This window comes from Haemaphysalis longicornis, unplaced genomic scaffold (assembly GCF_048455015.1).
Source record: "Haemaphysalis longicornis isolate Haplotype H1 unplaced genomic scaffold, Haemaphysalis longicornis Haplotype H1 scaffold_8, whole genome shotgun sequence".
Classification (NCBI taxonomy): domain Eukaryota; kingdom Metazoa; phylum Arthropoda; class Arachnida; order Ixodida; family Ixodidae; genus Haemaphysalis; species Haemaphysalis longicornis.
In genome coordinates, this window is record NW_027526445.1 from 108,850,626 (window position 1) to 108,994,804 (window position 144,179).

The 144,179-nt window shown below is 45.7% G+C and overlaps 4 protein-coding genes across 6 annotated transcripts; 1 reads left to right on the top strand and 3 right to left on the bottom strand.

Annotated features, from left to right (window-relative positions):
* Window positions 1–28,997: 28,997 nt before the first annotated feature.
* On the top strand, window positions 28,998–55,597 carry LOC144150185 (uncharacterized). Of its 2 annotated transcripts, none has more exons than XM_077682027.1 (5): window positions 28,998–29,124; window positions 39,839–39,968; window positions 50,754–50,899; window positions 52,700–52,832; window positions 55,104–55,597. In XM_077682027.1, exons 1-5 carry the CDS (start codon window positions 29,076–29,078, stop codon window positions 55,360–55,362), a joined length of 717 nt encoding a protein of 238 aa, XP_077538153.1. In that variant the 5' UTR covers window positions 28,998–29,075; the 3' UTR covers window positions 55,363–55,597. The 2 variants fall into 2 exon arrangements, with proteins under 2 accessions (XP_077538153.1, XP_077538154.1); XM_077682028.1 differs by lacking the exon at window positions 28,998–29,124 and adding an exon at window positions 47,389–47,736.
* A 15,082-nt stretch (window positions 55,598–70,679) lies between these two features.
* Window positions 70,680–93,631, bottom strand: LOC144149356 (uncharacterized). Its single transcript, XM_077680924.1, has 5 exons — window positions 93,505–93,631; window positions 88,470–88,599; window positions 87,740–87,885; window positions 73,920–74,052; window positions 70,680–71,296 (listed from the first exon to the last, which is right to left on the bottom strand). The coding sequence occupies exons 1-5, from the start codon at window positions 93,551–93,553 to the stop codon at window positions 71,041–71,043; spliced, it is 714 nt and encodes a 237-aa protein (XP_077537050.1). The 5' UTR covers window positions 93,554–93,631; the 3' UTR covers window positions 70,680–71,040.
* Window positions 93,632–105,146: 11,515 nt separating this feature from the next.
* Window positions 105,147–117,876, bottom strand: LOC144149081 (uncharacterized). 2 transcript variants are annotated; one of them, XM_077680617.1, is made up of 5 exons: window positions 117,764–117,876; window positions 115,806–115,935; window positions 110,530–110,675; window positions 108,913–109,045; window positions 105,147–105,851 (listed from the first exon to the last, which is right to left on the bottom strand). In XM_077680617.1, the coding sequence occupies exons 1-5, from the start codon at window positions 117,810–117,812 to the stop codon at window positions 105,593–105,595; spliced, it is 717 nt and encodes a 238-aa protein (XP_077536743.1). In that variant the 5' UTR covers window positions 117,813–117,876; the 3' UTR covers window positions 105,147–105,592. The 2 variants fall into 2 exon arrangements, with proteins under 2 accessions (XP_077536743.1, XP_077536744.1); XM_077680618.1 differs by lacking the exons at window positions 115,806–115,935; window positions 117,764–117,876 and adding an exon at window positions 113,875–114,068.
* Window positions 117,877–124,802: 6,926 nt separating this feature from the next.
* Window positions 124,803–133,628, bottom strand: LOC144149080 (uncharacterized). Its single transcript, XM_077680615.1, has 5 exons — window positions 133,491–133,628; window positions 131,561–131,690; window positions 130,553–130,698; window positions 128,495–128,627; window positions 124,803–125,302 (listed from the first exon to the last, which is right to left on the bottom strand). The coding sequence occupies exons 1-5, from the start codon at window positions 133,543–133,545 to the stop codon at window positions 125,044–125,046; spliced, it is 723 nt and encodes a 240-aa protein (XP_077536741.1). The 5' UTR covers window positions 133,546–133,628; the 3' UTR covers window positions 124,803–125,043.
* Window positions 133,629–144,179: the final 10,551 nt, after the last annotated feature.

The window sequence follows — 144,179 nt, forward strand, 5'->3', positions numbered from 1 at the left end:
TACGCAAAGTTAATTGGGAATATTTCACATATTCTGGCTGGGTCGGAAGCGATTGTATCGCTTTCCTGTAGAGTAATCCCCTCAGGGGCCTTTCTTGTGCGCATTTTTGCTATCCGCCAGAACTCGCCGGGGAAACAGGTAAGCGAAGACTCCGTGAAGTATGAGAAATGGTTTTTGTCGCGAGCGAAGAGTGCTTTACAAGTGAACGCTGTTCTTTGAAACTCGTACGCGTGGATGTATCGTTAGCAGCTTTCAGTAGCTTGTGGAGTCGACGCTTTCTACGCAACGCGCTGTCGAGTCCTTTGCTAAACCAGAAAGGAAATTGCTGAGGCCCTTAAACTTTTTCGGTACGTGCTCATTCATTGCTTTTTGGACAATTTCGTGAGCTGCTGCACCGCTGCGTATACATTAAGCGAAGTGTAGAGTGACTCCCAGTTCATCTCGTTATGCGTTCTGTATATAGCGTTATCATCGCAATGGGGAAAAAATGGGGTCTCAATACGCCGCTCATAAACAACCGGTAATATAGCCGTGACGGGGAAAGGTTCATGCCATAGGTCGACCGGAACAAGGACATCTCGACCCTGCTTGATATTGAAAGAGGTCAAGTTGAAGAAACCGATGTCTAGGACGTTTCCTGCGGGGTTAGGAGCTAGTGCAGCAAATCCTAATCCGGCAAGCGCAAAGGAGTAAAACAAGTGAGCTGGTTAGCAAGAATCGCCAGCACTTTCCCCTGGATTCCACCACTGGCCAGGTACGTTGAAATCGCCGAAAAAAAGAATGTTGTGCTTGCCAGGGTCGATAGTAGACTTCCTGAACAACGGACGCGAATGCAAGGTTTTCTAGAAATGGATGGAAATAATACACGCCAATGAACAAGTTTTTTTCCGCGTTTGGCCTTCGCTTCGACCGAAACGCATTCATTCTCTAATTTTAGGTCAGCGCTGCGAAACACAGCCATGTCTTTCGCAGTGCGATTAAAGCTTCCCCACCGTACGTTTTGCTGGTCTGATCGTAATCTCTGCCATGGCGGAAGACAGCCTATTCGCGGGGAAGGTAATCTGCTGAAGACATTTGGCCTGATAACCACGTTTCGGTTATGTAGTACTCGTTATGATGTGAAATGACAACATTGTCAAAGAATTGCTGCACTTTCGTGCGAAGGCTTCGTGCGTTGAGCCGTGCATTAACATGATATCGAGCCCTGCATTAATATACGTTTAACTGCCTGTGAGATACAAAAGGTTTGCGAAATCTCATTATTGACTAAAACATTAATAACGTGCAACCTTTCCTATTTCTTTATGTGGTTTTTGAATCAGACATTGCAACTGGCGGAGTTGTTTGGATTCATAATGCAGTGTCACGTTCAAGCACTACATGGCGCCACCTTTCATATGTCATAAATTGTATGCGAAATAAATTATTTCCGATTGTTTATTTAAAAATTACTTGTTGGTACCACGTTCTATAAAATGGTGCATTACATATGAGCTAGAGGACATGCACTCGACAAAAATCGGGTGTCTGTCCCTTTAAGTAGAAAGCGCTGTCTGCGCGTCCGGTTTGGTCTTCCTTACAAACTGCACTTCACTGACCTAAACGACGCATACTCTGCAAACTCCACCAGTTCGCCAATTATTAAGGCAAACAAAATGGAATGAGAAACTTAGTACGTGTTTACTAAACGCATGAGTGGTGTTTCTGACGTTGGCGATGCTATCTACGCGAACAGAACTGTTTCAGAGAACATATCCACGTGTTGTGCACCGAATATGTTTACTGCGAACTTTCTTGCCCCGCATTCATTTGTACCACTGCAACGCAAGACAAAAGAACAGCATAAAGATACAGCGCATCGACGACGACTGAACTGTGAGGACTACGCCGAAATGATAATACTTGAATAGAAAGTGGCAGTCACAATCTTCGGAAGCTGAATGACACTGTGGAAACCCTTACCATTACATCGCTCAACCAATTCACGCACGCCAGCCAATTCGTGCTCGCCAAGGACACTGATCATATTATAGGCAAAGCGCGAGTGCCATGGAGACTCCAGCGAACTTCTGGCTAGGAACACACGTTTCGTATAAAACACAAAGTTTCATTGCCGAAAGTCACCCTAAGCGACTCGTTCCACTCGACTTCAAAACCACCCCGTACAACCAAGTTGGCTGCACGTCAGCCCGTCATCGTGCGAGCAGTCTGCTCCAGTGTCAACAACATCGGGATTGTGGTTGATTAAAAGGCTAAAAGCGACGCGCACAGTGAGGGGCTGCAAGTCGTCGTCATTTACATCAAACACGAAGAAATTGCAAGGTACGCAGCTGTTGCCCAGGATTTATGGGTCCGTGCCTTTAGAATATTAAAAACTAGACTTCGCGGTCAAACTTCAAACTTCTGCAAAGATGCTGACTATTGAAACCGTATTCTCAATCAAGCATCTTAATCACCGTTTTTTCAGGTTAACCATCGCTATTTCAGCACGTTTGATCATGTTGTCAAGAAATGCTGAGCAGTTACCTATTTTTCTTTGTTAATCTGTGATAATTTTTGTTACACTTCAAATCTTTTATTACACCTAAAACCCGTTCTTATGCCAGCTCACGCTGATATCGTTAAAACACTTAGTTTTACAAAGCCTTCACTCCTCAGGAATAGAACAAATACCCTGTGCTACCGGCCGTAAATTGAGAAACGAAATGCACCTAGGAGTGTTCTACCAGTAGCACAAAACGAGCTTTCCTAAAAACAGCCTACAGGCCAGACCGACCGATGATTGTTTCCGGAAATAAAATAACATAGCGTCCTGCACACATATGGATGGAGGAAGCTGCTTCACTGAAAGTCTTTTACCGACTGTGTTCAGCTCAAACACTCACACTCCTTTAATGGTTTGCCCTGTTTCTCAATAGTCCTCCTCGGAGAACATAAATACTCGCACAATCTAAAATAACACTTCCGGCTAGGGACACTGCGTGTTGATCAATCCGAAACCACAAAAAACATTTTTGTTGCAATGGTTAGTTCTTGGAGGCACGGTTTTCGCACTTGCATATAAAAAAACAAGAACGTAATAGCCAATATTCAGCAAGTCAGTCATGGGAAATGGAAATGAGATGCTATTTGCTTTGTCGAGTTGTAATAAGAAAGTGGTCCTTCGAACGTCGAAGGAACGCAAATCAGCGAGGGTATTTGTTATACGGCGTTTTGTGCCAGTGACTTAAAGCCCAAAGCGAGCCTGTGTTGGTACATCACAGACTGGGGTAATCGTAACCTGAACATCACACAGAGCTGTATTTTCGAATTAAATAACACGAAGGAGCACCAGCTGTTCATATTGCATGCGCAGCCATATAAGTAAACGTTATATCTTTTTCTTTTACATAAAAGGCATATCTTGCGGTTTTGGGAAGTTTTTTCCGAGTGGGATTTTGACGTTGCTTTTTGTACCAGGTGACCAGGCCTTTCCGAGAACCCGCGTTTTTCTTCTTCAGCAACAACTTCGCGTACAAACCCGAAAAGAAAACCTCTTCAGACTGCGAGAACTAAAGGTACGATTAATATTAACATTCATTCAACTTTATTTCACATTTTTTCCTGTTACAAAACAAAGTAGAAAAAATGTTGGACAGGAACAAAAAGCTACAGCAAAGTAGCTTGACGGGGTTCCTACCCATTTCTTGGCATCGAGGAAAACAAGCAAAGATTTAAAAAAGAGCATAAAATACACGTGGGCGACATGTTGCATTGTCAATAACATTCATAAAAAACACCAAAAACATTCATTTTAAAAATTTAGAGGAGCACACGTATGATAGAACAATCTTACCTAGTTTACATTTCACATATACCAAGAAGGTGTACATACTGGAAAACGAGAAACATACTGGGAACGAGAAATAATTTTTTTTCCTTGTTAATACACGTATTAACAAGGCATCAACGAAATTCTTTCACTAACATAGATTTAATAGACATCATCTAAGTCATGAAAGATTGAACAAGAGATACTGCGCAAACATGCAATTTGCAAAAAAAAAAAGCGTAATTATTTATTTTGCAGTGTAAGATATCTTTTTAACTCTTTTTTTTGTAATAGTGCACAAATCGATTTCCTGGCGTTGAAGGTGTTCTAAGTAAGTGGGCATGCAGTGCTCTAGTCTATCGAAACCGTGGTTTGTGCGAGAAAAAGGTATTAACCATGGGTGTCTGTTCCTAACATTATATTGGTATTCATGAGGCGTCCTGAGATTACATAATTTTAAGAAAAGTTCGTTTTTACATTTTAAACTGTGTTTATATTTCATGATTAGATTAAACTGAAAACTGTGTTGCAGGGGAAGCACGTTTAGCATTTGGAATAACTCGGCCGTGTGCGCGTCATAAGAAGCGTTTGCGATGTGGCGGATGGCCTTTTTTTGCAATAAAACAAGCTTGTTAATGTTGCCTTGTGATGTGTTTCCCCATACCAGGTTGCAGTAATTTATGTGAGGCGCAAACATAGAGTTGTAAAGTAACAGTTTAACTTTGGATGGAAGTACCTGCCGAAATTTACAAAGGACACCGCATGCCTTCGACAATCGTTTAGCCACATGATCGACTTGTGTATTCCAGTTCAAGTGCTGATGACAAATCACTCCCAATGTCTTCACCTCCTGCACAACTTCTATGTTTTCTGATCCTAAGTGTAAACTGAGGTTACGATTCACTATGTTCTGTACAGGTGTAAATAAAACAGCTTTTGTTTTGGATCCATTTATTTCCAAGCAATTTATTTCAGTCCACTTTAATATTTCTAGTAATGCAATATTAGCTGCGTAAGTGAGATCGTGAACATTTGTGGACTGAAGGAGGAGAGTAGTGTCATCTGCATACATAATACACTCGGCATTTTTATTCAGCTTGGTTATATCATTTACGTAAATATTAAAGAGTAGTGGGCCCAGTATGCTACCCTGCGGAACTCCGGATGTTATTTCTAATAAGGAGGAGCGATTTTCATCTATTACGACACACTGTTTTCTATGTTTTAGGTACGACATTAAAAGCCCAAGTGAAATACCGCGGAAACCATAATGTTCAAGTTTAACAGCTAGTATTCTGTGATTGATTCTATCGAAGGCCTTCGAGAAGTCAATATATACACCCAGGGTAAGAAGCTTATTTTCGAAACCGGTAAGGATAAATTCTTTTTGTGTTAATAACGGCATTTCGGTAGACATACCGCTACGAAAACCAAACTGCTTTGGAGATAATAAAGAGTGTTTCTGGCAAAAACATGAGACACGCTTGAATATAATTTTTTCTAGACCTTTAGAGATGACAGGTAATATTGATATCGGCCTGTAATTTGAGAAACTGTTTCTGTTCCCGGATTTAAATATTACAGTTACTCTTGCGCGTTGCATATTTGTCGGAAAAGTACCCGTAGATAGACAAAGGTTAAAAATAAACGAAAGTACTGCTGACAAGATGTCAAGGGTATATTTAATGGGCCTGATTTCTATATCATCAATATCACGAGCCCTGCTATTTTTTAGGGATGTGAAAGTTGAGTGTATTTCCTCTGGACACGTGGGTTCTAGAAAAACCGTTTCCAGATTCGGAGCATCTAAGAATTGCTTTACTGCATGACACTCTACGTTCGATTGGGGGGAGACTAAAACATATCTGCAATGTTTATTGCAAAGAACACCGTAAGCCAGGTAGTAATAAAAACCGGAAAACATAGCAACGTTTGCAGTGTTGCCTGTGTGAGTGATGAATTTATTTATTGGTTGACTTTATTGGGAAGCACGGGAGACCTCCGAGTGGGTAAAGCGTGGGAAGGAGGGAAGACGATGGGATGCGTTAAAGGGCGTACGCAATATTTAAATGTCATGCTCAATTCTGGTGTACTGCGCTGCAGTTCACAAAAACACACTAAGGGGAAGTGTAACTGTTGTGCAGATCGCACGCCTTCCTTTAAAGGTGAACTCACTAGTTAACATTTATTAGAGTTACTGCTTCATGACCCACGTACATCAAAACCATCGTGCGCTCATGCGAAGTGCTTTACAAATACATACAAACGTTCAGAACTGCCTTGTTTGCTTATTTTAGAGACATGCCACTACTGTACTGAAATATTAAAATAAGCATTTTGCTTGCTATACTGACGGCGCCAACTGGTGAAAAATCGAAGAACCAAACTCCGTCTCTGTTTTTTTATCTCCGTAAAAAAGTGTTATATTCCTAAAAGAAGCAAACTAGGCCTTTAAAAACATTTGTATGAATTTGTACAGCCTTTCGTATCGCTTCTTAAGCACCTGGGTCATAAATTAGCAAGTCCCATACGAATCTGATCAGTTGAGTCCTCCTTACACAACTTTGAGGGGCACTACAACTGTTGTTACACTTTCGAGCTGCGGAAAAAACTGCGTTGCTCACCTCGAGTCCTGAAGATCCTTCACAGTTGGTACGACGGGCCATGAGTTCGGGACCAGCTTCAGGGCCCTGGAATAAGGGCACGTCCCCCCTTTAAGAAATAGATCCTTTTCTATCTAGTTTGAAAGAAAAATACTCTGCGTCTCCTCCGCAATAAAAACTACAGAACGCCAGTACACAACTGATAGTTTCATGGTTGTTTTAATAAAAATACTTACTGCATGATTTTTTCGATAGCATATAAAAAAATGTGTGTTCAAAGATACATTTACAAAGAACTATAAAAGTGTCCCGCAACGACACTAGCCCTCGGGGTGCTTTCCAGGAAGCACAACAATAGCGACAGGTTCCACTAGATGACGCACGGGCAGTGGAACGCGGTTAGCTTGAATGGACATAAGAAAACGTTGACCTTGTTAATCGCGGAAGGAGAAAGATGTGAGGTGGAGAGCGTGAGAGATGCGCCGGAAAGAGAAGAGACGCGTTTACCTGGCAGGGGCCGTAGTAATCTATTGTCTTTTGATTGTATTTGCGGTCACGTGAGCAGATACGAGAGCAATGTTTTGTTTTATGAGTCCAGACGAAAGCCTGAGACCTCTCTGGGTGCGTTCCAATTTACCGTTTAGACAGCTTCGTTGCCGTCTTCGCGGACAGTACGCCATGTTAAGCCCCGTTCCAATTCCAACGAAGCAGTCAACGAAGACTGCTTCGAGAAGACAGCATCGAAGTCAGCAACGATGCAGGCTACCTTCCTGTCTAAACTGAAAAGCGACGCCAGGGCCACCTTTTTGCGTTTTTATGTTGAACCAAAAGCACCTGTTCCTTTATTGAAATATTTAGTAAACTTTACTAGTCATGAAGGTGACTTTGCCTAGTTTTTGAATTACGTAACGTTTGTAATAACAACGGTAATATTAGTTACGAAACTTGCGGCTTGCTCAGCTCAAAATGTCTGCAACGACGCTGTCGTCTGCTGGTAGTCTGCGCTGGTGTTGCGTTTGCGACCGAGGCGCCGTTCCAATTTCATTCCTTTAGACGTCTAGTTAGACTGCTTCGTAGACTGTCTACCAAGCTGTCTGCGAATTGGAACGCAGCATCTGTTTCAAGTTTGCGTTTTAAGGTAAGGAAACGCGCACACCAAGGTGGACTTTCTGGTGAAGAAATCGGAGCCCTAACGCATGCTACGCGCCGATAAAGCTCGGATGGCGGTAAAAACAAAGGACAACAGCGCGTTTTCTGTGAAAGGAAAACAGCAGTACTGGAAGGGGGTCCTGGAAAGAGGCGATGGGCTGTATAACGTACTGGATGCACCACGTAGGCTCAAATAATCGTCTCACAGTTTTGTGGGTGAAGCCGCACAAGGCCCTGTTCGCGGGTGGGGAATAATGAGGCAGTACGTATAGCATAACAGGCTAGAGCAGCTTCAAAGGTCACTCTTAATAAACGCCAGTGGTAGGAAGCATCTACGAAAGAAGCTGTGCCAGCGGTCCTAGAAACAACAGGAAAGTTCGAGAGAAAGGTCAACAATACATCAACAGAAGGTCCAAATAGGATTTTGCCTTCACATTCTTACAGTGTTCTAAGCCTCTCCCGTAGTTCTTTTTTTTTCATTTCAGGCAAGCGTGACTCAGCTCGGTTACACACCTTGCCACGGTATTAAAATTCCAGTGAGCTCCACTAGCAGGATAAGCTAACATAGCTCGACGAAAGAGCTTTGCACTACCAGGAGCGGCCATTCACGCTTCCACAACGTATCTTCAGGCATTTTAATCCCTTTCTGGAAAAAGTAAGTGCAGGAACGTGACATTCAATTGTAATACAGTACCCACCTTTTCCGTGATGTATAGTCTGACGTATTAGTTACCCGTTTTGAAACGCTTTCTTTGGACACTACATCCGTTACGACGAAACGATTGATGTCGCAATGAAAGCTCGCGAGTCATGTGTAGTTCTGCAGAACTCAACGAGGAACAATTTCAGCACTCTGGTGAAGTAGTCACAATATTACAGCAATCTTCAAAGTGCGACCAAAATGATCTGAGTAGAACAAAACGATCACTTTGGTCTGTACAAATCAGCAGACGGCTTGACTCTGCCTCTCCTCTTCTCGTTACTATTGATTTTTCTCATTTCTTTAGTAGCTGAGAAGGGGACTTGAACTGCCAGTTCTAGGTAGCTTTGAAACGGGATAAATAAATTGTCAATACCGAAGATATAAGCTTGTAGCTGTTATGTCTTTTCGCTTGCATATTTTACTGGTTGTGCTACACATTACTTTTTTTTCCCTGAGTACAACGATGCCGCAAAATACGCTTGAACAACAGAACATCTCACCATTTTGTGTCCAGACTGCCTCGGGTTACTCAATATCTGAAGATGTCTGCTGAACGCGTTACATTCCTACTGTAGGCGACATTAATTTTCGGTGAGTGCAAGATGCTTCATGTAACGATTTTTACTCCATGAATCAATTTGACGGAACCGGACTAGCTTGCAATTTTTACAAGTGAACGCGTCCACACCTGCCACTCGGTAGTTGAACTTAATTGCTACCTTGACGGCCTGCCTGTTCTATCCACCAGATTACACGCATTTATCTCCTGACGTTTGATGTATTTTGGTACGGAGTTTAAGGTTTAACAAATAATTCGTCGGTCCAGAATGAACTGCAGACAATATTGCAGTACTTTTCCGCTTCCCCGTTTGGCTGCATTGGCGTGTACGAGACGACTTTGGTTCGGAAAGATGGCTTGAACTGGGCTATAGCGCACTCTCTAACGCAAAAAACACACCGACACACGTATTTATGGTTGAAGGAGTCGTCAAAGAATGCTTACGCAGTAACAATACTGCATGTTACCTGCACTTGTCATGCCCACTGTAGTTTTCTCCTTGGTATTGCAAAAACACCAGCCTGCATTAGTTTCACTGAAAATGTTCCAGCTCATACAGTTGCCGTTCATGTAGACCGCGCGCTGGAAGTTGCACCAACTCGGTCTCCGTCTTAACGTTGCCTGCTTTCGTTGCACATATCTCACCATCATCAAGGTATATCTGCATTGTCGTTTGTGTCCGGAAGTAATGTCTTCCTGCGATAGTTTGCTGCTGCCAAGCAGTGCTTTAAGTCTCATAGTGTTACAATGGCAGAATTCGAACCCCGTTCATTCAACTCCCAATTCCAATTGTGGACACATAGGCTCAGGCGAGTTAGGAGGTTTACATCATGGTGATGACCACGATGCTGCGTAGTATCAACGTATTCCAAAGTGCTTTCTTAGCAGCAAGGTGATGTTCTGGGAAGTAGGATTTTTTACTTCCCCTGTTTTTATGCACGGATCTCTAATTCAACTCTTAATACTTCTTCTAGTATTAGAGAACCCTGATGCTTATTATAAAGGCGCTGCACGTGCCTATGTACGTACGGCATAATGCGCTGTTTGTGACGCATACGAGCAACTGAATATTGAAGGTTGAGTCCCCCCTCGCAAACCGCAGGCAGCTGTGTGTAGGTGTGGATAGAATTATTGACATTGAGATATCAGGACGCCCAAATGTGACGCTAATCTGCCTTAAATGTCCCTCATTCAGTGTCCTTTAGCGTCTTCCTTTTTCACGAAGAAATAATTCAGAAAACACAAGAAACGAATGGCCGTGAAATATGGTGGCTTTTGTTCGACACAAGTTCTGCAAATTCTTTTGTTAAAGGATCGCTCTGACCGTCCGTACAACACAACAGGAAATCGTTGGGGAAGTGACCATTTTAGACAGTGGCCTTGGCCGCAACGACATTTAACGGCTCCATAACAGTTATTTCGGATTCGCAAGCAGCATGCTGCAATTACCGACAAGGGCATATTTTTAAAACATTTTTCCGTATCCTCAAAACCACAGCTCATCTGCTCGAGATAGAAATCATCCTGGTGCCTGGACACACATTCTTTACCGGATAGGATGTGGCTCATGCCGCCGTTAGCGCATGTAAACCGGGTCGTTATCTACGAGGGACAGGTATCACGTGCTTCTCCGAAGACGGAACCCCTGGTTAAGTATGGAGACACCCTGGACCACGAACGAAGAAGGATATTTTATGCGCCACACCCACAGTTGTTTGGACAAGATGCCACCTAACTCCGAAGAGGGCAGACCAAATCCTATCTCCATGGCACCGTTCGTCATTAGATTTACCACACCCTATACCCGGATGATGATGAATACAATGGGAATGATGATGATACCCGGCTACCTGTAATTATTGTAGCTTACTTGCCAGCCTATAAAGCAAGTGTGGGAGGTTTGACAAATACCAGGCTTATCTCCAACTCTTCCCCCTTTTACGAGAGTTGGGTGGTGTAACTGAAAAGACGGGACCCGGGAACCAAGCACCCACTGATGAAAAGGGCGTTGACTGCCAGCCAAGACCAAATGCATCATGGATTAAAGACACCCATCACAGGGATGGTGTCTAATACCAGCGGCAACAATGCTCGTCAAATAAAGATTCATTCCTCGTCCTTGTCTTGCTGGGCAGTACGCTTTGTGCAAGTGTAAGTCAGTGCTTTACACCTAAACTTGATTTCACGCAGGATGTTGTGGAGGGCACCTAAAACCTGGTTGTAAATTGGAGACACGGCGGGACTGTGGGGACGACTACTTACCATATAGCAAGCACCCACACCTGCATGATTTCAAGAAGGAGTTTGCTGATGGATGCGCGTAAGTAATATAGATTTCGGAATGAAAGTAGTTTAGGGTGAAGGCGATACGATAGAGTAACCGAGTGGGTGAGTGAGCAAATAAATAAGTTACTGAGACACTGAGCGAATAAGTCAGTCGCTGAGACCATGAGTGAGTGAGTGAGTGAGTGAGTGAGTGAGTGAGTGAGTGAGTGAGTGAGCGAGTGAGTGAGTGAGTGAGTGAGTGAGTGATGAGTGAGTGAGTGAGTGAGTGAGTGAGTGAGTGAGTGAGTGAGTGGTGAGTGAGTGAGTGAGTGAGTGAGTGAGTGAGTGAGTGAGAGAGTGAGTGAGTGAGTGAGTGAGTGAGCGAGTGAGTGAGTGAGTGAGTGAGTGAGTGAGTGAGTGAGCGAGTGAGTGAGTGAGTGAGTGAGAGAGTGAGTGAGTGAGTGAGTGAGTGAGCGAGTGAGTGAGTGAGTGAGTGAGTGAGTGAGTGAGTGAGTGAGTGAGTGAGTGAGTGAGTGAGTGAGTGAGTGAGCGAGTGAGTGAGTGAGTGAGTGAGTGAGTGAGTGAGTGAGTGAGTGAGTGAGTGAGTGAGTGAGTGGTGAGTGAGTGAGTGAGTGAGTGAGTGAATGAGTGAGTGAGTGAGTCAGGTTTTAGTAAGCAACCTAGCCTTACAGTAAGTTCCGGCAATAGCACCGCCCTAGCACTACAAAACTATGTGGAAAGATACGAGTTACACATAGCCGGCTGAAATGATAGCAGAAATGTAGGCGCCACTATGCGTACTGTTTTATTCTTCCACCGTACTTCCATACAGCAGCAAACCAAGCCTTTTAGAGGGCATTTCAAGGCTGGAAATTAGTTAACTTTATGTAAGGCGGCTCTAAAGCAATTTATCATAGGCCTTATAATTTAGCTGCAATATCCAGACTCATATTGCCGAGCACAGGTTTTGATTGTAAGAGAATTCTGGTGGTGGTATCAAAGTTTAAAAAGGTTCTAACGCGCAGAGTTCAGCGTCAAGTGTTGAAAAACATCAAGTTGCGTCAGATGGGTTCAAATAGGAGATATTTAGCAGATAGCTTTCTAAGAAAGCGGCAGGGCAGCATACAGGATGAAACGATGCTTTACTGCTCAAACTTCATTTACCAGTAAGACATCTGAGAATATGGAGGACTGGTATTCCCGAAAAAAGAAAATACTCAAAACAAAAACTCTTGCCCTGAAATTTTCAGCAGTGAGGCAACAAGAAACCATATACACACCACCGTGACGACGTTGTTCTAGTTCTGAAACCGACCGCTAAGGAGTCCTTAAATTTTCTCTGCATTGTACCCTTAGAAAAGTTAATTCTGGAGATCGTTTGCGCCAAACTGCATAGTGCAAATACACAATGCATGTTAAATGATCATTTGAAACAACCTCCTGCGGTATATCTTTAATATCTGGCATGCAGTAGTTCGTCTCCAATTGTTTTATTTCTTTACAGGAAGGATAAACAACAAATGGCGTGCACGCTGAACTTTATCAACAAATGCGTGAATGGTCTGCCCCAAACAGTAGCCCTGGTGGCGCTAGAAGCTCTGCAGAAAACCATCGGAAATACGTGCATCTTGGGATCGGAAGCACACAAAAGTTTGTGGGATTTTAGTCGCGTATGGACATACATTATAACGATATTATTTTCTAGAAACATATTGTGACATGTTTTATTTAATCACCAACTTTCTTGTTTGGCTGGTTTACTGATGCAGATGACTTTATATCAGGGACCTCGTCTTATTGCTAGTTGTCTTGGGTGCCCTTCGGCTGAGGTATGTATATATACATATAGAGGAACAGAAAGATACGGGACGAGGGACTCGGTAAGGACACATATCAAGAGGTTGCATTCGTCATTGCCAGTGCCATGCGGCTGTTTCCGAAATATTTAATAAAGCCGAATGACGCATGTTTGTCATGTTTCTTTGATACAGTGATAAATAAGGGAAAATATAAGCTGAGAAAACATCCGCCGTTTTTTCCGGGAGCGGGAGTCGAACCCACATCTCCGCATAACGGTGCGGGGCACTGACAGTACTCACAGTACTTGCGCGCAGTACATGCACACCCATCATGAGTGTCGAATAATGATATTAAGAGCTGCCGTTAGGAGCACAGAGCCCACTCATTACTTCCGGTTTGTCTACACTTGAACACCTAAACCCACATTTCTCACATTCTGCTGAGCAAATATTTACTCGTGACAATGGCTGTACAGCCCATTATACCTCACTTTTCCTGTCAAGCAAGAGGCATTTCGCCGATAGCTCACCAGGTGTCTCGCGGCAGATTTATTAACCACTCATAGCCCGCTGCCTCAGATAAATCAAATAGCAGTAACAAAAATTGCAAACGGACAATTTCGTGGATTGATGATGGTGAAAATGCGCCAAAGCAGGAATACAAAAAAAGAGAGCACACGAGTACGCCACTGCGTCAATGTACTCCCTTCTGTCGTGTAGTGCTTTGTCACACTGCTTCATACAAAAATGTCAGTGTCGGCGAACTCCGGAGGAAATAAACTGCTCAGAGTTGTGTGTATTAAAAGTAAACAGCCATAAAGGGACAAACCGCGGCATAAGCCCCACTCAACTGATTACATCGTGTTGATATTTTTTATGTGCACAGCTTCGTTCACAATTCTATTATGCAAGCCGCTAAGACGGAAGGTGGAAATTAGACCGGGTTTCACCGGCGGGAAGGTTTCACACCGTAAACTTGCGTCAATGTGGCCACCGGCTAGTTGGACGCCACATAGCGGCCAGGCGGCCAATTTTATGCTCTTATGAACTTCCGCAAAAATGGAAATATAAATGTGGCTTTAAAGACCGTCTGACACACATTATTCCTGGTAGAATGTTTGGGACTTCAGCATAAAAATGTGATGAGTTCTAAAAACGTACCGTGGTGTCAGTATTCCTTTGAAGGGGCCATAAGCACAAAATACAAGTTCTTTTTATTAGAGATGTGGCGTTCCGTAGTGCTTTCTGCGCTTGTCGGACAGCAAGGGACGCTTTTGTTACTCAGAAAGTACGCATTTTAAGACAAAATTTTAATTCTCCTGCCGCATCGTGTTCTTCGTTACGTGGATAATGGTGTATCCAGGGCTGGTAAATATAAATAAATTCAGTATGTTCACTAAGGCTGCCGGCCACCCACGGCAAAAAACATATGTTTCGTAAAGCGTGATTACCGTCTCCCTTTATAGATGGCGTAACGATACCGCTGAACAACCACTGTTCGCCATAGGTTTCTCTTTTCTGATCGGACTTGTACCTGGCTTATTGTTATATTGTTATGCTTGGCAGTAATCGTGTCATGAAATATTGCGTATGACTTCCCAGGAAGGGTCACCGAAGTGCCAGCGTCGCTTATTCCAGTTGGCCAGTGTGTCATATCAGACAAGCCCAACGGGCTCGATGGCTGTGCAGCGTCGTCGTCGGCCTCCATAGTGCGCCGTACGCACTAATCCATCTATGTCTGCGTGTTTGTTCTCAAACTGCATTGCTTAGCCCAACATTCTCACTGCTGTGAAACGAATGGACATAACCTCAAACACCGATAGCTTATTCTGCAGGCTTATGATCCCTATTCAATATTCAATCTGCTCAAGTTGCACTGGAGCTTGTCTGCCTCAACCAATCTCAATAAACTGGCCTGTATTCCCCATAGGTTACCTGTAGAAAAGTGGCTATCGTGTCGCATGCCCACTCCCTCTTTTCCTCGTTTTAAAACTTATTTGGGTGTTCTTTGCGCTAGTGCTAGTGTGGTATCAGCGTCATTCCAACAGAGCAATCTTTCGAATGAACCAAAGTTTCCTTTTGTCTTCGTGGCCCCTTTAATAGAGGAGCCAGGGTCATCATGACCGCTCTCAGACACTTGTGAAATCCTCTCTTTTGTCTCGTTCTCCGTCATGTCAGATTTCGAGAAGGCAATCGGGTGCATGAATACTGCTGGTGACAAATTGCACAATTGTATCGGCGGCTACAAAAGCGCAATAGAACGGACCGCCATCAAGATTCCAGAAAAAGATGCTCCCCAGTATGTTTGCTGGTGAGTTTTAAACACACGTTGTGTATCTTTTGTTTGCAGGGTTGACACCTGTTCTTTATGCCCCCAAACATACGTGATGTCCTAAATTCGTCTAGATGAGTACCACTGACTGCTGCGCTATTTTTTTTTAATTCCCATATGCAATAGTGATGGTTCGTTAATGGCAACCAATTGAAATTTTGGGCTCGTAAAAATGAACGCGACGAACCTTGCAAACTTCGGATGTACAAATTCGGCATTAAACTTTGACAAATTACAAGTATATCGAAATATCTTTTATATTTCAATTTTTTAACGTATCTACAGATTTCTTTTTTTTTCAATATCCTCTTCATGCAACTGTCTAAAAGTACACCGATGTATCTATATTTTCCTCCTTGTCCTACATTTTTTGCTATCTTTGTCGCCTTAGTTTTTAGAATTCTGATAAATCTTTGCTACACATCCGAGGGGCCTAACACATGCCGTCACTGCCCGCGTGACTTAATCTTGTAAGAACAAGCTGCGAATAGCCGACCGTCCTTTATCTCCCCCGGGTCCTGAATCACGAATCACCCAGGAATATGACGCTGAGAAATCTATAGAGCTGATATGCTCCAGCATGACCCCTTCCGACACTCCAGTACATGGCGTTCCGGCACAGTTGTGTCACTGAGAACCCTGTTGTTTGCCCAAATATGGCATAGTGCAAAACCAGCTGAGGAGCCACTTCACTGAAATAAAAATTCACAAATATTAGGCAATATGCTGCTTTCAGAAAGCGCGAGATGGGCATGGCAGCGTATGAGTGCTACATTCATAGTACGCTCTTTAGCTTTTTTAATTGCATGCAACAGATTGATTACAAAATCTACTGAGCACTTTTAGCGAATGAAGTGATTTATCAGCCACCTGGCACAGCGGAACCACATTAAAATTGGTCCCGAAGGTCGACGTGCATTATATAAAGGGAAATTTGCCGGCTGAACTAAAACCCATAACTCATTGTCGTATATAAAACTGTCCCGAGCTGAATCGATCATGCATCTCTTTAGACTTGAAACAATGCGCTACAACTCTCATATTTAGGCATTCAAGGAAACCGGGAGCGAAACTCAGAGTTTTATCTTTCGTTGGCGCACACATTATTGAAAACGTGGCTAAAAAACTGTGGCCGTAAAGACTCATACAGCCACCAGAAAGAAAAAATGAATCATATGTATAATGACTGGGGTAAGGTGAAGACGTCACCACAAAAATATGACTACGAAAGAGAGGAAAACAGTTGGGAAGGAGAAACAGGAAGGTCAATTTTTGGGCTGGTAACAACGCAGATTGAAAGACCGGCTAAAGCTGTTCAGATCTGATAAAAACACCTTCAAAACACCTCTCCATGGATGAAATACAGAGTTGTGGCCTTAAATAAAAGCAGGACTACTACAACGGTTCTGTCACGCGCGCGCTTGGAGAGAGCACATGTAGTCGCTAAGGATTACATACGAATCTAAGAATGACCTGATTGCATTTAACCCTTCTGATGGTATGTCTTTCAGAAGAAGAAGAAATTTAAGGAGGCTACGCAAGACATGTGAGGTCATTTATATTATATGTTGATGGTGTTCGAAGGTGACGCAGCCTAGTTTAGGTTCCAAAGTGCACGTTCGTCCATTGAGTGAAACGATAGGATATCAATGGCTACCTTAGATTGCAGGTGACACTGCTCATGAAAGTAGCAGAAGCTAAAAATACTTTAGGTTGTCTCAATGTTTCGGGATTGCCTTGGGATCAGAGACGCCTGTGCGATGATTTAGCCCAAAGCTATAAAATTGGCGTAACACTTCTCAAGTTTCCCATGATACAATTACAAAGGATAATCTAAGGAATGATGCCACGTAATAATAATAGTATTTCAGCCTCCGGTCCCGCTTTATTCAGTTTCTATAGCAAGATGAAGCTGCCTTCAAAAATTTGTTTTTTTTCTTTTTAGATCCGCAATAGATCCGTATATAATACCAGCAAAAATAGAGGAGAGATGCCTGTGGTTTGCACAACGCGCGTACGATTCACACAAGTTCAAACTAATTGCATAGTATCATTCTGGACGCAGAAAACTGGAGTAACTAAAGTTTTCCTCAAAAATTTGCAGGATTTTTTGAACTAGAATAAATTTCTCAAAACTAAACAAACATCTAATCACAGGAACTACTCCTGGAAATTCAAATTCACAGCATGATCTCGCAAAGACACCACCGCTGACTATTGTATAATATTCTTTCTCACTAAAATAAGACGTTGAATACATCAGCAATGATTTCTGTCTGAGATCATAAACGTTTTTGTTGGTTTGATAACCGCACATTTGTAAACATTATCCGGGAAACCTGCATTTAACTTTAAATTCATAAACTTGTTACCATTATTACTAGTGGCTGCAAAATATTCGACTGTAAGAACCGGTCAATCCCCGGAAATAGTCATGAAGGTAGATGTAGTATTGGGAGGCGTGCGTGAGGATGTGATTCTAAATGAAGGCATGATGACAAACGAACGCAAACCTCTCTGATCATCTGATCATAACCGTTTTGATCATGGGAATTCTCTTTTAATAAATTGCAGATCACATATTCTGGCACAGCGTCTTGCTTATAGCAGAGACTGTAATGTTATTTGAACGGTCATGATGAAAGCCATATAAGGTACCGCAGGTCATATTACACCCCCCAAGAACCACAGCTATTACTGAACGAGCAAAGGCAAATAGAACGTTGCTTTCAACAAACTACTGTGGGGCGACGCAAAGGTAGACGCAGTGATACAGCTTGATAGATAATTATTATGCTTAATTCCTTCAAATGACACCAAATGTGGGCGTATGCCGACAGTCGGAATTCAATACCCTCAAATCTGTAATATCTGCGGCCGTTTTGCTCCAACGCGTACGTAACTTGTCGGGCTTTAATTCACAGAACGTTGGCTTCTACTGTCGAAAGAAGAATCGGGCAAGATTGTTTGTTAATCTTAATTTGCGTATTGCACAATACCAAGCTACCCCTCAAAACAAGACTTTTTTCTAGCTCACGAGAGTGAAGCCATGAAGGAACACCTAAACGCCCTTCCTTACCAACCTAATATGCAGTTAAAATATTTTATCCCCGCCATTGGTATAAAAACTTTAACTGAAAAATGTGTAACGAGTGCCATATTAGCGGAAAGGAATCTGATTGCTTGCAGGTGTGGTTCACAACGTTGGTGTGAACCGCAACGTGCCTTGAAAGAGTGCTGAATTCTGTATTCAGCACCTTAAAAAAGCGCTGCACCTAACCAATTCATGTAGAGACTGTTTTATAGTTCGATTGTTTTACTTTGGTTTGACTGCGTGTGCGCTTTGAAGCCACTACCACAACATGACCGACTGCTTGTCCAGTGCTCTAGTGCCCTACGAGAAAGTTGGCGCGAAGAAAATCATGTTCGACGTCTTCGAACCCGTGTTTGGGGAAACGCTCAGCCTGGTGTGTGGAGAATACATGAAGGGCTCGCAAGGCTGCAAACAGCTTCCCACCTTGCCTTTGTTGGGTGCCAAGGACCGCAGGATTCCTAACTTCACAGAGCTGCTTACCAACTTGCAGTTACCATTGGCAATAACCAATAAGGCTTGTGCTCTTCACACTCTCTGTTTATTTCCTACGCTATAGACTCGGCGTTACTTATTGCTACCAATTTCTACCTTCTCCGCTAAAAATGGTTCGATTGGTCTCTACATCTTCCTTATTCGGGCCCAACACATAGCATCTGTCTTCTTTACGCGAACAAACTACCAAATTTCGGGTAATCTGTTCTTGCATTTTAGGTTTCCGACACATTTTGAACTTTTCTAATATACGAACTGTACACAAACCAATTTTAAGAAAATGTTCAAAATAAAACCACATATACCCTTTTTTCTGATCGTATCTTACTAATGGACATTTACGAAGTGTTTCAAGTGCGGTCTTGTGTTTGCCTACGAAGTGTTCGTTTCAGGTACGACCATGTGAAACTAGTCAACCCGCCTGTCCATGACGCGTCAGCTCAACTTCAAACAACGACAGCAACTTCTCCACTTACCACTCGCTCACCAGAATTTGTGATAATTGCGCGAGACCCTACAACATAACCTTCGAATGCGTATTGCGAGCAGGAAGAAGAACAAATTCCGCTTATGGTTCCCATGCCCACAATCACCGCGCTATGCAACAGCGTGAATTTCTACGCCCTAATCGAGTGGGACCTATTCATCTTAATTTCTAAAAACACAATTTGCGGGGCACCCGAAAATTCTTGTCGAATAAGTGCCAGTAATATCTGCCCCTCACTTGCATTGTTTTGCTTCTGGGCTGTTTTTAACCACGCTTTTATTTAAAATTATTTCCATTTCATATGTGCGTGTTTTCGGTGCCTTTGTGATTGCTTTTTAGTACGCTTCAGAAGCTGTTTCGCACCTTGCCACCCGGATTTTTTTTTAAATCTCTCCACTGGACTAGAAGAAATTTTCTAAAAGGGGTAAGTATTGTGACTTGCGCTCTCGCGAATGGGAACATCCAAATCGCAATCTACGTCACCAACCCGGGTATTGTACTAGATGGAAAGCAAACATTTCCAGATATCACCGACCTACGAAAGTTCCCAGAAGGAGTTCAAAAAGCCCCATACACGCTATTCAAAGATAAGCAAGCTGAGAAAAAGCAAACTTCTCCTTACCTATGAGCACCCTCAACCAGAGGTCGGCGGACTCACTCATGAGTTCATTCACTCCGACTCATTCGTACTCAAACTCACGCGTCACTTCAAATTTTAGTGAGCGCGAGCCTAGTGTGGCATGGTGAGTTTGAGCTTGAGTGAGGTTGAGCCCGACTCAGTTTGAGTACGTCTGAGACCGAGTCAGTTCTGAGTACATTTTGAGTTTGAGTATATTTTGAGTTCTGGGCACATTTTGAGTTCTGAGTACATTTTGAGTTTTAAGTACATTTTGAGTTTGAGTGCATTGTGAGTTTGAGTCTATTTTACGTTCTGAGTACATTTGAGTTTCGCGAACAGTTTGAGTTATGAGTACATATGAAAAGCCTAGGAGGCAGCTATGGTTGGTTGTTAAGTTTCATGTGTAGCTTTGGGCTCACAATTCGGGTTATCTGCGGGTGCGGTGGCATTCGCGATACGCATGATAAGTTGGTGGGGAGGGGCTGTTTGGGGGGGGGGGTGTTTGATTTAGCGGCTGGGCGTGTGACTGATAATCGACTGGTGAGGTCGTAACAAAGGGTTATCTCACCTTTTCCTAATGATGGATCCTCTAAGAGGGTTGGAGAGGGTGGTGGGAAAGCACACGGCGGCACTAGCTTGCCGGTTGTTCGCCTGCTTCTGTTAACTGTTCGATATGCTAGGGTCAAAAAGAAAGAGGGGAGAAGGGGGCAGCGGCTGTCCCTTCCGCTGTTTCGAATGAGTTGTCAACTGACTTGACTGGGTGACGCCAGTTTAGATAGAATAATTACCGCATTATACGATAGATTGGGTGAAAATATGAACTGATGTCGCAAAGGTGTGTAAGGTATCAAATGAAAGGTCCCGCTTAACGGAGCCACGCGTAGTAAATTAAAAAAATGCTTTCTGTGTATAGTCATCCGGCGGTCAAAATAAGTCATAGATTGGGTTAAAATTCAAAATGATGCCGCGAGGCCTTGTGAGGAATCATATTTAAGATCTAGATTAGGGGAATCACGTGGGACAAAAATGCGTTATGGGTATATCTAGAGAAAGTTATGGTTAGTCAGAGATTCTGTTAAAATTCAAATTTATGACGCTATGGCGTGTGGGGCATGAAATTAAAGGTCTGGATGAGAGGAATGACGTGTGACAAATGCAAAACTTCTTCCTGATAATTATCATGACAAAGCCACGGTGGGTCATAGATTGGGTTAAAATTCAAAATGACGCCTCTAGTGTGTACGGGGCGTCAAAGTGAAGGTTCTGATGAGGGAAATAACGTGGGACCAAAATGCCGCATGGCTATATCATAAGATAGTCATGGTTAGTCATTGTTTGGGTTAACGTTCAAATGAATGCCACTAGGATGTGTGGGGTATCCAATTAATGGTCTGGGTGGGGGAATTACGTAGGACAAATACAAAAATGCTCCCTGGTTATAGTCATGGCGAGTCTTATATTGGGTTAAAATTCGAAGTGACCCCGCTGGGGTTTTCAGGGTATAAAATGTACGGTCCTGATGAGGTGAATCACGTGGGACAAATAGAAAAAGGCTTCGTGGTTCTAATCATGATATAGTCTTCACGAGTCATATTTTCGGTTAAAATCCAAGGTGGGGCCACTAAAGCATGTGGGGTATCAAATTGAGGGTTTAAATTAGGGTAATCACGTGGGGCATATAAATAATGCGTCCTGCTTGCAGTCCTGAGAGTCATGGTTATTCAGAATTGGTTAAAATTTCAACTGATCCTGCTAGGGTGCGTGGGGTATCAAATTGAAGCTCTCGTTGAGGGCAATTACGTGGAACAAATGTAACAATGTTTTATGATTATAGTTATAAGATAGTCACGGTGAGCCATGGATTAAGTGAAAATTCTGTCACGCTAAAAGGGCTTGTTCGGTATCAACTAAAAAATCTTGATAAGAGAAATCGCGTAGAATAAATAAAAATTGCGTCCTCCTTTTCATCACGATATAGTAATGGCTAGTCATAAATTAAGTCAAAATTCAAAGTGATGCTGATAAGGCGTGTAAGGTATCAAAATATTTGTCTCGGTCAAGGAAGTTGGATCGGATGCAATAATCGGAAATCATGGAACTGAATAATGACAATTCAAGTAAAGAAGTCTTATTCAGTGCTCCATAGATATAATTGTACTCTTTGATTGTTGTGATGCCACCTTGAAAACGTGGTTGGTTCGACACATTACATCCCTTAACATTCGTCAACAAGCCTGCGTTCTCTTGAAACAGCTTAGGAACCATTGGGCTGATATAAATTGCAGTTCATAAGGCGTCAGTCATGCCTATCATGGGCTGGCTTGATCCTGTATTGGGTTCACATTCGACTCATTGTGCCCCGTGCAGGCGCAGGTTCTGACGCTAATGTTGCACGCTTTATTCTAGACTGATCTGCCACCCTCCAATGCTTTTCTGCTGCGTTAAGTAAAAGTAAGTCAAACACGCCCGTAATTCAAATTCAAACCACACAATAGACGTTGTGATGTTTCGTCGTGTACCAACAGCGGGGCTCTTTTATAAAACGTAATTTTGAAATTTCTGGAAGACATACCAAGAAAAGGCCGAGTGCTCGAGAGCGCGTGCCCCGTGGCGTCTGCCGAGCTTCCTCGACCTGCCCAGTACCTTTAGCAATAATAAAAAAAGAAAACTAAAGCGCTGTCATCAAGCGCTTCGCGCACGTAAAAAAAACCTCCAGCGCTAATGCTAAATGTGAAAAGACACCCTGCTCGGGAGAGGTCACCACGGCCGCATACTCCAGAAGCCATTATGGATAATTGGAGACTTGGCTGCGAGTGTGCCAATCGTTCCCGAGACGACTTGCAGATTCCGCAACCACTGCCTAGAGTCGATGACGAAGAGCTGGGGGAAGTCTACACTGCTGAGGAGGAATTTGCTTCCACCACTCGCCGAGAGGTAGGCGACGACCTCTTCGATGTATATGATCGTGATTGCTATCCCCGCAAGTTAAGAAATGAACGATGATTCTGAATCTTAACTATGTGTCCGGCAATGCTTACCTGCAGCAGCTTCGCTATGTAAGTTCAACTTTTGCGCTTACCCAAGCTGCAGCATATATAGGCGTCCGGTTGATTTTTGTCGGCTTGCCGACGATGCGATGAACAGAACATACCCCTAGCGAAGAGAAACGTGCGATAGGGATTGAGCGTGAGGGTGAATAAACAGCGCTTCCAAAAGCAGCGTACGACAGTACGTATTCTGGCAAATTCGCTTCGTTCGAAGTCTTTCCGATTCAGCACGACGACCAATTAGTGCGGGCGCAGGAAATTTCAGGCGCGAATTTACTCCGCACATGCAGGCACTTCTTTGTCGTGGTGCAATTGGCACGTTTCTTGCATGGACACTTTCCGCTAACGCTTATGCTTGGTGCAGCCAACAACGGCGTAACCATGCCCGGACGAGAAGCTTCTGTACATGGCCAAGTAGAGGCAATCACGGCAACTTGCCCACAATTATGAAAATAAATATCAATTGGGGATGAAAAGTCGGGGGTCCTGCTGGCGAGGCGAAACGTACAATCACAGGCAACCCCCGGCAGGACAAAGCGCGTGTGGGGTGGCCCGCCGCCTTAGCGGTTGGGTACGGAATTTATGTCCAAATGTCACAGCTCTTGCACGCTTTGAACGTTCTCCCTGAAGCACTGTTGAACTTGTCGCTGCTAACGTACCGAGTAAAGGACACCGATTTTTGATGCCGCCTGGACGTCTGATATCCACGCGCGGCACGGAGCAAAAGCGTGGGACTGAGACGTCGTCTGCTCGTCTCGCAGTCCCGCAGAAATGCCCGCCAGGTAGCACCTCGATCGTTAGAAAATGGCCGACCCGGCAAAATTCTAGTCTATACAAGGTGTACAAGCGCCGTACAGTGGGCTGTGGGTGGCTGCGCATGTTGACCCTTCCTGAGATTGAAAAAAAGTTTCCCTGATCTGCAACTCCATCTCGCCCGTGTGGCTGTTCACTAGCGTTGTTTTGGTTGCTACTCGGGCTTTTTTCTAGACATTGTGAGCCTCAGGGTGTCGACCAAGCCACGTTCTAGAGATGGCCTGGTCCAATGCCGAAAGCGCGATTAATCCCTCGGGAGTACCAGATGAGGATTTTGGAATATTGTAAGCGCCATGGGGTACTTGGTGAAGGAGGAAGTTTATTTTACGACACAGCCGCTTTCTAACACCGGCCCAGGAACCAACGATGATGATGATCAGTTCAGAAGAAGACGAAATGTTTCTCCAAGTGTTTCATGATGGGGATAGTGTGGAAGCGAAATAAATGAATTTCCATGCTTCGATGCTTTGTGCTTACAGTATTTGCCTCGTTGAAAGCTAAACTCGCCATTACTAATTAGCATGTATTTGCTTTAGCTACACGAGAATCCCGACACGAAAACGACCAATTGTACAGCCCCGAGGAGTTTACGCCACAACTCCGAATTTTTACTTATCAAGTAGCTGCACATAATATTCTTACGGTGCATTGCCTCGCTTAAATTTGCTCCCTCAAACCGTTCCCTGTGACACCACAATTCCTTTTGTGTCACCATTCTAGCTTCTGTTATGAATTTGCGCAGTGTATCTACTCCTAACTAGTACAGACCCACTTGACGCCCTTTTCATCTGCCCGACTAGATTTTATTCATCGAAACCTTTAAGGCGATACTCCACGCACCTTGGCGGCCTTTCTTTGAATTTTAACTTAATTTGTGACTCATCATGACTATCCAATGACGATAACAAGGATGCATCTTTTATTTGTCCGAAGTGGTTCCCCTCATGAAGACATTCAATTCGATACCTCATACCCCGCGGCGGCATCACTTTGATCAACCCAATCGATGACTCAGCATGACCATGTCATAATTATGACCAAGAGGAATCCTTACTTGTCTCACGCGATTTCCCTCATTCACACCTTCAATTTCACACACCACACACCCTAGCGGCACATCACATTGAATCTTAAACATACCTATGGCTCACCATCACTGTGTCGCGATTATAACCAGGAAGCAAAAATCCCGTCACCGAGATCATCACTTGGATGTTCCACTAGCGACATCCCAAAGAATTTTAAACCATTGTATGACTCATCGTGACTATGTCATGATTACTACCAGGGTGTATTTCTTATTTGTCCAACGTCATTTCCCAAATGAAAACCTTTAATTTGAGACCAGAATTTCAACCCATAATACGACTCACCCTAACTAAGTCAAGATTGTGAACAGGAAGCATTGTTTGTTTGTCTGACGTGACCTCCCTCCCCAGGACCTTCAATTTGATACACCACATGACTTAGCGGCACAACACTTTGAAATTTAACCCAATGTGTGACTATCCATGACTCCCGCATTACACGGTTCGCCATCCCCGTAATATTTTCTATACTTCTTATTTCTTAGTTTTTGTAAATTTTGTTTGATCAATTACCAACATTTTAGCTTTTATAACGATTACAAGTGGAACTTCCGTATTATCGGCATTTTTGTGGAAATGCAGGCCTCGCAGGGGTGGGAGAGGGAGGTACTCAGCAAAGACTGCAACTCGTTAAAAAAAGCAAAGGCATACCATGAACACCTCGCGCTTCAGAGATTTGCGGGCACAGTTAGTTCGCTTTTACGCAAGCCGTTTTTTTTCAGGATGCAGAGCATGAATCCACGAAACCGTAACCCTAAACAGCTTCGATGTAGATGAACTGAGCCGTAAGCGCACGCCCCCTCGCCCAACGTTGTATGTTTCTCCCCAGGGCCCAGCACAGCATCAAGTCTGCACCCCCTTTGTCATCACCACGAACACAGAGCCTATATCAAGAGTTTGGTATCCAAACATATAGGTACAATTTCTTGCAAGCAGCGCTAATCATTAGGGCCAGCAGGTATAGCTGTAATAAATCTGCAACGAAAATTGTTTCCGACCTCACAGTAGTTACGGTATCATGTCGCACCTAATGCAAAGGTTTTAGTTCACTAATTTGCACTTGTAATATTTTTACCACGCGTGAATTTCAAAACTCTGAATGCTGATGAATACTGAGTCCATCTAAGTCCGAGTATATTCTGAGCACGAGGGAGTTCTGAGTGCATTTGAGTTCGGAATTCATTTGAGTTTTCAGATCATTTTTAGTTCTGAGGTCATTTTGAGTTTTGATTACATTTTCAGTTTTGAGTACATTTATAGTTTTGAGTACATTTTGGGTTCTGAGTACATTTTGAGTTTGAGTATATTTTGAGTTTTGAGTCCGAGTGAGTTTTGAGTTTTTTGTTCACTGTGAGTTCCAGTTTGAGTGAGCGCAGATGTGCTGCTCCGCAATGAGTATGAGTTTGACTGAGTGGGGATTCGAAAATAAACTTGTGAGGGAGTTTGAGTGAGAAACGCCAACTTTTTCGAGGTATACCCTCAATTGATATACATCTCATACGCCATTAGGAACACCGACGAGGGCTTACCAAAAACAAGCAGTTAATAAACCGGCAAATATGACTATATCCGAACAGCTTGAGCAAAGTCATAAGCGGCATAACATTCAAAGCAACCCACTGAACAGAATTGGTGTCGATTCAGCGCAAATATTCAACACAACATTAAAAACAGACGCGTGGATATCAAGTGTTCCCGAGATAAAAACGCCTACAACCGGGTGGGTGTCCGAACAGCAGAGCCTCGACTCAAACCATTGAAGGTTATTCATTCATCATGTTATACTGGGGAACGATGGCGACGTGTTGCTGGAGAAAATAGATGTGGTTACGGGGGGGGCAGAACAAAGGGCATCAACTGCAACGTATGCGAAATATGTATTTTCGGTATATTTACATTGCGGACAAGACACTGCCCAAGCAGGGTGCGCGCACACACAAATCTTCATCGTCCGCTGCTGGGACAACAGAGCTAAGCTCCAGTGCCCTCTTCATTTTCACCTCCTGATAATGTAGGTTACAAGGATTGCATTTAAACAGTACTTTTTATTAAACCTCCCCCTTCAGGGGGTCCTGTTTATGTTCGTCCCTCCACCGTTGATGAGAGTTCGCTGTCTACTGGAATATCTGTTTACCAAGTTAAGTACTTTTGCTTCGGGTCTTTTTAAGCACCCATGTGGGTTGCTTTATTCCTGGACTGTGTAACAGAATACTTCTTTTACACGGATAATCTTGCTATCTTTGATGGGAGACGACAAAGTGGTTTTCGTGTACTGAGGGTGGGTAAGTAACAGGTACGTTTAATAGCGCGTGATAGACTTGTATGGTAAGTTCTTCTGGTCCTACGCATGGACAGTGTTTCTCTTCGGCTGGAAGTGCATCACACTATACGACAAAAATGTATACGTAAAGGGACGAAGGAGAAGCAATTCTGATACCAAGTAATTTTTTGCTTTCGAAATTCATAACACGCGCACATCTTATTTCTGGTGAATCAGATTGGATTGTGGGAATTGTTTCTCGCACCAAGCATAATCAGTAAATTGTGAGAAAATTACATCATACGGAAAAAAAACTAGAAGACATTGCAACAGCAATTTCTGTATGTTCACTTTGTGCCTGCAACACATTCCACTATTTTGGACCAAACTCGACGTTGCAAGTGGCGTGTTTGCATGGGAGTCACAAGAGTGCTTGAGAAGTATCCATTGCTAGGAAAACCTCACTGTCTTGAAATAACTGCGAGCCTCACGAACAAAACGCGCACCTAGGCTGGCATATCAAAAACAACCCTTCAGATATAGGTAACTCGGCTCGCTCGCACGTTATGTACTGTATGTTGGTGCAAGACTCACTTAGACCTAGAGATGCAAGTTTTCATTATATTTCGAGGGGCTTCGACAAAAACAGCTTTGTTGAAGTTTTTTCTCTCAAAATATATGAAAACTTAAAGGAGATTACCCAGCAGAAACTTATAAAAATCTGCATACTTCTTAAGGCGAAAGCCTTACATGAACCACCTAACGTGAAGAGTGACCGTAGTTGCTCGCGGCTACCCGTTGAAACAAAATTACGGCCGCTGTAAAAAGAAAACATAAATAAAATACCCATAGAAACTTATTTGGGTTCCAATAAGGCTTGAACCAGGGGCTGCAAGAGCCGCAGGCAAGTGAGGTAACTACAGCACTAACCCTGCTAGTGCCAGTATGGAACACTAATTATCCGGGTGCGTGCCGCCTGACTGCTGAATGTGACAGAAGAGCAAAGATGATGCAGCGTTAAAGAAGCCTTCGATATTCGCTGCCATTCGCCTTCAAATCGCTTATGAGACTTTAGTACCCGATAAATGTTTCCGTTAACGCTAAAAAGAATATAATTGTCACATGTTTCATCCCCAAAATAACCGTAGAGCTCCCTCTCTCCAAATCTGAGCACAATTTCCCGTCAACGCATTGATTTCAGAAACCATTTTTCTTACTGCAGATTCGTCCCATCACAATGACATTACCAGGAGAAGATCTGCTTTTTTGCCAACGCTATCCTGGTTTTAAAAAACGTAAAAAATAACTGTTTCTTCTTTCTAATGCTTTGTTTTTTTTTAACCGCTCACGTCTCTACTCGGACCGCGTGTTTACGGGGCTCCTTGATAATTCTTTATGGGAATACATGTACAGGAAAGCCGATCTCATTAACATGCGGTGCGGCCCCCTTCATCGACGAAACTTCCTTGCGATCAGTCGTTTATTTCAAAGCGCCATCTTGCGACACTATTCCGGAGTGAGAAACCCGTTGATGTGCCAATGAAACCTTTCCCAGCAAATGGAATTTCAGAAGCTATTGAGATGAAGGTAAACGCTCTTGAGAAGACGTGATGGCATTATTGCAATCCCTGAGGTGCACCCAACAAAACCAATAGGAAGCAAAACTCCGAACACTTCTCGTCATCCTTTTGTATTTCTTCTTTTAATTTCTTCCCTTCGTGCTAAGGATGAGCCGAACTGCCTAACTGCGATAGACTATAACCGGGAAAACAAGTTCTCAAGGTGAGGCACGCAAGCTTAGAGTTTTGTTTTTGTTTCGGAGGCGTTTTTACTCGTGTTCTTCTGTCGTCTAACTTCTTTCCTCTCGCATCAGCGATGACTTTAAATGGACATAGACTAGGCTGTGCCCCGCATTTTGAGCTGGATACACCGTAAAGAAATTGGATATTTGAGGATGGCGGTTGGAAGTTGCATATTTATAGTGTTGGTGACCTTCCTTTTTGGTGAGTTTTGCATAGTTTTTTTTTTAATTTTTAGCCTTAAACTAATTTACACAATTGACGATTATCGGTGTTAAAGCACCGACATACGTCGCTAGTAAGTTAAACAGAAATACTGCCGCCTGCTTCCTGACGTTTCTTTTTTTTTTGAGCAACTTATACCTAACTCATCGCCTGAAGATAACTTTATTTTCATACAAAGCCTAACATACTGCCGAGAGTCGTCAGCTAAGGGTGAAGCTACACGCATGTATACTAATACTCCCTCGGAGCCCCGTTTCTAGAACGTTGGCTTGGAAGAGGTAAGTTTGCTTCGGTATGTTAACTCGCCCTATTGGTTCAGTGCACCATGGCTGATACGTTGTGCTACTAAGCTGGAGGACGTGCGTTTAATCCTAGGGGAAGACGAAAATGCCGGTGTGTCAAAATTTTCATAGGGTAAATACTTCCAGAAGACATAAATTCTTCGGAAGCCTTAGGGCTTCTTTTCGGCTTCTGTAAACAAAACCACAATATTAGATTTTCAACTCCCCTTGCAGTGCACAGGTATAACCTCTGTTACGCCAAATGGGTGATTCATGAAAAGTGCGTAGATGAATGGCCGTGCGGAGTGGTGGTAATTAGGGTTCGTACATTTACAGCTAAGCGCATACTAAAGCCGCTGGCGAGGCGGTTCTGATCACTGTGCGTGGTCCGTGTGACTGGCTTTCCAACGTGTTCTGCAGCGAATTGACGCCACTAACCCACGGCGTGGTTCTGCAGTCATCTCCAAAATCACACCTGCACACTTTTTGGCATTGGAGGGCTTAGGCCGTAGAGCCTACCATTTTTCTAAATTGCCTTTATTATTTTGCGCCTTTTATATTAACCGAACACTGGAACTTCGAATGAGCACCCGATGAATAAAATTTGTATCTATGCAGAACACCATGTGGTGCTTCACAGACATACCGAGGGGCAAGTTTTTGCAGAGCCACCAGAGAAGGCTTTGGTAATGAACATACGTAATGTGATATAGAATCCCCACTGTACTACCTTCTATGTGGGGAACATAGCGGTACTTCGTTACCCTCCCTCGGAAAAGTGCACCGAAAAAAGGCTGTCTCGTTATCCCACGCAAAGGACAAAGCGCACACTTTTAAACTGCGCGCATTGGCCTAGATCGCTTAAGAGGTTGCATGAAGACATGCTCTGTCTTATGGTTGTATCTGGTGCAGACATCCAGTGGTGAAAGTGCGTGCGCTTCGTCATCAGTGTCTAGGAATGGAATCATCCCAGAATGGTTCCTAGCCGCCAGCTAGTAGCTTAAGGGCAATAGTGCTGAAACTTCATCGGTATCCACTGACCATCTGGGAAGTTGTTTCTTCTGAAATCACTGAGACAGACTTACCCAAACAATATTCTTCTCATTTCTGCCTATTGTCCCATTCTCATTTAAAAGGGTGGGCAATTCGGGTAATAATAACGAGTGCTAGGTATATGTTCTACATAAGCTTGCTGTGACCGGAGGGGTGCCGCATTTGCTTTATGCCACTGGCTTTGCAAACAATCCATTGGGATATACGCTAATGCTTCTTGGAAGCCATTTGTAGCATTTGCGATGTAATTTAGAAAGGATAATATAAGTGTGCCCACTCACGGAAGCTAATTGTGTAAACAATATTTGTTTTCATAAAGCTTTTTCTATTTAGATATCACCTCTTACATGTCGACGGCAAACCCAGCAAGAAAGACTTTGCTGATGGAGGGAACAAGAGGAAACGCCCATGTGTTCGAGATTTCGGTGCAGGTTAAAAATCACCAGGGGCTCAAAATAAATACGCAGCCCTCCACCACGGAGCACCTCATCGCCTCTGTAGCGTCGCCGCTTTAAGCCCCACAATCAATCAATCAATCAATCAATCAATCAATCAAAGGATAGCCTTCGATCGAAACTGCAGGCAGCTGGGGTACAGGCTCCTAAATACTGCAGACATTTTACCGCGGCTGACTCTCGCAAGGTGCACCCAGTGCAAACGGTGCCTTGACTGTTCCGGCTTGAGTATTTCGGAACTGCTCATGGTCACTCCTTTTTGTCTCTTGCGTTTTTATCTCTTGTCTCTTTTTGTCTCTTACGTTTTTTGTCTCTTGCGTTTTTAGTTTTGTTCTGGGTTTAACTTTCAACATTTTATCTCTAAATATACACGTTGTTGCCAAGCCATAAACATATCAAAGAACGCTTCATTGGTTCAACGCAAGTGCTACTGCCAAAATTTGGTTTCAGCGTACAACCATGGGCAGCAGTGACTTGGCTGGTAACCGTGATATTGTGCTCTGTTGTCTTCTGCGGCTGATTAATAATCCTGCCTTATACCGCCGACCAAGATCTCCTTCTTTTCGTTCATTCCACGCAACAAAGCCGGGGCGTCGCTTTTGCTTATTTCTTTTCATTACTGTACGACAAGAGGATTTTATGGGCATCGTAGTACGACGTTCCCACCAACCTTTCCTGGGGCCTTTTAATACCTCCCTCGTGAATCCGATGAGGGGATGTTTTGACGGAAACAAAATTACACGTTAGAAGGCCATCGTCCTCTAGTTGCGGTACAATGCACAGGTGGGTATGTTCTGCCAAAGCTAGACTGCTCTCGCGTAGTAGCAAGCATTAATTTGAATGGCTGTTTTAAGGTATTACTAAAACCATCTCTTTTCCGAACGTCCAAAGCCAGCATTCCCCATCTGCTATCAGGTAACGTTTCATCGACTACAGTTGCAAAAATCATTGTTCAAGGTGAATGCGTGATGCCGATCGCTAGGCAAGCCTTGTGTTTCGATGCATGGTAGCTGACTTTAGGTGCAAAAAATTGCTGTTACTTAAAGGGGCCCTGAAAGGCGTTTTGAGAAAACTAAATTGACTAGCGCAAGTGTTAGATTGGGTCGTCAACATCATCTGTGCCAAGTATTACTCTTGCGCGCAGCGGAAGGCTCACACTTTTGTTGCAAAGTTTGTCGCACTTTTCTCACCCTTCCCTTCGTGTTCTTGGACGCCGCCATCTTCACATGTCTACATCATCGATTCCCAGATGTTCGTCATGAGCTAGACATCCTGCTGTTGGGCGGCTTTTTCACGCACTTCCGGCAAAGAGATGAGTCGTCTGCTCAGCGTAGGCTCGCCGGCTGATCTGCCAGCGGAGTGCCGGAGTGCTTGGACATTTTACGACAAACGAAACAAGTGTAAACAAACGCTTAACCGTTTGTATTGAATGCAACAGGGCCATAACACGACATGGATATTCTCTTACTTGAGTACGTTCCATAAAAAAAGCGTTGAAGCCCCGTGGCACTTCTTTCGTGCAATCGCAGAGAACACCCTGAGCCGAATGCCCGGGTTTGACGCATACATTTCATTCAACTTCCAAACAATCCAGAGATGCGTTTCGAACGAGCACAACGTCACAACATGCGTTGCAAGTCTGAACCGCGATTGACAGACGATGGGTTGCCTCCTCATGCCCCTCGTAAATTCGGCACTCACCTCGCGCGCGGTTTGCGGGGACGAACAGCAAGTCACTTAACTCTAGCGCACAAGCTGAGATGGCTATTAGCCACGCACACTGCACATACCCCATGCGAGGTTGAGTCGTACGCCGCTCGAGAAAGATAATCCAGACCATGGGAAGCCCTATCCACCCGCAGAAGCAAAACGTCGCATTTCATCGCGAAACAAAGGCGTCCACAACACACCCACCATCGCCTCCTGTAATGCCAAACGCATCTCGCACTTGCAAATGGGAGTGAGTAGTATGCCTGCAGTGCCCTTATGCCGCGAGGTGGGGCCCCGAGCTGAACCGGGATCACGCAACCGTAACTGACTTCTAGAGCGGTTTTTGCCTTGTTGCCAGGGCAACCGATGTTTGATATTGTCAAAGAAATGGTGCTCGCTCCAGCGCTAGAAAGCTCAGAGCCACGGCGGAGCATATTTTGCCAACGTTGCCGCTCTCCACCACGCGTCGCCCCAAGCTGAACTGGCGTTTTGTGCACGGGTTCTGTATCGGTTTAAAATGTCTTTTTCACATGCCGCCGGCAGGAATTACCACCGCCACAAAATAAGACCCGGCAACAGCGGGGCCATATCTGATACTGCGCTTTTTGGATAAACAGTGCGCGGTGCATCCAAGGGAGCGAGCGCACAATACTCCCCGTGCGGCTGCGAGTTCGCCGCCGATAAAAAGTCACGTGCCGCTGATAGCAAAGTTCTGCAGCAACGTACACCGGGAAAGGGCAAGGCCAGGCCGCCGCACACATGCGGCCAGATTTTTCGTTCGCTTTTCCAGCCTTGAACGGAGTGCGGCATTTATGGTGTCAACAAAGCTTGCCCGTAGCAGACGACAGTGTGAGCAGCGCAATAGCGGAAGTACGTCACCACCGAGGAGCGCAGCATCATGGGAGGGAAGGCTCGCTCGCCGTCAACAGAGGTGAGTAAGTTGAAAGGAGGAGGAAACGCGGCGCGACGATAATGCGCGGTTTTTGATTTACGATTTCTCAGCTAATACTCATCGCTTTAACAAAGTTCTTGCGGGAGGAGATTGCTAATACATTGCTTTATTTTGTTACATGTACATCCACGCATCGGCGGAAGGTATTTGAGGACCCCTTTAACTCTAGCGCTGCCTAACACGACAGTATGGTGAAGTCGCTTGCAGACGCTGACGGTACGCGTCTTCCCCAAATATAGTTTTTACCAAATATTGGCCAGCAGGCGATCGTATGGGCCCATAGCATCGGGAAGTCCATTAGGCAAACGTTTCTCACAACTGTCATAGCGACCTCGGGGTATCATCGCTATCGGTAGTCAGCTATTGTCAATATTTAAAACCCATCCAAGGACTTCTGTAGTTAAGACTCAATCGGTACTTCCAGAGGGCATTCTTTCGTCCAGGCACACCTGAAAATTTCCACAGCATGCGCGAGCTTGTTATGACGAAAATAATGTTATAACCGACCCCTAGCTGGGGAGCAAATAGTGTGCAAAGCTGTGGGATAGCGCTAGTGCTTTGGTTATTGTTGCTTGTGTATAATAATCACAAATAGGTCACTTTTAACCGCACACATTTCACGGAACACGTTGCTTGAACTACTACGTCGGACGGTGGAGGAGTTAGCGGTGCTAGTAGATTCGTGCTGACCTCCCAGCTACATAAGAACGGCAGCGCTGTTCTTATCTGGGAAAATGCACAGCATCTTCACAAACAAGCGGTTTCCCTTACCACAAACGTGAACACTTAGGTTCGTGGCCGGGGGAGTTTGTTCGTTCAGGCCTGCTTGTCATACTTGATCCCTCAGTGACGTAAGCAACAATGCCAACACACAAACACAACCGACGAAAGATCACTACGTGACTAGTGAGCCTAACGAATCTTTTGGTAAGTTACCTGCCAAGCTCTTCCCCCATTATCATCGCCGCACATTTTCGAAGGAACCTACTCCTACAAGGATGTGCACAAAAGGGTGACCGCCTTTCCCACAATTTTCCTCCCTCTATTTGCGCCTTGCGTTTTTGCGCTAGACGTCGCCGGGATTTGGTAGGTTAAATTAGCATATTCTCTCTAGGCAACGTATGCAGGCGTGACATTCGAAGAAAGATTTCAAAACATTTACTTCCAAACCTACGAAACACAATCCTCACTGCACAATAATGTCCCCTGGCGCACACTCGGCCTCTCTATTTTTGCCCGTTATTTGCGAGAATTTTCTCGTGTTCTAAGTGTGTGTGCACCCACCCACCCCTCAGTAATGCCTTGAGTACGAGCCCGTGACGGACAAATAAACAAATGTATTAATCTGAATTTTAAGAAAATTAATAAGCGCATGAGCGGAATGAAATGATGAAATTGGTGCATTTAAAATATCACAGAGAAGTACAGAGAAAGGAACTTGGTAAAATTTATTAGGCAAAATAGTTTCTATAGGTAGACAAATGGGTGAGCTGCCAGAATATGAGTCCACTGTACGGTTCCTCATGAGCCAACGGGGTCACATTTAGCCAAACTACTCCTTGAAGTGTATTTAATGTGACCGCTTTTACCTTACCGCGCAGTAGGGTCCTCATCACTCTAAGGCCCGCCGCGGTGGCTCAGTGGCGAAAGAGTTGTGCTGCTGAGTCCAAGGACGCAGAAAACTGCCGTACCCTTTTGGGACAGCGGCGAACCCATACAAAAATATTGTATGGTCGGCTATAGAAAATCATTTTTACGGTCGTCTTTAGCTATTTGGCCGGCCCAATAATCTTTAGACTTTTCTATGGCTGTCTTTAGCGATTCGTATCGCCATTCCTATGGGTGTCTTTAGTGTCTTCTATAGCCGGTCCTGTGGTTGTCTTTAGATATTCTTAACAACATTCTATCGGTGTCTTTAGCTTCTTCAATAGCCAGTTCTATGGTTGTCTTCAGCTATTCGTATCTAAATCCCCATGGGTGTCTTTAGCTTCTTCTATAGCTGGTTCTATGGCTGTCTTTAGCTCTTCTTTCGATATCGCTATGGCTATGGAAGAATCTAAAGACACCCATAGGAATGTCGATAGGAATGGCTAAAGACAGCCATAGAAATGTCTAAAGATAATTGGGGCAAATAGCTAAAGACAACCATAAGAAGGTTTTTTAATAGCCGACCATACAATATATTTTGCATGGGCTCAGCCAGAAGAGAATCACCACTACTTGACACACAGCGACAGCAGCAGCCGCTGAGAAATTATTAGCACGCTGCCATGCCGGCATAGAGCCTTGCAGATCTCTAGAACTTCTCCTGTGGCACTTAGGTTGTGTGCCTAGCTGCATTCTGTAATATATGCTCCGTGAACACTTCAGCGATATAGGGGGAGTGCGAGGTTGCGATTGCAAACACTTCGCCAGTTTTCATTCACAAAAGGCTTAAACACAGGCATTCAAGGAAAGCAAAATCAAAGGGTTTATTCATTCCATTCATTACATAAATGGCTACTATCTACGCTACTTCACCACCAGTAAACAGTTGTTCACATACGCCGGTCGAAAAACACAGCACACGCATTCCAACAGTTTGGCTCACGCTTAAGTGACTCGCTCGACAGCCACACTACGCGGCAGATTCCCCGCGAACGCCCACCGAGACACAAATACCTACAGGTGCTGGGTAGTCCACAGAAAAGAGAGCACTCAGAAGTCGTTCATTACACTCAGTACTCAACGCACACATCTGCAAGTACGGTGGCTAAAATGCAAATGCACTCTTAATAAAACAATGAAGACGGTCGCACACATTGCAATGATGAAAATTTACACCATCTTCCCACGAGGGGAACCATCGGTAGATGCGACGCATCGTGGGTTTCCGTTGTGTTTCCGTTATGTTGTTTCCATTTAGCGTGTCAATTTGTTGTTGTTTCCATTATATTACGTACGGTTGCGCCGACCGTCGTGATAGCAGGCCTGTTAGTCTCCATTCAAATCATTGGTGGTCATCGGATGTCATCGGAGTGGCGGAACGACTGAGCGGAGCGGCGCAGTTACCGCGTTTATATGTACCGCGCGATAACGGTGAGGGGAAAGAGATAGAGCAGCGCATGCGCATGTTTTAGATGTTTAACCGAGCGCTCACGCGCGCTGACGCGCAGCTGGCACGGCGACGGGAGCGAGCGCTAACACGCAGATGGCGCTGCGGTGAGAGCGGCGTTAGCGCGCAGCTGGCGTGGCGAGAAGTATGGGGGAGGGCGCTGCGGTGAGAGCGGCGTTAGCGCGCAGCTGGCGCGGCGAGGAGAATGGGAGAGGGATGCGGACTACGGACGCCGGAGGGACAAGGCGAGTTAAAGAGATGCGTTCCATCTAAAAAACGGTTTTCCAAGTTCACTCAATTTGTTCCTTGTAAGTTTTCTCAGTTCGCGAAAAAATAATTATTTTTGTCACATCACCGCGGCCAAATCTTCACTTCTGTGTACGTTGCAATGCCCATGTGGTGCAGAATAGTTTAGAAAAGTATTTGTGAACACCAAAAAAAGTCCTGCATTTCTCGCACGACAGAGTCTCTTCAGTTCGTAAGATCACTCACCCTGGAGTTTTGCGTATGATCAAATTCCTGTCACAGTATTGCAGGTATCCATTTTCGCATGACTTGAAGTTGATGTTGAATTAATCGTAACACTGTCACCGTAAACACCGAAATTTACGACACCGAAAAGTGACAGATTATCTTGGCGTCACACAATCTACACGAGCACATTGCCGTCGAGTCGTAAATTCCCAGCACCAGGCAACACGTGCCATGACCGCGCACATGAGCAAGGAGACGAAATGTGGCTGACTGAGTACATCCAGGTAAAAGCAGGTCCATGGCGATAGCGAATAGTTCGGAGATACATGCCCATCTTTCGATCTTTTTCTAACTTGTTCGTTGGTAATTATTTTTTTTTGGTAAATACAAGATCGCTTATCGTTTTGTTTTCGTCATCCGAAAAAGTTGTATCTGTTCTCAGTACTCAGGAAAAATTGTCTGTCACTAGCATTGCTGCCCGCAGGAATACTAACACAGCGCGGGCCGCACGGCCGTGTCCTTCGGTAGCCATAGCCAAAACAAGTATGCCAAACAAACAACAGAAAATAAAACAGGAAGCAGGGGTGTCCCCTCTACCTTTTCATCGCTTCCCAGAATTTCCTCACCGCGCCTCCTTCGGTCAGGCGTGGGTCGCTCTCCCCCTTTCTCAATGACTAATCTGAAAGTGGGCTCCGCGGGAAAAAAAATGCCGTTGTTCGCACCTTCCACCATATTTCAGAGAGAGCTTACCGTGTGCCGCGAAAGTTTTTTCCAATCTGCTTCGACGCTGTAAGGGCCGTTTTCAGAGAAGCCCACTTTTTCACTTAACCGCGGCAGCGAAGGGCCGCAGAGGAAGAATTCTCCGAAACTATACGTCTTTCGGTCAACTTTCATTTGCAAGCTTTGCCGACGCGCAGTATCCAAAGTTGCAACCTGAATTTGAGCGTTAATGAGTAGCTTCATTTAATTGTACTTTTCCCGTATTGTTGGTATAATAAGTACCTAACCTTATTGAAAAAATACGCTCATATAACCGGCAGATCAACCTCATCATCGTTATCCAATCTGTGTTGTAGATGTAGCTAGGTAAATCATGAGTATATGAATTTTGCATCATGAGTCATATTGAAACCAGCAGAATATGATTTAATGGTTGCTCGAATTATATTTTTATAGGGTAACACTTTTCGATTAGCGGCTGGAGACTTGGAGCCTTATGTGACTCTGTAGTTAGCTAAAGAAGCCTTTATGTATGCAGGCTTGTAAGTTCTGCGCCAAACGCTTTCTTAATGCCGGCAAAATGTTGCTTAATTATCACACGTCTAAAGGTTTACAGTTATTTATTGTATTGTACCCAGCCGCAGAAGCTTTTATGGCTGCCTCTCTTTAGCTTTAAAGCAAATTCTCTCCAATAGCTGGCAGAAGACAGCCGTATGGTTCCAAGTTTGTAGACTTATAGCTAAACAACGGCCCATAGCCAGCCAAATGATCTTTTATAGCTGTCCCTCTATAGCTTTAGGACGAACTCTTTTCAATAGCTGGCAAAAGACAGCTGAATGGTCTTGAGTCTGTAGAGTTAGAGCTAAACAACAGCCCATAGCAAGCCAAAAGAGCTTTTGTGGCTGTCTCTCTTTAGCTTGAGGCCATATTTTTTCCAATAGCTGGCAAAAGACAGCTGAATGGTTTCAAGTCTGTAGACTTAAAGCTAAACAATGGTATAAAGCCAGCCAAAAGAGCTTTGCCGCGGCTGCTCTATAGAACTAAAGCCATAGATATTTCTTAAGCTGGCTTCAGTAACCTGAATAGCTGTGACTGTATAAACTATACACACTAGGATGTTCTATAATCGCATAAAGAGAATTGTATGGTTTACAGTCTTTAGTGCAGGATCTATAAAAACTTCAATAGGTGGCTATAGCCTAATTTATGCCTTTTTATGGGTGACCATAGAGACCCATAGGCGGCCATAGCTCACCATACATTTTTCAATAGACGCCCATAAGACATTTTTGTATGGGAAAAGTGAGAATGCCCGCTTGTTCGAGATATCGCCTCACCTTAAAGAGTTTGTGCAGGTGGTCTAAATTAATCCGGAGGCCTCCACTACGGCGCGCCTCATCGTCTGTGCACTGTCGCCGCATTAAACCTAATAATCAAAATCAAATCAATCCCTCTCCGCAATAGGGCACGGATATCTGATGCTTATCTCCATTGTGCATCCTATGTTAACATGCAGTCGGTCATGACGACGATTATCTTAGGCTTCCTACTTTCTAATTCCCTTCTTTTATCCACGTCTTCGGTGCAGTTTTTATTGACGATGATGGCGATTCCTGGTGTAGGTCCGGACAAACTTCGGGTGTTAGCCAAACATGCTTCGTATTGAATAATACAGTTTCAACTTCTCCTCCTCAAACAAGAAACATTTGGTCAATATCTACGCCGGCGTGAGGGAACTCAAAATTATGAGCGGTGGTCCCCCGCCGTAACCGTTCTTGGGTTTTCTTTACGTTGTGGCATTTTGCGACGTTAAATGCCATTGGTAGAATTGGAAAAAAATCCAATGAGTTATGGTAGCATTCTTCAGGCACGAGCTGGGTCACTTGTTTGTTAGACCGACATTAGGTTTGGGAAGGTGTTCCAGAATTTCGCGCACCACTTTTGTTTCCCACAGGTTCGTGTCTAGGCCAACTGAAGCCCGGCTGCAAGATAGAGACACTGCGAGCCTGTGGCGATGATTACGTGCCATATGGAAAGCATCCAAAACTACGCAGTCTCGCGAAGGACTTTGATGAGAAATGCGCGTAAGTCGAACCATCTATTTATTTTCTTACCTTCACTGTTGTATAGCAACAACCCAGCGAATGCGACGCGATAGCTCGAGACTCTGAAAAATGTTGGTAGCCCCATGTGTGCTGCTTGTATCTACCACAGCCCTGCGAAATTGCCTAGATGCGATGGTTTGAGGAGATATAAGCAACCTCGCAGTGCCACTGAAACTCGCATGGTGAAGGCGAATAGAGGTCATCTTTAAAAGGTCCAGCTGTGCAGTGTAGGCCCTAGGGAGTGATTGGCTTGTCTGAAGTCAATTCCCAATGTACCATCAAAACCCCTGAGGTTTATATCCTTTACACATATGGCTCCAAATACACAATAGATAACGCCATGATTACCGTTATAAATCGCGCTTTAAAGGGGAAGCTTATTGGCTTACTTAAAGTGGCCGTTGAGTTGTTCGGAGACAGTTGAAATGATCTCTTGTAGCAAATGCTGGTGCGCGGCGTATATAGGCGTACCTCTTGGGTTATGGCTCCGGACCGCATTTCGGGTGTGTAAACGCCACGGTTAGGCTAAGGTTCACGTATATTTGAAAAAATAACAATGACGAAACCCTGTGGCTCTTTACAGTAAACCCTGTCGACAGCCTGTCGAAAGCCTGTGCGAAACCCTGTCGCCCATGTACAGTACTCTACCTTCACTTGTTACGCGAGAAATTTGTAATGCCTCTTTCGCGAAGCACGTTTATGGTAGCGATTTCGTGAAACCTGTTGTGCGATGTCTTTTTTTCAGGTGGGTTCATTGAAGCAGCTGCTTTAGTAAAGCATTCCCCAGTATGCGCCACTTTATGACACGCTTGCGGTTAGGGTGATACGTAGGAAAGGCAGGTGCGTCATCGTCATGCAACGGCCCCACTTTAGGCCTAGCGTGACGCTGTGACGTCGCAGCCTACAACCGGTACAGGTGGCTCGAAGAACAGAAAGTATAAAAGTGCATTCAACGTTGTAATCCTCAGCTTGAAGGTTACCTAACGTCCCGCATAAGCATACGAACTTAGGCCTATCGACACACAGATGTATAACGTAAGGAACAAATGCGCACTGTAAAATGAACTCATCCTATTTATTGAACGTCTACCAAAAACGCCCGGGTGTTCGAGATTTCGGCGACATTAAAAATTTTCATGCGGTCAAAATTAATTTTAAGCCCTCCACTAAATCACCCCTCATAACCTGTGCAGTTTGGGCGCGCTAAACCTCATAATCAAAACGCGTGTAGCTCTGCAGAACAAAAATAGTTTGCTGAAAAGAATGCTAAGAATTTACAGACAATACAAAAGCACCGTCGGCGATGCACGGTTGCATCCACGGTTTATTAATCATTCAAGCTCAAAGGTACCATGCAACACTTTCGATAAACGCTTTCACTCTTTCCTTCTCGTCTGGAAGCACTGCGAAAGCTACAGTTATAACCAGCACAGAGCGGCACTGAGGGATTGGTTCGTCGTACCAGATACGCCTTCCGTTTCTGCTTTGTTTCTGTGGCTTTATTTTTAAAGTTTCTATCGAAAAGTGCTCGTTGCTGAAAATGAAGGAAAACCGGCCAGCAGCCGTTACATGTCCTTATTTACGTAATTCGAGCTGTGGAAAAAAGTCGATACCGGGAAAGAGAGAAAAAGCTTTTGATCTAGTTTCCAAGTTGTCTCATGGGCATAGAGAAGCAAGGTTTGGGGGAGGTACATTGCCACCCTCTCATCAAACTACTGGTTGTGTTGGGTGACTGCGTTCTGCAAGAAACTAAGATTTCAAAAAAGCTACAAAAAGTGTTTTAAGGTCAATTCATAGGGGATCAAATGTGCTACATTATACTTCTGCAAAACATCCATCAAAAGGGACAGCTAGTAGAATGCCAACTAGACAGGACACAACACTTTTAAAGGCATCTACAAGGGCACACCAGCAAACCAGAAAAATATTGAAAACAAGGGCTACTGTATCCAACATTATAGTTCTAAACACAGTATCTGATCAGATTAACTGTAAGGTTTCTATTAGAAAATTCACCACGCAAATGGGAGATCTCGTCCCAAAAGAAAACATTCGCTGTTCATAGTAAATGTACTGTTCGCATGTATCTCTGGGAACGCGTGTTTGGCATTTTATTCCATTCTTTTCTTTCTTCATTGGCTTTTCCTTCCTAATAGCCTATACATTCAGAACTATAAATGCGCCAAAAAATATACATAGCAATCACCGGTCTGCACATCCTACGTAAATAAATTCTTACGTGGATAATTTAGTATCCTTGCTATAGCTACTGTAATTCAACTCTTCTTGGTTCTATTCCCTGTTATAATCCGTGTGTCATACCTTGTTATTTTCGAAATCTTTCTTATGAATTGGGCTACGTGCTATTACTGTTGTTGGTATAATAGTAGTTCACATGAGTGTATACAATATTAGGGTGTAAGAGTAGTACTGTACACTTGCACATGCCTTTCCTTGCGCTGTACAACTGCCAACGCCTCCCCATATGCCATACATACCTTGAATAAATTCAGGTCTGTTCTTTCCTGTGAAATTGAAATTTGCAGCGTTGTATAACTTCACTTCGGTTGAGCAATACTCGATTTTAAATTTTCGGACTATAATTGTATAACTTATGTTCAATGTGGAAACTATTGATTATTATTACAAGTCTCCTTGAAATGTATGTCTATTTCACTCGTCATTATAGGAACATATTAATGTATTTAGAGCTCCACCTATAATGCTTGAGCCATGACAGTGGAAGGGAATAAAAAATAAATTGTTATGACGGTCGATTGAAGTGTGATAGCCGTCCAATTGCTTTTGCCAGCCGGCCAATCACTGCGTCAGTATAAGACACTGGCCGACGGCTATCATCACCGGTGCGAGATCGCGCTCGACCAGTCGAATTCTCCAGCAGGTCCACCTTCCACTGCTTGCCTCACAAGCCCTGCCCAGCGGTATCAGTTTTCCTGCTAATAAACCCCCTTACGATTGGTGGAGGAGCCGGGGTATGCGAAGAACCGTCGTACAGCATGGAACTTGCATTCGGAGGCTACCAAAGCACGTCATCCCCACTGACGCCACCAACCAACCACCTCCGCAGTTGCCGTCGGTCATCTGCGCGGAGCGCTCTTTCACGGCTACCCGGCGTTTTTCAGCCGCCGCTCCGTTGTGGTATAATGACCACGAAGCTACTATCAGGACCTGGTCTGACTTCAAGACGAACTTCACTCAAGACTTTGATCGATCCGGCGCACGAGGGCTACGACTACATGCACGGACGCAACGACCGACCGACAACTTCACTAGTTACATTGAAGACGTCGTGGATCTTTGTCGGCGCGTCAACTCCACCATGTCCGATGCTCTGAAAATCAGGCGCAATCTATAAGGAATCGACAATGGTGCGTTCCAGATGCTCGTTTGCAACCCCTTGGTCCGTGACCGAAGTGATTGGCATGTGTCATAGTTTTGATCCCCTCCTTCGGCAAGGGTCTTGGTTTGCCATTTATTGGCTATGACCGAAACTCGCTCGGGTCTCACGTTATCTTCAAGCTAACTTCAACTTGAGACGAAAATCAAAGAATTTGTCTGGGAAGAGGTAGCACAATAGCAATCGCTCGTTCAGATTACTGAGCACCCTTCATGAACCCTGCAGCACTTCTGCTCTGCAGTCGGCCATCAAGAACAGGTTGTTGAGGCCCTACCACCTGGTAACTTCGCTACCGAAGCTGCCGCACCTCCGGCTGCTACACATGTGGCACCTAAAGTCGCAGGGTGCTGAGAGCTACGGTGACTTCAGCTCCAGCTGTCATGCCATTGACATACGCCAAATTGCTTGCACATCCAGTGAAACCATCTGGCCGTTCATTTAGGCCAGTGATACCAGCGGTGGCATATCCAAATGCGCAGCCAGCTCTCCAGTTTTCACCTACAAGACCACCACCTGTGCAGTACGCGAATCCCGGACGCACTCCGGCCTGCTTGTTTTTTTTTTTTTGGCTACGCTGGTTATGTTGCCCGTTAATGCAGCGGTGTAGTTTCATCTCTTCGCGCACTCCAAATGCCTCACCAGCCACCATGGCCAGCATATCATATCATGTCCTAGGGACCACCTCCAACCTCGTTTTCATCCGCCCATAAGATTTCCGAAAGTCGCCGGTGGTCGCCGTCCCGTCGCCGATCCCTATCGCCCATGCATCACCACTCCGCCCTTACTCAAGAAGGACACTGGTTCGCTCAGTCCTTGAGGCATGAACGGCGTACAGTCTAAATGCCGAAGCCCTCACGTACCTCTGCTAAGTGTAAATGATGTGTTCTAAAATGAGGTCCCTGCGCTGGCGCTTATAGATACCGGAGGACCCGTGTCGGTCGTTTGTGCAAAGCTATGTCGCTCCCTGAAGACAGATACGACAGGCTTTTGGTACTTTCCCTCCAAACTGCAAGCACAGCCCACCTTACCGCTTTCAGCGTGTACTGCTTGAGTCGACATTCAAGATATCATCTACTTAAATAAATTTACCGTCTTCATTATGTGGTCGCTTCATGTTCATTTTGGATGGGACTCTTTGTCCAACCAGAGCGCCCTAAGTAACTGCTCTCGCGCCTATGTAGAATTCTGCTTACAAAAGGAGGCTCCGTGCCCGAACGCTCCCCCTAGGGTAGTGGAGAAAGGCTCGTCATCGACGAAGATGTGAATATACCACCGCAAAGTTCAGTTATTGTCGCCCTTTCTCCACTACCCAGACGGCTGGGCAGGCCTTATTTAGGCGATCCAGCGTATTCGTTTCTCGGAAGGTTTTACCACTTCCGTTTTTAGTGATACCACTCCTAGTTTGCTGCAAAGCGACGTTTGTGTACATCCACACGACCCTCCCTTTCTGTTGCTGAACTACTGCGTGGTGAAACTGTTGGCAGTAATGAACCTGTTGACTCCGTCTTCAGTCTGGAAGTTTCCGACAACGGACTTTCACTGCAGCTAAAGGCGCTCAGCTTAATTCATCCTAACGATACTTCAACCTCTGAAAAGACTTCTTTCAGAAGTCTACCGCCTCCGATTCCGATCCTTGGCAGCGCACACTCATTCTGCCTCTTAGGAAATTTCAATCTTCTTTTGACCGGAAGGAAGCTCCCTTGGCCAGAACGTCAACGGTCGCGTTACACAGATACCCACATGCGGTTGCGGCAGCGACCCTACAGCGTCTCGGCCCCATAACATAGCATTATTAGCATGTGGATGACATGCTAATAGTTAGAATGTGGATGCATGCTACTGCGTAGGGTCATTCGACATTCGCAAATCTCCTTGTAATCGTCTGTGGTGCGAGTGACATAAAGATGGGTACCCCAGATTCGCTGTTGAGTACCGGCGCCTTAACAAAATCACCCGGAAAGACGTTTATCCGCTGCCTCGAATAGATGGCGCCCTGACTTGGTTACACAGTGCCGAATGTTTCTCCTGTCTTGATATACACTCCGGCTATTGGTAGGTCCATGGTGCTGAATCTGATCGATCAACCACAGCTTTTATCTCTCCAGACCTCTTATATCAGTTTAATATAATGCCATTTGCCTATGCAACACGCTTGCCAAAGTCCAAACAACTATGGATAACATGTTGCGTGGTCTGAACAGGCAGACGTTTCTGTGAACTGCATGATGTCGTCGTGTTGTGTTCTAATGTAAACACTCATCTGACCGATGTGCGAGAAATACTGACACACGTAACTGCTGCTGGGCTTCAACTGAACATTAGAAAGCGTCGCTTTGGTGCTCCCACATTGAATATTCCAGGCTATGTCGTTTCAGAGAATGGAGTCCTACTCGATCCCGAAAAGCTGCGTGTTGTGGCCGACATTCCCAAATAAACGTCAAACACAGCCCTCCGCAGCTTCATCGGGATGTGTTCGTACCTTCGGTGCTTCATACAAAATTTCGCATCATTGCGCCACTGATCAAACTTTTAGGCGGTGACAACGGCCTGTCCTCGCGGTCCAAGGAGTCCGATGGGGCGTTCACAACTTTGACGCATCTGCTGATTTCACCACGAGTACGGCGGCGCTGCAATCTGGACGCGCGTACTGAAGTCCATACTGATGCCAACGGCGCAGGCTTCGGTGCGGTGCTCGCTAATCGCAAGCTTAACTACAAACATTACGTCGTTGCATACACTGGCGTAACTGTACAAAAGCCGAACAAAGCTATTCGTTCACAAAAAAAGAAGGTCTTGCCATCGTACGGGCTTTTTCGAAATTTCGGCACTTTCTCTATGGCCTCAGAGACCTACCATTACTCACTATGCTGGCTGCCATTCCTCAAAGATCCTATGTGCCACCCTGCTGGTTGGGCTATCCGCCTGCAGGAATATGATATTCGATATATGTGGCTACAGGCACGCTAATGCGGACGCTCCATTTCGCTCTCCCCAGCCCGCAGACTCAGAACGCCTATGGAGAAACCCATGCGCTCGTATCGTCATGAAACTTCAACAACATAGCTTCCAGGCAGTGAGACGATCCATGAATTCTCACAGTTATCGAGTTCCTGTCCACCACACCGACCGCTAAACAACTTAGAGCCTTTTGACGCTAAGCCTCCCACTTCGCCATACGGGATGGCCACCTTCTCTGTCGCCGCGATAATATGCCCGACGGTAGGAAGTGGCTTTTTGTGGTTAAGCGCAGTTTACGTGCAGATGCATGCGCTACTTACCATGCCGAAACCCGAGACACTCACTCTGGAATTCTTAAATGTACACACGGCTCTGCCTACGATAATATTCGCATAATATTTGCAGTTTTTTTGTGTAAATACATTCGTGCCCGCACTGACTGTCAGCATCGCAAGGCGCCTGCTCCCTAGCCAGCCGGTCCACTGAAGCCCTTGTCCTGCCCCATCCGTACTTACAATCTTGTAGGCTCCGACTTGTACGGCCCGTTTGTATGCACCCCTTCCGCCAATCGCTGGAATATTGTTGCTGTGGAGTACATAACACGCTATGCCGAAACTGCAGCGCTACCCGCAGTCACAGCGCACGATGCTGCTGTGTTCGTGTTGCGTTCCCTTGTGTTGTGGCATGTTGCACCACGTGAATTACTCAGCGATATAGGGCACGTCTTACTCTCTGACGCTTTTGAATCCCTTCTCACTCAGTTAAAAACTGTTCATCTCATTACTTCCGCATACCACCCGTGGACGGACCGCCACACCGAGAGATTCAACCCCAGACTTGGGGACAACCTCTCCTACGTAGCTCGTGATCATTCAAAATGGGATGTGGTGCTACCTTTTGTAGCGACTCTTAGAACACTGCCCCACCGACCACTACTAGCTTTTTACGTTTGTTCCTGCTGTACGGACGGAAGCCGTCTTGCACATTGGACACAATATTGCCCTACATCTCTGATTTTTTTAGTGCCACCATCTTTCTGACATAACACGACAAGCTGAGGACTGCGGGCAGCTTGCCCGCTCACTGGCAAATACCATGGTCGCCAGAAGCATCTTTACGACAAAAACACGTCATCTTCCTTCCGTGCTGGTGATATTGTGTGGCTGTGGATCTGCTCTACTAAACCGGGTCTATCCTCCAAACCGCTGGTGAAATATTACGGCCCCTACGACGTCCTAAAGTGTACTTGCGGGATCTATGATCTACACCGATGAACTGTTACGCCCTCTGCAGACGTTGGCTGTCGGGGTTGCAAAACAGTCCACGCCAGTCCCCTGAGGCCTGCTACGACCCCGCTGTCGTGTCCTCACCGTAAGTTGCCAGGATTTCTCCTGCTTTACAAGGAGAACTCGTAATCAAGACTGACTGACGTGCTGTGGTCGTCTAATCTCTTTCACCGATCGGCCCATCCCTGCGTGAGTATGAGGCTGACTGATGCCTATCAACCGGTGCGTGAACGCGATGCAGGAGTCGCAGGGACTCCGTTTTCTTGCGAATAAATCTCTTTCAAAACAAATTAATATTTATTATAAATCAATGAATAAAAGATAAAAGTAAATGAAACATGCAGGACTGAGGCTCCGTCAACTGATGTTTCCGGGCCTTTTCCGCAAGCCGCCACCATCATGGTCATTAAGATGCGAAATAAAGATTCTATTCTATTCTATCCTATTCTAGGCTGCTTTACAGACTGAACAGCTCATCCTCATTAACAAGTCAGTCAGCATGCGCGTGCCTCTAAACACGACGACGAGACATTTCGACCCCAAAGTTTTCCCGGCTCAAATTTGGTGCCGAAGAACTTGCATGTGCCTACGCCATATATGACCAAATTTCCCCAAAATCTACTTAGTTGGCTGCTACAGTCCGATTTCTGTTACCGTCCCCACCATATTGAGAAATGATCATGAGCTGTATTAACATTCATTTTCATAGGGTCATCAAGCCGGCATACGACCCGGTCAGGAATTACGCGAGTCTCTAGAAATTAACCCGTCCGCCCATCATGGAGATATTGGCAATAAAATGCACTAAAATTGTTCTGTCCACGAGTGGCTCCTTTTGGTCTCTCACCGGAAGGAAGAAACTATATTAGTGAAATCCAGCAGCGGACGGCAAAGTAAATGACCGTACAGACTTAACCTTGCCTTTACTGGTAGTTTCTTTCTAAATAGGCTGGCCGCACTCCCATTCTGCTCTGTGTGCTCTGTGAGAATGTCTCGTGTTACTTACCGCAGCATACAAATTAACGCGAAACAGCGACAGGAACTCTTGTGCGAGTGCTACGAGGAAACTCTACAGCTGCAGCACTTTTTTTGGTCTGTGAAAAAATCACGCGGACGTGGCGCGAGGGACAAATGATCTCAACTTTTTTGTCTGAATGAGAATTAATCGAGGTTCTTTAACCTTGGAATCCTCAGATTTTTTTTTGACCTAGTGCTATAAATTTTTTTTTTCTACGTTTCGAACTGGTTTGATTTTCGTCTCCCTAGTATTCATTGTTGCTGCTTACTTCTTCCCCTTTTCTTTTTTCGCCTCACTATGTTCACCCCCATCGGAAGTTAAGCCCCGCCGTTTGTGCGGCTAACCTCTTGAGTATTCAATAAAGCTTTCTCTCTCTCTGTCTGTCCCCCTCTTAATTACGTATTCTGTGCATTTCGCGGAGTATACCGGAAGTAGTCTAAAAATACCGAATCGAGATGTGAAGTTGAGCAAGCAGGCGACCGGATTAGCATCTCCAATGCGTGAGTGATGTTTTCAATTTTAATACAATATCTTTACGACAATACCGTAAATGAAAATCCTGTTTTGTCGCTGGGTTCTCGTAGCCAATTCCCTAAATTCGTCATGGGCGAATAGTTATGGCCAAATTTCAGGGGTCGAGATAGAGCTCAGAGGCGGCGCGTTATTCACCTCCAAATAAATTTTCGTTGCCCTAGTGAAAGGGTTAGCTCCGCCATTCCCATAACATTAGCATTGTGAAATTTATTACTGTGCAAGTTGGTTATTCCATTTTTAAAAACCCCTAAAAGGCAAATAATAATCTAATGAAGATACGTGGGTGATATAAAAAGTTTTCAGAACAAAGACGACACCTCGTTTCTGCAAGGCGATCAGTATCGCATACAGCTCTGGCGCGTCAATGGCAGAGACCGTTAGATGATGCCAAATGGCAGACTGTTTTTTACCTAAGCGTACTGCAATCTTGTTCACTTTTACTAAGGCGCTGTTTGATTGTACCAACAACTAAGCGTCTTAAATTCTTTGGCGTACATTTTGTTCCTGTAATTTTACTTTGAAAAGTAAGGTGTAGCATACAGATTGGTTTAACTGACCAACAGCAACATTTAGGAGGACGCACTGCGCGTTATAAAACAGCTTTAACAAAACAATATGTTCCTGATGCAAATCGCGTAATAACCGCCTGAAGCAGAGTATCCAATTATTCTGCATTATCAAATACTATATCCGTCGGAAGGAGGGTAGTCTTTAATCTGCATTATAAAATACACTGTAAAAGTTGCCAAACAACACTGTACGTATCGTCTCCCGGAAATATGATTCTCAGTATGCATCCGCAGCGGGGGCACAGTGGCTAAGTCACTTTGCTGCTGAGCAGACGGACGCGGGTCTGATCCCGGCCACGGCACAGGTTAAAATCAAAAACGCTCGTGGGTTGAGATCTCCGCGCACTATAAAGACACTCAAGGGGTCAGAACTACTCCCGAACACTCCTCCACCTTTCGCCTCATAACCTAGGTGTAGCTTTAGCGCGTTAGACCATCAAATCGGAATTGAATTGATTCTCTGCAATTTGTTGCATGAAATAAAGAGAACAAAATTTCTGGGAAACTTCAAAAGGGACTTCAATGTTTTTAATTGATTTTTTCTTAAGTAGTTCACTTTGAACTTTCGGGACCGCGGAAAAACCGGCTGTTTTTGGGTCTTCCAGAAAATATTTTTTTTCTTGCCACAGAAAATGAATGATGCTGAAGTGTAAGATACGAAATCATAGAGAAAGAAAAATGCTTTCTAACACTAATTACCTGGCCATGTAAGTTTTAGGACTGAGGGGGCATGCCATTACGTTAATTCCCCTTCGGCGTTATTGGGGTATTTCGTAAGGCCACCGTTAGAGGTGCATGCCGCTTTCCTCGTACGTGCACCTCATAAATAACAACTTTGCATGCTGAATGATTAAACGATAAACGTCCGTAGGTTACGTTGCACAATGGTCCCGCAAGTATGAAGGAGAAAATGCCTTGCGGCGTTCACATAAAGGTGTGGCAAGGGCTAATACCGCTGCCACTTTTTCTTTTTATTTCCAGGAACGACAAAGAGCAAATTGCGTGCACACTGAAATTTATCAACGAATGTGTGGATCCTCTCCCTCAAGCTGTATCACTTCTGGCGATAAATGCATTGGATGAAGTTATCGAAGCTACGTGCGTCGTGGGATCCGAAGCGCACAAAAGTACGCCGGGCTTTCTGCAACGCCTTGACTTCATTGCTTCATTAGTATCACTTAGTTATACATTATAATGACATACATTCAGTCAGCTATTGCGCCTTTTCTTCGGGTAATCATTTAATCAAAGAGAGTTTACTCGAACATATGCGCCTTCCTGGAAGTCCTCTGGTCTTACCTGTATCTGAGTTTATAAGCGTTGATAGATTACCAGTTAAAATAACAAGGGCTACGTCAATCCTTAAACGTTCCGTATATACATAACTATACAACTATTAAATACTCACCTACCGTGCCGTCGTGCGCAATTAGATACACGCGTATTTTTCGATGAATGAGCACAACATCCTGTGACTTTCCTACAGCTTCAACTCTATATTTCATCTTTTAAGGCAATAGAAGCGCAAATCATGGCCTGTCTGGCGTTCGTGAGCGCGGGGTACACGGAATGCTAGAAATAGTAGCATACGTAGTAGTACAATATATTTAATTACGAGGGTGACGTGGTATTGGATCCATATTGCAGGAAGCCATGTTATTAGCGCGAAGCTATCGCTCTTTACGCCAAAAGTATGTAGACGTCCAGCGTCCAAAAAACCATGCCAGGAAGGATCTGTCGCAGGCCATGACAGAAAAAAAGGAGAAAAAATACCCATTTGGGTAGATCGAGCAATGATGATTAGAAACAACGTTCAGAACTCCGCAATTATTTCGTTTATTTTGATCTGGCTAGAAAAAGCCTGAAATTCAATTTTTACACAACCACTCAAAAGAATAGGCCAGTGATTATGACAGCCGCCTTCAGATAAGGACCGGTGCTGCACTTCCTATTTGAAGCCCACGTCAACACACCAGGTCACGTTTCCCACTCACCCATTAACAGAGACTCCCAGTGACTACGACAGCAGGCACCAGAGTCTTCCGATGTACGAATTCCCATTGGGTGAAACGCAACATACGTACCCACACAGGTTTTCCTAGCGGAATAAGGAGTGAGGACTTGTATTTTCACAGCATAAGAAAGCTAAGGGGCCGCTCTAACATCCTCGCTCTGTCGAGTCCCCACTATACTATAAAATATAGGGAACGAATGAATACTGGTTAACCTGCTGCTGACAACTGCTATGTCATTAGTGTTGTAGGTTTTAGTTCCATACGCTTAGAGCCAATGGCAGGTGCATGAGGATTTACCCCCGATTGCATGCTCCGTTTAACCTTCAGTACACCAGCTATGTCTATAGATATTACGAGCACCATTGTAGGCCTGTTTCACAACAGATTTTCCGATACTAATTATTTTAGCGGAGTATGAGTACCGCCGAAGCCTAAAAAACTGAAACTGCCCACACGTGTTATATGTACAGTGATGAATGGAGACAAAACCCCTAGCTCCACAAAACATTGCACTTTACGTGGTTATTTGGCTCTGTTCTGAGTTGTTGGTTTTTGCTCACCACTAACATCACGCTGTTGAGAGGGAAAATGCAGGAAACTTCGAGTTTCACTGGCTAAAAACTAGCATGTCGCACTCCTGCTTTAGTGTGCCCACCATATTATTTTCTTCGCAAAGTGCCTGAGCTGCCGCTTCCTGGCTTCTCGAACCTTCGGCAACAGTACCAATTGAAAATCGCCATTTACGCATATTATCTCATGTAGGAATTCGGGTGTCTTCAAGAAGAGAATCTAGTCGGTTTTCAAACGCAAGCATTGGTGTTAGGCCTGCTTTAGGGGAGAAGCCACCGTGATCATGGTTGTTGGAACAGTATTACCAAGTGCTCGAATCTGTCTTGTTTTTCCTCGTACCAGACTTCTTGAATGCCGTCGGATGCATGGACTCTGTTGGGGACAAATTGCACAAGTGCATCGCTAGCTACGCAAGCGTGTTAGAACGGGCCGTGGTCAAGACTCCGGCGAAGGAAGTTGTCCATTATGCTTGCTGGTGAGTTTTTCATATCATACGCGTTCTTTTTTTGTCAAGTTGTGACACCTTTTCTTCACGCCAGCAAGAATACAAAACGCCTTAAAGCTAATTTTTGTGATACCTCTGACTGCAGTAAGTTTGTTTTGAGCGCACCAATAAACCAGCAGTCGTTTGTCAACGGTTACCTTATTATTGGTCTCGCTAACTGCACTTACACTCAAAGATCAAAACTATGAGCCTCGCATCTTTGAATTCGGAAGTCTATACTGAACATACCTAAAGGCAAAGTAATCCTTAGTAACTACTAGGTTTGCATTTCCTAGGGGACGGTAGGGTGATGTTTGTTTTTTCTCCACCATCCTTGCTAGCTCTTTTTATAAAGTGCATGCAAGCTGCGTGAAAAATTTCCTGTTAATTTATTCTGCTTGGTTAATTTCAGCATCATCGAAAAGAACAAAATCATGCACAGAGCAGGGGTCACCAATACATATCGCCTTTTTTCTAGTTGCCAATCATCTACGGGCGCGCAGCCAGTAGTGGCCTTGTTATTCCGGGCTGATGCTGCTGAGAGGTCTTTAGCGCTGTTGTACCGGTCTTGGATTCGATTGGTATTTGGCCTGTCTTCTCTCTAGCGCACCCAAATATGAATGTGCGCGAACACGTCCTTCTCAGAATTTCTCTCTTTCTACTCCTGTTTGAACGATTCTCAAACTTACGTACAGTGGCATCCATGCGCCTGGTAGTCCGTCTGTCCGTTACCCGCTCAGATTTACAGGGGTTTGATTATGAAAAATCGCGAAACCCACTGACAAGCCTTATGATTTTCACTGACAAGTCTCTCATCACTATATATAAGGCGCCACTGAATGGACCATTTGCCGACGTGTAAGTTCACGAATAATAAGTTTGGTCCGAAGACGCAAGATTGGCACGGAAAATCGTGAATAACCCCTTGCAATGTTTCGCAGGTTTCGCAGTAGCGTTGCTGGTTATACTTCCACTTAGCGAGGCCATTAAAATGGGGAAGCTTTTTTTTTTCAAAATGCTATTCTTGCATCTAATTCTCGTGCTGGAAGAACTGCGGTAAAAAGGCCAAAACAGACGTTAGCTGAAACTGCTCACAACAGTCGAAGCCCCTTTACGTAAAGCGTCCCAGGTATAAATTGAAAGAACTACAGCTACCCGCCGTGGTGGCTCAGTGGCTAAGGCGTTGCGCTACTGAGCACGAGGACGTGGGTTCGATTCCCAACCGCCGCGGCCACTTTCCTGGTGGAGTCGACAAGCAAAAATGCCCTGTGTGTACGAGATTTCGGCGCACGTTAAAGCTCCCCATATGGTCAAAATTATTTTGTAGCCCTCCACTACGGCGCGCCTCATCGCCTGCGCTGCGTCGGCGCGTTAGACCCTACAATCAGAAAGAACTGCAGCTATACCTCCACTTCCAAAAGAAAAGTGCGCGCTTGCTTTCAGCAACCGTCACACGGAAAACTAGACAAACGCAGTGGGCGCCGTTTTGTCTACTGAGGGTTTTTTTTTCAACCCACATGTCAAGCGAGCATATTCCTTTCACGCCCCTTCGGAAGTGCTGCCACTAGTGCCGCTGACATAGCCTACCCTGGCATATTTTGTGCGTGCGGCTTTTTTTATCAGACCGTTTCGGTTTACCTGTTATACGTAACTTGGCGAGGCGGACCATACACGTAATTAGGGTGTTCTTTGGTAATAAAAGTAAGCCGCCGTTGCTTTGTTTAGCTGATTCCTATACGCCACAACGACATAATACCCGTAACTCAGCAGTCATATTTATTGTATATTCAACCTCGCGAAGCTCAAGTGACTTAGAAACCTACCCCAAGGGGCCCTCTTTCATTCTGCCTAAACCGTTGGGAATATTCTAACCAGAAGAGAAACCTGGACTGAAAAATAGAGTTTTACCTGGTCCGTTTGTAACGGTCCGCTACGCTACGATAGCAAGCGGGTACGCCATTGCACACCGTGACGCGCTGTCCGGCGATCGGAATTAGCTGCTGCCGCTCCGGTTCTACTTAAAAGGCCACCGGGAGCGGAGCTGATCGTCCAAAACGATCAGCTAAAACTCGCTAAGAAAAATATGTACCAGGTTAGCGGAAAACAACTTCAGCGGTTGTAGGGAGAATGAATATTTCTTCGAGTGGTTTAAAATGTTTCTGACTCATATATGCACCTGGTCATAACGGCATGGTACCATCAAAAAACTCTGTTACTGGTTCAATAATTTTTGCATTAACCTTACAACGTGTGCCTTCGCAGCCACTACCACGACATGTACGACTGCTTGTCCAGCGCTTTAGCCTCCTGCGAGGACGTTGGTGCAAAGAAAATCATGTTCGGCGTCATCGAGCCGGTCTTTGGGGAAACGCTCAGCCTTGTCTGTGGTCAGTACACGAAAGGTTCCCAAAGCTGCAAACAGCTAGCGGCTTTGCCTCAGCTGGGAGCGAAGGACCGAAGAATTTCTCACTTCATAGAGCTGCTCATCGAACTTGCAGAAACAATTGGCAAGAAACACTGACGCATCCGGAAATGCTCACCTATTTTTATCTCTGCTGTATAAAATTCTCCTCAATTTTTATGCCTCTCCTTTTTTTATTCCCACACTTTTTTGTGCCCTCATACAGAATTGCATGAAATGGTTTTTATACATACACAGCTTGAATGCTTGAACACATATTGAAGATTGCAAGTGTACCAACCGATGTAACAACCAATAACAGAAACGTCACAAATAAAACCAGGCACAGACTGTAGTTATTGTATTCCTGGTGGGTAGTACAAGTTCACTATAAGGACTTTTCTTCTGTCCATGGCACGTGCGTTCACAACGATTGCAACGAGCTCTGCTTGGGATGCTGCATATTTAAAGCAAAGCATGAAACACCTTTTCAAATTCTTCGTTCTGATTCCTGGCCCTGTTTTTTGCAACTGTCACTCTAGGCCACACACTAATGTTCTACGTACAAAATTGAGTTCGACAGATGCGCCTTGGCACACAAGCTGACAAGTTCTGGCGCAGCGTACTTTTTGCCGATAAAGATTCAGTAATATGTTACTGGTTCAATAACGTTTGCATTAACCTTACAATGTGTGCCTTCGCAGCCACTACGATGACATGTACGACTGCTTGTCCAGCGCTGTAGCCTCCTGCGAGGACGTTGGTGCAAAGAAAATCATGTTCGACATCATCGAGCCGGTCTTTGGGAAAACGCTCAGCCTTGTCTGTGGTGTCCTGACACGACATTTTCCTTTTCATTCCTCCCTCATTCATTCTGGGGTCAGGTGTTGGCCGGGGCATTCAATGATATTTTAAGTTCAGAAACCCAATTAAAAAGGCGATAAACGGTTCTTGCACGTCCCTTTTTGTTAAAACGCTACAAGTTCTTTTGATCAGCCCGTTGTGCCTATTTTCGTTCTGAATATGAACCGAAAATGTCAACACCCGAGCTGTTTAAGCAACCCCTAGCGCAGCGGTGCATTGCTTCATGCACGCTTCGCTAGCCTAAGCATGGCACGCCTATCCTCAGGAATGCCCATCAAGTCGTGACGTCACTGCACAGCACATGGTATATAGCCTCGTGTAGAGCGGCTCCGTCCAGGCTCGCACGTGGGCGTGGACCATGTGACGAGCTCCGAAAACAAATAACAAGAGAAAATACCGAGCGCACGGGAGCGTGTGCCTCGCGAGAAGTTCCCTGCGCCGTCCAGCTCGACCTTATTTACCATTCATGCTGAATTTTTGCGCAGCGTAAGACCAGGACAGATAGAACAAGGGACACGAAGACCAGCGCAGACGTCCTGCGCTGGTCTTCGTGTCCCTTGTTCTCTCGGTCCTAGTCTTACGCTGCGCAAAAATTCAGCATGAATTCTGAGTACCAACTAGCCCGCCTAACGGTGTTATTACAACTTATTTAACACTCTGCCCGGCACTAGTAGCGTGATCTCTGGCGTGCTCTTCTCACTGCCAGTTCACGTGCGTTCATGCCTTAAGTTGGGAGCACAGACGTCGAGTTCTCGCTGAGACGTCGAGCTCGCGAAACCAGTTGCCGCGAGTTCTAGCGCGTGCTAACGCGGTGCACTTTAGGAAAGATGTCAAAGCCTGCGTACGAAACAATCCGGGCCTGCCACTCATGAAATTTCAGCGGCATGTTCGCCAATTCATGTGAGGTGCAACAGCTGGGTCTCTGGTAAAGAGCGGGACCACCGCCATCTCTGCTGAGAAAGGGTCCGCCATCCCTGCACTGCTACCTGCGCCGATAATTTGTTAAAAGAGGTCCATGTGACGCACAAATTATTGTGGTCCCTACTTGTCGGCAAGCCAATATTGTGCGTTTGTTCTCTTGAATGTGAATATCAAAAAGGTGATATTAATGACTACGGCGAAGATTCGAATGAACCACTCTGATGTGAAGAGTGCAAACAAAAGGAACTCGCAGAAAGGTTTTTCGGAGTAAACTCGGGGATGCGTAAGCATCCGTTTGTGTTGTTGGACACCTTGCGCGGCGGCAAAGCGACCATGTCGATTGCGTCCACTCGAAGGTTCACTTTCCGGACATGGTTTCAATCAGCCCACCGTGGCCTATCCGCTTTCTGAAAGTGATTCCTTGTTAAATGAGGCGCGGCTAATTTTGTTCTATCGTGGCAGATCCGATGACCACTCCGTTAGCAGAACCTTCTTCTGCGATGAAATTGAGAAATTTTTAAGTCTCGCTGAGATTCTGTGCACACGAAACGAAAGAGGAAGCTTGTGACGACTTTGTCTGTGAATACTTGATGTAACGTGTCAAAGGTGTTCGGCTGTGCTATTGTCACATCGAACAAAAGCGCAATTCTTTCACTCCTTTTTCTCAGCCCCATCGGTTATGCTGTTGCTTTCATTCCTAGGATCCAGCCGAAGCACCTCCGCAACAGTCGTTCATTAGCGACTAATTTCCATCATGTCTTGTGTGGGAAGTCTGCGAGATCACATTGTGGATCGTCGTTCTCTTATTTTAAAGAAATTGTAGATTTTATGCTGGCTTCTAGACTTTCTGACCAGGCATCCACGCAAGCTATTCTTTTGCAGATTAAAGGAAGCGTCATCCACTGGCTTGCAATACACAGAAGCGGTGCATTATGACGATGATAGCATGGGTGGCTATATCAGGCATCCAAAATCCTTCAATAAATATTCTTTTAATTCTGAGCAGTGGAAATACTACTCCATTGTACGGAATGGACAACGCTATATTTCTGTAGACAAAAAGGTGCTATGCAAGAAGCCACGGAAGCGAACATAGTTGTCCTTAGGCTAGAAGTTTTGAATGCACAAGGGAAAAGTCAGATATCATCACTCTTAGTGCGGTCGGGGTGATCCAAAAGAGCACAGCATCCTCTTTCTACAACTCAACAAAGCCAACAATCAAGTCCCAAGTATACCTAACCTGCGTATTTTGCCACTTAAGATCACCTCCAAATTTATTCACAATGTGTCTCTGCGGCAGTAGACGTCCTGCCAAGCTGTGGCAAAAGTACTACAGCGGCTGGTGGGGGTACTCAATGATTTCTTGCATTTAATTATTGGTAGTATGACTACTTCACACCGAACATCAGATTCAATTTTGTGTAATTGCAGCATGCCAGTGTATTGTTGCGCAAGAGTAAGGGAAGGAAACAGATCTTGCTGCGTTCAGCAGTGTCAGATTTAATGTTGTCGACGATAACCACTGCTTTCTCTGATATTGACTGACAGTGTTCAGTGGTTTACAGATATTGAAAACCATGGGAGCGATCATCTTCCGACATACTTGAAGATTGAGGGCCTTGATAGTTTGCTTCCAGGGAAAATTATCCGGCGAATGGACTGGAAAAGTTTCAAATCCCGCATGGAAGACATCTGCAGCAAAGGACTTTTCTGGAGCTTCGAAAACGCCATAACTAGCACTGCGGAGGACACAACGCGGTGTGTTCGAATACATTGCAAACTTACGAAGTTCGACGAAGCTTTAGAACACCTAAGAGCTATTCGCCACCGTGCGCCCATACAAAAATATTGTATGGTCGGCTATAGAAAATCCTTTTTATGGTCGTCTTTAGCTATTTGGCTCAATAATCTTTAGACTTTTCTATGGCTGTCTTTAGCGATTCGTATCGCCATTCCTATGGGTGTCTTTAGCTTCTTCTATAACCGGTTCTACGGCTGTCTTTAGCTATTCTTATCGACATTCCTATGGGTGTCTTTAGGTTCTTCTATAGCCGGTTGTATGGTTGTCTTTAGCTATTCGTATTGAAATCCCTATGGGTGTCTTTAGCTGCTTCTATAGCCGGTTCTATGGCTGTCTTAGGTCTTCTTTGGATATCGCTATGGCTATAGAAGAATCTAAAGACACCCATAGGAATGTCGATAGGAATGGCTAAAGACAGCCATAGAAATGTCTAAAGATAATTGGGCCAAATAGCTAAAGACAACCATAAGAAGGTTTGTCAATAGCCGACCATACAATATTTTTGCATGAGCTGCAGCCAGAAGAGAATCACCACTACTTGAAACACAGCGACACCAGCAGCCGCTGAGAAATTATTAGCACACTTCCATGCCGGCATAGAGCCTTGCAGATCTCTAGAACTTCTCCTGCGGCACTTAGGTTGTGTGCCTAGCTGCATTCTGTAATATATGCTTCGTGAACACTTCAGCGATATAGGGGGAGGGCGAGGTTGCGATTGCAAACACTTCGCCAGTTTTCATTCACAAAAGGCTTAAACACAGGCATTCAAGGAAAGCAAAATCAAGGGGTTTATTCATTCCATTCATCACATAAATGGCTACTATCTACGCTACTTCACCACCAGTAAACAGTTGTTCACATACGCCGATCGAAAAACACAGCACACGCATTCCAACACCCTGGCTCACGCTTAAGTGACTCGCTCGACAGCCACACTATGCGGCACATTCCCCGCGAACGTCCGCCGAGACACAAATACCTACAGGTGCTGGGTATCCCATAGTAAAGAAAGCACTCAGAAGTCGTTCATTACACTCAGTACTCAACGCACACAGCTGCAAGTTCGGTGGTTAAAATGGAAATGCACTCTCAATAAAACAATGAAGATGGTCGCACACAATGCAATGATAAAAAAAACGTTTTTCCAAGTTCACTCAATTAGTTCCTTGTAAGTTTTCTCCGTTCGCGAAAAAATTATTTTTGTCACATCACGGCGCCCAAATCTTCACTTCTGTCTACGTTGCAGTGCCCATGTGGTGCAGGGTAGTTTAGAAAAGTATTCGTGAACACCAAAAAAAGTCCTGCATTTCTCGCACTATAGAGGCTCTTCAGTTCGTAAGATCACTCACCCTAGAGTTTTCCGTACAATGAAATTCCTGTCACAGTATCGCAGGTATCCATTTTCGCATGACTTGAAGTTGATGTTGAATTAATCGTAACACTATCACCGTAAACACCGAAATTCACGACACCAAAAAGCGACACATTTGCTTGGCGTCACACCATCTACACGAGCACATTGCCGTCGAGTCGAAATTCCCAGCACCAGGCAACACGTGCCATGCCCGCGCACATGAAGAAGGAGACGAAATGTGGCTGACTGAGTATATCCAGGTATAAGCAGGTCCATCGCGATAGCAAATAGTGCGGAGATACATGCCCATCTTTCGATCTTTTTCTAACTTGTTTGCTGGTAATTTTTTTTGGTAAGTACAAGATCGCTTAACGTTTTGTTTTCTTCATCCGAAAAAAGTTGTATCTGTTCTCAGTACTCAGGGAACATTGTCTGTCACTAGCATTGCTGCGCGCAGGAATACTAACACAGCGCGGGCCGCACGGCCGTGTCCTTCGGTACCCATCGCCAAAACCAGTATGTCAAACAAACAAAAGAAAATAAAACAGGAAGCAGGGGTGTCCCCTCTACCCTTTCATCGCTTCCCAGAATTTCTTCACCGCGCCTCCTTCGCCCGGCGTGGGTCGCTCTCCCCCTTTCTCAATGACTAATCTGAAAGTGGGGTCCGCGGGAGAAAGAATGCGGTTGTTCGCAGCTTCCACCATATTTCTGAGAGAGCGTACCCTGGGCCGCGAAAGTTATTTCCAATCTGCTTCGACGCTGTGAGGGCCGTTTTCAGAGAAGCCCGCTTTTTCACTTGACCGCGGCAGCGAAGGGCCACAGAGGAATAATTCTACGAAATTATACCTCTTTCGGTCAACGTTCATTTGCAAGCTTTGCGGACGCGCAGTATCCAAAGTTGCAACCTGAATTTGAGCGTTAATCAGTAGCTTCTTTTAATTGTACTTTTCCCGTATTGTTGGTATATTAAGTACCTAACCTTATTGAACAAATACGTTCATATAACCGGCCGATCAACCTCATCATCGTTATCCAATCTGAGTTGTAGATGTAGCTAGGTAAATCATGAGTATATGAATTTCGCGTCATAAGTCATATTGAAACCAGCAGAATAATATTTAATGGTTGCTCGAATTTACCTTTATAGGCTAACACTTTTCGATTAGCGGCTGGAAACTTGGAGCCGTATGTTACTACGTAGTTAGTTGAAGAAGCCTTTATGGATGCAGGCTTGTAAGTTCTGCGCCAAACGCTTTCTTAATGCCGGCAAAATGTTGCTTAATTATCACACATCTAAAGGTTTACAGTTATATATTGTACTGTACCCAGCAGCAGAAGCTTTTATGGCTGGGGACGTGCTCCTCCAAACAACTTTTTTTTAATAATGAAGTTAGGAGGCTGAAATTTTCACAGCTTGTAGAGATTGAGCTCCTCTGGTCATATATGTAATCAGATTTTGAAGAGCTGCTCCGGATAAAATGTTACACAGCATGACTTTCAGAAAAATGGCTTTTTTGTGCACACTTTTTTTTATAGTAAAAATTTTTTCTGAAACTTTTAAAATAGCCTAGGTGGTTCCTTACGAACTGCAGAGTGCACAAATCTACCTGAAAAAGCCTCATCATCATTTTCCTCACCACGAAAAAAAAATGACTGGTAGTGTGCCTTTTTTTGTTCTGTATATTTTTGTTTTATGACCGTCAGAAATATCTAAGGACACAAATTGCATAATGAACAAGATTTGTGCACTCTACTTGTTATAATGAACATCTGTGCAAAATTTCATCCTGATACGACAACTTTAAGTGGGAAAATAAGTGTGCACAAACTCAGAAAACGGACAAAAACAACAAGCTGAGAAAAACGCAATTGAAAGTTTATTTCTTCGGCCGATTCAGAAATTCTTGCTCGAACAACATGAAATTTGGTGGGGATACAGTCTGAAATGTCCACATTGAGGTACTAAAACTAGAATGCTCCTGCTGCATAAGTTGCACCCTCACGGTTTTTGCTGGGGTAGTCCTTGGTATGGGACCGTTTCACCAGGCTGCGGCAATGGGGCTAACCTTAGCAGTCAGCTTGGCACACATCTGCCTGATCCTCCGCTGGTCACTTGCATTGCTTAGTCTCACCAGTTCTTCTGAAGGGAAGATTCCCAGTTCTTGGAGAACTTGCTCAAAGCTAGTGTGGCCCCTGTTGAACCAGAACCCTGCGAGGGCAGTGGCCGTCTCCACTACAGTGAACTGCAGGTTGTACGATAGCGTCCTGTGCCAGATGCGCATTGCTGCTTCCGTCTCCATGGCATGAGATGGGCAGTCGACATTTTTTTCACACACAAGAGGCATGAAAGGCTTGCCACACTTCCTCTTCTTGCTCATCAAGCTTTTGGTGGCAGCTGCAAGTAGTTTGACAGCACCTCAAAATCAAGGCAGAGACCAGTGTCAAGAGAAATGGCAGTGCCAACACTGTTGTGGTTCGTGTCTTTGCTTCTGCCAAGTACCATCAAAAATCACACTGAGGTCAGTCTGACCAGCTTGCAACGCAGTTACTTGCCTTGCTTCAACAAGGTTGTCAGAGACGCCTTTTGAGGCCGCAACATGAACTTTCTTGGCACTGTTGTAGAATGTCTTTTGATGCTGTGGTTTTGGTAGACCAAGAATGTCACAAAACCTGCACAGCTGATCGTGTCCGATGCCAACCGCGCGTGCAGAGAGTACCGCTTTCACATTGACGGCGAAACTATCACGGGGACTTCCCCTGCAGAGTTCTGGTTTGCGGCCTCCGCGACCGACGGCGGCAGCGCGCTGCGACGAGTAAACAGAAGAAATCACTCCCGCAGCCACTCCCGCAGGGCACTTCTCGTTTTTGCACTTCAGTTCCAGTACCGATGCGAGGCCCTTCCGCTTGTTCGCAACCTCAACTACGACGAGTTCGCACTTCCCGCACGTCGCACGCACGGCGCCACTCAAGGTCAGTTAGAGCGCCGACTTCACAGATAACTGCACCGCTCCCGTGGCCGGCTGTCTCCTCACCTTGGAAGGCTGCCGACTTCTTCTCCGATGCGCTTATAAAGCCGATATCTTCGCTGATAAAATCAGCCCCGCCTGGTAGAGCCGCGCTTGCAACGCTTGAAGGCCCGGCGCCGTTAGGCCTCACGGTGCCGGTCGTGCCGGCATTGGCCGTGGTCGTCACAATGCTGCGCCGCTTGCGCTTTCCTTTGTACCGGCATGAAGTGCGCTGCTTCCGGCGACAAAAGTCACGCTTGTCCTCACCGTTCACGATTAAAAACACACGATAAGGAAATAGAAAAGATAGCGTGAAGTAGCGAACGGAACGATGCGGGCGATGGCGGCTCACAAGCGGCAAGAGCCAATGGCAGTCCCACTTTCGCGTCACGTGATTTAAATGCCCAGTGGGAGCTCGCAAAACAAGCGGGAAGAAACATTTTTTTAATTTTTTTTACGCGGAGATACGAAGCTGGCGAGCGGCTCAGTCGAGAGAAGAAGGCTTGATCTACCTCTCTCAAGTGACCGAAATGGCGGCGAGCCACGCTGCTGTGCGGAATAAATTCTCAAACCTGGCCGAAATTTGGCTTGATTGCGCGATTTCTTGGGTCACCGCGAGTCATTCAGACACATTTTTCACTAAGTTCTCGTTCGTATTTTGTTTTCATTTTTTTACCCATGAAAGAAGGATAGTCAAAGATGCTAATGCAAGGGAAAACAAAAAATCGGTATATTTCGAAAAAATCGCGTTTTTTCGACCCGCGTGTCCCCATTCTCTCCAATAGCTGGCAGAAGACATCCGTATGGTTCCAAGTTTGTAGACTTAGAGCTAAACAACGGCCCATAGCCAGCCAAATGAGCTTTTATGACTTTCTCTCTATAGCTTTAGGACGAACTCTTTTCAATAGCTGGCAAAAGACAGCTGAATGGTTTGAAGTCTGTAGACTTTGAGCGAAACAACAGCCTATAGCCAGCCGAATGAGCTTTTATGGCTTTCTCTCTATAGCTTTACGACGAACTCTTTTCAATAGCTGGCAAAAGACAGCTGAATGGTTTTGAGTCTGTAGACTTCAAGCTAAAAAATGGTCTATAGCCAGCCAAAAGAGCTTTGCCGCGGCTGGTCTATAGAACTAAAGCCATACATATTTCTTTAGCTGGCTATAGTTACCTGAATAGCTGTGACTCGATAGACTAAACACATTAGGATGTTCTATAATCGTCTAAAGAGAATTGTATGGTTTACAGTCTTTAGTGCAGGATCTATAAAAACTTCAATAGCTGGCTATAGCCTAATTTATGCCTTTTTATGGGTGACCATAGAGACCCATAAGCGGCCATAGCTCACCATACATTTTTCAATAGACGCCCATAAGGCATTTTTGTATGGGCGGAACGGAGATATCGGCGCACAAAGTCTATTCATGACCTTCGGGAGGCCAGACGTACACAAAAGAAAATTCAACGCCGTATAGCCCAAGTGCAAACAGAACGATGGAAGTCATTCTGCGAAAAATTAGATCCTCGAAAGCCTTTGTCTCAGATCTGGAACACTGTTAGGGGTCTACGAAGCACGACGCAGCAACGACGCCCGTTTAGTGCCTTGGCGCTTCGTCGGAAACGCCTGGAAGTGGAGGTTGCGGAGGACTTTTGTCGCAGAATCGCACAGGGCCCATCTTTGCCGAGCCTAGACGATATACGCGTTGCTCCAACATCAAGGGACTCCCGCATGGACCTGCTGTTTTCAATGGAAGAGCTAGACGCTGCACTATCTCTGTTTAGACGTACATCTTCACCAGGGCCAGACGGTGTCACATACGCCGCCCTGTGCCACCTAGGTCAAGGTGCCCGTCACACCCTTCTTTGCCGTATAAACCAGTCTTGGCAAGATGGCACGGTCCCTGAAAAGTGGAAATCTAACCATCCTTAAACCAGGCAAGTCTCTGCTGGACATCGCGTCGTATCGCCCTATAGCCCTAGCAACTTGCATAGGCAAGTTAATAGAAACAATAGTTTTTCTCCATCTGGAGTGGTATCTTGAGCACCACAATATTTACCCAAACGCTATGACTGGATTCCGGCGAGGCCGTTCTTCCATCGACAATGTTATTGCAGCACGAGAAATCGTTCAAACGTCTATCTGCAGCGCCGTTTCTCGATATTAAACGGGCTTACGACAACGTACTACATGACGCCGTTTTAAATAGCCTGGAGGATGCGGGAGTGGGTGGCCGAACGTGCAGATGGATTCAAAGCTTTCTATCTGGACGATCATTTTTTGTTGACACCACCGATTGCACAACCTCCCAACACTACGTTTTCCGAGGGGTCCCACAAGGCAGTGTTCTTAGCCTGACATTGTTCAATCTCACGTTGATCGGGCTGCAAAAAGCCATACCAACCACTGTACATCTCCTAATGTATGCTGATAATATTAAGTGCGAACGCACTTCTTAAGCGACCCTGAACCTGCGTCCACCGGCGATATCCGCATAGCATACCCACGTGGGGGATTGGCCAGGAATCTCCTCGTCTTCCTTGGCAACGGGGGGAGATGGGCGCGCGCTGCCTGGCCGCTGACATGGCATATACCCACGTGGGGGATTGGCCAGGAATCGGGCGTGAGAAGGGCTAATGCACCCGCTTAAAGGAGTACTGACACGAAATTTCAAAGCTGAGATCCGCTCTAGCAATCAAGTACAACGACAACACAAATAGGTGTCTGTGAATAAATGCATCTTTCTTTCTTTGTAGTTGTGTGTGTGTGTGTGATCTCTCTTTCGCGAACATTACCGAACCGCGCAAATTCAACTCGTGCATTCGCACTTTTACATTCTTCCCCTCGGGGAAATGCGGGGAATTTTTTGCATCTGGGCATCAGGAGTTTCACGTCCTCTGGTTCGGGCACGCCTTCAAAAAGCTACGACCCACACATGCGCATTCTTGCGTTTACAAGGACTTGAAACAGCACCAGATATGTGTGCAGTGGTGGCATTTACTCGTCAAACAATGTCGCAGTATGGCATCTATTTAAATGGACACCCCATTTCTTACGTGAAGAGTCACCGCTTTCTTGGAATCGTGATCGATCGGGACTTATCATGGACAGCCCAAATCTCATCTCTGAAAAAAAGGCTTACTGGAATTATCCAACTTTTCAAATTTCTGGCTGGAAAGACGTGGGCGTTTCTATTCGCTCAATTCTACATCTTCACAATGCACTATTTCTCGGTGTTCTACGTTACAGCTTCCCGTTCTGTCCAATACAAGGAAAACCAACTTGCGTGCAATTCAGACGATGCCAGCCCGAGGTCTCCGAACGTGTCTTGGTCTACCGCGTTGCGCCTCTACAGTGGCAACCATATGCACCCCAAGAGACCATCCGATAACGACCTACATGGCAGTGGATGCACTCCGGGCTCACATTAGACATCTCGCTCGGCTGCCTCATCACCACCTTGCATCCTTGCCGTCAACTAGACCACAGGCATCCTTTTCTAAGATAGTCGCCACTCACTGCGAGAGCCTCCCCTCAGAATACACACCTGCGGCATGACCATCATCGCCCCTTTGGTGCCTCTCGAAGCCAGAAGTGCACCTAACCATCCCGGGAATAATCAAGAAATCGAATGTTCCACCACAAGGTCTCCAACATGTCTCTGTGCACCTTTTACATGAAGCCTACAGAGAACGGATTCATGTATACACCGATGGCTCGGTAACAAACTCTAGTTCTGCGGGAGCTGTAATTGTGCCGGCCAGATCGGTAGACATTCAAATCAAGCTGTCCAATTTTACAACCTGAACTGCATCCAAACTCAAAGCTATTCGCGAGGCTCTTCTGTACCTAAAGCAAGCATTACCACAAAAATGGGCTCTGCTTTGCGACTCCAGGCCAAGGCCAGCTCTCCAGAGTCTGCACTCTGCTCTTCGCCGCGGCCTGTATGAACAGCTTGTGGCCGAGATTCGTCAAGCGTATGACTTCCTAAAAAGACATGGGCACAATATTATTTTTCAATGGCTCCCTAGCCACTGCGGCATTTATGGGAATGAATGTGCAGACAAAGCGCTCATCATGCCCATGAAAGTGCCCAATTGGCCGACATCCCGTTGTGGCGCCATGATGCAGCAAGGTCACTCCGCTCCATCGCCCGCTAAGTCACGCTGACCGTTTGGAATACGCCGCAGTTTTCAAACCCCCGCCTGTACATGCTCGACCCTGACCTGCAGCGCCACTTACCCATTAACATGCCACGTTCCGATACCACCCTACTGTGCCGACTGTGGATCCGATTTGCTTTCACTAAAGCTTACTCATTCACTATCGGCATGACTGACACCCCTACATGTGACGTGTGCGCAACGGACGAGACAATAAAACCGCTCTTGTGTCACTGTGTCCGGTTTGCAATGCAGAGACTGCACCTGTCAACCGCTTTCCGGAAATTGGACAACTAGCCATTAACTGCGCAAACTGTTCTGTGTCACAGACGTAGCCCATCACAGTCCGAAAAGGCCACAAAAGCACTACTTCGGTTCTTAAAGGACGCAGGCCTGTCTGAACGATTGTAGAGACACTGTGCACCATTGTTCATTTGTTATTTGGTTAGTTTACCGTTTCAGTTTAGGCTTTATTAGCGCCTGTTGTTTTGTTTTTGTAGTTACCGTTAATTTTTCTTTTCTTGCTCCTCAAGCTCTATTCCTGCCTTTTCAATACTCTTTCCTTCTCTTAAAATCCCTCCTTACCCACTTCCCATGTGTAGGGTCGCCAACCGGACTGTAACCTGGTTAACCTCCCTGCCTTTCATGCACTGTATTATCCTTCCTTCCTTGCTCAGACATGCGAAATGCAAAGTGAAGATGTCATTGTCGGTTTTTTTCATGGACGCTGACTGCGTGTATTAGCAATCAGTACCTGGTATTTACGTCACAAACGCACACAGAGCTAGTAGCACTGCTATATAGAACCCGCCACAGTGACTGAATGCGCTAGAGACTACGTCCGCATTGTGTGAGGCTCTGCTTCACATGAAATAGAAGATCTCGGGGAATTATTGGCCAGTCAACCGTTAAGTGGGAATGTAACCCTATATGATTTTGCACAATATGAACAAATCGGAGGATGCACTCGGGCAACACTTACTCGAATATGTGCTGCAAGGGTGGTAAAAACCTCGTTTGAATAATGGGACGTATAAAACGACAAATCTCGGGTATAAGCGTTAGACAAGACACTTCTGCGAATACGAGCTTTGGACTTCGTTATGCAGCCTTGAATTAACCCAAGATGTGCCAGGCCTCATCAGAGTGTGTCGTCGCCAAAACCTTCAAAAACAAACAAGCGAGTACCAGCCCAAGAACAGAACGGCAGCTTTGGCGGCTGGTGATCGGCGCTTGCAAGGCTGAGATTTTGTCGGTTGCACCAGGGCATACACAGTGATTAAAAGTTTTAAAACCAACATATGTGTATATGGCGTCGCTGTCTAGTGAGGTACTATCGCAAGCTGACGCTCTGTGCATGAAACGGCTGATTTCTCTTTGTTCTTGTTAACATTTTTAATCACCGGGAATCAAGGTTCAGGCGTTTGTTAAGGTTGTTATACCTCAAAGTGTGACGTTAGGCCTAACCAAATGAAATATCTGGGCGTAAGAGTTGGCGAATACACCCAAGCAGTTATGTGGTACGGCCCTTGATAGGCTTGATGTTTCGTAGGCCCAACGTTGGGTGTAACAAAGTTTCAAGCAACGTCAACCTTACTGCGTCCCAAGTTCGAGGTACAACTTCCTCTTTTAGGCCTCAAAGCGTTACAATAGACCCACTTCAGGAATACTACGGACAAAGCCGTTGGCCCCTACCATCTGCAATTATGTGCACCTCAGCGGGTACTTGGCACTGGAGGTCAAACGTCATTCATAGCCCTCCACTACGGCGCTTCTCAAAGCTCATGCGTAGTTCCAGCGCGTTAAACTCCAAAAAGCAATTACACTGCGGCATTTTTTGACACATGCGTACTTGATCTAACTGGATCAAAATAAAAAACCGCATCAAATTAGGGATAACAGCTTCTCGGTAAAACGGGTTAGTCCTCTACAGCTCGCTACCACTCTGGAGGACCCTTTGGCAATCCGTGCTATGGCGTTGAGGAATCAGGAGGTTTGCGCCTATTGAACTAATCCTAATCAGCGGGGCACCTATTGTATGCTGTAGGTGGCCCTCAATCATAACTCCTGGACAAGGCTTAATTTATTCCTCCCGCAACTTCACAAATATCCGCTGGTACTGCCCTGTAAGACTTTCACCAAAAAAACTAAGGCAGCGGGGTCAGCCAAATACCTTGGAAAAGACTCCCAAATGCAATTGTACCTCTCAACAAGAACGCCTCGAACACGCGTAGGAGGAGCCACCTTTAGTAGATCATTCCGTGCAATGCTGCCTTAACAAGACCACAAGCCAAGGATTCCTTTGCTGCTTCGGCAGATTATCAGCCTAACCCCGATTACAAGAAACATGAATTCATTTAATATCTAGGCTCATAGCACTGTACAAGAAGTAGCAAAAGTGATGACCACGGAGTGGGAAAAATCTGCTAGTATCTGATACCTTCACCAGCAAGGCCACGGGGCATACGTCGCCAATGCAACGGGCTAAGATACGAGCATCCTTACTCTTTATGCAAAAAATACGGAGGCAGCAGACGAACTTGCACAGCATCTTGTATGGCATCCCTTAAACAAAAAAAAAGGTTCTCCCCTACGTGGCCTAGAGAGGTGAAGGTACCAACACCGTGCTAATATGTTCTCAATAAGCAATGTTGCAGTTTCCAGTTATGACTGGTATAGATATTAAACACAGCTATCCCTATCATTAAATTATTGCCCACTCAATCGATAAAAAGATCTTCCTTCATTCCAAGTGTTTCATTGTCCAGGATGAAAGTCATTAAAAGGAACTCATCTTCGCTTTTTCAGAACTGTTGCTCATAAAGAACCCAGTTGTCTCTTCTGTATAATTCACTATACTGCGAACTTACAGTTCGCTGTATAATGAATTTTTCACTAGTACCGAATAGCGCTACTCTATCTGAGACATCAATGGCGGTAGTAAGACAGTGATTTTTTGCCCAAAATAACCCTGCCACGAGTTGTTTTATGAATATTCAGAACGTGCGCGCGCTTCAGCCACCCTCACTTTCAACATTGATGCAGATCCCTGAAATTTGTCATTAAGAAGTTTACAAACTGAGTAAACTAGTGGCAATAAGTGGCATCGCTTCTGCATCCTTATTGGTTTCGAAACTTAGAATGGAAAAGTGACTTCGGGTATCTGTCCCCTCTTTTCAACAGCACGACAAGGCAGCTGCCGTTGGATAACTTTATGCAGAGTATTACCTGTTCGTGTGATTGGGAGTTTTCCACATATTCACAGAGACACTCCTTCAGTGTTCTGCAAGTATAAATTGGCTAATTTTCTATCCTTGACAGTCAAGGCCAATATTTATTTATTCTCATAACACTGCAAAGTACACGCGGACGCTTTCAGTCTTGGATTGCAATGGTTTCTATTGCGAACCGCATTTTTTACGTTCGCATGTTTTGTATATGCTCCTGAAGAAGTATCAAACAAAAAATGTGTTTAACAGACATGTCTAATAGCCCACATACCGGGGTTTGTAACAATACGCTCAAGAGACACCTTTTTTCCAGCTACTTGCTTTCGAAGAACATGTGCTTCAAGCACGAAAACGGGGTGAATACATCCATCCACCTGTTAGGTTCAGGTCTTCTGGCGTAGCCACACTACTATTGCTGATCATATTTTTGCAGAACTGGAAGAGCATCTAGAAATGCAGACACCGCTAACGTCTCCCAATAGTTCCAGCGATTTCAATCAGTAGCTCCACGAAGTTTTCGATCTTGCGGTCGCTGGCTTCACGCGGCGGTAGGCTGGGCAAAGCACCGCAGTTTTCGGAGCCCTTCTCGTAGCCGCCACACACCAAGCCCAGCGATGCGCCCAGTACCTGCTCTACAACGCCGAGCAGGAACTTCTTGCCTCCGACCTTCTCACAGGGCGTTAGAGCCTCGGCGACGCAATCATAAGCGTCGTTGTACCGGCTGCATGGGGAAGAAGGGAAGAGGTGAGGAACTTGTAGCCAGACGTATATTACTGCAAAATTTTATGTTTGCAACTACCTAATACACAGAAAATTATAGGTATCGAAACGCTCAAGATAACGCAAGAAAATAGAGCGCAACAGCATAGGGATTGAGTAGGACAGCAGAAAATTGGTCGAGCATGGAGCTTGTCACATCATTCTTTCGGTTTCGTGAGCTGCATGGTGAATCATTTTTAGTGTTCACTTATCAGCGGAGCTGTTTTGGGGATCGCAATGTCCGGTTTTGATGCCCGTCGCGCCAGGCGAAGGTACCCCGCTGGTCAAATATACGACTCCACCTCCTCGACTGCCGTCCAGGCGGAGCTACTTCTCTGGGCCGAAAGGTTGCGCCACCGCATGGACGACCATAAACTCCGAGATCTCGGCAATAGGTGCAATGTCGGCATGCGTCGCACTACCACCCCACACGAATGCGTTAAACAACCAGACCTGAGTGGGTGAGCTTCGCGTACGTATGTACCGCATCGAGTGGCATTTTGAGCGGCCCCCGCCTCCGTGGGAGGTGGCCGTCCGTGTGCCGAAGTAAGCTCTGCGGTGTCAGAAGGCTTGTATGGCGTGGCACCCGCTTTTATTTTCTTATTAGTTAAGTCTGGTTTGTGCTGTGCTGCTACTTTTCGGGCCGCAATTGACGTGGCGCCTTAATTTCTGCAGCAAACAACAAATTCAAAATATTCGAACACATTGGCAATAACTACTATATCTAACTAAAGCCAGCATACAATTGCACCTTTTGCATTCGAAGTCGTATAATTCGAACCAACGAATAATTCTGAACGGTCCATTGGTCCTGGCAAACTGACGTGTATTTGAATGGGGAAACCTCTCGCTAATTTCAAATGAAACACGTGCGATGGTTCATACGAAGAATGTTGCCAGTACGAACATTATACTATTCGTGAAATTCGAAGGAAAAGGGTGAGGTTTAATCCGTACGTAGTCTCCGCAGCTTCCCACACCCGTAACCACGTGCTTGCTCCGTGTACAGTGAAGCAGCTGGCGCAAACTCCACGGCTTCGCATTGTTGCGTATGCCGTACCATCGCGTACGCCGTAATTTCGTAGCACGTAATTATTCAGTGTTCACTCCACATGGCCTGCAATAACGTCTACTTTATCGCGCGACCGTTTCTAATAATGCTAGCGTGCGCTGTATCGCTAATCAAAGGGACCTCCGCTATTTCGAACTCCGGCTACTTCGAACAGGTTATCTATCACCCTGAAGTTCTAATTAACGAAGTTCGACTGTATAACGCAGTGGGGCATTCGGAATCGAGCCGAACATAAACAGCGATTATGTTCACGGATATGGAAAGAAATCTCCCATAGGCCGCACATACATCATAGATAAGAATGCAAAGAGGCACTGGGTGCTGTAACATTCTGAAACATCTGCAATTGTTTTAATCTTGTCTATATAATTGGCTACGTTTCACTAAAAGTTCCTCGATATTTGCACGTCGAGAACGTGCGTGTGCATGCGTGGGTTTATGTGTATGTGTGCATGCGTGTCTGCGCGCATGTGCATCTGCATGCCCGCGTGTGCGTGTACGTGCGTGCGTGTGTGCGTGTGTGTGTTTGTACGTGTGCGCGTGTGTGGGTGTGCGCAGGTGTGTGTGTGTAGGTGTGTGTGTGTATGTGTGTGTGTGTGTCCGTGTGTGTGCGTGTGTGTGTGCGTGCGTGCGTGAGTGTGTGTGTGTACATGTGGGCGCGCGTGCCTGTGTGTATGTGTGTGCGTGCGTGCGTGCGTGTGTGTGTGCGCATGTGCGCATGTGTGCGTGTGTGTGTGTGCGCGTGCGTGTGTGTGTGTGCGAGTGTGTGGGTGTCTGTGTGTGCGCGTGTGCGCATGTGCGCGTTTGTGTGTGTGCGCGCGTGTGTGTGTGTCTCTGTGTTTGTCTGCACGTGTGCGCGTGCGTGTGCGTGTGTATGTATGTGTGCGTGTGGGTGTGCGCGTGTGCGCCTGTATGCGTGTGTGCGTGTGCGCGCGTGTGGGCGTGTGTGCGTGTGTTTGCATGTGTGTACGTGTATATGCGCGTCTGCGCGCGCGTGTGTGTGTGTGTGTGTGTGTGTGTGTGTGTGTGTGCGTGTGCGTGTGCGTGTGTGTGCATGTGTGTACGTGTATGTGCGTGTCTGCGTGTGTGTGTGTGTGTCTGTATGTGCGTGTGTGTGTGTGTGTGGGTGTGCATGCGCGTGCGTCTGCGCGCGCAAAAATTGCTTCTGCAAATGAGTCGAGCTTGAAAAAAAACAATGGATCCTCTTGCTTCCGCGAAAATAGAGAAGACCAATCGAAAAAGAACGTAGGGGTAGTAACATACGAGAAATATTGTATTCTCTAAGCATTCCAAACAAAATTCGACTGTTGAAGGACGGTGCACGTGCATTATCAACCTGCACGCAAATATTACTTATCGTCGCATTTATGACAATTATCTGCCTTGCTACAAAGACGATTATGGCTCCTTGTCGAATTTTATCTCATGAAAAGCATGACACCCACCGCGAGGGCTTTTTTTCAGACTGCTGCGAAACGTGAGGGTGCGGCAGTGAGTAACTATATATACTCACCAGCAGGAGTGGCCGATGACGTCCTTGGCAGGAGCCTTGATGACAGCGCGCTCCAAGTTGGTGTGGGCGCTTGTCATGCACGTCTGAAGTTCGTGGCCCACCGAGTTCAAGCATTGTATGCTTCTCTGACGTCCTGGGATACGAAAATTATGACGCAAGTGAAACATACGTTACTTATAGAAAAAGTAGCTAAAAGATTCCGTTATTTAAATGTCCAGTGGTGAAGGCTCCAAAAGTTACCGACTTCATGGCGTTATGAACTACCATGTTGAATGAGGCCCATTTGCGGATGGCCCATGAGTACAAAGGGCGGGACACGCCTCCATGTGCCTCTACGCTAAGCTTGGGTGGCGCTAGTTTTCAGTATAAATTTGTGGCGCACTCCACACTCCAATGACTTGCAAAGCATGACTGTTATTTCCACTGAAGAAAGGGGGAATCATTGTTCAATGTCGTTGGCCTAACAGTAGGAGCACTACGCGCAGTCCTTCTACGAAAGTCAATGCATCAGTAAAACTATGAAGTACAATGTCAGGAGCGAGTTTTAATCAATATTTTTTTCAACGAATTCGACCGGTTCAATTATTGTCTTTGTTCTTACTGCGGCGAAACATATACGTTTTCGCTTGCCCTGATTTCTGGTGAAACTGATACGAACCTACTCACGACTACATGTTCTTTATTGGCAGATTGTGTGCGTCCTATATCATCTACACGGACGTTTCACGCAAAAAAGGAAACAGCAGGTGTCGGGCTATTCCTATGTAGACGTGAGGATTTCTACGTGGACGCAGAAAGATCACCATTCGAACCGCTCGCGCGGCATCTGTCGGGGCAGCCTGGTGCAATAGTTGGTTTCGGTGGGTGTCGCCAGATGGCGCAAAAACCATTCATAATTACCTGAAAGGTAGCCAGCAACACTTTTTTCAACTTCTTCGAAATATTTAATACTTGCAGAGCGTAGCCAACTAATACATCCAGTACTTATATAATGGAATCACAAAGCGCCTCAGCCAAAAATTATGGCTCTTTATCCATGAAATAACTCAGAAACTCGGTCAAATAATCATTCTCTCTTTTCCGGTTTTGGCGTTCTTCGACCACTAAAATTACGTCGTCCGAGCGCTGTAGCGGCTTTTGGCCGGCTTTCCTTCAGTTGCAGAAATGAACGCATTGCATAACCACTTAAAAAGAAAGCCACGAAAGCAAAGCCGAAATGGAAGGGGGATCTGCGGCGACTAGCAGATCATGCAGGATCGCTCCTTGGTGGAGGTAACAGCAGCTTGCACTGTGTTTCCGGACGCGGGCGAAGGAGTGTAAGTGCTTAGCGGAAGTGCTGTAGAATACCTTTGTTAGGTTCTAAGCCAGCTGTATGCTCTTTCTCGCTTCCCATCGAAAGCGTATTTTAGAGGCACGTACTCAAGCGTACATTAGTAATTCTAGAAATGGAATTACAGAGGTAACACTTACGGCATCAGTAACACACGGAAAATGGCTTATGGGCGTCTATGGAAAAATATATGGTGAGCTGTCGCCGCTAATGATCCCTATGGGCACCCATAAAGGGGAATAATAGGCTATAGGCTCCGTGCGCTGCTGTTTCGAGCGCGACCGCAGCGCCGCCGAATAGTGGCGCCGTCAAAAATCGGATGTTGGTCAGCCTGAAGGATCGGCTGTACAGGGAAGATTCCACAGTCGTTGCAAAAAAGTCGACCTAGTAAAGCGTCTATCTACGTATTGCTGGTTGTACGGTTCCCGCAACATTTTCAAAAATGTCGCGAGCTGGCTGCCGAAAAAATAGTTTATCTCGGTTTATTTTAAATCATGCAAACAGGCGACAGCAGCACTCCGCCCAGTGGGACGTGCAATGCAAACAATGCAGATCGACTTCTGGCCATAAGCGTTCGGTTTGCTGTTTTCTGTGAATGTGGTTATATTCCTGGATCTTGTTTCTGTGCACGCCCGCTACCAGCTTCAGCGGGGACATTTGACAGCCGGTGCCCGGCGAAACTAGCACAGGCAACGCCAGCTTCGTCGGGAATAAAAACAGCGCGCCAGCATACACCCCCTCAATATTCCCTGAGTGCTACGGAATATGACGCAGGGTATTGGATTACACAAAACTGCAGGGATTCCACAGGCAAGCACCACAGCTAAACGAATGGGCCATAAATATGCGCGTTAGTCATCTTGAGGCAGCTGTTGACGGTGTCTGTCCTTTTATTTTTCCTTTTGTCGTTGAGCTTATGCCTACACCGCAGTTTTAGTATTACGTTTCGTATACGCTTTAACAATCTGTAGAGTTTATTTCTTTTCTGTATTACTGTGCTCATCGCTGCTTACCCCTTCTTACGTGTACGCGCGTATCTCCTCTCCATGCGGCCTCGGCGGCTGCTGTGACGCAGATATCGCGGACAACTCCATACGACTAACGTTTCGTGGACTCAGACAGAGGGAACACCGGTGTTCATGCCGGTGCCAAAATTGGGCAGTAGCTGCAGGTGTTCACAGTTATCAGCTGACAAACATAGCAACTGCCTCAGTATGTCTATACGAGCATTAACACCCAGACTTGCGCGTGCGTGCAGGTTGCCCCGACTACTTCACTTGGATTCACTGAACTCTTATTAAAGCATCGGCGGGAAGCACGAAATAACACGAGGATGAGAGAAGAAAAACAACATAGATGAGACGAAGAGCTACTATGAACTCAAATTTTATTTGTAAACAACACTGGTTATATACAATAACATGGTGTTACTGAAACATAAGGAAGATTATTTAACGCAGATATTATGGAGCCTAAACATAGCCGTGAGATACAGTGCAGTGATGCGTGAGCCGCGTGTGTACAACACAATTGACAACCGTTCGTTGTGCCAGCCTTTAACTAAATGCCATAGCCCAGGGTCACGCCTGTTATGTGCCCACGCCATTGCTGGAAACATCGGACGGCTGCGTTGCGCTCGCTAGCTCCTCCCGGATGCAGTAAATATCGTTTGCGGCGTGTAGCTGGTGGTGGTGGTGGTTGTTGTGTGGGATCAGGCGGGGTTAGCCTCGCTGGATATGCCGGCGATTGCTCCGCCGCGTGTACCTTGCGACCACCCTTTGCGGTTTTATGATAAAAAGACGTTCCAATGTTTCCTATCTCTCTAAAACGGTTAAAACGAGCGCAGTGACTTCAACAACCACTAATCGCAGCGAGCACGGGGAGGCGGGGCAGCGCGCAAGCGATGTCAACAACATCCGATAAATGCCGCCCGTGGCCGTAGGTGGCGCTAGCTGTTCAGGCGCCGGTGCCGCCACCATACCAGCGCACTGAGCCTATAGCGAGCTGGTAAAGTGTTCATGCATCCGGCGCTAAAGACGCTAGAGCATCAAATTCCCTTTAGACGATTGTAGAACATCCTAGTGTGCTTACGCTATAGAGTGACAGCTACTTAGTTCACTTCAGCCAGCTAACAAATATGCATGTCTTTAGTTCTACAGACCAGCCGCGAAAAGGTTCTTTTGGCTGGCTATATGTCGTTGTTTAACTTTCAGTCTACAGGTTTGAAACCATTCAGTTGTCTTTTGCCAGCTATTGGAAAGAACTTAAAAACAGAAAGATAGAAAGCCATTAGAGCTCTGTTGACGGGCAATAGGCCGTTGCTTAGTTCTAAATCTACTTAAAACCATTCAGCTGCCTTTTGCATGCTATTGGAAATAATTTTTCCTCAAGATAAGGACATACAGCCATAAAAGCTATTTTGGCTGGCTATAAACCATTGTTTAGCTCTATCTTTACAGACTTGAAGCCATTCAGCTGTCGTTTGCCAGCTATCGGAGAGAGGTTTCTCTAAAGAATAATAAAGGCAGCCGAAAAAAGCTTATGCAGCTCGCTACAGAGCAATATATGACTTTAAACCTTTGGATGCGTGAAAATCCACAAACATTTAGCCGGCTTTAGAAAAGTGCTTGGCGCAGTCGCTACGGCCTTGCATCCATAAAAGCTTCGTAGTGACGTAAGGCTAGAATCCTCTAGCCGCTTATCGGAATGTGTTAGCCCATAAAGCTTTAATTCAAGCAACCATTTATTTCCATTCAGCAGGCTTCAAAATTACTCAGGACGCAAAATTTATATACTCATGTATTCACTAGCTACATCTATGGCACAGAATAAATAACGATGATGATGTTGATCCGCCGGTTTCAAGCTTTTAGTTTCTTAAATACTCAGCATTGTTGCCTCTTAACGTGTACAAATACCTCGATCTTCATATCTCAAACAACCTAACCTGGAATGCGCATGTTGACTACGAAACTAGCAATTCCAATCGCATGGTTGGTTATCTGCGTCACAATTTCAGCACTGTGCCTAGCTCGCTTAAATTAACTTTGTACAATACACTAGTTCGTTCGAAGCTAGAGTACGCGTGCGCAGTGTGGGACCCTTCTCAAACTTCACTTTGTTTGTTTGTTTGGCAGACTGGTTTGTGCGATCGGTACCAAAGGAAAGCTTTCGTTGAAGGGAAGGTTCAGGCGTTCAACGCTATGTTAGCATTCGTGCGCGCAGCGATGATAGCGACAGACAATTTTCTCTAAGTACTGAGAATAGATATTGCTTTTAGTATGAAGAAAACGAAAAGTTAGGCGATGTTGTATTTACCAAATAAAAATAATTGCCACTGAATAAGTTAGAAGATGGTTGAAATATGGGCACGTATTTCCGCACTATTTGCTGAAGAGGTGGACCTACTTAAACCAGCATGTGCTCAGTCAGCCACATTTCGTGTGCTTGCTCGTGTGCACGTGAATGGCACGTGTAGCCTTATGCTAGTAATTCCTAATTCGACCGCACGGTGTTCGTGTAGATGGGGATAGGGCGCGTTCGTCACATGGCCTTTCGTCATAGGCTGATTCGTAACAGCCCTTTTGGTCACATAGGTTCATTCGTAATAGGCCGGTTCGATACATGGAAAAGTTCGTCATAGGTGCACAAAACGAATGTCCACGTGCTTTTTTCTGTATACTAGTTGGTCTCAGCGAAGTAGGTAAGGCGGTTCTTTTTAAAAGTGAGAAGCGAGGCATACATGTTTTCTTTTTTTCTCTCTTTCCGGCCCTACATCTGGGAAAGTGCAGCAAAGAATGCAAGCCAGAGAGGGCAAGTATGGTGACCTGAGTTGATGAAGAATATGGATAGAGTTCAACCACCTTAGATAGAAAATTCGGGTAGGGACTTCGCCTAATAAAGTTCTTGGAAGACGGGTTGCAGCACATGAACGCGCTTCCCCACTTTTCGAGTTGGGGCCGGCGTGGGCACCGTCCATATGAGCAGGCCCACTCGTCACAGCCGACTCGTCATAAGAAAATTGGTCAAAGAGGCATCTGGTTATAAGTGGTCCCGTAATAGGGAACGTGGTAGCACCTACCTTCTCGCTCATTGAAATTTTGTCTGGAAGTTCCATTTTGGGCGGATGTCGAGAAGGGGGGGGGGGGTGTTATAGCGGCTTCAACTCTGAATATTCGTACCAGGTTGTGCCTTTGGCATTTGGTGGGTTGGCCGTCCCCTTTGCTTTTTTGCAGGTTCAGGTGGAAATTAATTTTTAGTTTAACACGTTGTGTCATTCTTGCTTATTTCTCCATCCACAAGAAATGTGCCACATGGGTAGGGAAAGATATAGTACAAAACTTCTTAGCTCCACATTGCTGAAAAAGAATTGCGAGAATGACGTAGTTTGTGAGAACAACGTGTGCAAATTAGTTATAATTACACTTTCTTACTCAGTAACCAATACACAAGATGTACCAACGAAAATCAGTGACGCCTAAAACACACCACAAATTTTGTTTTACCGTTCCTGTGACGAAGTTTCCTCAGTGACAAAATGTCCTATGACGAATGATCCTTTGTGACCAAATGGCCTATTACGAACCGGCTTATGACGAAACACCATGGGGCGAACTAGCCTACCCCCTTCGGCCGTACATCTGGCAATGTTCAGCAAAGAATGCAGACAGTGTGGGCAAGTAAAGCTACCTGGGTTGGGAACGAGCCCACTCGTCACAAGCCCACTCATCACCTAGAAACTGGTCATAGGCCAACTCGTCACACCGGCCTTTTGGTACAGTGCCATCTCGGGATAGGAACTCTCGTGCAAGGCGCCTTTTCGTGGCATGTATTTCGTTACACCGCGGCCGGGGGAACAATAGCTTCGAAGCCCTGACCGGAAAATGGCGTTGAAAGCCGGTCTGAGGCTGGTTTCTCCAAAGGTAAATTCGTTGCCGCTGTTTAGGAGGGCGTGTAGAGGTTTGTGTGACCAGCAGGTGTGCATTAAGAGCTGTTTTTTTTTATCTTTGGGGGGAATGGGGGGGGGGGGGGTGTAGAGAGGTCAGCGAGACCTGCACTTCTTCAAGTGCTGATCTTCAGGGGTGCTGAGGTAGTGTACATCCGTATTTTCGTGCGTATAACCTGCCCTTGCACAAAACCCGCACCCCCACTTTAGGTCTGCGAATAAAAAAAAATAAAAAATTGGCGAAGCTTGCACTACCTCGCGCAAAGTTTGAACCATATCTAAGCTGGAGGATTCCTTTCAATGTAAACACTGAAAGATACACCACCAGGCATTGCATTAGGTTTGAAATCGTTTATTTGTTGATTTGATTGATTGTGAGGGTTTAACGCTCCGACGCTACACAGGTGATGAGGCGTGTCGTAGTGGAGGGCTCCGAATTCATTTTGACCACCTGGGGATTTTTAATGTGCGTGCGCGGAAATCTCAAACACGCGGGCGTTTTCGCTTTTCCCCTCCATCAGAAAGCGGCCGCCGTGGCCGGGAATTGAATCCGCTGCATTGGGCTCGACATCACAACGTCATATCCACTGCGCCACCGCGGCGGGTAATTGTTTGTTAACATTTTTCGTTGTCGCTTTCCACGGCGGTAGTAGTAGTCATCGTTGGACAGCCCCCCCACGGCTCGCCCAAAGATTGCAACGATCGCATCGCAAGGATCCTGGCTGATCACGACAGCGGATCCCCAGTAAGCACGCTTCAGAATATTGCCCGCAACATCCGCTTCTGAACTAATGCAGAGAACAACGTCGGAACCCAGCGTTTAAGACGCCTACACAAAAAGACAACGAGACAACCGTGCAGCAGTACGAATATAGTTCAAAGTGAGAGCAATAAACAATTTTTATTTCATGCACAAACTGTTCACTGCATCATTTATAACAATTTGTTTACATTTTCTGCATGCCATGTAATACAAATTTGCGTTCAATTATTTCAATATCGTTAACTCCATATGACGGCATATTCGCCTAACTTGCTACGTCAAAAACTTTCAAAGAACACTCGCTAGCCTACAGCATTCTTAAATGGGCGGCGTATGTATAGCAGGCGGAAACATCGCTTTAATGTTCCAAAACATGCTCGTAATGCGAGCTTTCCGTGCGGTGAATATTCCGGTGATACGAGAGTCGACCTTTTTCCAGTACCGTAGCCCATTCGCGGCGGCCGCCCAAACCACACTTGGGGGATTATAGAAGAACACGCCCCCTTTTTTCCGCCTGCCCTGCACCGTTGAGGAAGCCGTCCCAGGCATCCCAGGCGCCATGCGTGGTTTTTGTGGCAGAGACCTTTTTCGATGGCAGTCTGTCCGTGAAGACGGCAACGAAGCCGTCTAAAGGGGAAAGGGGAAGGAGGAGGAGTGAAACTTTATTTTTGATACGAATAGCAGAGAGTTAGGGCCTCTGGCCCTCCGCACAGGTGCAGTTCCTATTCCGGGACCCCATTGGTCAAGGCCGCCGCTCTCGCCCGTCAAACTGGAGCCCTTTGAGACTCCAGCCCCGAGCAACTGAGCAGGGCTGCCTCCCACGCCTCTCTGGTAGGGGAAGGGTTGGGGGATAACGCAGGGTTGCCCTGGCATGCCCACACCATGTGGAAGGTGTCGGACACCTCCCCACAGTGCAGAAACCACCCATCTGTTTTTAGGGTCGAAATGCTTTGCTTCTGCAGGGCACATAAATGTTTTCATCGGCAGGCGCCGCAGTGTTCGCACGTCGACCTTGCTCAGACCCTTTGCAGGGACTGGGTAAAGCAGGCGGTTATCGCAGTAATGTTTTACGATTTCTCTAAACCTCAGAGGTGGTTTGCTAATCTCCAAGCCAGGAGAGCAAGGGTGAGGCGCCTGGTGGGTAAGCGCTTGGGCAGCCGCGTGCGCTGCCTCGTTACCTCTCAGACCCTGATGCCCCGGAGACCACACAATTTCTTTAGGTGCGCATCACTCGTCTCTAAATAGTGTAGCCCAAGGGTTGTACCGTGCCCGCTACATAGCTTTCACAGGCTCGGCGAGAGTCCGTGATGATTGTTCTTGACTTCGGGTCCGAGGCGGCGAGTGCTACAGCAATCGCCTCGGCTTGCGTGGAGTTAGGAGCCCGGTAGTAGAGCCCATTGACTAGCTGGTCCCTGTGAATTACAGCGGCAGGGAAGAACCATAGACGTGATGGTCCTGCCACATCAACGTAGAACACACCGCGCCTATTTCCGTATTTCCTTTCCAGGGTCTTAGCGCGTGCTTCCCTCCTGCCTTCGTGAGTGTTCTTTTCCATGTTACGCGGAAGTGGATGAACCCAGAGCCTGTGCCGCCACAACTCCGGGAGTTTGCGCTTCTCCTGTGGGGTGCACTCGTGTTTGATTTGTAGGCGATTAAGCAAGTGGCGCCCCGACGCCGTCTGTGCGAGTCTCGTGTACTGATTTCTGAGATGAGCCACTTTCAGCTCTTGATACGAATTGAACACTCCCAGCACCGATAACGTGGTGTTGGAGGTAGCCACAGGTGGGCCAAGGGCTCGTTTTGTGGCCTCAACATAGCTGGAGCGGCGTTCGCAAACCGGATAACAAATATGGCGTCGTTTTGTTTACATTTTGCGCCCAATAATGACGGATAAGTCGCCAGGAGCGAGAGTAGCGCATGTGCACAGCGTTACTGGAAAAATGTCCATTCCTCGTACGAAACGCCCTGTGACGAGTTGGAATTCCTGAACAGTTTACCTGTGACGAGCTGGCCTATGACGAGTGTACTTGTGACGAGTGGGCCTAGGCCCACCTCGGTTGATCAAGAATATAGATACGAGTTCACCAACCCTAGGCAGAAAGGTGAGGCACGCACGTAGCCTAATAAAGTTCTTGGAATACGGGCTAAAAAGAACGCGCGCCGCTTTTCAAACCGGCTTGGGCATCCTCCATGCGAACAGGCCCGCTCGTCACAGCCGACTCGTCATGGGAATACTGGGCAAAGAAGCATATGGCTCTAAGTGGTTCTGTAATGGAGAAAGTGGTAGCACCGACCTTCACACACTTCACGTTCTTGGAAATTTCTACTGGAAGATTCATTTTGGGTGGGTGTCGAGAATGTGGCGGTTGTCAATGGCTTCAACTCGGATAATTTCTGCCAGGTTGACCCAGCCGCAGTTAATGGGTTGGCCTTTCCTTTTTCCCTTTTTCAGGTGGTTGTTGAAATTATTTTTTGTTTAACACGCTGTCTCTTTCTTGTCTTACTTCTCCTTCCTAAGGAAATGTGTCCCACTGGTATGGAAAGATATTCTACAAAACCTCTTAACTTCACATTGCTTAGAAAAGATTTGGAGAATAACGTGGTTTGAGAGAACAGCGTGCGGAAATTAGTTATAGTTACACTTTCTTTCTAAGCAACCATTACGCAAGATGTACAAACGATAATGAGCCATGCCTTATCAACACTTACGTCTAAAAACACACCCCAAGTTTTGTTTTACCGTTCCTTTGACGAACTTTCCTAAGTGACAAAATGTCCTATGACGAACGATCCTATGTGACCAAACGGCCTATTACGAACCGGCCTATGACAAAACGCCATGTGACGAATGGGCCCACACCCCTACGAATACATTTTCATTATTCCATTGTGTGCGACAGTCTTCATTCCTTCTTAAGAGTGCACTTCCATTTTAGTCGCCGACTTTCAGCTGTATGCGTGAAGTAATGAGTGTACCTATCAGCCTTCCTGCAAGCTTATCAGCTTTCACGAGAGATACTCTATTCGAATCGATTGTGCAAATTCTATTATTGCGTTTTTTTTCTTTTATTCTCTCCAGTTCATCACCTTTGCAATAGTTTCGCTATTCCTAGCTGATGTGGATTTCTATTGTGTTCTTGTTTGTTGTTGATTTCACTGTATGTATTCTTAAACCTTGGCCCAAGCCCCCCCCCTCCCCCATTATGTAATGCCCTCAGGCCTTTAAGAAGCAAGTTAATGCAATGAAATGAAATTGAATGAAATAACATTTCTCTGAGTTTTCTATGCTGTGCGGACTCCGCAGCACCTATAGGTATTGGGAGCGAGGCCCCTTAGGTACTCGGGCGGTCGGCGTCTCCTGTCGGCTTCGCCGTTTCATGTGTCAGGGTATTTTAGCACCGGGGCACTCGTTTTCCAACGCCTCGCGCCAGAACGCTTTTTACTTCGAAGACATGACACTTTTACAGCCAGGCTGTGTACCTCTACCCCCCAACGTTTTCATCTGCGTGGCCAAAACCGGGGAGGCGCCAATTATACGCTGAGTGCTTCGTCTCTCTCCAGGTTTCACGTTAGTAAAGATGCCCCCGGATTTTTTTTTTTTTTTTTTTTTTTTTGCGGCGGGCGGCCACGGAGTGTGACGCGTGGTGTGGCTGTCGGGCGAGTAACGTACGCTTGAGCCAGTGCTGGAAGGCGTGTGCTGTGGGTTTCGATCGATGTATGCGAACAACCGTTTACTGGCAGCGAAGTGGCGTAGATAGTTGCCCTTTAGGTAACTAATTGAAATTGTATATTTCTTGGGTATAGTTGAATTGAATGGCTGTGTTTGAGCATTTTGTGAATGAAAACTGGCGAAGTGTTTCTAATCCCCACTTGTCAGCCTCCCTTTATCGCTGAACTCTTCACGGAGCATTTATTACGGAATGCAGCTAGGCACACAAGTGAAGAAGAAACACAGGAGAAGTTTTAGAGATCCGTAGGATTACATGCCGGCGTGGCAGCGGGCTGGTAATACGTCAGCAGCTGGTGCTGTCACTGTGTTTGAAGGAGTGGTTGCTGGGATTCTCTTCTGGCTGCAGTTCACACAAACAACATCGTATGTTCGGCTATAGAAAATCCTTTTTATGGTTGGATTTAGCTATTTGTCAAAATTAGCTATAGCCGGTTTTATGGCTGTGTTTAGCCATGACATGTCATCGAATTGTCTTCAGCCTTTGAAAGATAAAGTAATAACTCCCATTGAAAGACTCTCATAGGATAATTGACGGTGCAAAAGACAACCATAGGGATATTGGTAAGAATCTAAACCCAGCCATAAATACGGCTATAGCTAGAGATATCCTTGGAGACGTCGCTGAGAAGAGCTAAAGAAAGTCATACAACCCTCTATAGAAGAAGCCACAGGAATGCTCATACAAATACCTAAAGTCAGCCATAGAACAATTAAACTTTTGATACGAATGGCGAAATACTTTTAAAAAATCTCCTGTAGCTAATCGGGCCAAATATGTCAAGCTAACTATAAAAAGGGTATTCCATAGCCGGCAATACGATATTTTTATAATGAAAACTACAGTGCCGCCTCTTCGCCCCCGAAGTAGAGGCCAGGAGAAGAATTCAGAAACCTTAACATCCTCGCGTTTGATCACCAAGAAGAGACATTTAGCAGGAGTGCAATTTATTGGTTACGCAATAGCCTAATCGCCTATTTTAATGCTGAGATCACTCATATACGCTTCAGTACATCTCAATTAACCACGCCCCTCTAAGTCGATATCGCAGCCACTACTTCAAAGTTTATTCATTAGGCGTCAAAGTAGCACAGTGGCAATGAATAGTCATCTATGGTTGCCACCCAGTTCCCAATTAACATTATTTTCTTCCCGCCGGAATTACATTGCTTTAACTCTCAATACAACGTCGGTCATGCTTATTGGTCTTGAGTTACCACTTCCTACCTACAGACACCGGCTTTATCGCTGAATGGGCCGTACAATGCCTCTGCATTTAAATTTTTAACTTCTGGAAGAAGATTTTCTAAATAGAAATGTTAAATGAAAGTTTAGAGAACACAATGTCTTGAAGTAAAGTGTGCCGCAATATATTTTAAAGTAGGTGACTCGAGGAGAACGGTTTCGAGCATTTTCTACTATACACCACGCGCACCATATTGATTGCGGTTGCCACGACGTGGCCTATATTTCTCAGCCGCAGATTCGTAACAACGCGGGTTGTCCATTATGTGCAAGTTTTGGCATCCGGATAGCGATACGACTACTGACATATTTCTGCTTCACATTTTATTGCAAGAGAAATTGCAAAGGTATCGCGGCCCAATAAAAAGGGCAGTTATGTCAAATCGAAATATTGATAGAGTTAGACAAGTTTTATGAAATTGCGCGCGCTGCTGGTCATTTTTTGCCTACAGGAGGCGTGAGTTGGATTCGAGACGGGCATCACACAAAAAAGACGGTGCCGAGAAAGCTACTAAAACATCAATCAAGAACTATCCCCGAAGCGCTCGTAAATTTACGTGTGAAATGAAGTCACGCTTATGTAGAGTATGAATGGATTTAAAACAGTTGATCACACGGCTGAATAACATATATTGCTTATTCACTGCTAACGAGATGATTGATCGTATGCGATTAGTTGGTGTGCTTATGACACTAACTCGATTGTCGTGCCCTTGCAATCATCCCTTGAGGGTGTGCGCCATCCTATGCGAATATGAGTGTAGCACCGTCACGTTAAGTCAACATAGAGTAATATTTCCTGCTATTGAAACTGTTTCATTGATGGTACCGTAACAATTATTTATTGTAGATTTTTATACGTACCAGCAGTACTTCTCATCTGCTTCAGTGCAAACGAGAAGTAGTGCTTCGGAGCGTGCAGTTTCCGAGCACGCACACAACGCTAATTTCAGAGAGCGTGCACGTTCTCGAATTTAAACTTTGTAAGATGTTCGCGCACGTGTTCGTCCCTTGTCGTACAGTGAGTCACTTTTTTGCGCAACGTCTGCCCATAAGCTACTGAAGCGTAACAGCGAGTCAATTTAGCAGTTGCTACAAAGAGCAGACGTTGCGTTATAAGCGAACCAGTAGGTGGCGCGTGGTGTGCATAGGAAGTGATGGGCTTTGGCCTATCTGGGTACGGGATGTCGCCGGCTGGGCTTGCCCTGTTTCATTGACGTGACGCGGCGTTCAAGTGACACGCGGGAATACATTTACCCGGGTTTAAATTTCATGCGAACGCAAACATGTTTTTTGTGTACTCGTTAAAGCGGCGTCTATTTTCAAAACAGGACAAACGGAACAAGAACACCGACGGTGGTATTTCACACAATGGGGCAGTTCACGCTTGCGCTTAATAAATGGCTTTTGTAATGGGTGCTGGTTCATGAAGTTAGACCCCAATACATTTCACGTTACGTTCACTACGTGTCAAGCGACGTCATGCTGATTGTAGGTCCAGCCGTAAATATCGGTTTATGACGTTGGACTTCAAAGCGTAACCTTACGCCTAAGTTGGGACCCTCGCATGCACGGGACGCCACTTTTCTTTGCAGTGCAAACATAGGAAGACACGCTTTCGGCTTGAAAATGCAGAAAATTACACGAAACAAGCTTCATGAGAAGGAAAAGTATGGTAACAAGGCTTTCGCCCTATAATGTGTTTCAGAATAAAAGTTTAGAAGCTTTTCATATACATTGTATTGCACCCATACCTATTTTTGTCGTAAACGGGAACTGCTGGTGCAGTACAACAACGAGTAAACATACCCTTGTATCGCTCAGTGCCGATGGTGCAAACATCTTCGGTGTACTCTTTCACGCTCGTGACGGCAAGAACAGCCGCAACTTGAGGCAGACCCTTCAAACACTCGTTCACAAATTTTATGGTGCAAGCAATTTGGTCTTTGTCGCTCCTGAAAAACAAAAGCACAAATTCCTTTTGAACATCACCCTTTGAACACAAGCACAAGTAGTGAAACGGGGTATTTCTCAGTGAGGAAGTGTAGAGGGCTCTGGTAATACGGCCCGAAAGGCCAGCGTCTGTAGTGGTGCAGCCGGCCTGGACTGAGTCCCACACTTTGTAACACTGGCTGTCGGGAACGCGGGAAGCCACGCCAAGTTAGCAGGAGATGATGAATGTCTGTGCTTCATGCCGACCTGAAGCAAACTGGTCGTTTAATCCCAAACGGAGTTTGGGCTTAAATGGGTAGATTGGATTAAACGGATCGATTGGACAAACGGGCAGATTGGACGACTGTACACGTGGCTGACGCCTGCGCATGGCACATACCCTGATGCTATCATGGACCCATTATTCTCGCTACAATATTTATATGCAGAATGAATGGTGAACCAATCCCTTCTTTTCCCCCTCCAGTTCTCTAAACTCACAAGTCAACTGTCAGTGCACAAACTTCTGAGTCCGCAAATGAAAAGCGGGATCCTGCTGTTCCTGCCGTTGCAGCTTATAAAATACTGACATGCCTTTTTAGCTTACTTGCATCCATCGCGGAACTCCTGGGCTGTTTCGTAGAAGCGCGGATTCTTGAAGTATGGAACGTAGTCGTCACCGCAGGTTTGCAATGTCTCGAGCTTACAGCCATCCTTCAAATACGCGTGGCACATACCTGGGCATCGGATTCAACATGGAGGCAAGTGAACACATCTCAAGTTAAGTTGAAGGCAATTCCATTTCAACGTTATCGGCTTTGTCGAAAAATGTTATTGCATGCATTAGGCACGTTTGGAACCCCATATATGCCTGCTTTGGAAAACTTACCGCACTCGTTGAAAATTTTCTTTTATACACTAAAAAATGTACAGACGAATATCACTGCTTAAGCACTGTTAGGTGTTTGACCTCGGCAAAACAGTGATGAAAAGAATGTTACATAACCTAAGCGAATGAGAACCGCGCCAAATTTCCTGCTCTGTGCAATGTGCCCTGCCACAGCTGTTTTTGATATAATGGTACTTCCCCATTAAATCCCAAGCTTCAGTTCAAATAACGGGAGAAGATTGCGAATAATTTATTCTGATATGCAAGTCCACAAACGGTAGGACTTGCATGACTACTCGCAAACATACGGACTATATATCTCACGGCCTTTGTAGAAGTTCGTGATTTCTTCATCATTACGTCGCGGCTTCGCTGGTTTTGTCTAAGTCTCACTTTTGTCCCAAAATAAAAAACCAAAATGCTGAAGTTTCTCTTCACGGCTGTTACTGTAAACTATAAGTGAAATGTTGAGTGAGTTCAGTGAGTGTGGGACAAAGTCACGTTCAGGTGTAAAGCGTGAGCAGTTCTCGGTGCCAGTCTATAGTTCCTTGAGCATCGTTTGTGGGATTGCGTTGGGAATAACGCAAAAGTGGACAGCAAATAACACACTCACTTGACGTAAAGCCTGCGCACTAACAACTGTTTATTATCCATAACTTTCACTAACTCCTTCTAGCGGCCCTCTCCTAGCACTGTTTGAGCTTTGGAAGGCTGTCAGTTTATCTGCCATTGTTATCTCTAGCAGCACTGCGAAAGCTGAGAGCAGTACTCCCCAAAGTGCTGTTGCTACGTCACATGCAAGCTCTGTATAGATGAAGTGACAACATGTATAGAAGAACATCAAGAAGAAATGATGAAGAATCCTTCATGCCAAAGACCAGAGAAGTGAAAAGGGGATTTAAAAGTATGAAAGGTCACTCCGGTGCACGTCCAGCATTCACAACGGCTGCTCCAAACACTGTATCTCACATGTGGTGAGTGCGATAAGAGAGCTAACAAATTCTCGTTCGCACCCAGACAACAACGAAAAGGCTTCGCTAATTTCCCGTGTTAGTGTAACTTTTTACCTCAAGGCAATACTGGTTTTAACAAATAGGGCTTCAGGTTTGCATCTCGCACCGTGTGCGGCCGTATTCCCTACGACCGTTACCGAGGCTCTTAAGGTTAAAAGATTCACTAACTCGAAAAATTTACCAACGTTTTGATTGTTGTCTGGGGGCGAAGGAGAACGTGTTATCTCCCCTTCTACCGCCCTCTCCACACGTGAGTAGCACTTCTGAAACAGACGATGGGAATGCAGCACGTGCCACACGTTTATCAATCGCCTCTTCTGTATCTCATTTGGCATTGTCGATTTTTCATATTTTTCAGTTTTATGTATACATGTCATCACTTCATGTATAATAAACAATTGTCCATGTGAAGTATTTACATAAAGTGTACGCGTTCATTCCCGCCCATCTTTGTGTAACCATAAAAATATTTAACAATACCCCTAAAAATTCCATTGTTTTAATTATCAGTTCAAATTATTACAAGGGAAGCTGTTAGGGTCTACAACGTCGTGTTTTTTGTGACGTAAAAGTAGGCAATACTCAGGGCACCTACCCGCACTGCCACACGTACCAACTGCGGAGTACAGCCCAATGTTAAAAATTAATCCTAACGGTATATTTGAGCTCTGACGAAGTCGCAGATGTCTGTCTTTACGCGTAATGACACTGACGATCTTTGGGGCATCGTCAGATTTAACGTTATGGTTACCTAACGTTTAGCCAAACAGTTTTTCTATCACATACCAACATCAGTGTATCGCCCAATGTTTACCACCGGCATTATAGCTAGAAGACCCCATCAGCGTTCTCCTGCGTCTTCGCGTGAAAGTGTTGAGGTGTCATTCACAAAGTATGATTCATGAAGGCACCGGGTCCGCAAGCTTAGTGCTTGTTTCCGCAAACGTTGATTTACGCGCAGCAGAGGGAGCACGGCGACACAGGGTACCGATGGCGCCACGTTAGGCCTAACTTCAAGCTTTCGAGTTGCTATGTACCGGGCTACAGCTTCACATTCTGTTTCGCCTTAATCCAGATCGAGCAGCTCGGATCGAAGCGACGTTTTGGCAGCTACTAGAGGACTGATTCAAACGCTCTTCCAAAAATGGTACCAAACGGAAACATTGTCAAATTGGACTATCAGTTTTCAGAACAGATTCATGGAAGCCGGAACTTAGCCACACGGCGATGCATGGCTTTACCGAAGCGTTTCCAGGTACGGGCCGAAGTTAGCGTTTGGGAACGACTTTACTACCACTTCTAAGCCGACCGCATGTTGGAGGACTGTCGGCAGCAGACTTTCTTTTGGCGGACAGAGTACTCAGTAAACGGTTAAAGTTCTTCTGGTACCCCCTTAACCCAAGCAAATTATTTCTTTATCATAAACTCGCCTAATGTTTGTGAGACCACTTCCACCCCATTCCTTCTGGAATGTACGGTCGGTATCGCTTTCTACAGCGCGAGATTGACCAGAAGAGTCGATCATGACTTGCTTTACGGTAATTAGGAGATGAGCGCCCAGTGTAATTTCGGCACACATTTGCTTTTGGATATATTGAAAAGAGAGAGATGGTGATGCAGGGCACATTCGCCCATTCGAGGTCGTGTTGCAAGACAAATTCGTTTCTCGTTTGCGAGACGCATTTGCACAAGAATGTCTTTTCGCAGAAAATGACTTTTCTTACAGCGCCGGATAAATTCCTACGCTCGAAAAGTGTCAGCTTGCCATAGCTGAACATCAAGGGCAGCGTCTTAGGACTGGACAAAATAAAAGCCATCACTGAGTGTAACAAAAGCTTGTGAAGTCTTTTTCGGAGATTCTCTACTGGCTTACCATGTATACGTCTCTGTTTCACTCTGGAGCAGATATCACAGATGTAGCTTAGTTCTATAATTTTGAACTAATATCATAAATAGTGCTCGGAGTCCGCTGCATGAACAAACCCAACAATGGTACATTAATTTAGAGAGGTATCTTTGTTCCCGAACCATTTCTCTTAGTCAGGTTTATCTAATTTGTGGATAATGTACACCTCATTTTTGCAGTTGAATGTTTATCGCGCATGTGACATATCTTTCTCAATGTTTTCGTTTTTGGTTTTGTTTTGAATTGTAATGAACCACAAGATATCAACGCTAGTGTGGCTTGTTTTCTCGTACGAACAGTTTGGCATTTACATTCTAGGTTGCGGGGAAACATCTGGAAAGCTTTGGTAGATCGCTTGCGTAACTCTTTATGCCTGTTTCGCGTGTGCTCTGGTTATAGAACGTAACATTTATTCAAACGGAATTTTCGCTTTAATTTTTTCTGCAGCCAACCTTATTTGTAACACGAGCTTTTCCTTCCACAATGGAGTCCGCTTAGGTAGTTTACTCGGTAATCAAAGGCCATACCATTGTTCAACCTCAACGAAATTAACTCGATTGGCCAATCCATGCAACCAATAAAGCAAATTCACCAAATTACACAGATCGTCATACAATATGGCTAAAAGTTGTCATTGATTCCACACTGTGGTGCTGCGCGGTAGAAAGCAATAAATCATTGCGTGGAGCTGCCACAGCGCAGACCGAAAATTTCAGTACACTTGTGGGCTTGTCATCGTAGTTCCCCGAAGCTTTATTGCAGGCTGCATGAATTGTTCAATGAAGTAGACCGTCGTGAAGCTGGGTCACAGGATTGTGTTATACCTGTGCGAGAGGGAAAAATGATAATTTACATTTGACTATTCATAATTGCGCTTTAGTGATAGGCAATGCGCCCCCTGCGAGGTAACGCGTTCGCTGGCCTTCGGAAGTTCTTCCGAATGGCCGTGTAGCGCCGGATCTTAGAGTGACGCCTAAAGGGCGTTTTCGTATAATCATGAAAGGAATTTCAAGTCTCAAACTAATATTCTTATTCACATTCACTTACGTTCGAGTCTTAGAGACAATCTTGCACTTGCTACTCCAAGCTCGGAAGGTTGTGGCTCCACGGCTGAATTGGAACTCATAAGCCCCAATTTGAGAAAAATAGTGGATATCATCGGCGTGACACCTTGTTTTTTTTTGCCATTTTTTTAGTGCCATGACTGCAATAACAGTACTTTGTTGCTGACTGGAGGGCCAAATACCACTCTATAACGGCACTGAAAATTAATCGGGCAAATCTCTTAGCGATTGATGTATACAGGTACAGTGTACCTGATTCCATACAGGAACGTGCTGTTTTGCATTACTAGTTGATTTACTGTCCAAAGACTGGTGTTATTGTCTTCGCTATGTTTTGTTCTGAATCTTCATGACCGTTCAAAAGAACACGCACCAACTGAATCATATTCTCGTTTACATTCGAAACGCAGCTCTACTTTCTCCGCAGAATGACCAACTTCATTTCAACAAAATGTTGGCCATTTAATATAACCAGTTTAAAGTACGGCGGAAATTTTCTTTGAATTCTTATTTAGAGTTTTTCATTCCTGTAAGTTCTTCAGTTTACACTTCTTGGTTTGATCCTGCCACACAAATAGACCCCCCCCCCCCCAGATGTCAATGCAATATCGCCAAAAAGTTGAGTTGCATAGAGGCGTTCACTTATTTAAAAAAAGAACAATATTATAGTATTGTGTCAGAAACTGCAATAATACATTCACATGCAATGGTTCAACCCACAGCGTAAATTTGTTCTCCCTCCCCTCCCCAAATTCATCAACGATACTTACCAAGCAGAAAGACGACCAGAAGCAATGTAACACTATGCCGGACAGCCATTTTACTGAAGCGGGTTTCTTTGCGGAAAGTCTCACCACCACTGCTTTTAGCTGAACGATTCGCAATCCTAAAGTGGCTTGCAGTGGTCACAGACGGCTGTTTAACAAGGAAATATACAGGCAACAGGAAAAAACAACACGTGCAGCGACGGCCACAATGCGTGTTTATCACTTTCAAAACACCAAGACACCTAATCGATAGTCGTGAATTCCCGCAGACGCACAACCGGTGAGCCGTCCAGCAGCACAAGAAAGAAAAAAATAAAAGCCAATGTTCAGCATACTACTCCTGTGTGATGGGAATGAGAGCCATTTGCGGCGTCTCGGTCTTCAATAGCGTGACAAGAAAGCTAATTAGGCGCGCCATCTCTAATAGGCCGTTCGCCGGCCGTTTTTTTTTAGAAGAAAAAGCAGCCCACATTCATACCACAGAGGGAGTAATGGCTGCCAGAGGTTTCAAATTTTCCCATTTTTCTACTTCAAACGTCTTGAGAATCACGCAGCTCTATTCGCACCGATTTTGTATGTCCCGTTTCTGTGGCAAATTTTAGTTTAATGCTGCGGTACCTATTAAAATCAAGGGCCATCTCTCCTAACGCGAAACCAAGGAAGGGCGAAGCATGCAGTGTATAAGTGTATTCAAATATTGTAAGTCTTTCTCTTGCCACACTGCACGCGCTGATTGGGCGCCGGAGAAGCGCCGGTGGGAGGAGCAATTGCGCGCTTGGTGAGGCGGTGGTGCTCTCTGTTGCCTTGAACCGGATTTAAAAGCAAATAAATGAGATACAGACTGTCACGCGCCGCAGCATGCGTTCTAGCGTGAGGCTTTGGAAAACAAGTGCCCCGGTTGGTTCTTTTAATACGTGTTTTAGCCCACGGAGGTAAAACGTTCTAGCGCGAGGTGTTCGAAAATGAGTGTCCCTGTGTTTTAGCACCGGGACTACATGCGACGACGAGACGCCAGCAGCGCGCGCTCCCAAGTTGCTTCGCCACTAAACTACGTCTGCTAAAACGGCGTTTATGAAGACGAAGCAGTCAAGTCTTTAAATTACATCCGCACGGCTGGCTGGTTCGTTCTGACACGTTTATAATGCTTGGAACACTGGAAATCCCGGGAATTTTAGGCTCAGCGTAATAACGACACCTGTGGTGACAGTTTCGTTTTGGATAAAACACACACACTGGAATGGTTTCCACAACGTGAAACTTCCACGTCTACTCTTAATATGGGTGGTCAGAAAGAGGTGATATAACAACATAATAGAGAGCGTTTGTCGCGCCTTGTTGTCCAAAGGTGCAATTGAGGTGATCGGCTACAGTGTGAAAACATGATCCGTTCAAGTCCGGGCAGTCGCCATTTACTCTGCGTAAAATAAGAAGCAAAAAGCAGTGACATCACGTCGGTATCAACTGGGGAGTCACTTTCATTTCTCTATTCTGTCTAGCTCATTCCTAGAAGGGCCATGCAGAAAGAACACAAGTTTAACTCAAAACATATGCCTTTTGTAGTACCCTCTGTGCTTCTCGGCAGGAAACAGTGCCTTATTTATTAATAAATAAAAAAATAGGGTAATGTGTTATCCCTCCTAATGCAACGCCAGTTTCTTACGTCCGCATGACGTACCGACGGCAGGTACATAAACCTTAAGATAGTATGCTCACCAGCGCTTCTGTTATCTCACAGACACCCGCTTTGTTACGTGATTTGTTCTCTTTCCTGGATAAGACCGCAACAGCGCTCAAAGTGCACTGATCGCAATCTGCTGCGGGCCGGACTTGTATTCCTGCCGTATTTTTGTTACCATTGACAGTATTCCTTTTACAAAACATCACTTATGGCTTGACAGAGTCACGCAACTGGAATTTCCGCCTACGTCCGTTGGCCAGTGTGGTGTCAGACAAGCCCAACGCGTGGGACGGCTCTGTTAGGCAGAGTCAGGCAGCAAAGGGCACAGTAACTGACTCTTTCTTGATGGGTTTATTCATAAATTTCCTTGTTTACCCCACAACTCTTGTTGCAATACAAAAATATGCACTAAAGTAAGGCTCAAACAGCACCGTATGCCAGATTTTATTTCCTGTTTAATTTCGGTTAATTTTTGCTTGTCTCAGCAATCGCAGCGAGCTCCCCAATACTTCCTAAGCTAAATTCCCGAAAGTAGCTGGTGAGTGGCATGCCTGTTCTCTGTTTCCCTCCTTATACAGCTTAGTTAAGTGAAGTTTACGTTAAGCGTGGTGTCAGTGCCATTCTAATGAGGCAGTCTTTTGAATGAGCCAAACTTGCATTTCACCGTCATGGCGCCATTGACTATTTTAAGCGGCAAGCATTGTAAGGGCATCGGTTCTGGCAGCCTTGTTGCCAAAGATAGCATACGAGCGTTTCCCGCCAGTCAACTGCTCATCACAAGCTCTCGAGCCACGGCCAAGAGGTCTAATCGAAGGCCTCCTTTACCCCAAGTTGTCCGAGCGCCGCCCGCTACCACCCACAAGTGTATGATGCAGTTTACGAAAGCTAAATAAGCTAGAAAGTTCCGAAGAGCACCGCAGTCCAGATAGACGGTTTGGTAAGGCATCCGTACGAGATCGGAAGGCGTGGCTTCGGTCCTAACTAGGGGTTGACGTTTTTCTCCACTTACTTACACATCATAGATTTATATATTTTTCAAATATAGACTTATAGATTTATAGACTTACACATACATACACATACATACATCATAGACTTACACATACATACACGTCATAGATTACACAATTTTAAAAATCCAAACATTCCCCTCTGCTTTGTTTGGCGTTCGGAACGACTGGCTTTTTGTTCTATGTTGTGGCAACGGGCCGCTCATTGCTAAGTGTGTCGAGCTGCAAGTATATATATTTCAAAGTAAAAATTTCCCAAAATTCGGTCTGGTTGGAAGTTAGCAATATGAAATATAATTACACCCTCCAAAGATTGGTTGCAGTGTGCAAATATATTTTTCAAATATAGTTCACGTACAAAAGGAACTTAGCTAAGACCGCGTAGAATAAGGACCAGTGTAATGCGTCGGGCTCGGCTAATAAACAATAGCACCGACCGGTACTAGTGCCTAGGCTTTGTTAAGTGAACATAACTCCATCATAGATGGATATGCACACACAGGAAGTAAGTGGGCCTGTTAGTGCGCGCACACGTCGTGTGCGCGTTCGGCGTATGTGTATATGTGGTGCGTTTCGGGTGCACATGAGCATACTTTATATGTTAGTCTTCGTGCTATTCACTTCCCATATGGCGGTGGCAGTGAATGTTACCAAGGAGAGTTAGAAAATAATTGTTACAGCCATTAATAAACTGCGGTGACTGATTTATTATCTTTGCTGTATTGCAGGGAAAATTTTGCAGCGTATCTTCTTCTTTCGTTGCAAATGTCGAAGAAAGACTGCAGTCGACTGGCGCCCCTGCCATGTGTATGCCTCCCTTCTCTTACCCGTTCTCCTCTCACGCTGTTGTTCTCCCGTCTGATTCCTTCCAAGATAACACGCAAAAGGCGTGCTCGAGTCAATTTAAATTTACCGAGTTCCACTGCTCCAACTAGGGTGTCGCGATGTTAGCGTTGCCGTACGGTGGAGACGGACGTGAATCGAGGCGCCCTAGTACAACGTTCATAGAACCACGTTGCTCTACTCCACGTGCGTTTCAAGCGGAACGTGAAACCTAATAAGTCGAACCTTTCCCTTCTGCTACTGTTTGATTTCTCAAATGTCACCAGGAGCTACCGTAGCGCGGGCAACACCAGGCGGCGGTTTTCTGCAGTTGATGTAGTATTTCATTTGTTGTCGCGAAACCAAGCATCTGTGACTTTTTAAATAAAGTGACACTGGAAATATCACTTATGTAGTGATTTTCTGCCTTATATCTGCGTAACGTCTTGTTCTTGTTCAACAATGTTGACAAGTATGAACAAAAACACCGGACCGAGACGTTGAAATTTCGCAGTGGGTGTATAAGACTATTTCGCAGCTTCTGTTCAGTTTGACCGGGTGGCTGAATAGAGTCAAAGACAAACAGACAGACAGAAAGATCAAAATTTCTGCGTTTAAGTCACCCAAGAAAGACTACCATCTTTAATAAATCATGTAACATGTAGTATTGAAATAAACACTGGTAGCCCCAACTTGCTTGCCCCGCCTTTCTTTAGTGTTTACCCGGGGTTCTACAGCCTCGGCCTCAGATCCTGTGACGAACAACTGTACGTACTTTCTATTTTTAGTCCACTAGCGTCTCTTCATTACATTATTGGTAACATTATTGCAAAAATATTGAGCCTGAAACACTTAACTTTTTTTTATTTTAGAAAACGACACTACAGACACTCAAATTGACGCATTCGTTGTATTGCATTCGTAAAAAGATAGTTTTTTTTTGTTCTCAACTGTGCGGGTAATTTAAAAAAACAACTTACCATATTTGACTTCCAGCTCTCTATGACGCCTGCGATTATTGCGAAAAGTAGGAACAAGTTTACTCAAACCTCTTTATTGTATTGACATTCAAAGGCAGGCCCGCGATACATTAAAGGTATTGTTATAAGTCGCGTGACATACAGCCGTGCTTTATCAAAGTTCACATGGCAGCGGCGCTGCACAATATATTTTCAAACGTATCAATAATATTTTATGTCCGCTGCTTTATTAAACCGAAAGTTTTACGTGGCTCAGAATTTGAGAAATTGTGCAGAGAGACTAAGCGATGGCCACAAAATGGCGGAAGGCACATGAACCACAAAAGTAATGTGCTTGACATCAGAACAAAAAACTGGTAAATTTTAGACTGGCCACAATTGAACCCATGGTTCCAGAATCAGGTACGAGCACGCATTCACCACACAACATCAACAAGCTGGCTGTAGCTGAATAAAGAAAAACATCATAAGGAATGCTTAGGTGTCGTCGAAATTTTTTGGGGTTCTTAAGCTTTTCTACGACTTCCTTCTACATTGTTGGTCGGACATTCTCCGTGTTTCCTCAGTGGCAGATGCAGTTTAGTACTAACGCACTAGTAGCCAATCTGGCTGCTTTTAACCTCTATTTATTTGAAGCCTCGGTGAACCAGCCGAAAGCAAAAAGGACGCTACCGAAACCGGTGGCGAACCTGGGCACTGTAGGATGCGAAATCTTCGATTTACCTCCAGTGCCTCCCGTGCTGGATTTCCAGTGCATGTGGAACATCGGACCTGACGTCTGCGAAGAGTGCACTGTCACAGTCGCTTCCTCCTCGACTTTTGCAGTATTGCGCATGCGTTCACATGCGTGGAATGAATATTAATACGGACATGACGGCCGCAGAACTTAACTCCCGCTAATGCAAAACACGAGCGAGACATTAACGATTGCATCGAAGATCATCTGCTTCCTGCCAGTACTTTAAAACACATGGGATATGGCCAGACGATAGAATAGATTCATCGCGCCAAGTCTTTCCAACAACGACGAGCTCGTCGGCAGAGAGAGGGAACAAACCTTGCAGTCCAAAGGGCCTAGATCCATGTCGTAATGGTGGTCTTCAGTTAACTCTGTCTACGTAATATTGAAGAAGGTTCACGCTAGTCGGGGCAAATTTTCTCTCAGAGTTTCATGGGCAGGAAGGTGGTTTACACTTGGAAGGCGAGATCGCCAGAGCTCCCGGTAAGTGATGCAGGTGAGGGATTCGCAAGAGAAGGAGGGGCTGCATTCACAACAACCATGAGCGATGTATGGTGTAGCGGATGCAGAGCGACGAAGAAGCAGTTACAACAATACTCACAAAGTAAATGATTAATCGCGTTGAAACATAGCAAAGAAACTCTCCAAGACCGACAGGACGGAGCAGAAAACGCCACCACAATAAACCAATGTGTCCAGCCTATTGCCGAAATCACAGTGTATTCCTAAGAAGCAAGGCGGGTCACGTAATGACCGCAATGCCTGCTGGGGCTTAATCGTAAAACTGTAAATCTCGCCATACCACAACCGCACTCTTACCCACGCGAAATAATTCCTGCAAGAATACTGGAATTTTTGCATGAAACTGGTGGTATGGGCTAAGCGTCACTGATTTTCTTTGTCTTCGTTACGCCTTCACAATGCTGTAATCTATTTTCACAATTTCCCAGATGTTCCGCAAGCTGTATTTGCTATCCTGGGGTCGGTTGTAAGCACGGTAATTACCGCTGTTTTGTTCCCTCTTTTGACACTTCCAAACAGAGGTATTGCGCACCACTGTCTCTCATTAGAGCTGCCAGGATAGCTTCGGCCTCCTATCTTGTCTCCACGTTATCCTAAAGCCGGGCGAAAGAAACAGAAGTTTTGGACCATCCCAGGTCTCTGCATCCCCTTCCTTCACAAAAAAAGGAATCCTCCGGAGAACGTAACTGCGCTTACGTGCTTTGAAGGTAAGAGCCTGTCTACATTTTACCAGCTTATTAACGCTACATCTTTCTATTTTTGGCGCGAATGCTGATTCATTCGATTAATTAATTATGAAGTTTAAGGCGCCGAATCTACACAGATGATGAGGCGAGCCCTAGTTGAGGGCTCCGGATTGATTTTGATCCACTGGGGATCTTGAGCGTGCGGCGACATGTCGGACACACGGGCGTTTTCTCTTTTCGCTTGAGGCCAATCTTATTGACCAACTTCTTTTTCTACTCAACTGTGCATGCTCCTGTTGCTTCGCTTTCGGTTCCTAGTCTTACGGCGTGCATTACGCCAGGAAGAACCCTGGCACACGCCACAGCTTGTCTAAAACCATGGCAGTGCGCGGTTGCGCAGCACCGCCTCTACTCGCCTGCCATGACGTTCAAGTGAAAGGCAACACGCAATATTCTACTACTTTTCCATTTCAAAATAGAATTTTCGACAAGTTTTAGAAGCGGGCACATTAGAGGTTCGAAGCTCTCTATTCCTCTCCAGTTCCCAAGTGGTTATTTGCCACGATGAAAGCAACAACAGCGAAATCGGGATTTGTTCCATCGTCGGCACCTTCCGGAGATCCCGTTGAGCCAGAGCTGCATTCGGTACTTCCGAAAATTTCTGGAGACTCAATACAATAGAAATAGCTTTAATGAAACTTGAAAATTCTTCAGACATTTGGTGATCACTATTCAAAACTTTTTGGCGGCAGCGGGGAAGTTGGAAATATTACTAGGGCCTGTTTTCATCCGTTACGGAACCTTGTGAGTATAGGAGCGGGCTCTAGTTGAAGAACCAATAATGCTACGCGAAGTAGGGGCCGGTGTAAAGGCACTGCAAACCAGTAAAACCCCAGGTGCAGTCGGCCTTATTGCAGAATTTAATGAAAACTTTTATAGGTTCCTTGCGCATGTTTTGCTAGTAGTCTCGACACCGGGTGCCCTCGCTCATGTTTTACTTTGCCCATACGCTACTAGTACCCAAATCCCCGGTAGAAAAGCGTTCGAAAACTGCGAAAATATATCGTCTAGTCTTTTTGTGCAATACTGATAACAAAATTTTTGCAAAACTTTTGTCACCTAGGCTGCAGACTGCTACTATTAGCCTAAATGCTGCATATCAAACATGTAGAATTCCAGGCCGACGTATTTACACTAGTATATGTACGGTTCGCTGAAAGTGTGTTGTTCGTAGGAACTGCGACAAATCACACTTGTTTGATAAAAACGTTTAATAAAGTGCGGCATGATATTTTGTTGTCTGCAAACGAGCATACACGTAGAAGAGATGTTTTTGCAGATGTAATCAGGTTGTGTTATAAAAACTGTACCAAAAAGCCAATCATTATTACTGATCTTTCTCTCCCTGTTCATATTAAATCTGTTCTACAACTTTCCCTACTACATCCAGAGTTATTTGATTTCTACCTCATGCCCCTATGTCGTAGTACATGTTAGAATGCAAAGTCTAAGATTTCTCATTGGGGCAGTTTGATGTCAAGATCCTAGCTTACGCTGACGACATTTCCTACGTTTGTAATGACGGCAAAAGTGTTTCAAAAGCGCTCAGATAAACCAGGCAGTCTGAAGCGTCTGCCTCTGCCTGAATTCTTGAAAAGTCAAAAAGGTTTCGGGTTGTTATTCAGGTCTTTGGAGGAATTACGTGGAGTTGTGAAAAACGCTAGTGCCTCAGAGCTCCTCTCAGCGATTTAAATAACAGCGGACTTTTCTGCGCGCCAGCCCTTTCGGGAATTTACCGTAAGGTAAAATCCTCGATAGACAAATAAGTACGTATATTTGCCTGTACGCACCGATGGAATGTTTTTTTTTTTTCCCAAAGCTGGCCTTCATCCTGCAAGTCCCCTAATATCATCATCATGATCAGCCTGCTCAGGTACACTGTAGGACGAAGGCCTCTCCCATTGACCTCCAGCCGCTACTGTCCTTCGCTACACGAGTCCACAGTTTACCCTCAAAGATTTGTACGTCATCCTTCCTTCGTGATAGTGGCCTTCCCATTCTTCTAGACCCTTCTATTGGTATCCACTCTGTAACTGCAGTTGTCCGCTGGTTGTCGGTTCTTCTCACTACATGAAAAGTCCAATGACAATTCTTTTCCTTTATTTCAACAGTGATATCGTGAAGCCTAGTTAGTTCTCCGATTCAGGCGGCTCGTTTTTTTTGTCCCTGAGTGTTATTCCTAACATTATTCGTTCCATGGACCGCTGAGACGAACTACGTTTGCTTTCAGTTGTTCAGTAAGGCGCCAATTTTCATCTCCGAATGTGATCACCGGCAGTATGCAATGGTTGCAGATTTTTTTACTTACAGAGGTAGCTTACATTTTATTATTTGGGAGTGCTTGCCGAGGGCACCCAACCCATACCTATTGTGCTCCGGATTTCTCTCTCGTGGTTGGGGTCAGCACTAACCATCTGTCCGAGGTAGTTATACTCAGTACCTTCTTCTAGCATTTCATTTCATAAGCTGAGGAAGACATACTTGGCAAGCTTACTGCTCATTACTTTAGATTTGTTCATGTTTATCTTTTGCTCCACGGTCGTGCTTTCTGATTGTAGTTCAAGCATTGTTTGCGTATATGCTCTGCAGTCTCACTCGCCAAGACTATGTCGCCCGGAAACCTCAACTGGCTCACGCCTTTCCAATTATTCCGTAATCATGTGTTTTCCGAGGAAAGCTTCCTAAATACTCTCTCGATACGTGCTGTGAATAGTTTTATAGAGATGGCATCTCCCTGTCTTACTTCCGTTCATATAGGAAATATATCGCTTTGCTTGTGGAGGGTTATCCCGCCTGTGCATTCCTTACATGTGTCTGGTACAAGTCTTACGCGGGTTTCCTCTTCTCTTTGACCTTTTATTTATTATAAAATGGCTGCGGTGACACTATAAACAAAGTTCAAGCCCTGCATAGGGTACCCGCTACCTTAGTGTGGAGTCTATGCTTCCAGTCCACATACAGCCCACCTGTTCCTTGCCTTAGAATCTTGGTGTCCTCCACTTGTCCACATTTTTTATACCAGCAAGTTTCACGATTTCCCTTTTCAGAAATATCGACCATCCGATCATAAAAGTAGTGGTTCGGCGTCGTTTTCCTTCACATTTACAGTATTTGTTTGCAGAAGCAGGACCCATGGTGGGTAGGGCTACCTCAGATGTTCCTAAGGAAATAGGGGACGCATTCTGTTTTTTTAACTACGTTTACCACCAGAATACGTTTTCTACTATTTCCTAGAAGCAGCTAACCCGTGTATTACCTGAAAACGTTTTCTTTGTACCTATGTATTGTCAATCATGCATGGCTGTTGTTTGTGACACTGTTTTATCACGCGTAAGACAAATGTGCTTTCATCTGCCTGTGAAGGCATTCTTCTTTAAATCAAATCAGTCAACCGTTGCTGTTAAAACGCGGCTACATTCTATGTTATTTTTTGTTTGATAGTTTGTGAACTTTCTTTTGTGGAATGAATATGAAACGGCTAACCATTGCTTCGTTCTGCGTAGAGATCCACGGCTCTTCTGATACCTTATACAAGCGACATTGATGAAAGCCATGCAATTACCCAGTATTATATTCAAATTATCCCAGTGGACCAAAATAGTGCCGTTCCATATGATCTGTTCCTACCGAGGAGGCTGTTTGATTTTTGGAAGGACCTATGATTAATCGTCATGCTGACACTCCTCCTTCAAAGAAATTTTTTTCGGTGTCAATGTGCATGGGCACATCGCGCGTATGCTGCACAAGTTGAGCCCTCCAGCGGCTCCACCTTCTGGACGAGTGTTTCTGCCTTCCGCACGTTTAGTAAAAACATTTGACATGCTCTTTTTAAACGGTGAATGATTATAGACTACTGACAAAGTGCGCCTTGTAGGAGCAGGGAGGCGACGTGGGAGGTCCCTCGAACCCTTTCGCGTGGGGTCAGGAAATGCTGGGCACCCACCAGTCGAAAGGGTACAAGCGCCGCCTGAACTGCCTTGGCAAGGGATAAAGGGCTTGGACCCGCTCTATCACTGGGGCATACGTGGAAGGCTGCTGCTCCAAGACTTCAGCCGCTGGCCACCCACTAGTTTGAAAGTTTGATCAGGCGCCTACCTTGCGGGGTTCCTGGAAACCGCAATACCACGCCGGACCATATCATGGGTTAAACGAAAGTGGCAGGTACTTCGGTACCGCTAGGCACCAACCAGTGTAAAAATTGGTACAAGCACCCCCTGAACAGGGGATCCAGTGCTTGGAAAGTTAACCGACTTCGTCGGGAAATTCCCCAGCGGAAGGGTCGTAACTTTTAACCGACGTCGATGGTCGAGTGGTAAAACACTCGTCTCGTAAGCGGGAGGTACCAGGTTAGAATCCTGAACCGCCGGATGCCCAGCGGTTTCTTTAAAGGGTGCAAGCATCCCCGTACCGTAGCTCGTACCACGTCGGTTTGTACCATGGGGTACAAGAATGTGGGAGGTACTTCGGTACTCCTGGGCACCAACCAGTAAAAATTGGTACAAGCACCACCTTCACAGGGGATCTCGTGCTTGGGAAGTTACCGGATTTTGTCGGGAAATGCCCCGGTGGAAGGGGTCATCACTTTTATCACAGAGATGGCTCATTGGTACAGCACTCGCCTCGTATGCGGGAGGTACCGGGGTCGAATCCTGGTACCGCCGGGCACCCACCGGTTTTTTTTTGGGTACAGGCGTCCCTGGTCGAGTGCGGACTCTTGAAAAGGGAATTCACGTCTAGAAAGCTGCCTTTACCCTATTGAGGGACCCCTCACCCTTGTCCATCTGGCGGGGCCCACGGCCATCATGCCGCGTTGCGCCATTGCCGGGGGTTAAGAGTCTAACGGCATGCCCTGCCACAGGCGGTTACGAGTTGAGCGTCCACTGTGTCTGCGGAAGGCACCAAGTGCATTCGTGTGCCTTGGTGGCGCCAGGCACCAAACGGTAAAATAGGTACAAGCGACTCCCCGGCCAGGTGCTCGGCCCTTGTATGGGACTACAACGATTGGGAAGTTCACACGGCTTGCACGGGAAATCGCCCCTATGGAAAGGGTCGGCTGCAAAAACGCAGGAACTTTTTTTGTAATAAAAAAGTGCGGAAATAGCGCAGTGGTAGTGCATGGGGCTGCCACTGCAGAGATCCAGGTTCCAATTTTATCGGATGAGTTGTGATTTTCTCTATTTACTCCCGAGAGTAACGGACATTTTCTTTAATTTAACATAACGACGTTTTTCGCAGAATGGGGTACCTTAGAGCTCCGTCCTCAAAAGACTTCTTTTTTTATTTTGTTACCAAATACATTGCAGTGTGTCTAGTACTGCGCATGCACACGTTCACAGCCCAAATCAACGCAAATGCGCGCCAAACTTCTTTCTTTTTTTATTGTCAATATCCACAAACCGACCTTCCTGCATCTCACACTGCATCAAAAAGTACGTGTAGCCCCAGTTTCAAATAGAGAGAGCGGATGAACGTTTAATAGAGCAAACGGTGGTCTTTGAGGAGTCGCTTTGATGGGGTGGGTTCGTCTTAGTCCAGGTACCCTTGGTCCTTGGCTGCAGCCATCGTGCAATAAATACTAAACGAAAATGCCTACATCAGTGCTTTTTGGCGATGGTCCCAGCGATTACGCCGAGCAGCTCGACGAAGTTTTCAATTCTGCGGTCTTTGGGTCCCAGCTGTGGCACCGCCGGAAGAGCCTTGCACTGGTCGGAGCCCCTTGTGTATCGGCCGCAGATGAACTCGAGCGTTTCGCCCAACGCCTGCTCCACTACGCCGAGCAGGTACGTCTTGCCGCCGACGCTTTCACACGGGTTTAGGACCTCGGAGACGCAGTCGTGAGCGTCGTAGTACCGACTGCGTGCGACAAGGGAGAAATGGAGAGTTAGGGAGGAGGTGGTACAATGTTACCTCGAGCAACGCCACTTGTATAATATTGCCTACCGCACAAGCTTTCTAATTGGGTGTAGGGACGCCCAGTTTGGCTTCTTATCCGTGGTGTGACGCTCGCACGCGGGTGTCCCTCCTTACGTAACTGTTGCAACTTGTCAGCCAGCGCTGAGAAAAACACAGAAGCGTATAAGCGTCACCTTGCGAAGTGTGGCGAAGCACAAATAAATAGTTTAATATAGTCTTCACGAGGATGCGCTGCCAAGTAGGTGATTCCGCGAGACGAGCTCACATGCGAAGGCTTAAGCGAGAGAAAGTGCTGGAGAGAGCGACGGGAAAGTGGTTTTTGGACCATCTTCCCATGACGCGAAAGAAAGTTTTCGCGGGACTTTGCAGCCCTTACCAGGACCGATTTCACTTTTACATCCTCGCCTGTAAGCAATTCCAAAACTAGTTATCGTCCGCACGGAGCGACACTGGGTGATTTATTCGTTGCAGAAAATATGCCTTCCGTGTCTTCTTTACTTTTGTACTTTCTTTTGAAAGTGGCAGTCGAATGCGATCATTGGCTAAACTCAAGAGGAGCCGGTAAAAATCCGCTGTTAGCACTGCAATGGCATAATTGCAGCGATCGAAGAACGCCAAAAGCGGAAAAAAAGAAGAGTTTTTTAAGCAAGTTTGGAAATTATTTGATGGACATAAAGCAGTAATTTTCGCCTGATAGCCTTCACGACCCCCAAATCTAAGTACTGGAACAGTTGGTTGACTGCATTCCGCAAACATTTGAGATTCCGAAAACAAGTAGAAAAAACTGTTGCAGGGTCCCTTGACGGCGGCGCTGCCTCGAGTCATAACGTGCAGATCACAAGCCAAGCGTTACTTCATTACAATATTCCGAGTCTTTATTCAGACTGGTGTGCGATCTTGAAAGGATAGCACTGATCCCATGTCTGGACAATGACTGACACCGGGCTGTATAACGTGGCAGGACTACGGCAAATCGACGCAACTTTTCCCTTGGGCTGTGATTTTACTTCTTTCATTCATCGTTTTGGCTACTGGTGCTAGAGGAATCTGGTGACGGCGGCGCTCTTTCAAGCACTCCCTAGAAAATATTTGGTGAAATATCGAGTTCAACGGGTATATTAATACCGCCGTGCGCGTGAACAATAAACAAGCGAAGTGCACAAACAAGCATGTGTAGTTAATATAGCGGTTTCGCTTAACCCTCCCGAGATATATATGTGGTGGTCCAGAGAGGGTGCGCTGTTTTGCAACGCAAGGTATTAGTACGGTTTCACCCAGCTAGTTTAGCCTAATTTGTGGCGATGTTAGGTTTCTGCACGTTATGCATCACTCAAATTCAAGGGGAGGTGTAAAATAGAACTGCATGTTTTATTGTTTTAAAACGTGGAAGGTGCCACCTTGAAAGAGTAGGTTTTTCTCACAACGGAATTATTCCTGCGGAAAAGATAGTAGGTTTTGACGTCTACCCTAATACCATGTTTCCGCAGCTCAATTTCTGACAGACTCACACCACCCTCTCAAGTTTGTTAATGCTTTTTCCTATACCTACACACTGCTATGGCTGCTTTTTTTTCAATGCGTTCATCTCGAAAATTAGCGCCAAATCTGATATCCTCCGAATTCCCAACCTTCTTTTTAAAGGTACATTAATCCTAATTTGGTCATAATCGCGACGGTTACTGAAGACCTAAGGTGCACAGCTTAACCTAAAATCATTCTAAAAACAAGATAGTAAAATCGCACAATAATTGCTGTGTTCTTACAAATGCAAGCAAAAGAAAGCGACCCGTCAATTATCAATGCGCTTTCTAAATGTAAAGACATTATCTAGCTTTGATGAGTTTCTCATTCCTGGTTGGTAGAAGATTGGTAGTAGTCGAACTCGACACAATGAAATTTCTGTGCATAATATATTCCACTAAATTCTGTTTGGAGACATTATTGGGTTGGTTTTGCTCCTTTATTAATTTGGGGAGGTTATGGTGCAAATGCGTTCCGTTAAAGCCGGCATCAAACACTTTATTTTTGTTTGAAGTTCTAAAATGGCCCCGTGAGTGTGTATCTGCCAAACGCGACCGCCCTACTGCATCGCTCGTGCCGAGTTAATCCCTCGATCTCTAAATCTCGCCGACTTGACCAAGTCTGAATTTCCTGATGGCCGAGCCGATATGTATTCTAAAATTCTTTGCCTGCAGGTACCTCCAGACTTCAGGGCGTTGCTATTTAATACACGAATTCGGTCGTTCGTCCATCGAAAATAATATTCAATATATTTCCCTGTTTGCTCTCAATCTCGTATGACACGCAGCAATATACATTGCTATGAGGCCCATTACCTCAGATACTTTCCACCTCTGTGAGCTGGTTAGAATCCAGCGACCTCACCACCTAATCAATGTAACGATATAGGTCTACAGTATGACCATATCAATGGATAACTCTTACACACCAATACTTTTCCTTTCGGGTTTCAACACACCTACATTAAGCACACACCGCTTTTGTCTGCCTCGTTGATAAATAGGTCGTTGGTGCCGCAGAAATAAAAGCTACGTCATGATGAGGCAAAGGAATGGAGCTTGCTGCTCGAGTGAATCAATTTGGAAGAGAAGCACGGTGAAAGGTAACTAGCGAGACTTCATCTTGCGGCCCCTGTAGACTGTGAACAGAAAAAATAAGCCATATTGGTGATATACAACGTCAACTTTCCCCGCGTTATGCCTGTGCAACATGACGGCTTTCAATTGACGTTTGAGTGCTTTTATAAGGGCGCCGAATAAAAAGTGAATGCTCGGCTAGGAACACGATTCATTCGAAGGCCTTCGAGAAGGATTTTGTAACAGCTAGGTAGAACAGGTATTAAGCAGCTCGCCATGGCGACATATTAGTGGCCAGAAAAGCGAATTCATCTGTTAAAAAAATCCATTAGATTTCGCCAAAACGGTTCTTCAGAAGTAGTGGAGTCCGACTTCAAGAGCAGTGACATCGAACAACCGCTCACCAGCACGTGTGTCCGATGACGTCCTTGGCGGGAACCTTGGCGAGGATCCTTTCCAAATTTTCGTGCAATTCTCTAACGCAAGCGTGGAGCTTCGTACCGACCGAGTTTAGGCACTTGACGCTTCTCTGGTGCTCTGGTATAAGAAAAATGCGACGCACAAAGCAGTTTGTAAGTGTTTATCTACGCTCAAAAACATTGCCCCATTTACGAAGTTTTTTTGAAGGGGATCTGTGAGCGCCTGTCAAGTTTTTTCTTTGCGTATCACTCCCCTAGGCTTCCCACCGGCACTTTTAATGCGAGTGACCCGCCCTATTACAAACACTTGCTAAGAAAGTGGGGCCCGCGTATTTAATAAAAGTAACATGAAAACAACACTCAAGTGGGGTTGATTAAAACACTGTTTGGTGCTGATAAACGTGATATCAGCTTTAATGCATACTTTGACCAAAGATTGCAGGCATTAAAGAATTCATATGAAGCAGTGCTACCTCCTCAGAGGTTTCCCGGTGATATCTTTATGGGTCACAGAATCTAGCTTTCGCTATTGACGACGGCCGACCGAAATAGCCGCCAAGAAACGTGAACGGGCGTGTGTAATGAGCCCGTTCGTTACGTTTCATAATACCACATTACTTCCAAAGTATGGCTAACACTCTCGCAACTATGTTTTCAAAGCTAGCCCATAATGCGTCATTACTGTCCTCTACGTGACTGCGAAGCGGAATTTGAAACTTTTGCAATATTATCTTCTGTTTCTTTGTTTCAGAAACGTCTTTCATGGCTCCAATCGAGTTGCGTGAGTTACCAAAAGGGTGGTTTTTAAGAATGAAAAAAAATTGTAGTTTGTGTTCATGTGCACTTTAACTCTTCCCTGCCGAACAAAAACTGTTTAGGAAGAATGGCCACATGTAAGTTAATTTTGTGTATTTACCCCTTCGTAATGATGCTGCGACAAGTGAAAGCGGAAAGCTCTGCGTATATCACACAAAAAACAAATCCACACATATGTGTTGGTTGTGCTTGTATTCGTATGATCTGCAAACAGTAAGAATACCTCAAAAACGGCATCAGGCGCAGAAAAAAGACATGTTCATGTATTATGTATAAGTATTATATTATTTTCAGGAGTCCCTATATTAGTAATAGGATTTTGTGATGACAAAAATTATAAAATTTTAATTATTATAAACAATAATTACAAGTATTTTATTACCATAAGTAATTACGGAACAATTAAAGCTTAAGGCGCATGAATACATCACCAACGAGCCACCACAAAACCGCGAAAAAATGAGACATCGAGGAAGCAAGAAAAGTTCATTTATCGCCAGCGCTGCAGTGCCCGAGCCGGCCACGCTGTATCACCTAGCAAAATTTTCGCGACGATGAAATCCCAGCGCACACAAACATGTGGGTGCATTTTTCAAGCGTGATGATGGTACGTACACGAAGGGAACGGGTGTATTTCTTAGCTAATAAGCCTTGAGGCTATTAAATAAGCGAAACAACAACAACAACAATCGTGTTGAATAAAGCCATTTGGACCAATTTTGCCACACACTAAAACTTTCCTGCAAACAGGAGCTGCCAAAGGCGTTCAACCATAAGCATACATACCGTTGTATTTCTCGGAACCGACGCTACAAACTGCTTCCTTGTACTCTTCCATGCCCTTGACGACAAGAAGAGAGGCCGCTTGGGTCAGACCTTCCAAGCAGTTTTTCACAAACTTTATTGTGCATTCGAGTTGCTTCTTATCTCTCCTGCAAATAAAAACGGAAACACCGACCATTCGGGTTAGTTTAAACCGAACAGTGTTAAAACCGCTCTTGCCGACGATTCAGTGAACCAGCTAGCACGCAACACATCGGTTCCAAATTTTGTAGGGAAAAATTAGTGGCCCCAAAATATCGAGCAGTGGGCCTGTAAAGACCATGTCGTTGTAATATCCGGATTGGGATGTCTCAAAACTAACAGCCCGTTTGGTACATGATTATAATAATTTATTTCGTAATCGCGTTGAAATTTGGGAAAGTAAACTTGATGTCCACCTGAAATTCAACCGCACCGCTGCACAAGAAAGCTATAAATCTTGTTGCGGAATTTTAACTGGCCATCAACATGGGCAATGTTGATGATTGCAGACGCAGCGACAACGAAGTGGAATGTTGGCGTTTGCACGCACAGGGACTGCGATTGGCACGCGCATGTGTACAGAACGTTGCGCTCGTATTACCTTTCACGGCTTAGCGTCGCTGTCTCCACCGCGGCAATAAACGCTGAAGAACGGATTTCCCTTTTCGTAACATTGGTGCTGAAACCAGGGAAGCAAGCTGCATTGCGACAAGCCTTTACCTGACGAGCTGGGTGAGCCCTTCTTCAGCTGCGACCAGCATGGAACGGATCAAGAACAAGAGCGCGTTACGGCGTGCTATGAACGCGAGGATCATCAGCGAGGTGGATCAGCTGCTACAGTTCCAGCAGTTGTACCTTTCCGCCCTTCGTGTTTTTTCACGCGTGTCTTCGAGCGAGAAATGCAGCCTTGTCTGCCCTTGGCGCTGAGCTTGAAGCCCACCTGACCGACGAACAAGCAGTGGAATACTACGCTTCGGTCATGGAGAATGACGACGCAGCGACCAGTGCACTAGTTTTACTGGAACATCACAAGAAGGCGTTGAAGTCATATTCGTCGCTTCAAACTGCTCCTCAATTGGATGACGCAAGCGAAGAGCACCGAGCTGCGAATTCTACCGGACCGCCCATGCCACCTTATCATGAGTTTGGAGCACGTCTTTCGAAGCTCGAAGTGCTGCCTTTTTGACGAAGCGATAACGCGGGGGCATTAATTCTGGGACATGTTTCGCCATTCTGTTCACGAGAATCCCCGGCTTTTCAATACTGACCGCTTTCATTACTTGATTTCGATGCGTGACGCAGCTGCTGCTGAAGCCGTTGCTGGCCTGCAAGCGATAGAGTCGTTTTATCAAAATGCTCTCGATATCTTGCGGTATCGTTTTGGAAATTCTAAAGGGATCAAGTAGAAGCGTTTCGGAAATCTGCGAAAGCTCAGGCCTCTCGATCCATCCAGCAACGTGGCCGCTTTGGGGAAACTTTGGGACCATGTTCAAATGAACCGGCGAGGACTAGAAAGCTTGAAATTAGAATTTTTCTTGCAGGGCTATGATAAATGAGGTGCTCTTAAAGGTGATATCTGGCGACGTTATTGTCTATTGGTTCAAACAGCAGAGCCTTGCTGCGAGCCCCGCTTCCACGAGCAGTCAGAGTTCTTCTGCTCAGGACACAGAACATTTGCTGTCCTTCCTGCGAGTGACAGTCGAGTGCAGGAAAAGATGCTTCCACATCAGCAAGCCTCAACGAAGTGAGGAGGCCGACCGAGGACCCACGAATCAGTAGCCTATTCCAACCGCTGCCGCCATGCACAACAAGGCACAGAATTAGTCTTGCTTTTTTTGCTCCGCCAAAGACCATAGAAAGGGAGAATGTCCGAGCGACATCCGTTTGTCTGGCAAGCGCACCCGCCTAGCAAATGATGGCCGATGCTTCAGATGTACAGCCAAAGGACATATCGTATTGAGTTGCCTAAAGAAGGTCCGGTGTAGGACAGGTAAGCGGTGACATGCTGTCACGTTGTGCGCCACTGCCCCACTCGGAAACCATCGGAAATGGCTGCAGAAACACGACATTCGCGATGCACGTTAACAAGCACAAATCAGCCATCCCCCGATTCTCCCGCGACGTCTTGCTACAAACGTTTTGGGCGTGGATAACAACGTCGCATTGCTGCTACATCCACGGAGGTTTGGATGACAGCAGCCTGCGCACTTTCATTAGCCAAGACGTCGCCTCGACGCTTAAGTTAGCTGCTGTTGGCGTATGGGAAAGAAGGCATGGACTCGGTGTGCTGGAGACTTCCTACATTTAGTTTTTTTGGTGCGCAAGGTCCGGCCGCAACTTTGAGAACGGCGTAGACAAGCGACCACCGAGGCGCTCAGTCGTGTTCCAACTGATGTCGCGTAGAACTGCTGACCTAGCCAGGCACCGCTGATGAAGATTGTCAAAGGATGCGGATGTTCATGATAGTGGCGCCAAATGCAGATGGTGGTGCCGCAACTATAGACAAAATCGATCTGGCCATCAGTGTTTTCGGCCGATCTGGAGGTCCTAAGAAAAAGTTTAAAGTCGTCAGAGTGACCATTCGCAGTCAGCATGATATTACGTGTACAAACATTGAAACCATTTGTCATGCCCCACATCTGTGAAGACCTGTCGCAACCACCGAAGGGCAACACGCTTATGCAACGCCTGGTCCCGAGGTGAAGCCACTGGCTCACACCATCACTTTCCCAGGCATGGAGTTCAACCAAGGGAGGAGCCAGATATGGAAGCTCATTCCAGAAACGAGCCAGGTACAGCAGGAAGAACGAATCCTGCTTTGGTCGCTGTCAATACAAGCCCAGGACGGACCTTACAAAGACCGTTATCTCCGAAGGAGAACAATAGAAGCTAAAGGGTAGCCTTGTCGGTGTTCTTCGCATGGACACGCATGAGAATGAAGACCTCTCTTGCTCTTTTCGGTGGTTTTGGGAGGTAGACACTGTTGGTCACCCGAACTCTCCGAAGTCTTATCCCGATGAAGATTGTATTGCGCAGGTTAAAACATTCAATTGGGTTGGAACATGGGCGCCCTGAAGTAAAATTCTGATGCAAGTCCACACCAATCTCAACGGCCGACGACCGCGAGAACACCTTTCGAGACATTATAGGTTACCTCGACGACTCACTGCAAACAAAGAAGCGCTTAGGCCACCAGACAAGGCCGAGAGGTAATACCAGTACGACGGTTGCACAGAAACAGTCAAACGTCGATTTTGTCAAGACCAGGCCCACTACGTTCCTCACCTTGTGGTCCTACTAGATTCGCCAAGGAAAAAAACTACTCACTTTCGTGTCGTTTGCAACGCGTTCTCACATGCTGCCGGAGCCTCTTCCTGGAAGAACGATGTTAAACAGGGACTGAATCCCAACGTGACCTCGGAAAAACACAGACGCGTGGTAGACAACGGCCGGAAGATCGTCGTTGTACCCAGACAATGAACAGCGCTAGTAAGCGACATCCTCATCGCGGAGACAGAAATACTCTTGCTGAAAGCCGCAAGGGTCCCCTGGTAGTTCGAGACACCGACAATGTGCGAATAAGGTCCTCCGACGCTGCAAAACGTGCCCGTGTTTCAAGTTGTAACATGATACAACTCCATTTTCATTGTTACCAAGTGATAGAACGAGCCATATGCCTGCGACGCTTAAGAAACTTGGACAATCGGTAAGGTGTATAGGAAAGTACGGTAACAAAGGACCAGGCAACTGCAGCAATTGCAGGCACTGCAGGCAACTGCAGTGCTACTGTTGTGCCTATGCTTTCGGTAACTATGTGAGTGAGCATTTGGTTGGCGCGGAGGATGTTGCGGATTTCTAATTTGTCTTCATCATGAGCAACGTTGATAGTAGAGGCGCCGAGAACGAAATGGCACGTTGGCACACACGGGGACTGCTAGATGCACACGCATGTGTTCGGAACGTTGTGCTTGTCTTACCCTACACGGCTGAGCGTCTCTCTCTCCACGCCAGCAGCACACGCTCAAGAGCGCTTTTCCCTTTTCGTATTACAGCTTCTTTCCGAAACTTTGCAGTTGAAGGAAAATCCATCATAATCCAGAATTTTTTTTCGCAATAGCTAAGTTTATTAAAAAGCCGTTAGCTTTCTTTTGTAGCTGTTTGCCTCCATTTCAGTTGGGTGTCAAATTTTCCTTCGCAGAACCTTACTTCACATTGAAGGCTTCCTCTAAATCTGGTCGATTACCGTTGCACCATGTGGCCACTGACAACCACTAACATAAAAAATCAGCCAACAATTACAAGTAAATAGCCTCAAGATTGCAGGGCACTGTAATTGCAACCTGGGAAGATCATTTATTACGAACTAATTCCATATGGGCAAGTAAACTAAGAGCGGTGCCTTAGTAGCTGAGGCGTCGTGCTGCTGAGCTCACGGACGCTGGTTCGATAACAGCCGTGGTTGATCTCTTATTCTGGTGGAGGGCAGAAATGAAACACGCCTGTGTGCCGCGATTTCGGCGCACGTTAAAGATGCCCAGGTGGTCAAACTTAATGCGAAGCCCTTCACTACGGCGCGACTCATTGCACAGTATAGCTTCGGCGCGTTAAATGGACCCCGAAACTCTTCAGATACACAGACGAACTCTTCCCATCGCGTGTTGAACCACTGAAAAAACTGTAGTTATCGCAGCATGGAGCGGCACTGCGTGCTTTGCTAGTCGCAGCGGCTAAGTCTTCCGTTTCTGCTTTTCTTTTGTGGCTGTCTTTTTAAAGTGGGCATGAAATGCGTTCAGTGCTACAACTGAAGCAAATCCCGGCAATAGAAGCTACACCGCTGTAATGAAGTAATTTTACGGTACAAGGAGGACAAGCACGGGAAAGAGAGAAAAATACTTTGTTAAGTGTGTAAGTTACCTGATGGGCACAGAGCAGTTATTTTCTGCTGAGATACTTTGCGGCTACCTAATCTAAGAACTGGATGTGTTGCTTGACTACGTTGTGAAAGCGTTCAGGATTTTGAGAAATGTTCAAAAAAGTGTTGCAGTGCCCTTATAAACCCCAATATTGGAACTTTTCAAATTGTCAAGTCAGTCGTTTATTACAAGCGAAATCCACATTTGCCAGTCGCGTCCTTAGTGATTCGGTTAGCCTTCCTCGATCCCCCCGTTTTACACATGCATACCTCAAAACGCACGTATCCCCCTAGTTTCCTTTGTGGCATTCAGTTCTGCGAGCACGTAGGTTAGGCTTCGTCTTACGCGCATCCGTCGGTGAACTCCTGGCCGCTTTCGTCGAGCCGCGGCTGGTTGAAGTATGGAACGGCGTCACTGCCACAGGCCCGCAGTGTTTCGAACTTGCAGCCAGCCTTTATTTGCGCTTGGGACGCACCTGGTAGCAATGGTTTAACACAAACACGACTGAACGCACTCTTCATTACGCTAAGGTCCATACAGATCGGGCGTTGTTTTGATATCATCTGCCTTGAGAAAAGCAAAAAGTTCAGTTACGACGAACGACATTCCTGGGTCTAATTTGGAAACACCGCGCCCTTGCAAGCAGCGTTTTACATCATGCAAAAAACTACGAATAGGCAAGGAATTCTCTCAATGCGATACTACACTCTCAGTTGCACTTTACCTTACACAACAGTGATTGGGTAAACAGCTTAAAAGGCAACAAATATGCAAGAATTGGAGAAAACAGCCTTTTTTGCGACTTTACCCAGCGTATTGTATTCATACAATTAAACTATTACTGTGCTTTCCGAACTCTTCCATGGTTTCACTCAGGTCGCTTAAAAAGAAGTGTGATATATGCTATATCATCAAGTCGTAGAAGGAACTTACTGATGCATGCAGGCATCAGTGTGTTCGCGATATCTTGGTGAACATTATGCAGCGGCAGAAAAAATCAGCTGCAACACAACTCACGGGTTTCAGGAAGTTATTAGGCCGTCATGAGTTTTTAGCAAGCGATGGCCTACAGTTAAACACCAGTGGTATATAATTTTGAGCCAGTATTTTTAAATCGAAGACCCCGGCCTACTGATTCCTTGCGGTTAGTTGAGCAGTCGACACCTCCTATATTAAAGCAAACCTGTTAGCCACATCATGATCGAAAAATGTCGTGTTGTTGTATGCGAAAAACCAAAATGGACCCAGCATTTTCGCCCAAGACAACCAGCGCATGCGTCAGGCTAATTATGCATTCTACATAGAACTCAGCGTTCTTGTAAAAAGCTCCGAACAAATATCGAAACTGCATGATGGATGATAAGCAACCTGCGAAAAATGGCACCCCCCCCCCCCGTACCCTCGACATGTGTTCCTTGCAAAAATTGATTTGCAGGTTCTCTCAAAAGGAGGTGTTGACGTAACTCAAGGCCAAGGCAGGCCTCAGAATTTCTCGCCAGGGTAACCGAGCGCGAGCAAAGAGTCCGCCCAGACGACGAGGAACATTTCTAACTCTGACCCATTAGTAGGTTTTGGGAGTTTAGAAGAGGTTCGCTGTTCATCGAGTTTCGCAAGGCAGTATGGTGGCCATTTTTTGGGTAAAGTTATTTTTAATACTTTCAAACTGCCGCATGGAGTTTAACTTTCAACTTCTAGAAAAACGGTTCAGTTAATTTCGCGCAACCCTTCCAATATTTTATTAGATATGAACAAACAAACTTTTATGTATTGTAAATTGACTTCAGATCATACATTTATACAGCTGTATTACGTTACCGCGCTTACTTTAACCTGTACGTTGCCCAACGTCAAAGGGCAGTTTATTACATGAGAAAAAATATCGAAATCTAACGAGTTACAGCATCGTTTCAAAAAGCATATAATGTGAACTTCCGATACCCATGTACGTAAGCCAGATACACCGGTGGTAATTTTGCTTGAGTCGGTCGGTTACATATTCACTCGAATAAATATTGAGTGAAAGGTATGGAATCACCAAGTGTCGACAAAGTACGATTGTTCCAAGCCAACACAAAATTTGAACTTTCTAACAGTTTTCACCCCATTCATGACAGTACACTACACGAAAATATTTTTGATATTTTTCCTCACATCAATGTAGGAGCAGAAACGTTTTGGTTAGCGATCAGCAAGGGTCAAGAAAAGTAATAAAAGCAGTTTTAGAATTTACACTAAGCCTCGCACAGCAGTCGTGTACACGTATTATTGGCGCGTAAACTTGAAAATTAATATGGTGATCTTACCAAGCAGAATGATGACAAGAAAAAACGCTGCAATACGACCTGCAGCCATCCCAATGGACGTTTCCTTGCAGCTAGCTGTCGGACCGACTACCAGCGTCTACGCGACGCGCGCCACTTTAATAGCCGGGGGAGTTGAACCTCACGTGACCGCAACAAAAGGTGTTTGTGAGAGTCTTGTATGGCAAGGGCCACGTGGGCACGGTACAGGTAGATATACTATTCCGATATTACGCAATTGGTTATTGGCATGACAGAGTTCTGCAGACTGCTGGGCAGCTTCAGTTTTCTCGGAATAGAGACAGAAAAAGACTGCAGATGAAAGCCAACGTTGCGCAAAGTTTTCAGGAGCACATTGCAGGTAATGGAAGTTTCAGTTTCTTTATCTTATTATGCTTGAAAGATTGCATCACGAACGTGACGGGGAAAAACAAAAAGTACCGCCACCTTGGATACAGTACTTATTAGGCAACTTCTTCCCGTGAGAAGGAAGTTGGCACAACTTCTGCATAAAGAAACATGGAAAGTGCCAGAAAACGCTTCAAGGCGCTTAAGTTGTCTTTATTTGCTACAGGAATTTGTTTTAGTCTTTCGTCTTCTTTGTTCTTCCGCATTGCCTGTGGCTTTCGTGCGAGTCTTTATGAACCAAGGACTGCAGTTACCGGGGGGCGCCACATCCATTTATTCTAATGGAAAGCGTCTTTGGCCAACATCCGATATCAAGGCGCGTGCGCATGTCGGGCATCCTACTAACAAAAAGAGAAAAAAGCTACAGACATACGAACATATACAGGAGCCGTCGAACCCAGCATCATGACTTCCTCCTCCCTTAGGGTACACATGTACAATTCCAGTTCAAGGAAACTTGTGAGTAATTTCAAGGAAGTTCCCACAAATGTTGGAAATTTTAAAGTAATTTTCGGTCATCATCCTCATCGTCAGCCCAGTCAGGTGCACTGCCGGATGAAGGTCTTCCCATTGACCTCCAACCACTACTTTACTGTGCTGCTCGACTACACACTTTTAATGGCGTTCTTCTTGTAGACCCAACTCTTTGTATGTACTCTGTTACTCTAATTGTTCACCATTGTCGCTTCTCCTCACCACGTGGCCAACCAAAGTACATTTTTTTGTTATTTCAACTAAGATATCTTCTACAGTTAAAGGGGTCCTGAAATGCCTTCCGCCGATGCATGGATGTACATGTAACCAAATAAAGCAATGTATTAGCAATCTCCTCCTGCAAGAATTTTGTTAAAGCGATGAGTATTAGCTGAGAAATCGTAAATCAAAAACTGCGAATTATCGTCGCGCCGTATTTCCTCCTCCTTTCAACTGTTTCTTCGCTGTTGGCCTCCCCTCCCATGATGCTCCGCTCCTCAGCGGTGACGTACTTCCGCTATTGCGCTCCCACAGACTGCCGTCTGCTACGGGCCAGCTCTTTCGGCTTTTTCATCTCTGTAGACACCATGGAGACAGGCTGGAAAAGCGAACGAATGACCTGGCCGCATGTGTGCGGCCTGGCCTTGCCCTTTCGCGGTGTACGTAGCTGCAGGGCTGCAGTTGGTATCGGCGGCGAACTCGCAGCCGCGTGGGGAGAATCGTGCGCTCGCCCTTTGGTGCACCGCGCACTGTTTATCCAAAAAGCGCGGTCTCAGATGTGGCCCCGCTGGTGCCGGGTGTTATTTTGCGGTGGTTGTAATTCCTACTACCGGCGGCATGTGAAAAAAGACATTTTCAACCGACACAGAACCCGTGCACAAAACGCGCCGGATCGGATCGCTTTATCAGCGGCGATGAACGTGAAGGCGAAGAGCAAACCAACGCTGCACTCGATCAGCGAGAACCCGTGTTCTGACAAGCTGCACCCATGTGTTGCATTCAACACTGACGGGAAAGCGTTTGTTTGCACTTGTTTGGATAGTCGTAAAATGTCCAAACACTCCGGCACTCCGCTAGCAGATCAGCCGGCGAGACATTTTGGAAAACATTTGACAGATGGCGCCGTATGCATTAGTGTGTCGCTACGCAAAACTGATGAGACGCTCTACTAAAACTCCCATCGCGGTGTCACGTAGCGGGACGCAAAAAATTAGCGTTTAGCGTATGCAAAGGCCACAAACGCTGTACTAAAACTCTATTAGCAGCAAAATAGCGTGCATATGAGAAACCGCTTGCGTTTACTAAGCTGCACGCCGAGCGCGTACGTTTCAAACCTAGTGACATCGTTTAAATACACTGGCAAGCACAGTGTAACGTAGTCAGATATCAACCGTATGCTCAGGCGACAAGCAAGAGCTTGTTTTATGTGGGGCGGAGATTGCGCATAAAGGCCCGTTCGCACTTGCGACGAAAGCGAGTGAAAGCGGCAGGAATTCCGTCGCTTTGTCGCGCGACGATCGTTTTTGTCGAATGGTCGGGACAAATTTTGGTTGCGCGACAGAATTCCCGTCGCTTTCGCTCGCTTTCGTCGCAAGCGGGAATGGAAAGTTCTGCCGCTGCCGTCTGCTACGCAGCTCGGAGGTAACCGCGCGATCTGCTCGGGCCGGATGAACGCGCACACTCCCGCACGGCAGCGCCCCAAGCGGCAGACGGCCGCGTACATCGCTCCCGGCGCTTGCCTGGAGCCCGCCCTCGGCACACTAGACAGTATATTTCAGGCACTATAATGGAGGAAAGATTTTTTGCTTCCGATGAACCTAGTTCTTTGCCCCTGTGTTTTTAAATACGTGGAGTGGTTAGCACGTCGTCCTCACGCAGCTCTGTATCGTCGTAGCATCGCTGATTGTCCGAACGAAGCTTGCAGCTAAGCCAATGCAGCGACCGAAGCTGTGTGTGTGTGTATGTGTGCATCGCCTCCTGTGTGTTGTGGACGCGTTCGTTTCGCGATGAAATGCGACATTGTACTTCTGCGGGTGGATAGTGCTTCCCATGGTCTGGATTATCTTTCTCGAACGACGTACCACTCAACCTCGCATGGGGTATGTGCAGTGTGCCTGGCTAAAAGCCTTCTCGCTTGCGCGCCAGAGTTGTGACTTGCTGCTCGTCCCCGCAAACCGGGTGTGAGGTGAGTGCCGTATTTACGACGGGCAGGAGGAGGCAACTCATCGTCTGTCAATCGCGGTTCAGACTTGCAACGCATGTTGTGACGTTGCGTTCGTTCGAAACGCATCTCTGGATTGTTTTGAAGTAGAATAAAATGTACGCGTCAAACCCGGGCATTCGGCTCAGGGCGTTCTCTGCGATTGCACCAAAGAAGTGCCACGGGACTTTCTTTATGGTACGTACTCACGTAAGATAAAATTCACGTCGTGTTATGGCCGTGTTGCATTCAATACAAACGGTTAAGCGTTTGTTTACACTTGTTTCGTTTGTCGTAAAATGTCAAAGCACTCCGGCACTCCGCTGGCAGATCAGCCGGCGAGCCGACGCTGAGCAGACGACTCATCTCTTTGCCGGAAGTGCGTGAAAAAGCCGCCCAATAGCAGGATGTTTAGCTCATGACGAACATCTGGGAATCGATGATGTAGACATGTGAAGATGGCGGCGTCCAAAAACACGAAGGAAAGGGTGAGAAAAAAGCGACAAACTTTGCAAGAAAAGTGTGAGCTTTCCGCTGCGCGTAAAAGAGTAATACTTGGCACAGGTGACGTTGGCGACCCAATCTAGCGATTGCGCTAGTTCATTTAGTGTGCTCAAAATGCCTTTCAGGGCCCCTTTAAACCTGGATGTCACGAACCGGTGTGTAACACATTCCTCAATTTAGCGAAGTTTTTCAATTCCGCATTGCCAGCTCCATTTGAACGAGTGACCTCTGTGTAACGAAGGCGTGGCGAGGGTTAACCTTGATGTAACGAATTTTCTACGAATATGAGGCATTGTTTTCTTCCACATTTTCTGGAAAGTCGGCGGGATAAACGCACTGACTTAGCTATCTTCACCCGCTTCGCAAACTACCACGCGTTCCCAGTGTGGGTGCGGTGTCGGTAAGGCCTGCCTGACGGCGTGTAGTTGCACATCTCCACGTCCATCTGTGATGTCGGTTCATCAGTGACGAGTTCTGCTGCCAGAAAACTATATGCTTTGCTTTTTCAAAACCAGGTTGCAATTTTAAATGCCGTCTCTGCCGGCGAGAAAGAAGAATGTCGCCGCCAGGTACAGAATCCCAGCTAGCACCCTCTCCACACTTTTGAGTGCGGTAAAGATCAAGTTCGCTAAAGGCGCCCTTTCACCATAAGCTTGGTCCTTGAAACGGGTAAGGCACCGAAAAGTGTCAACAGGCAAAAATGATACTTAAGTTACGTTTATGAGTACGGAGCAAACTGAGCTTGCATCTTCGAAGTTCCGGGGGGTGACTAAGTTAGTGGGAAAGCAGCAGGCAGAAAGCGCGCAGATTTCACTTTGAAATAAATCGTTTAAGGGTGAATCCACCATCACTGATTTTGGAGCGCTTTGGTGTTTTTACTGCTTCATGCAGTGAGGCTTAACTCGAAACCCGCTTGTAAGAAAAACCTGCATGTAACTAGAAATCGCGAAATTTTGTCTACTCCGTTATATCTAAATTTAACTGGGCTCTAGCATGTTCTCTGACAAAGGTAGCTTGTTTGCTGTCGCTCAATGTTACTCCTAACATTTTTTGTTCCATGCCCCGTTGAGCTGACCTAAGTTTGCTTTCTAGTTGTTTAGAGAGGCGCCAAGATTCAGATCCGTATGTCATAACCGACAGCCTGCTGATGTAGTTCTGTTTTTCATGAGTGAGAGAGGTAGGTAGCTTACTCTTCATTATTTGGGAGTGTGGTTGCCAAGTGCTCCTCAACCCTAACCTATTCTGCGCGGCATTTCTATCACGTGGCTGGGGCCATCACTAACCATTTGTCCGATCTAGTTATACATCTTCTAGCGTTTTTTGTTCCTAAGCTAAAGATGACGTTTTCGGCATGCTCATTCCTCATTCTTTTATATTTATGCACATTTATTTTTAAACCCACTGCCGTGCTTTCTGATTGTTGTTTTTCAAGCATTGTTTTCATAGATTCTGCTGTCTCACTCAGCAAGACTATGTCGTCGGCAAAACTCAACTGGCTCAAGCATTTCCAATTTACCCGTAATCATGTGTTTCTCCAGTAAAGCTTTATAAATACTCCTTGGAGGCTGCTATGAATAGTTTTGTAGAGATGGCATCCCCTTGTCGAACTCATTTACCGATCAGAAATTTATCGCTTTGATTGTGGAGTGTTACCCCGCTAGTGCATTCCTTATATATGTCTCGTACGAGTCTTATGTAGGTTTCCTCTATTCTTTGGTCTCTTAGGGATTATAAAATGGCTGTGGTGACACTATAAATAAAGTTTAAGCCCTGCATAGGGCACCCGCTACTTTAGTGTTCAGTTTATGCTTCTACCCTAGATGAAGGGAACAAGAACAACCGGTTCCTTCCCTAAGAATCTGGATGCCTTCTACTTCACATTTTTTACACCAACTTTCCCGATTTCGTTTTTTCGAAATATCGACCACCCTTTCATACAAGTAGTGTTTCAGCGTCGTTTCGTTCACATTTCCAGAATTTGTTTGCTGCTACAGGACCCAAGGTGGGTAGGGCTACCTGAGATGTTCCTAAAGGAATAGTGGACGCATTACGTTTTTTTAACTACGTTTACCACCAGAATACGTGTTTTTATTATTTCCTAGAAGCAACTAACTCGTGTATTACCTGAAAACGTTTTCTCTGCCCCTATGTATTGTCAACCATGCATGACTGTTGTTTGTGACTGTTTTATCACGTGTCAGACAAATGTCCTTTTATTTGGCTACGAAGGTATTGCCGCGAACCATGCATTGCGTTTGTTTATTTATGTTTTGCTTTTACCGCCCGGCTGCACCGGTCTGTGTTATCTCTGTGCCAAGGGAAGCCCGCGTTTCATTATTTCCTCCTATGCTGCATGTGTTATCTCTTCTGATAGGGAGAGCGTTCCGAAATAACGCGAACAGCCTAGAATAATTTTCTTTGTTTTAGATGTAATTCGACGGTTCCAGAAACACTCGCGCCAAAAGATAAATTCCCGCGTAGCGGACTCCGCGGCATTCGATTCGCCGAGACTCGCCTACACACGTCCCTTTGTTGACTGCTGCTTCGCCGCCTGTGTATACTTTGAGTTGTTAGGGGAGCACAAGTTCGCTCCAATAAACTTGTTTTTCCTTTAAGGCACCTGCGTCCTCTTTGTCTAAGTGACAATATTCTTCTTTAAACCACATCAGTCAATCCGTCCTCTTAAAACGTGGCTACATTCTAAGGTATTTTGTTTGGTAGATTCTTAACTTTCTTTTCTGTAATCAATCTGAAACTGCTAACTATTGCTTTGTTATGCGTAGAGATAAAGCGCTCTTCTGGTACCTTATACAAACGAATTGATAAAAACATAGATATTATACGCATGGCGTTCAAATGATCACAGTGGACAGAAATAGTGCCGTTCTAATTGATGTCTTGCTACTAATGTGGCTGTTTGGCTTTTGTGAAGGCTTATGAGTGATCGTCATGCTGACACTCCTCCTTCGAATAAATTTTTTAGGAAACATTATGCATGGGTACATAGTGCGTATGCTGCCGAAGTTGAGCACTTTAGCGCCTCTACCTTCTGGATGCGTGTGTCTACCTTCCGGAATTTCAGTGAAAACATTTGACATGCTCCCTTTAAAGTGTGGATGATTATAGGCTACTTACCACGTGCGCTTTTAAGACCTTAAGACTTACCAGATTAACATGCAGTAAAAAAAGTGCGCAGATAGCGCAAGCGTAGTGCATGGGGCTGCCACTGCAGAGATCCCGGATAAAATTTCGTGGGATGACTCATGTGTTTTCCTTTATTTACTTTCGAGAGTGACGGCCATTTTTTTTAATCTAAACAGCGACAACGTTTTTGCCGAATGGGGAACTTTACCTTTTCGTCATGAAAATGTCTTTTTTTTTATTTTTTCTTACCAAATACCGTGTAAGGCGTCTACTACTGCGCATGCACATATTAACAACACCGGGCAACACAAATGCGCATTAAACTTCTTTCTTTTTTCGTTTTCAGTATCCACAAACAGATCTTCTTGTAACTGAAAATACATAACAAAATAAAGGTATAACCCAGTTTCAAATGGAGAGCGAGAATGAACGTTCAATAGAGCAGACGGTGATCGTTGAGGCGTCACTCGATGGGTGGGTACACCTTAGTCCAGGCACCCTTCGGCCTTTGCTGCAGCACTGGCGCAATAGATATTAAACAAAAATGTCCACATCAGTTCTTTTTGCCGATGGTCCCACCGATTCCGACGAGAAGCTCGACCAAGTTTTCAATTCTGCGGTCTTTGGCTCCAAGCTGCGGCACGGCCGGCAGAGCCTTGCACTTGTCGGAGCCTCTTGTGTAGCGGCCACAGACGAACTCGAGCGTTTCGCCCAACGCCTGCTCCAGTACGCCGAGCAGGTACTTCTTGCCACCGACGCTTTCGCAAGAATTTAGGACCCCGGAGACGCAGTCGTGAGTGTCGTAGTACCGACTGCGTGCGACAAGGAAGAAATGGAGGGTTAGGGGGGTGATGGTACCCTGTTACCTCGAGCAACGCCGCTTGTATAATATTGCCTCCCGTACCAGATTTCTAATGGGGCCAGTAGGGACGCGTAGTTTGGTTGCTTATTCATGGTGTGGCGCTTGCACGCAGATGTCCGTCCTTAACTCACTATTCTAACTTAACAGCTAGACGCTGAGAAAAACATATGTTTTTCTCAGCGTCTAGCTGTTAAGTTAAGCTGTTAAGTTGTTAAGTGTAAGAGCGTCACATCGCGAAGTGTGGCGTAGCCCAAACAAATACTTTGATATAGTCTTCGCGAGGAGGCGCTGCAAAGGAGGTGAGTGCGTGAGACGAGCGCAATCACTAAGGCTAGAGCGAGAGAAAGAGATGGAGAGAGCAACGGTAGAGTGGTTTTGGGACCATATTCAGTTGACGCGAAAGGCAATGTTCTGACGAGACTCTGCAGCCCTTCCCATAAACGATTTGACTCTTTTCTTCGGGTCTGTTAGCAATTCAAACACTAGTTGTTGCCTCACGGAGCGACACTGTGTGATATGCTCGTTTCAGCAAATGTGCCTTCCGTATTTCTTTACTTTTGTGCCTTCCATTTGAAAGTGGCTACCGATTGCGTTCACTGCTGCAACTCAAGAGAAGCCGGCCAATAGCCGCTGAACCACTGCTATGACGAAATTACAGCGATCGTAGAACGCACAAAGCGGGAAAAAGAGAAGAATATTTTGAACAAGTTTGTAAGTTATCTGGTGGTCATAGAGACGCAGTTTTCTGCCGAGGTACTTTACGATACCACAATTTAAGTACACAAGTGGTTCGTTGACTGCGTTGCGCCAACATTTAAGATTCTGAAAACAAGTAGAAAAAGCTGTTCCAGGGTCCCTTGAAAGGCGGCTTTGCCTCGAGTCATCAGGTAAAGGTCACTAGCTCAGCGTTGGTTCATTGTAATATTCCGATTTTTTATCACACTGGTATGCAATCTTGAAAGGATGGCACTGACCCCACGCTTTGGACAATGACTGATACCGGGCTGTATAACGTGGCACGACTCGGGGAAATCGACGCAACTTTGGGCTTGGGCTGTCGTGTTACTTCATTCATTGTACGTGAGAGTTCTGATGACACCGCCGTCTGCCTGAACAAGTAACAAGTGAATACTAAAACAATTTTGTTTCGTTATTATAGCGGTTTCCCTTCAATCTCCCGAAATATATAGGTGGCCAACTCTGGTCCAGAGAGTATGCGCTGCTTAGCATTCAAAAGTATTACTATGGTTTTCAATAACTAGTGAAGCCAAATGTATGACGAAGTTAAATAATTACACACCATGCAGCACTGACAATCAAGGGGAGTTGTTAACGGGAATTGCATGTTTAATATTTTAAAACGTGGAAGGGTTCTCTTTGAAAAAGGAGGAATTTTCGCCATTTTAATTGTTCCTTCGGAAAAGGCAGTACGCTTTGACGCCTAACGCCATATATCGTGTTAAGGGAGCTCAGTTTATCGACCGACGCACATCACCCCGTTATATTTGTTATTGCCTGAAGGGCGAAGCACCTTAGGACCTCGCTTTGCCCGGGGCTTGGCGTCCATGTGCACAGTGTTGCGCATGCGTGAAGAGGAGCATTGGATTGGATTGGAATGGATTGGAATAAAATGGATTGGTTTCGAATTGTATATACTGTACACACGCGTTGTCACTCATCTACATGCGCGAGTGGGCAATGCCACGCGTGATTTACGGAATGAACGATCTCCAGTGCTTCGCCCACTTGTCATGATTCACTTGATGGAGATGGGTGATCTTTTTTTTCCCTATACCTAAACATTTTATGGCTGTTTTTCTCGATGCATTCGTCCCCGTTAATAAGCGGCACGTCTGCTATTCCCCGAATTCCCAAACTTTGTTTTTAAAGGTACGGTAATTCTAATTGCGGTCAGAATCGCGACGATTACGAAAAATTTACGGTACCCAGGAAAACCTAAAATCATTTTCAGAACAATATAACAAGGCTGCACAATAATTTCTCTGTTCTTGAAAATGCAAAAAAAAAGAACGCGACCCGTCAATTATCATTGCGCTTTCTAATGAAAAGAATTTATCTAGTTTGGATGAGTTTCTAATCACACGTTTGTAGAAAACTGCTAGTAGTCGAACTCAACACAATCGTATCTCTGTGCATAATGAAATGACCTAAATTGTGTTTGGACACAATATTGGCTGGTTTTTGCTGCTTTATAAATTTGCGGACGGTTCTGGTGCAAATGCCTTCCGCTAAAGCCTGCATCAAACACTTTATTTTCGTTTGAAGTCCTAAAATGGCCCCGTGAGTGTGTATCTGCCAAACGCAACCGCCTTACTGCGGCGCTCGTACCCAATTAGTACCCTGATATATAAATCTCGCCGACTTGACGAAGTCTTCAAAATAGTTCCCTATTTTCTCTCAGTCGCGCATGACACCTAGCAATATACATTACTGTGAAGCCCCATTCCCTCAAATATTTTCCACCTCTGTGAACTGGTTCGAATCCAGTGACCTTACCACCAAATCAAAGTAACGCAATTTGCCTACAGTATTACCATATGAATAGAGCACTCTCACACGCAAATACTTTTCCTTCGGGTTTCAACACACCCCCCTTAAGAAAACGCCGGTTTTGCCTGCCTCGTTGATAAATAGGTCGTTGGTGCCGCAGAACTAACAGCTACGTAACGATTAGATAAAGGAATCAAGCTGGCGGCTCCAGTGAATCAATTTTGAAGAAAAGCTTTATGAAAGGGAACTAGCGCGACTTCATCTTGTGGCCCATGAAGGCTCTTAAAAGCAAAAAAGCAATACAGGTCCTGTACAACGTTACTTTCCCCGCGTTATACCTGTACAACATGACAACTTTCAATTGACATTTGAATGGTGATACAAGGGCGCAGAAAAAATATTCAATGCACCACTACAAAGACAATTGATTCTAAAGCCTTCCAGAAGGGTTTTGCAACGGCTGGGTAGCACAAGTATTAAGTACCTCGCCACGGCAATGTAAATGAATTCCGACTACTGCCATGAAAAACAAATTCATCTGTAGAAAAAAATCCGTAAAATTTTGCCAAAATGGTTCTTCAGAAGTAGTGAAGTCCGACTTCAAGAGCAGTGACATCGAACAACCGCTCACCAGCACGTGTGTCCGATGACGTCCTTGGCGGGAACCTTGGCGAGGATCCGTTCCAAATTTTCGTGCAATTCTCTAACGCAAGCGTGGAGCTTCGTACCGACCGAGTTTAGGCACTTGACGCTTCTCTGGTGCTCTGGTATAAGAAAAATGCAACGCACAAAGCAGTTTGTAAGTGTTTATCTACGCTCCAAAATATTGCCCCATTTACGAAGTTTCTTGATGGGGATCTGTGAGCGCCTGTCAAGTTTTTTTTTTCGTATCGCTCAACTTGGCTTCGCACCGGCACTTTTTTTGCGAGTGACCCGCCCCAATATGAATCTTGCTAACGGAGGGGGGCCCGTGTATTTAATAAAGGTGACATGAAAACAACACTCAAGTGTGGTTGATTAAAAATACGTTTTGGGGCTGATAACCGTGATACCAATGTTAACAAATAATTCAACCAAATATTGCAGGTATTAAAGAACTCAAATGAAGCAGTGCTACCTCCTCAAAGGTTCCCAGTGATTTCTCTGTGGGTCACAGAATCTAGATTCTGCTATTCACGGCACCGACCGAAGTATCCGCCAAGAAACGTAAACGGGCGTTTGTAGTGAGCCCGTTCATTAGGTTTCATCATGCTACAAGAGTTCCACGTACGGTTATCGTGCTGGCAACTATATTTTCAATGCTAGCCAATAACGCGTCATTACTGTCCTCATTACACGGCTGCGAAGCGGAATTTTAAACTTTTTCGCTATTGTTTTCTTTTTTTTAACAAACCTCTTGCGTGGCTCCAATGGTGTTAAGTAAGTTACCAAAGAGTGGTTTTCCAGAATGAACAAATGTTGTGGTTTTTGTTCATGTGCCCTTTAACCCTTTCCTGTCCAACTAAATGTTTTTAGAAAAAATGTCCACATAAAAGTAAATTTTGTGTATTTACGCCTTCCTAATGATGCTGCGACAAGTGAATACAGAGAGCTCAGGGTATTTCACACAGAAATCAAACCCACTTATATGTGTGGGCTGTTCTATTCGTATGATCTGCAGGTAGTAAGAATACCTTAAAAACGGCATCAGGCGCAGACAAACTGCATTTTAACGTATTATGTATACGTGTGATGTTGTTTGCCGGAGTGCTATATGAGCAATAAGATTTTGTGATAACAAAAATTATGATGTTTTAATTAGCATAATTAATAATTGCAATTACAATATTTTAATAAATACCAGGATTAGTAAGTGCAATCTTTTTATTATCATAAATAATGACGGAACTAGTTCAAGCTTAAGGCGCCACAAAACATCCCTAATGAGCCACCACAAAACCGCGAATGCATGAGACACCAAGAAAGCAAGAAAAATTTACCTATCGCTAGCGCTGAGGGCACGAGCCGGCCACCCTGCACCGCCAAGCAAAATTTGCGTGCACCGAAAGCCCAGCCAACACAAACGTGAGGGCACATTTCTCAAGCGTGATGACGGAACGCACACAAAGGGAACGGGTTTATTTTAAAGCAAAGCTTTACTGCTTTCGTCAAGCGCTTTCGTGAAGGATGCACAAATGACCTATTGGCCAGGGGCACACCCCCCGGCGACACACCCCTCGAAGCGCATCACGTGATTCGCCGGGCCCGCTGTTGAGGCCTGCGGGTGGCGACAGCGGTCGCCACCATCGCTGCAGCCGAGGCAGCCAACCACCCCCTCGTCCTCCCATGCATGCGGCGCTGGGTTGCTTCAGGCAACGCTACTCGTCTCGCGGCCGGCGAAGAGGAACGGTGCGTTCGCAATGAATGAACGCCGCGTTCGCCCGGCCTCCTTCTGTGAGCGTTGCACGGAACCGAATGGCTTTGAGAGATCGTCGGCAATACAGGTAAATCAAAGGTTACCCAAGCGAAACCAAGACTCAATCACACTAAGCAAAGGTTTTTCTTTTCGTATCCAAGGTTACCGGGGTGAAGCCACAGCCATTTTTTTAGCCGATTGTGTATTTTAAACCAGTGAGCACAAATGTTTCCACAAAGTGAAATATTTTGCCAACAGGAGCTACCAAAGACGTTAAACCATAAGCATACATACCGTTGTACTTCTCTGAACCGACGCTGCAAAGGGCTTGCTTGTTATCTTCCATGCCCTTGACGGCAAGAAGAGCGGCAGCTTGAGGCAGACCTTCCAAGCAGTCTTTCACAAACTTTGATGTGCATGCGATTTGGCGCTTATCTCTCCTGTAAACGAAAACGTAAAAACCAACCATTCAGTTATATTGAAACAGAACAGGGTTAAACAGCTGTTTCAGACTATCCAGTGAAGCAGCTCGCGCGTTACGCATCGGTTCCAAATTTTGTTCGGAAAAAAAAGTGGCCACAAAATATCGAGCAGCTGGCCTGTGAACACCACGTCGTTGTAATACCCAGATCAGGCTTTATCAAAAATAACAACCCGTCGGTGAAAATACTCTAATTTTTTTCAGTTCATCATCGCGTTGCACCTTGTGGAGGAAAATTGACATCCACCTGAGAATCAGCTATACGGTTGCAAAGAAAAGCTCCACAGCACTTTTCGGAAACTTCGCAGTTAAAGAAAAATTCGTCGTGGTCCAAAAAACTTTTCCGCAACAGCTAAGTTTCTTAAAAAGCTGTTAGATTCTCTTGTAGCTTAATGTCTGCATTCCCGGAGGATGTCAATCTTTCTTTCTCAGAAATGTACTCCACCTATGGGATTTTCCCTTAACCTGGTCGATTATCGTTTCACAATGTGGCCACTATTTTTTGCTGAAATACTATGCGACCCCCTAATCTACGTACTAAATGTGTTCGTTGACTACGCTCTGAAAGCATTTAAGATTTCTAAAAATGGTGAAACAAGTGTTGCAGTGCTTTTTTAAACCCTAAAATTTTAATTTTTCCCATTGCCATGTCGCTCGTTTATTACAAACTAAATCCAAATTCGCAAGTCGCGTACTAAGCGATTCGGTTAGCCTTTCTCTATCCCCCCTCTTTTACACATGCATATCTCAAAACCCAGGCAGCTCCTTAATATCCTTTGTGGCATTCAGTTCTATGGGCACGTAGGGGGAACTCATCTTACGCGCATCCGTCGGTGAACTCCTGGCCACTTTCGTAGAGGCGCGACTGGTTGAAGTACGGGATGAAGTCACTGCCACAGGCCCGCAGTGTTTCGAACTTGCATCCAGCCTTTAATTGCGCTTGGGACGCACCTGGTAGCAGGGGTTTAACACAAACACGACTGAACGCAGTCTCCCTTACTCTAAGGTTAATACACATCAGGCGTTCTTTTGATATCACCTGCCTTGAGAAACGCACCAATATGAATTACAAAGAACGACAATCGTGGGTCTAATTGGGAAACACCGCGCCCTTGCAAGCAGCGTTTTTTCATCATGCAAAAAACTACGACAGTGCACAGAATGCCATCAATGTAATACAACACTCTCTGTCACACGTGTCCTTACACAGGTACGGGTGTTTAAACAGCTTTCAAAGGAAGAAAATCGTTTTGTGACTTTACCCTCCGTAATGTGTTTACACAATTTCAGTTTTACTATGCTTCCCGAACTCAATTCATATTTTCACTCTGGCCACTAATACAGAAAGCGTGGTACATGAATGTCGTCAAGTCGTATTGAAGATCACTGATGCATGTATGCGTCAGTGTGTTGGCGATATCTTGGTGGACATTCAGAGGCGGCAAGAAAAATCAAAGGGAACACACAGCTCGTGCGTTTTTGGAAGTTATTAGTCCGTAATGGGTTTTTAGGAAGTGCTGGCCTACAGTAATATAACAGTGGTATGTAATTTTAAGCCACTACTGCTAAATCGAAGACCCCTACTTGTTTCTTGCCGTTGGTTCACCAGCCACCTCCTAAATAACATCTAAGTTTTTAGCCTCTCAATGGTCGGAAAATATTGTGTCGTTGTAAGCGAAAAACCCAAATGGACCCCGCATTTTCGCCCAAGACACCAAGCGCATGCGTCAGGCTAATCATGCATTTAACATAGAGCTCAGCACTCTTGTAAAAAAAGCTCCGTACAAATATCAACACCGCATGATGGATGATAAGCCGGCTGCGAAAAAATGGCACCCCCCCCCCCCCCTCTACATGTGTTCCTTGCAAAAATTGATTTGCAGCTGCTCACGAAAAGAGCCGTTGACGTAACTCGAGGCCAAGGCAGGCGTCACAATTTCTCGCCAGGGTAACCGAGCGCGAGCAAAGAGTCCGCCCAGACGGCCAGGAACATTCCTAACCCTGAGCCATTAGTAGGTGTACTGGTTTAAAAGAGGCTCGCTGTTCATGCATTTTCGTAGGGCGGTATGGTGGCCATTTTTTGGGTAAAATTGTTTTTAATACGTTCAAACTGCTGCATGGAGTTTAACTTTCGACTTCTAGAAAAACGGTTAGGTGAATTTCGCGCAACAGTTACATTGGTGTATTAGATGTGAATAAACAAATTTTAATGTAGTTGTAAATTTATTTCCAATAATACATTTGTTCAGCTGTATTACGCTACCGTGCTTTCTTTTTTAATAACATTGCCCAACTTCAATCGGCAGTTTATTACATCAGAAAGAAATATCCAAACCTAACGAGTTACAGCATCGTTCGAAAGAGTATATAATGTGAACTTCCGATACCGGTGTACGCAAGCCCGATACAGCGGTGGTAATTTTGCTTCAGTCGGTCGGCTAAATACTCATTCGAATAAATATTGAGTGAAAAGTAAGGAATCCCCAGGTGCCGACAAATTACGCTCGTTCCAAGGCAAACCGAAAGTTGAGTTTTCTAACGGTATTCACTGCATTCATGAGAGTACTTGACCCGAAAATGATTTTGATATCCTATCCTTAGAGCATGTAGGAGCAGAAACGTTTTGGTTAGCGATCAGCAAGCGTCAAGAAAAGGGATAAGGCAGTTTATGAATTTACACTAAGCCGGACACAACAGGCATGTACGCGTAATATTTGCGCGTAAACTTGAAAATGGATATGGTGAGCTTACCAAGCACAAAGAGGAGAAGAAAAAACGCTCCAATACGACCTGCAGCCATCTCCATGGACAATGCTTCGTTGCAGCTAGCTGTCGCGCCAACTACCAAAGGCTACGCGACGCGCACCGCTTTAATAGCCGAGGGAGCCGAGCCTCACGTTACAGCAACAACCATATCTGTGAGAGAAATGTATGGCAGAGGGGCACGTCGCCACAGTACGGGTAGGTAGAATATTTTGATATTACGCAATTTGTTATTAGCATGCGAGAGCCCTGCAGACTGCTGGAAGCTTGAGTTTTCTCGCAATAGAGACGGAAAAAACTACAGACGCGAGTCAATATTGGGAAAACTCCTCACGTGGAAGGGCAATGAAACCTCTGTTTTTTTCACCTTTTTATACGCTTAACACTGAATCAAGAACGCGGAGAGAAAAACAAAAAGCGTCGCCGCCTTGGAAGCAGTACTTTTAGGCGGCGTCTTTGTGTGAAAGGAAAGTAGGCACTGTTACAGCGTAAAGTAACGTAAGGAGTGCGAAGGAACGCTTCACGTAATGGGCGAGCTTAATTTGTCGTTAAATGCTACGAAAATGTGTGGTCATCTTTCCTCTACTTTGTTCTTCTGCATCGCTTGTGACTTTCGTATTAGTATATATGAGTCAAGGACTGGAGTCACCGGGGGCGCCACACCATTTTTTTTTCTTTTTATAATCTGAAGCATCTTTACCCAACCGCCGATATCGAGGCGCGTGCGCATTTCTGGCATCGTACCAACAAAAAGAAAAGAAGATACAGAGTAGGTTGAGGCGAATGGATTGACGTAGGTGAACAGCTAAGGCATTTAGGCACCTATAAATGGAAAGTGTGGAAACGCAGTCGTCGAGAAAAGCTGGAAGGCTAACGATGAAATACCCAAAGACAAGTGGAAAATCGAAGACAGCCAAGGTAAGCATAAAAGAAGCAAGGCAGAAAAGAGACGAATAAATGGAGCGAAACAGAATAAAACCTAACATGTCGTTAAAGGTGTACCGGGCACGGAAACTGGACCTCTGAAACAAAAAAAATTACAGTGATTTCAAGGGCAATGCCTTTGAGACTAGAGCAGGTTGCATGAGGACTAAGACCTTTGTGGTGAAGTATACACAAAATTTTTGGGTATGCGTGGTCTTCGGAAAGAAACAAAACTATGCGGTACATAGTTTTAACACTATGTCTGTATCCACCCCAATCTTCAAGAGGTAAATATTCGGCTTCCACACCTTTTGCTTTTGGGATCTACCCTATTTCCGTAATTGTACACCGGTTGTCGGTTCGTCTCGTAGCCAGCCCAAGTCCATTTCTTTTTTTTATGTGAAGTATGGTATATTCTTATGGTTTGTTCTCTTATCCAGGTAGGTCGTTTTCTGTCCCTGAGTGTTAGTCCAAACATTAATCGTTCCATGTCCCGTTCAGCCGACCTAAGTTTGCTTTCTATTTGTTTAGTAAGGCGCCAAGTGTTAGCTCCTTACGTCATAACCGGCCGTATGCTGTGGTTGTAGATTTTTTTTGAGTGACAAGTAGCTTGCTTTTCATTATTTGAGAGGACTCCCCGAGCACTTGCCCTCAAACCTCAAATTGTCCAAGTATTCCCTGTTTCCCGCAATATTATGTTTTCTCAGTCAGGCTTTTTAAACACCCCCTTCAGATATGCTGTAAATAGTTTTGGGAAGATGGTAACTCCCTGTCTTACCCTTTTTCCGATGGGTAATTTATCGCTTTGCTTGAGGAGGGTTATCCGCTGCTTGCATTCCTCGTATTGTCTTCCAGAATTCTTATTTACGTCTCATCCCTTCTCTGGTCTTTTGGTGCTTCTAGCACGGCGGTGGTGAGTAGGAAATCAAACGCTTTCTTCAAGTCTACAAATGTCGTGTAAACGGGTTTAGTGCATTCAGCGGATATTTCTATGACTTGATTGGCAACACGGATGTGATCCATGATTGAGTACTCGTTCCCAACACGGACTACTCTCTGGGTTGCTGGAAATCCTGGCTGTCACCAATGCAGCTTACAACTTCTCTAATCAGCTTGTAAACAGCTGAGAATGGGGTGGTTTGTCTGTAATTTGTAAGGTCCTTACGACCTCCCTTCTAATGAACCAGAAAAACGTTGGCATTTTTTCAAGCATTTCAAAAATGGTGCGGCAAGCTTTTCCATTATAATATCTCCTTCTATCTTCAAAATGCCCCAGATTATGCCGTCGTCATCAGCCGTTATACTCTTTTCATGCCTTTGAGAGCCTTTTCTACCTCCTCTTTAGTTACTAGTGAAACAACGCAAGTTGAGCTCGTACTCTCAGTACGTTCCCCTGGTCTAATGTCCCTAGTATGCAGCTTTGTGTGGAATCGTTTTGCTACCTCTATTATTTCGTCCAATTGGTGTGGTATGTTACCCTGCCCGTCTTTGATTTCGTACATTCTGTATTTGCTGATGGCTCGCTTTCTCACAGCAGCTTTCAAGCTTCCCCCTATTTGCTGCGTTTCATCGACCACAGCCATTGTATATATATACAAATGTCGTTTGTTTTACTTCTGTTAATTAGTCTTGATAGCTCGGATAATTCATTGTGATCTGACGTACTTGACATATCCGTTTCTTACGTTTGCCAATTTTCCTTAGTTTTGTTAGTTTTTCAGTTCGTTCCCTACATGTTGCTTCCATAGGTCGGCATACTCACTCATGAGTACACTCATTTGAACTCATTTGTACTCAAACTCACGAGTGAGTACGATGATGATTGAGTACACACTCAGAAAAAAAAGGTGAGTATGATGACGAGTGAGTACAGGGGTAAGTCCACTACTCGTGAGCATAGGTTGGCCTACTCACTCGTGAGTACACTCATGTGTACTCATTTGTACTCAAACTCACGAGTCAGTATGATGATGAGTGAGTACACACCCAGAAAAAAAAGTGAGTACGATGACGAGTGAGTACAGGGGTGAGTCCACTACTCGTGAGTACAGTACTCATGAGTACACTACTCATGAGTATGACTACTCATGAGTACAGTATTTATGAGTATGAGTACTCTTGAGTTTGAGTACTAATGAGTATGAGTACTCATGAGTACAATACTCATGAATACTAGTTTTGCGAGTGCTTGCACTCTTGAGTATATGCACTCGTGAGTACAGTAGTGCAAACAAGTTTTATCACGAGCTCGAGTCCGGACGCGCGTGTACGAGTCGCAAACATTTAGCGGTGCCGCTGTGCAGCTTAACTGTCAAGGATGGCAAAAATTAGACAACGAAAACTGCACCTCCCCCCTCTCCCGGTCCCTGTTTGGCGCTGTAAGCGTTTCTCGGCGGTCGCTCGCAAAGGGGTCACGGTGAAGAGGGAAAAACGAGGGGGTGAGGGCCCGGCGGGAAACGCGGCCGAAGTTTCTCTTCTCCTATGGCACTTGTTTACTGCCGCAGTTATTTTTGTTGACGCGGCCCGTGAACGCGTGGCGGCTTCATTGCGCTTGCTCCCTTCCACCTGTTTTAGGGGAGAGGCGTTGGAGGCTGCTAACAATGCGCGCACTAGGCGTACTGAAGTCCCTCTTTTTCGGTCTCTCGAAGTTTCCGTAGACGCATGTCACGCTGTGTAGTCGTTTCGTGAGCCGAACCGCTCATTTCAACAGTAGCCGTTAATTTACGTGACTCGCGTCAAACCGACTGCGTGGTTTGTAACGTTTGTCTCACCGAAATTGTCCGCACCATTCCGCTGTGCGTATTCAAGCGACAATTTGGCTGATGTACGTGCGCCCATATGGTTTTATGAGATTCCCGTTTTGAAACATTTTGCTCAGGTTCCCTAGTAATATGGTCTCGTGTTGTGCCGTTCGCGGCGGTGGAATTTGCCCCAGCAATGTAAATAAAACATCCGAGTACACCTAAGCACGTTTGTGAGTTGTGAATCGGACATCATAATATTCAGTTGAACGCGTGCGACACCTTGTTTAGCCTCGCATATTTTGTCGAAGAGCTCTGGCATCTTGCCGCTGGAGGACCGTTTTGCTTTCGAATGGCTTTACTTTCGAGTGGTAACCCCATTCGCCGCTTCTCGTTTATGCCACCGTGTAATGAGGGCGCTGACGATGACGGTGAATTTCGGTGGTTGTTATTCCCCTACCTTCACTACTGTTTACAGGCGGGGCGACCCCCCCCCCTTGCTAGCAACTACTGCCGAGTTTAAGCTCGCACTGTGGGAGGCCTTGTGAAGGAATCGTTTTGAAATGATGAACGCCAACGCCAGACACCGGGATTGTCGCTTAAGCTCGCGTCTTGGAACGTCTCGTAAAACATGTGGGTTGCACATAACGACGCCACCGCACTATTTGATCGATCGCTGTCTGCTTCATCCGCGCTGCTCGAGATAAGAGCTGCAGATTTCCACTGTGCAACCAACCCACCACCACGGCAATACAGTGACGTCAGTGCAAGCTATCACACCTCCGAAAAACCCTTCCGCAAACTTTGTTCTCCAGTACACGAAGCATGGCAGAGCAGTTCGACACTGCTGTAACGGCTGCCAAGTACCGGCAGCAACGATCTACGGGGTTGCTGCCAAGCACCGGCAGCAACCCCGTAGATCGTTGCCCGGCATGCTGCAGGCAGTGAGTGATAACTGCTCGAGAATGCTCCGCTCCTTTATCGATGCCCTAGCGTGCGCTGCAGACAACTTTAGTACGAAAAGTGCTGCGCTCGCAGCGGCCTCTGTGCGGTGCAACGTTCCCATACCCCCGGGGTTCCGCCGCAGCCGCGTGCACTTCGAATCTTTCCAATCAGGACTATCACTGGCCGCAGTTTGAAGGCGAAGTGATTGCGTCACCCGAGCCACGACAGGAAAGGGAAGGCGACTCAGCAGCGCCGTCTCCAGGGTCTATTCGCTGCGTGTCTTTTTCGAGCCGGTCGTCCCAGGCATGATTCGGTGCGGCCGTCTCGATGGGAAAAGGAGAGTACACTTGGCGGCGCCGTGTGCCGCCAAGTTGCGGCACGTCTGCCGCGGGCTGTTTGATTTGATTGATTGTAGGGTTTAACGCGCCGACGCAACGCAGGCGATGAGGCGCGCCGTAGTGGAGGGCTCCGGATTAATTTTGACCACCTGGGGATCTTTAACGTGCGCCGAAATCTCGAACACACGGGCGTTTTTGCTTTTCGCCTCCATCAGAAAAGCGGCCGCCGCGGCCGGGAATCGAACCCGCGACCTCGTGCTCAGCAGCGCAACGTCTTAGCCACTGAGCCACCGCGGCGGGTCGCGGGCTGTTTGACCGAGGCGCGAATCGGGCCCACCGTCGGCGCGTCGCCAGGTGCAGCAAATTTGTGTCGGGCGCTCTGGTTAACCGCACACACACGCACACAAAAATTAGTGATTAATGTCAGACCCGTGTGGGTTTTTAACGTGCTGTTAACGGAAATAGACACAACGACACGTAGCGCCCCTGTCCTGTCCCTTTCTCGCTGTGGGGCCTCCCTCTTTTGCTTTTCGCGTGGTAGCCGGTTTTCGTCTTTCTGCTCATCTGTTACTTTGCGGGCTGGCGGCGGTTTCGAGTGGTATGGTTGCGCAATGTTCGCAGAATGCGGAACAGTGGCGGCAGCGTCTCTTTCAAGCTGGTTTTAAGACGATAGCCTTTCTTTGGCCACTTGAGCGCGACAATGTTGGCCTGTCAGTCTGTCAGTCTGTGTCTCTCATAAAGATAATTTATTATTTCAACTTAATATCACGCCCCCCACTGTATACATGGGAGCTACTGGAGTCTCCGTTAAGTAGCTTTATGTACATAATGTGCCCTCTCTACAACTGGCCAACTGCCTAGCTATTCAGCCGCTCGGCCAAAAGTTAAAAGAATCCTTAATCGTGGGCTTCATATTGGCAAAATATTCCCTCGCTACTAAAGATGGTACCATGCTTCCTATTTATGAGCTTTGTTCAACAAAAATAAAACATTAGGGACATTTGAACCCAAACATTAATACGAAAGTGATATGAAAGTGAGTCTCAGGATACAGAATCCCGCGTGCTTCGAAGACACATGGAGTCTCGGGAGTTCTTATTTACAGACTTGAATTATACACGGAACCGTAGCCATACAAGCTTGGCTAACAGCCGTGCGCTTTCTGACTCTACCGGCGACGACAGTGCATTATTTATATGTACAGTGGAGCACACAACTATTAAAACGTTGCCGCGCTTTCGAGCTATTAAGAGAACCGTACGTCATGAAAGTAAGAAAAAAAATACACCAGAGCACGGCGTCAGAAATGCATCAGAAGGGCGATTTTTTTCCCCCTCTTAGCTGAGCCGCCGCGCTGGCGCGCCGGAACCGGGAGCGCGAGCGTGAAAGCAAAAAGAAAGGGTGTGCATCCGACGACACAAGGCGGCGAAAAATTCCCTTTTTTGTTTGTTTGTTTGTTTTGCTGACCTCGGTTAACCGACGCCATCGACCAATGAGAGGCATCCCATTGCCTGTTGCCCTCAGCTCCTTCCTAGCACCGTGATAGCCTCCCTGGAGAGAAAGAAAGAAGCGGCGCGCCACCCTGACGCCTTTCCCAGCCCCGATCCACACGACGGACCGAGTCCGCGGTCCAATCCGTCACATGAGACGCCACGGTCCGCCGCGGTCCTTTCCAAAGCAGAGCGCATTCACACGGCGGGCCGGCTGAGCGGACCGCGATTGGCCGACCGTCTGAACTCGCATGTTCGAAGGTTGAACACAGGCGCCGTTTGGCCGCGACATGTTGTAATGCACAAGCCTGCACGAAACGTTTCATCCCCACAATAACAGCCACCCGCATGCAAGCCGGGGCGGGCGCGCTCACGCAGCCGCCGCCGTCGTTCGCACGAAGGCGACACGACGAGCGGCGACGGCGGGGCGATCCGGGCTGCATACGGCTCGTCACCGCTCGCTGGAACCGAACTCTTCCCTAAATTGAGATCCACATGCGTGAAACAAAGTGATAATCATAGCTAAAATCGCATTAGTAAAAGTCATAGGACTCGCAAGAAAAAGCGCGAGTGAAGTATGCGTCGCGATTCTAAGCCTAGCCCGCCGCCTATCCAACCGGGGGTGATTGACAGGCTCCTTCGAGCGCTTCGAAACAGCCGCGCTGCCCGCGCTGTTCTCTATTGGCGCAACTGGACCCGGCTCCGCCCACGAGACGCGGCCGCTGTCAGACCACGCTGATTGATGTCGCGGTCCGCCGTCGAGACTGCGGACCGAAAAGCCTGGGCGAATATTTGGACCGCGCAGGCCGCGGTCCTGCGCGGTCCAACGGCGGTCCGCGCGAACAGGTGACGTCCTATCACGTGATGCGCGGACCGCGGTGAAAATACTCGTTTTGGTCCACCGTGTGGATCGGCGAACACGCAAGACTTAGCCAAGAGGTAAACACATCAGGGAAGATATGAAACTTGCAACTTTGCGCTGCGTAGCGCGAGGTATTGTAGTGTCGCCCGTTCCTCTTTCGTAATAAACCAACGCGTGACAGCAACACCGGCCCGATAAGGAAGCCAATCAAGTAATGAACGTAAAACCATAGCGGAGCTGATACACCCATCGCATTTCAGCACCTTGCAATCCGCGCGTGACGGGTTGCAAGCTTAGTTGTTACTGATATTAAATTGAGGAGTCACATATCATTAAATAATTGGGGCTTTACACCTATGGAGTGGCGCTTGAAACACCACTGGGAAAATGCAGCGGCTGCACCTGGCGTTCTGCTGGAACCGCATCTTCCGACGCAGTGGAATGGACGAGCGAATAGGGGTAACGCCGACGTGATCTGTTGTCTTTGTGAAGATAGATACTGCCGCCCTTTGTCGACCCATTTCACAATACCTCTATCTTGCTTCGTTGTGCCTCAAGTTGTGCGTTTATGATGAAGGAAGAGAAGCTGTCTCTCGATTCGACAAACTGGAAGCGGCTAATTATTTCTCAGTTTGCGATTTCTGCGCCATCGCCCTGCCCGGACGCTGTGCTGTAGGTCAACATCCTGGGCTTGCAGCTGCGCGGATACCTCAAAATATGCTTGCAAGAGGTTGTTGGGCTGCTGTTTCATTTTCTTACAGAAGATATGTTTTGTGCGGTAAGCGTTGCTGATGTGCGTGCGGTGCTTGTGGCGGGCTGTTGTGGCGTTTGACCAAAAATAGGTGATACGAGTGTGTCACAAACTCGAGCGTACGACGTCTAAAAGTACCTTATAAAGTTTTTCGTTTTATTGTACAGCGCCTAATTCTTCTTACACTCGGTTCTATTCGCCCGAGACAAGGCTGGAGGTTTCTCGAACGAAGAGGCGGTAACACGATCTTACGCCGGCTGGCCGGCCAGAAAACAACAAAAATAAAACCTCCGCCGCTCTGGTTTCGTCGAAGCTTCCAGTTCTTTCGAGGAGGTGCGCGTGGCCTTGCCAGTGCTAAAGAGCGGCGATGATTCTAGAAGGGAGAAGAGTGAAGTTATTCGCTGACGGCGGCGGGCGCGTTGTATGTTGTACTCTCCCCCTCCGCGCTGGCACGGTTATAAAAAGAGAAGCCGCGCCTCAGCAAACCAGCTACGTTTGGACGTCGTGATTGACAACGGCACCTGCCAGTTTGTACATCACACCATCGGCGACCCGCGCCCTGGAGGACTCCAACGTGCTCCCGGGCCTCGAATGACCGTGATCGTCTCGGACGGCCTGGCCTACAGCGAAGCCACGCTTCCCAGGTAGCCGACTCGCCTCCGACAGCGGTGCATCGTCCTGTCGCGGACGCCAGAAATTGTCACCCGTTTCCTTATATTAGGGTGCACTGTCGGAAGATATGGGGAGTCGACTCAAGAGAGCCAACAAACCCCACCGAATCCACAGGGCACAGGTGACAAAGGGGGTGGTCGTCTGATGTGCGGCTTTCGCCGACTAGAGCGGCAAGAATGAGCAAGAGCCTTGAACGGAAAAACAACACAAAGACTTATATTTAGACAGGCAAGTCACAAATACAAGCACGAGGTAGCAGACTCGGCAACAGCTGGGCTGCCGAAACAGAGAGTGCAGGTTTGGGCGCAGGCTTAGGAGCAAACGTGTGCGCCGGCATTGCAGACAGCGGACAGGTGGGAAGAAGCGCCAATCCGTTATTAGCCACTCGGTCGTTCACCAGGTGAAGGCCCAGACACTGAAGAAATTTTGCGGACCGGGTATCAGGGCGGACACGAAAGGGTCGGTCGCGAATTCGCGTGACATTTGGAAAGGATCTTCTCCGAAGAGAAGAATTCCGCAGTCGCAGTTGCGCGAGCGCCCGATAGACACGAGCTAAGTATGAAGAATGCAAATTTAGGTATGCACGTGGGATATGCTTGGAATAGTGTAAGACAGAGTTGTATTTTCACGTCGAGTAGTGTATACTTGAACGTTGTATTTATTGTTTCTCTGTCGTACTGTACCCGAAACTTGTACTTATTTTGTCGCTCTGGCTGTGTATTATTGACGTTATTAGTGGTGGCATTCGAGAACGCTGCGGTTGTCGACTGCTAGAACTTTATTGTTCTTAAACTTATGAGTTGTCCCTAGGATGTATAATTGTTGAGAAATCTGCGCCAAACCGCTGTTCTGTACGCGAATTCGGTACCTGCCATTATTCTTATGAAGAACATTGGGCTGTACTTGATTTTGTGTTAGTAGGCACAGCCTCTTTGGTTCACTAAGTGTGAACGACGCGTACGCACGACTTTGTGAGTTTTGGGAATATTATTGCATAATATTCTGAAACTGGGGGGCTGTGTCACAAACTCGAGCGTACGACGTCTAAAAGTACCTTATAAAGTTTTTCGTTTTATTGTACAGCGCCTAATTCTTCTTACACTCGGTTCTATTCGCCCGAGACAAGGCTGGAGGTTTCTCGAACGAAGAGGCGGTAACACGATCTTACGCCGGCTGGCCGGCCAGAAAACAACAAAAATAAAACCTCCGCCGCTCTGGTTTCGTCGAAGCTTCCAGTTCTTTCGAGGAGGTGCGCGTGGCCTTGCCAGTGCTAAAGAGCGGCGATGATTCTAGAAGGGAGAAGAGTGAAGTTATTCGCTGACGGCGGCGGGCGCGTTGTATGTTGTACTCTCCCCCTCCGCGCTGGCACGGTTATAAAAAGAGAAGCCGCGCCTCAGCAAACCAGCTACGTTTGGACGTCGTGATTGACAACGGCACCTGCCAGTTTGTACATCACACCATCGGCGACCCGCGCCCTGGAGGACTCCAACGTGCTCCCGGGCCTCGAATGACCGTGATCGTCTCGGACGGCCTGGCCTACAGCCAAGCCACGCTTCCCAGGTAGCCGACTCGCCTCCGACAGCGGTGCATCGTCCGGCCCGGTCGGTGAATATGCTGGGACTCTGTCTCTCATATGCATCGAACTGTTCATTTTCTTTTAGTTAACCGTTCCGATTCGAAATCTTCATTTGTTAACGCTCCTATTTGTATCATTTTGTCTAATTTTGGACTGTTTCTTGTATTTGAATTCCATCTAAGTTGCCTGTAATTATCGATCTGCTACCTCGTGCTTGTATTTGTGACTTGCCTGTCTAAATATAAGTCTTTGTGTTGTTTTTCCGTTCAAGGCTCTTGCTCATTCTTGCCGCTCTAGTCGGCGAAAGCCGCACATCAGACGACCACCCCCTTTGTCACCTGTGCCCTGTGGATTCGGTGGGGTTTGTTGGCTCTCTTG

Coding starts and splice junctions, on each gene's coding strand:
- LOC144150185 (XM_077682027.1), top strand. CDS start 29,076: ATGGCGGTTGGAAGTTGCATATTTATAGTGTTGGTGACCTTCCTTTTT. Junction 29,125..39,838: donor GTTGGTGACCTTCCTTTTTG/GTGAGTTTTGCA, acceptor TGTTTCCCACAG/GTTCGTGTCTAGGCCAACTG. Junction 52,833..55,103: donor GTTGTCCATTATGCTTGCTG/GTGAGTTTTTCA, acceptor GTGCCTTCGCAG/CCACTACCACGACATGTACG.
- LOC144149356 (XM_077680924.1), bottom strand. CDS start 93,553: ATGGCTGTCCGGCATAGTGTTACATTGCTTCTGGTCGTCTTTCTGCTT. Junction 87,886..88,469: donor GAGTTCCGCGATGGATGCAA/GTAAGCTAAAAA, acceptor TTTGTTTTTCAG/GAGCGACAAAGACCAAATTG. Junction 74,053..87,739: donor CGGCACTGAGCGATACAAGG/GTATGTTTACTC, acceptor TTCGTATCCCAG/GACGTCAGAGAAGCATACAA.
- LOC144149081 (XM_077680617.1), bottom strand. CDS start 117,812: ATGGCTGCAGGTCGTATTGCAGCGTTTTTTCTTGTCATCATTCTGCTT. Junction 110,676..115,805: donor GAGTTCACCGACGGATGCGC/GTAAGACGAAGC, acceptor TTTTATTTGCAG/GAGAGATAAGAAGCAACTCG. Junction 105,852..108,912: donor GTCATCGGACACACGTGCTG/GTGAGCGGTTGT, acceptor TGTCGCACGCAG/TCGGTACTACGACGCTCACG.
- LOC144149080 (XM_077680615.1), bottom strand. CDS start 133,545: ATGGAGATGGCTGCAGGTCGTATTGGAGCGTTTTTTCTTCTCCTCTTT. Junction 131,691..133,490: donor TCTTCTCCTCTTTGTGCTTG/GTAAGCTCACCA, acceptor CCCTGCTACCAG/GTGCGTCCCAAGCGCAATTA. Junction 130,699..131,560: donor GAGTTCACCGACGGATGCGC/GTAAGATGAGTT, acceptor TTTCGTTTACAG/GAGAGATAAGCGCCAAATCG.